We start from the raw sequence: 140884 nt of genomic DNA, 5'->3' as shown, positions 1-140884 counted from the left end.
TTCAGTTGGGCCATCGTTTTCTTTGTTTTGGTCGTTTCCTCGAACGTTAGCCGCTGAACTCTGGTTTGTCCATCTCAGACCAAGACCAAACTGAGGCTGGAAGAACATCAAGAAACAACACGTCTATCAGCCCTCTGGGGGAGCCGGGGGTAGGACGGGGCTGCGGGGGCAGATTTTACAAGACAGACAAAACTTTCTGCCCACCTTTTCTTTTCTTTTCTTTTCTTCCTCCTCTCCATCATTCCTTCACCATATGGGGATCCTAAGCCCTCATCTCATAAAAGGCTGAAGAGCAGAAAGCTGGAGCAGCCAGAGGTGGGGGACGTGACCTCTGAGAGAAAACACCAAAAAAAAAGGAGTTTTATTCATGTCGTCTTGTGAAAATAGTAGCAGAGTGGAAATTTGCAATAATGTTATACGCTTGAACTCCAGTGAGTCTGTGGAGGCATCGGGGGAACCGCTGAGCGCTAAGAGGTTTTAAGTTGCTCATTTTTTTTAGCTTTGTATTACTATTAGTGCAAATAAAGTTAAACGATGTGGAACAATTCTGAGACAGAACCAACACGTCCAAAAGTAAGAAAAGACAATCGGACAAATCTCTTGTATCTAATGCACTTTATGCTTTGAAGTTTTTAATATCTGGAAACAATTAAGTTCATAAGCTGCTAAGAAAAGTCTGCTTCTTTTAAGGTTATGCTAACACAACATTTTGTAATATGAGGTTTATTCTGTTGTTTTCTGCAATTTAATTGAACATTTTTCCAGTTAACATCAAAGCATTTTCATAAAGTCAGCCGTATGGACCATATTTCACTCCTGAGCTCAAACAAGTCTCTCTGTTAGCAAGCTAGCATGCTTGTTGCTATCTAGCTTTGCCACCTGCAGTGGATGTGAATATTTACTAAAAATAATACAAGCATAGAGAAAAGCTTGTGAGGCGAAACCTGTTTTAATTGAGTGATTCGTTAACGCTCATGCTATAACGAGGAAGTTTGGACTTGGGAAAAGTTGTGTTGTTGGGTTGACAGTCATACAGTCATATTGCTGTGAAGCTGCAAAAAAACAGTGCAACGTTATTCTGAAAATAAATATTTTGACCAACTGGAGACGATGAGCCCCTTTTCTCTTTGTAACAGCGTATATAGACTACACATGAGACCAGCTGGACTCTGGTACTGGAGTGGCGTTACTCGACAGGCTTACAGAAGACGTATTGTACCACAAAGGATTCCTCTAAAACACAAAGCTATGATTGTAAAGTTTTACCACAATCCGAGAGGAGGAGGTGAAATCCCAGCTCAGTCAGCTGCGGTGAAAATGTGACGCCGAGTTCAGCCGCCTGCAGGGGGAGTCTTTTATTTCCTGCTGCCTCTGCTTCTCAGAAACATGGAGGATGAAATCCAACATTTTCAGTCTGAATGCTAATGCTAATGCTAATCGGGGCATGTATCGTTAGCAGTTAACGATTTATTCAGGAGTGATGGCTCTCCTTAGAATCTGATTTCAGTTGCATAATCAGTTCAGCAGCTGTTTGTTAAGGGTCTGTTCGTTAGCTGTGAGGCTAACTGGGTTAACTTCATGTGTTTTTGTAATCATTGTTGTGTTTTTTGTTGGTTGTGACGTTGGATGCTAAGCTAGCAGTCTGTTTGTGAGGTGCTGTGCGGCTAACATAAGATCGTGGAAAGTATTGAATTGTCTTTTTGGGCGAATGTTTTGTGGTTTTTGGGCTGTTGGGGGCATTCAGTGAAGTAATTTGGGGACACGGGGTTGGTGGAGACGCATTTAAAGGTTTAATGAGCTTCTGTCTCTGTCAGGAAGTTCATCTGAAACACTGTCTATGTGACCCCACTGACCGTCCGTCCGTCTGTCTGCCAGGGAAATATTTAATTTGCGCTGTTGAAGGTTAAATGTTTCTCAGTGATGTGGAGCTGGACAGACGCCAGTGAGGGGGGGCGGCCTTCGGTTTGGCTGAGTAACGGTCCGGGAAAAGACTTCCTGTGGGCCGACGCGGGGATGCTTGTGAAGTTACTCATATGTCACCCAGACACAGACTGTTGTTGGGAGTCGGCAGCGTGAAGACGTTTTAGCCCCCGTGTGATTTTTAGCATTTCTGCATTATTTGCAGGAAGCCTGCAGCCGAGCGGATAACGCCTGGATCACACTCTGAATAAATTATTCTGATTACAGATCAGTCTGCAGTGTGCAGTCAGAGCAGTCAGCTGATTATCTTTACATTTCTAATGTTGTCGCTTTGACAGAATTTACTTCCACAAAGTTTTTTAGTGATTAGCAGTAGAAGCAGTAATTCATTTCCTCTCTAGGAATGATTTTTAATTCCCTCAGCAGCTTCATGCAAACACGAATTGCCTTCTTTAGCCTGTGAAAACACACACACACAAAAATGACACAACAAAATCACAACTCGAAGTGGATCCGAGGCTCAGGAAAGGGGCTGCTCGCCGTTCCCACGGAGCTGAAACGAGCCATTGTGACAGCGGAGAGGAGGAGGAAGAGGATTTTCCTCTGTGAAATTCAAACCATTCGATTGAAATGGAGAATCTGAATTATGCAGAGAGTCACAAAGAGTGGCAATCAGAGGAGAGCCGTCACGTAAATATCAGAGATGCTGCAAAAAAAGGAAAAAAATATCAATTCAATATCAATGGGCCCAAAAAGCTGCAAGAAAAAAGTACTTTTCATCTCGTAGAAAGAGAAAAACAGACTGAACGAGGCCTCAGCTGAAACTGACCTTCTAAAGAACATAAACTAGAAGATCTTGTCTTGTTTTAACCCGTTGAGGTCATCCATTAAACCGAGTCAGTCGCTGTGAGAACTCGCTACGAGCCGCTTTTAATTCAACAGCATCACATTAAAAATGTGGAAAACAGAGAAGCTTCGTCTGCCTTCATAGCACGACGTTCTGCAGCGACTCTGAGTGACTGAGGAGAATCTGGACTGACTAAATGATTCCAGTCCGAGATCCCAACGTGAAACACAGCGCGTCATCCGAGACGGCGCTCGTTAGCGACACAACAGAGCTTCTGTTCGTACGAGCCAGCGGAGCGGCTCCTGAAGTCACATCTGCGATGTGAGTTTATTTTATCGGCAGGGACTCGGTCGCTAAATATTCCAAGGTAAGTGCTGCTGGAAGGACACTGCAGAGAGAAAGAGCCACGGTGATGTCATGCAGGTCTAACAGGCACCTTTCCAAAGGCATCCTCCTCATCCTCATCATCATCATCATCATCATCACGGCTGCTGTTGGGCTTCTGCTGGACGAACTCTGTTCCAGAGTTAAAATCGCCCACGCTCTGTCCTCACAGTGGGGGCTTGGATCCTTCTTCTCCGTGTGATATTCTGCTCACCCCGGCGGGGAAACTTCGTACGCTCGGAGGTCAAAGGTCGGGGGTGCATCCACTGGTCACATCTGCACGAACACAGCGAGAAGAAAACTCTCTTCAGGGTCCCACCAGCCTTGGCCAATGAGATGTTTTTAAAAACACGATCGCTAAGAAAGGAATATTTCAATTTACTGCAATTTCCCAGCTTGGGATAATAAAGTATATCTATCTATCTATCTATCTATCTATCTATCTATCTAACATGTTGGGAAGCAGCTTTTTCCTAACACCACTCTCATGTCTGTGCATTTAAATATGACGCTACCAGCAGCTGGTTAGCTTAGCTTAGCATAGAGACTGGAAACAGCTAGCCCTGTTCAGTCCAAAGGTAACAAAATTCAGCTACCAGCACCTCTTATATCTTTTTTTTTTTAAATCTGTACAAAAACCAGGTGGAAAAATGAGATTTCAACATTTTATTCAATTCAAACTTTATTTGTATTCTTAGACAAAAGCAGTTGTAGTGCTTCACACTCAACAAGCAGAATAAAACGTCTGAAAGTTCAGATAAACATCTCATCACGAAGACGCTCACAGTCGAACAAACTGTAAAAACAGCGTTTGTTTGAGAAAAGCTCGACTGCAAAGGTCTTCGGTTTGGTTTTCAGTGAACGGTCAAAGATCAGCTGGCAGACTCGTCCACCCTTTAAGTCATAAACGCTGAAAGCCAACTCACCAGACGTGAGGCACCTGGAGGAGATTTCCACCTCGAGACCGAAGCGATGTGCCGGGATTGTAAACTGACAGCATGTCTGAGAGGAACTGAGCAGCCAGACCAGGACCAGGTCTGTAAACTGAGAGGAGGACTTTGAACGGCGGTCTGAAAACCACAGGTAACCAGTGAAGGACCGGGAGGACTGGAGGTATGTGGTCTGATGGTTTTTGCCCTGGTTAGTACACATGCAGTTCTGGATTCGCTGTGATCTATGGATTGATTAGACCCGGGTCAGAGATCTGGGATGGTCCAGCCTGCTCATAACAGGCTAAATCGGACTGAACCGAAAACTTCTGATTTCAGAAATGTTTGAGTTGAAAACCTTGATGACGTCATTGATATGATCGTTCCCTCGTTTATAATCTTATGTGATGTTACTGGGTGTGGTGACTATTTCTTGGCTGGGATCTGTGCCATTTCCTGTCGTTGTGCTAAGCTAAGCTAACCACCTGTAGCTTTATGTTGACCATACAAACGATACCAAAGAGTGGCATCAATCTTAAAATCTCCCAACCAGGAAGTGAATAAATGTGTTTCCGAAAAACAGCTGAATGATTCATTACATCACAAAAAGGTTAGCTTAGCTTAGTCCTAGCTGCTCTGCTGAAAGACTTTTACGATCACATGCCTCAGTAATTCTCGTAAAGTCATTTTCTAACACCTTCTCTCCTCACATTAACCAATCACAGAGCGCCAAAACAAGCTGAGGTGAGAAAACAGAGTGAACCTGAACACGGTGAGCTCACAGACTCCCGCTGGCCCCCGTCGGCCCTCCGAGCAGAGCTAGATCCACGAGGTTTGACTTCACCCTGCTGAAGTATTACCTGAGCGTTTCTCCTCAGCACCTCCGGTGTGCTTTTACTTCTGGCTAATGATGCCTGATATTATGATTTGGCATTTAATATCAAAAACACGAGTGTAAACAGAAAACTCCAGCTTATGTTCCTGCAGAAAAACGACCATTGAAGGTGTGTTTGCGTGAGGTGAGAGTCTCTCTCTCAGCTCACAGAACTTCTTTTATATCAGGTCAGAAATCTGATTGACATTGTAAATATTTTTCATTCATTTATGCACATTTCTCCAGCAGGATTTCCTGCTTCAATGACTACATTAAAGCACAGTGCAGGCGCTTGTTTGAATCAGGACATTACAGCTGTGTGTGTGTGTGTGTGTGTGTGTGTGTGTGTGTGTGTGTCGTGCAGCTCGTCTCATAGTCGTACGCCTCGGGGACAGAAGACGACGCTGCAGTAAATCACCTGCAGTCTGGCTGATGCGTCCATCACAGGAGAAAATGTGTCCACAGCTGCAGACCTCGGTCATGTTGTGTCCCTCGCTGGACGTCAGCAGCGACATTTGAAACGGAAGTCCACATTGTGGCTCCGTGTTCCAGATCCAGATCCAGAGATCAGCTCAGACCTGCTCACACAACAGTAACAGGACTTACTCACTTTAAGACGCCTTTAAGTGGGAGGGAATTTTAAGTTGTTTTTAAGCTGGAAAAAGGAAAAGGAGCAGCCTCAGGACTAATATTGACACACACACACACACACACACACACTTGACAACTTTAAACAACCTGTGTGAAGGAAGCAGTCCAACAGAGCTCAAACTAAACATTTATTTGGTTCAGAAACTTCTCAGTCGTGTGTGGAAGTGAAGCCCCGCGATGGCCGGAAACATTTTGCTCCCACTAACCTAAATATGAAGCTGATTTAGTGTCCATGCAGAACTTTATGGACAATATGAATGACTTCCACTTAAAGGACCAGAGCGTGGGACTGGCAGAAATTAAAGTTAATATTCATAATTGTTTTAATCAGCGTAGAATTGCCTGAAAGTAAGAGTTGTGTGTCCGTTCCCTAAAGTCCAGCCGGGCCGAACGTCCACGTTCTATCCGGCGTCTGACGGAGCTGATCGCTGCCATTCCAGACAATTAGTCAGACACAGGAAGTCCGACACAGGAGCAGTGTGGAGAATCCAGTAAATTTTCAAAATAAAACATCCTGGTCGGCCTTTCATGGTTTTAGCGTTTTTTTAGCGGCCGCTGTAGGTTCTCAGACACGCTTGGAGGGGAGAGTGAGTGGAGGGTCTGCAGCTGATTGCAATCTGCTACCTCACCACCAGATGCCTCCAAATCCTACACACTGGACTTTGATATGAGAATACTGAAAAACATGGATTTGATCAGGATGTTTTCCTGCTGTGATCAGCTACAAATAGAAATGACATCACAGAAAACACTAATTTAAACTGTCTTTACGTGTTGGCGAGTGTTTAAAGATCATTATCATCTGTGATCCTTTAAAATTAAGTCGTGTCACAAGTTGTTTAGATCTGTGAGTTCTGAAAAGTTCCACCAAAGAGAGATTTTTCCTTTTAAAAATTCAGATGATTTTATTTTAATAACTCAGAGATTAAGGGGGATAAAGGGTTTTAATGTATTCAGAAATTGAACATGAAAAAGCAGAGCTGAAGAGCAAAGTGACAAAACTTCTCAGTCTCATTAAGCAGCTTCTCCGCAGCCTTCGATCGTATCACATGATCTTCATCAGCTGATGGAGTCGTTCTGTACCTGCACGTGAACTGGCTTGTCTTCTGCGCTTTTCTTTGTTTTTTTCAGACATGAATCTGATGTTTGAAGCGAGCTGCTCAGTGTTTGTGTATCGAGGGAAACGACCTGGCGGGATCGAATCAAAGCGTCGGACTCTCCGTCTAAATCTGCTTCCTGTTTTCAAACACGTCGGCCGTCAGCCAACCGGCCCTCCGTCCCATCTGGAGAATTTCAAAACATGCATTTATGATGTGATAAATTCTTCTAGTTCTTCCAGTCAAATGGCCTGTGATGGTGTGAAAACACAGCTGGGGGGAAACTCTCCCCCCGTTTGCTTCACAAACTCCATCGTAGGACTTGACTGAGGACAGCGCTGGTGTTTCCCACAGACACACACAGCGGCTGCAGTCGGGTTTATATTCATACAGTTATGTCATAATTAGTTTAAAATAATTAGTTCTGAAAATCCTGATTACAAAATATTAAAGTCATAATTACAAGAAATTAAAAATTAATTAAATTAAATGAATGTCTCATTTCTTTTATTCTTTATTCTCCGGCCACCAACACCTTGGCAGTGCCTGACTCCACCAAACTCCCATCTTACACCGACCGGGTGGAGCTGAGCCGGGCCTGGTTTCTGAAACCCAGCGGCTAGCCGTGTCTATAATCATAATTATGCAGAAATTTAAGTCTTAATATGATGTAATGTTTTTGTACCAGGCTGTAAACATGTGGATATTTTAATCTGGGGGTCTATGGGGATTGACTCACTTTTGGAACCAGGCTCAAGTGGCCATTTAAGGAACTACATAAAGACAGAAAGGTACACACAAAGCTGTGTTTGTGCATGTGTGTGTGTGTGTGTGTGTGTGACTGACATTTACTGACAGAAAATAACTTTATTGACAGTCTGAGGACTAAACACACACACACACACACAGCGGTCTGCAGGTTCCTGTGTTACATTAGTGATGCATATTTCACTCACAGCTGTTAAAACCATCAGTGCAAACCTGAACATCTGGCTGAGACGGGAAACACATTTATTGGGGACACATGACTGCATCGCACCGCACCCCCCACCCCCTGGAAACACAGCTGTCAGGTTAATGGTTCCCAGGTCCCCCCTTCACGTTTACTTTTGTTTCTCCATAGAACTTTTTAGATTTCGTTGTTATTTCAATTAAAACCTCGTCACCATTGAAAAAATAATCTAGTGCAGAGATAAACTGAGACTGTCCTCCAGGGTGACCAGCAGAGGGCGTACAGGTGCAGATAGACTGTGATGAAGAGGTGAAGATGATAAAAGTACTAGAACAGTGGCAACGACATGCTAACACCACATGGCTACATTGTTTCCATAAAAAATATCTAAAAAAAAGATCCAGTCAGAAGAAATAAGATCAGAGAAAATAGCGATATAAAGAAATATGGTTTCCATCATAATTTCCTTCTGGATTCACAGATTTGTTGCTTTTGTTTTACTTTTGTGAACAAATTTTGTCACCAGCCACCAAAAAAGTGTCAACACACGTCAATATTTCTGATGTTGAAGTATTCATCACATGTGGAACAGGATGTTCTCTTATTACTGAAGAGGAAACTCTGTTTTCATGTTTTTTAATGTTTGACTGCACAGATGTGAATCAGCTGTTTGCAGGCAGGTGTTCAGTAAATGAACCTGCATACACACCACCACCCTCTGCCTCGGCTGGTGTTTCCACACAGCTCGTTGGCTAACACTACCCTCTGGACTGGAACGATCAGGACTTTATTTCTCTGAACCAGCTCTATATTTTTCTTTACTTCACTCTTCCTATGGATTTTCTAACATGAAGCAAACTACCTGCGGTACATTTATAGGTATATGAAACACGTCCGAGTATTCAGCGTCATCCCGTTTAATCGATGTTGAGGTAACTTGAGGTCATTTTAAGGCAGATGTGGTTTGGTTTCCAGATATTCATGAAGCATGATGGAGCGGCAGAGAAAAGGCTTTTGGGCGGAGCAGGGAAGTGGTCAGCGCGGTCGGAGCAGCAGTGGAAAATAAAAGGACGTGGATACGGGCGAGGTGGCTGAGGTTTGATGGACAGTAATGGGCAGCGCCGCACGCTCATCGTTTGGAAACGGTTCTGGTAATGATGCATGAGATGAAGAGAGCTCTGCTGGTGATTAGAGTGAATAATAAAAGCAGTTGAAAGGGAGGAACGAGTTTTGAATGGGTCAGAAATGGAATGGATCCCATTTCGTGAGGAACCGGCGCCATGAAATGAAGCGGACTGTTCCATCATGAGGTGCAGCGTCTGACTGACACAGCGGCTGCAGCACAGAGCCACAACAAATGAGAGCTTTAAAGGCAGTAAAAGGCCATTTAAAAAAGTAATTTGACTTTCAGAGTTTTGATTTAAAAGCGTTTTTAGCTCTTTTGACTGACGGATGTAAAATGAGACATTTGAGACATGAACTCCAACTTGGAGGATTATTGGTTTTAGATTTCTTCATCGTCACAGCGGCCTCACAGTTTTCTCTCCGAGCTACGGATTCGACAAACAGGCAAACATCGAGCAGTAAAACACATCAAATGTGTAGAAACAATCGTCATTGACTGAAACTGAGCCTGAACCGTCTCACAGCAGGCTGGGATGTTCGAGCACGTCACTGCGATCGTAACGCTGCCTTGTTGCCAGCTAGCTGTTAAACTAGCAACACCAGCTAGCAGATATGTCTTTTGTCCTGTTGAGTGATTCCTTATGTGAGGTGCAAAGGTGTGGCGCACCTCCAGCACTTGCAGGAACACGGCCCAGATCCGGTCTTCGTCATCCTAAAAGCATCGCTCAGTAACGGATTATGATCTGGAATGATGGACGGTGACGTGCAGGGCTGCCACACCTTGTAGGGAGCGATGAGGGGAGGTGAGGAGGTGGAGGCCTTCTGTGAGGATGAAGGGCCCTGAAGGAGCGTAGAGTGATCTCCTGTACGGCGGGGAAGCACTCGAGCATCATGGACTGACCCAGGCCAGCCCACGCAGCGTCAATGAAACGGCCCGGATGGAAACAGCCTGCAGGACGACCGAGGGGAACAGTTTCCTGTCTGATCATCAGCTTAATGTGAGTCATCGATTACCGCCACTGCTCCTCCAGGACCTCCAGGTCTTCGGGTGGTGGACGACCTCCTCAGCGACTCTGTGGACGATGTGGTGCAAAGTGGATTCAGGCATTCTGGCTCCATCTCTACTAGAACTACCAGGCCTGTGTCCTGCGTCAGCCAGTCAAAGTTGCTAGGCGACAGGAGCGGCGCTTTGTGATGCAAGGGAAAAGGCGGGAACAGCTGGCGACACAAATAGGAAATCCTGCGTAGACGTGGCCGTCTTACTGAACAACGCTCAGCTCAGCCCGGGCGGCGTAGACCGCATCCTCCGCCCGAACTGAGCCGGTCTAACTCAGTTCAGTTGCCCGGTGATCTGGAAATGCGCCAGTGGAATGCTGGATTGTGGGAGTTGGAGGCTCTCTCTGACCCAGGAAATGGGATTGGATGAGGTCATTGCGGAGGAGTCAAGCGGTAGCCGGGGGCAACGAGCCACAACAGCCTAAATAAACACAGACGCAAAACATCCACCTGCCTGAGGCCTCCGTCTCCCACACCGCGAGTTCAAATTCTACCTCGAACATTTAAACAAACCTTAGAGCTGCAGTTCATCACAAGTCAACAGCAAAACTGTGATAAACAGGTTTAAATGTGAAAAGACATCAATGTCAAAGGACTTCCTGGTTTAATAAAAGGTAGTGAAGACAGAGAAATTGGCAATTTATTTTCAAATGGCTTTATAAGAATCAAAATACGTCCAATTAAAATCAAATTACATTTGTTTTGTCTCCTCCGTAGTCAAATATCTGCTCTGTAAATCACTTGTCCTGTGTTCTCCTTTGAGAAAAAAAAAAAAAAATTATATTTTTTGTTTTCATGATCATGATGGCGCCCCCTAGTTTTGCAGCACTTCAACAGAATACTGTTATCTGGTATCTAAGTGGAGAAATTAATACAGCCAATCAAATCCTGCATAGAGCTGTGACATTAGCGTTCTCTCATAGGTGGAGCAGTCGTCACGTGGAGCCAATCAGCAGCAGCTACAGAAGAGCCTCCGAACAACAGCCCATGTTAGCTTCATGCTAACTGTCCGGAGCCGCCAAACAAACATTCAGGGAAACGTCTGCAGGCTAATTAGCTGCAGCACATGAAGCAGCAGGTGAACATACCTGCAGACGCAGAATGACCTGCAGCTGCAGCGCAGATTCACTCCCGACCCACCCCGAGCGGTCTCACCACTATCTGCACTTAAACTTATTTAACTCGATGTTCTTGACTCCTCAAGCTCCAACAAGGTGCAACTACTTGTCTCCTGATTGGTTAACGAGAGCTCACTGCTGTTCGCTCTGACGGATTTCACACGGAGATTTCAACAGATTTGTTTATGACTTCTAAATAAAATTCACCAGAACGATCAAGCTGTGAGGGGATCGAGTTTTGAAGTGATCACCATGGTGGGGTTTTCTTTCTGGATCCGTTTTGTGTGTTGCAACATGAAACTCCGGTCACAAATCAAGCGTTTTTAACGTGCATGCTTTTCCAGTGTGAACGCACCACAGACCTGCCCGCAGTGAACGTGCAGAGTGGAGCTGGGACACAGGTTCGGCCTCCTGCAGATGAACTGTGAGGATTTTGTTCTACAGGGCAGGAAAAATGTGACTAATTTCCCTTTTAAAAGCCCCAAGAACAAATTAGCACCGATTTACACGCTCCTGCTGCCAGACACTCGCTGCCGTCTTTTCCACTCACTTTCTATTTTCTCCCCCTCTCTCTTTCTCAGTTTTTTATTGCTGTGACAATAATATTCCACCTCAGCCAAAGCGCTGAACGGCGTCCTTGTCTTTGTGAGACGGCAGCAGATAAGACTCCCGCCTGCCGTCCAGAAAGACGATGAATCGGTCTGATCTTCTCACTGCGGCCTGGATCAGATTTCACGTGTTTATTTCCAGGTTGGAGGAAACGTCGGGTTGTCGGCAGGGTTGAGGGTCCAGGATCGAACTGACTGTGTCACACTCTGAAGGTCTAGCAGAGCGCGACGGGACACGACACGTTCTGCAGTAGAATGTAAGGCACTAAATGACAAAACAGTGATGGAGGAAGTATTCAAGATTCAAGATTCAAGATTCTTTATTGTCATTGAGCATGACATGTCAATTAAATTTTCATTGCAACCCCCATGTTAGAAACAAGATAATAAGAAAGATAAGAAAGATTAGAAAGAATAAAATTAAGATAACTACAATAAAATAAACTAACGTGCAATAAAAATATTCGTAAATGCAAATAAAAATATACCAGAATGAAAATATACTAAGGCAATAAACAATAAAATATACACAGTGAAATGAAATGTGCCAATACACTAAAATGTATATAATTTAGTTAAGTATGTGTGTCTTAAAAGTTAAGTACACAGAAGGGTCTCAGCAAACGTATTATTACCACACTGTAAAAAACTGTTACAAGTAAAAGCCCTGCATTGAAATCTTCAGTAAAAGTATGTGAGTATAATGAGGAAAAGGTACTTCAAGTGCTGAAAGCATCCCTGTTCTGTTCTCCTGTTCTCTCTGATCTCATCAGATTACTGTGACTCAGTCGTTCATGTCAAAGCAGGATTTTACTGTTGGAGCTGGTCGAGCTTCATTTGAACTAATGATTCTTTTCATTCTGGATCAATCTGCTGATTATTTCCTCCATTAATCGATCGATCGTTCGGTTTGGAAACATCGTGAAAATAGTGAGAAATGTGGTGACGATGAGGCCAAAGTAGAGGGCTGCATTGGGATTGGGTCCCGCTGGGTCCCACGGGACCCAACAAAAATCTCGCGGAAGCGTGCGGTTTTAATTTTGCTGCGGGCGGGAACAGGCGGCTAAAAAAAAAATCGAAAAAAAGCTAAAACAAGGTCTCTACAACAACAAAAAAATATCACTGCGTGATTAGGGTAGAAAAATAAATAAAACAAGGAGGAGGAGAATAGACTATGAAACAGCCTTTACTTCATTAAAAACTACATGAAAACAACGGAATAGAAGCAGTATTCCTGACCAGAGCGTCAAAGACACGCAGCCCAGGGACACGAATCAAACATCCCCACGAGTATCTATTAACAGACCATAAAATGACGTGTTTTCACACAAAATCAGTTCATTTCTATTATTGGGCATAAATTCTCAGAGTTTTGCGGGAGCGGATACACACGTTGCGGGAGTGGGCGGGAGTGTAACACACACGTTGCGGGTGCGGGCGGTAATGGTCAGAAATTCAGCGGGAGCAGGCAGGAGCAGGATTAAGAAAACAGTCCCGCGCAGGGCTCAAGGCCAAAGTGACGCCTTCACAGTGTTCATTAGTAGAATTCCACCATGAATTCACTGGCCTGCAGGACGGCAGCCTCTGAAACTTAGCTGCCGGACTTTTGAAATAAAGTTTTAGAGGAGTGATGACCTCTGTGGTGTGACAGGAGGCCGACTCACTGATACCAAATGTCCCTGCAGACTCCATTTAAAGGCTGGCAGGGCTGGTCCTGATATATGATGAGCAACATGTAGCAAGTGACTCACTACTTTCAGACACATAAACCCAGATATTTCTTTATTCTTATTATTTTTGCACTGGTTTCAGGCGTTGAGTCCTGTTTTTTGTGAGGGGGGGGGGGGTCACTGAACAGGTCAGATTTTTTAACACACCTCTGTTGTTTCCCTCAGTCGGCGAGGACTCGTCTCTGCTCGACATTCTTCCTCCTCTGCATGTGAGCTGTGAAAAGTCGTAAAGAGAGAGAGAACGGATTGTACGAGCGACACGTGGAGCTTCTCGTTTGTTCTGACTGATCTCGGCGCTGCTGCTGGCGGGAGGGAAGACCCCTGGCTGTCGTCACGACAGGGTTGGAATTTACTTTGGCCGCAACGTCCATACATGGTTTAACTTATAGCGCATGAGGTGGAGGCTGCGGGGGGGTGATGGACGGCAGACTGAGGTACCTGCCTGCTCTCCAGGTGGCTGTGAAGTTTGTTGTTAACACTCATCCTCCCCATCGGTGAACCCACCCTGATGTGCCTGTCTGTTAAGCTGGTCGCTGTCAGATAATGTGATAGAACAGCGATATGATTGGCCCGCGACCAATGTGATGTCATCAGGAAGCTCCAAGAATGTAAACAAACACGGCGTCTGAAGCGTTGTGTTGGGAAATCGACTGTCGCGGCGTCACCTTGCACCGCCGACATCGTTCCTCTTTCACTTCACCAGATTTACAGCCGAGTCTAAATTTAGACTGAAGCTCAGCCGGAGAAACGAGTTCTTCATCTGACGCGACAAACGGCGATCACTGAGTGTCCCTCAGTCACTGACGTGAATCTCAGCTGCATTAAAACAGATTATAGAAAGAATAATTTCTGCTTTTACTGCACATTCCTTCACATTGTGACGTGTTTGATGAAGGGAAATTTAATTATTTATTATGAGTTTAATCTGGACTGGAACTGAAGGAACCGTCTGCTGGACGCTGATACAGCCCCGCGCTGACTGACTGTGGAGGATATGAAGAGCAGTCTGACGTATTCAGCTGTTTACTTGTGCATCCTTCTGTTTATTCCTTCATGGTTCCTCTGCTCTCTGGCCTTCCTTTCATTAACGACTCGTTGGAAACGTTGAGGAAGCGACTCGGATTTGTCGTTGAGTTCAAGCGGGCTGATGAGTTTTTCATCCGAGACCTGGACAAAGACTTCAAACGCAAACACGGCCGTCCCGGGCGCGCGGGCCAGCACACATGCCTCCGAGTGTCTATAAAAGAGCTTCAGGAAGAGACAAAGTGTTCTCACCGCGACTGTAAACCTGCTCCGTCACTTTCCATTTCAACCCAGGAGCCACAGCCTGAGCTCCTCTGCAGCAGAGCTGTACCAGGATCAGTCTTTAAAGATAGAAATCAGCCGTCTGAGTCAGCTGACAGCTCAGCTAAGCTAAGCTAAAGCGCCCTTGAGCAAAACGTCTGCAGCGCTGCAGCTTCAGGGCAGAAGACAAAGCAGAAGAGTGTTAAAATCAGAGAGGATCGCACTTTTTCTGACTCATTTCTGAAGACGAAACATGAGAGGAGCGAAGTCAGCTCATCCATTGTTGTTTGTTCTACTCAACCCGTGAGAAACACTCGTCTGTGGTGTGCAGGAGGTCACCCTGATGACGTCACAGTGATGTCATCAAGTGATAACACACACAAAATAAAGCAGAAATACAAGTCAGTTATTTCAGGTTGAAATTTAATGCTCAGTTAAGGTAAATACGTAGTATATGAAGTACAACATGACATGTGTCATAATGATAAAATGATTAAATGAATGTGATGAATGTGATGGTTTTCACGTGATTTGGCTTTAAGGGTGATAAAAATACAACACAAATGAGAAAAATAGAATGAAATTAAAAGAAGATTAAATACATCGCACATTTAAAAGAAAGTGAAAAGAGAAGAGGGTCCACTCTTTTCTTCTTCTGATCGATCAGCATCTGTGACTCGCTGCGTTTCCTCGCTGAGCGCCTTGGCGTTGTGATGACGTAACTTCAGACAGGTTTCACAGTAAATAAGATAAAAAGTTGTTTTGTTCAGAAGCAGCAGCATCATCTCAGCCACTGGCTCGCTGTCAAAGCCGGATGTTTGTCAGCTCGTTCAGATAAACTCTCCTCACTGCGGCATGTTTATGATGGAAAATACTTCCACATACACATGATGTTAAAGAGTTCATCCACATACACAGACCCTGTCAGACCGTCTGGCATGAGGCAATGAAGAGAAAGCAGCCAAACAGCCAGAGTTACTTTTTAAGACGTTTCCTTTATGGCCGTTCATAAACAGATAATTCTCTTAATTGCAGGTGTGTTAAAATAATAAACGGCGATTAAGGGCGAGTTTGTTGCCTCTGGGTAACGGCGGGACTTGGCTGCCTCTTCGGTCTCTGACATGCAGGCTGTCGGTGATGGTGCAGCTGATTCCATCCACAAAGACATATTTCTTTAAGGTCTCCGAGCCGCCTCTGGGCCGAGTTAACGAATGTCTCCTCACTGGACGTCCTCCATGAACTCACATTTGACGATTCAGGAGCTGTTTGGCTCTAAATCTAGACTTGTGTTGCTCCTCAGGGATGTGGACTTCTGTCTTACAAGCTCTGAGGAGGCTGAGAGAAACGTTAAAGCTGCCGTGACTACCGACAAAAGTAAAAAACATCACCAAACTCTCTCTATTTATTGCTTGATGGCTGCATTTCTGCAGCTACTCCGCAGGAAATGAAGAGACAGAGAGAGAAATGTGGAAGGTAGAAACAGGTGTGACAGAGAGAGCAGTCCAGTTTTCATCCACATCAAACAGAAACTACAGACAAATGTTCAGAAAAGCAGTTAGAAAAGTTAAAATCTGTTTCATTAGAGACGTGACTGTGGCACAATCTGATCCGTTACTGCTTAAAGTGAAGGTGAAATCTAATCTGTACCTGTAATCTGGACAAGCTCAGTGAAAGGCTGAGAGTCTACAGCGCGGTCAGAGACGCCCTGAAGATAATCATCATCATCATCACTTTTTACAGCTAAAAATCTTAAAGCAGGAAGCTCATGTGCTCCTCTAAAGACTGCGAGTTCTGTAAATCCTGCCAGTTTCATGGTAATCTGTCCGAGTGTGTCATCTTCTAGCCGGGCCACGTCATGTTAATCTGCAGTCAGAAGCCTCAGTTTGCTTCATGTATGAGCTCATTTCTTCACAGACTCTGTTTCTATACACCAACTTCTACACCTGAGCCTCGCGTAAAAACCGCTCTGTGACATAAGGTAAGGTAACTTTATTGATACCTGTAGGTAGATTTGTTTTGCGGTCTGGAGAGGGCATCTCAAACATTACACACAACATTTGAAAACACAGGACACGTACGGAAGACAGATGAACAGCAGACACTGACAGGCACTCCCAGCAGCTCGCTGATCATGGTTAAAAGACTAAAATAAATAAATAAAAGTCATTAGATATCACTAAAATGCCAGTATAAAGACCTGTTAAGAGCATGATCCGAGGGACAGTAAAACAGTATAACAATAATAAATAACTATGACGTTTCCACTCAGTGTTTTAATGCACAAATGGAAAATGTGCACGAGGATTACGTATCACACGTTTGTGCTCACTTCTCCACAAATCGTCCGCCATGATTTTCTCTTCTTTTTTTCTGAAAAGTGGTTTGTTGTGAACAGAAAGGTCAGGATCGCTGTGTTTTCACATAAATGTCCTGCAGGTCATTTTACAGACTCATACTGGACATAGTGTGGTGTGTGTGTGCGTGTGTGCGTGTGTGTGTGTGTGTGTGTGCGTGTGTGTGTGTGCGGGCGGTATCAAAGCGTGCCAGTCTGATAATGACTGGAAAGACTTGTAAAAGGACAGACAGACGGGTGTTAAACTCACAATTCTCAGCCGTCTGACTTTTATGAAACGTTTGTCTCCATCTTTGACTCTTTGTCTTTTTACTGGCCAGATCTCACCTGTCAATCAAACCGTGTAGGCGGGACTGTGGTGGTGACAGTCCACCACTTTGGTTCAGACTGAAATGCCTCAGCTGTTGGTGACTGTCATGACAGTTTGTACAGATGTTCTTGGTCCTCAGAGGATGAATCCTGTTGACTTTCATGATCCTCTGACTTGACCTGGAGCGCCACCATCAGGCCAACATCTTAATTTCTCCACTACTTTAGTTCATGACCAAATATCTTCAGAGCAAATGACATCCCCATCAGCTGTGCTTTGTGTTAACTGCTAATTAGGAAATGTTAGCATGCTAACACGAAACATGCTAAACATCACAACGTTAGCATTGTCGTTGCGAGCATGTTAGCGTGCTGGTGCAACACTGAGCTCAAAGCACTATTTGATTGTTAAATTGAACAATTAAAACCAAATTATACGTCACTCAGCATGTCAAAAAAGACAAGTTGAACTATTTTTACAGCAGCTAGCGGCTAACTAGACAAAAACATTGTGTTGGTTAACTTTGACGTTGTGTTCAGACAGTTATGAGACAGTCGATGATATAAATATGTCAGTCAAATAAATAGTGTAAACTCACTGTCCTGTTAGCAAGCTAATTAGCTAAAGGTTAACTGATAATTAGCAAGTTTATAATTTCATCAGAAATGTCGATGAGACAAAAGAAAGACAACGACACATTACAAAACTGAAGCTGGTTAATGACGGGGTTGGGTTTAGCTAATATGCTAACTGAAGGCTAACAAAACACTGGCTAATAATGCATAATTAAGCTGCTGCTATCTAAATGAAACATTAGCATTTGGCGGTGTACAGGTGACAGCTGATGCTGATGATGTCACTATAGTCACTGATTGCCACTAGCATGTTCTCAGCTGGCTGTCATGTTAGCTGTTAGCGCGGTAGCTACAGTGTGCCATCTGGTTCTGGTGTGACCAGGACTTCAGCTGAAGACCGGCAGGTCAGAAACACAAGCAGCAGGTGGTCAGACGGGTTGGAAACAGACTTCCAGGTAAGACTGACTTACCTGTCTTAAGCTTTACTTTTTGCTTGCATTGATTCTGAAAGTACAAACACGTTTTCTTCAGTCAGCTGTCAAAATTAAAAAATAAAAAAAGCACGTTGGCCCGATAGTTTTGCCTTTAATGACCTTCCATAAAAAAGGAGGCATGTTAGAGAAGGAGAGAGAGGGCGAGAGACTAAGAGAGCGAGTTCTCTCTCACCAGCGTCTGTCAGCAGCTGCAGATTTAAAGGCTGCTGAGGAGGAAAACAATCATTAATACAGAGCTGTAAACCCAGACAGTGAAGTACACACCATGACCTCATCCACCGCACGCACGCACGCAGACACACACACACACACAGAGTTAGGATATGATATCATGCTGAGGATTAGAAATCAGCTCATTGATGAGTTTCCCTGGCAGACAGTTACTGTGTGTGTGTGTGTGTGTGTAAATGATTTTGACCTCATCTCGACCACACAGCAGTGACCTCTGACCTCTGACCTTGTTCGCTGTCTTTGCTTCATTCGCTCACGTCTCTTCCTTGCGACACACATCAGTGGTGGAGAGTAACTAAGTACTTTTACTCAATTGCTGCACTTAAGTAGCAACAATTTGAGGTACTTTCACGTCTGTCTGAGACCAGGAGCAGCAGAATGACAGACGGACTCTCTGCAGCGTTTGTCGCCCTCCAGCTGCTGAACGAACCACCAGCAACCAGAAGCCTCAGGTGGATGAATGTACTGCATGAGGTCGACATTTTCCAGTTATTAAATATGTCAAAACACGCACTCACTTTATTTGCTCGATGTATTTGTGTTTATCCTATTATTGACTAAAATTAGTACTTCTAAGAAAAAAATAAAGCTGTACCATAAGCACTGGTAGAAGTTTTCGACTACTTTATACTTGTACTTGCACTAAATTCATGTACTTTTTATTCCACGACATTTATCTGATAACTTTAGTTGCTTTGCAGATTAATTATTAACTAAATATGATGCTCTTATGTCAGTTAGACTTTGATTCAAAAGTAACCCAGTACGATATGAAGTGATATATATCATATATATCCATATACACACGTATTCTGCCTTCTGAGTACTTTTACTCTCAGTACTGTGTTTTTTGATGTGAATACTTGTTCTTTTACTTGAGTAAAAATGTAAACACAGTATTTCTACTCCGTAGTTTCAGTACACAAAAAGGCAGCATCTCATCCAGCAGTGTTTTTCTTCAGGTAAAGGTGAGGACACCTGTACGCAGGTGAGGTGTGACGGCCCCCCCTGGCAGTATCTGTGCTGCCCTCCGGCCTCACATCTCTTCACTCGTTAACCTGCACGTGACGACGGCTGTTATGACTCTGAACTTTATCCCTCAGCGGCTCGCTGAGCTCCAGGCTGTGAACCTTCAGACATTTACAGCCCCCCATCAGGTGGTTAAAGTGAGAGCTGGGGGCCTCAGGTGGTCTGCAGCTGCGTCATGTGGTCTCTGTCGTAGGTCAAATGTCCACCGGAGGACTTTGTTGTTCTGTCGGTCTTTGGTCCAGACTGAAACATCTCAACATTCAGACTTCATGTTCCCTTCAGGATGATCTGTGAAAACTTCAGCGATCCTCTGACACCTCATCCGGCGCCACCATCAGCTGACTTTCCCATCAGCCTCAGCGGTACTGTGTGTACCAGGATGGTGAACTGTACCAGATGCCGTTCAGAACGGAGACATTGCATTTAAGAGTCACTTCCTGTATCGGTGTCACATGACCAGCAGCAGATCCTGAGTCTGTTCAGTTCACATTATAAACGGTTCGAGCGCCTCATAGTCAAACATTAAATTTTGCCACAAGCAACATCACATTCTGACGATAAAAAGGCATTTTTAAGACACACAAATCAACAGTCCATCAGTGATGTGTTGGTGTTAAACGTGGCCAACGTGGGCGGAGGAGACAGGAAGTGTTACCTTTTCATATCGGTGCAGCTTGTAAGCTACAGAGCATCTCTAAGTGCACCTGCTGAACATTAGCATGTTAGCATGCTAACATTAGCTTTTAGCTCAAGCTGTACAGCCTCACAGAGCTGCTAGCATGGCTGAGTCAGCAAACAGCAGATTAAAAACACGTCCTCAGCTGATCTGCTGTGATCAGCGCGCTAACAAAACGACCGTACACAGATTTACTTTGTCTGTTTCCTGAACTTTGAAGCTAAAGCCCGCTAACAGCCCGCCGCAGCGCAGGACCGCTTACTGTTGGTTATTGTTCTTCCCGTCTGTTGACTCAAACGTTTATTCTCATATTGAACACTTTTGGGAAGCTAATATTCTCATGAATAGATTGATGCAAACCATTTCAAGATACAGTCACAACAGGAGGCAAAGTAACAGTTTTTTCATTGAGGCAACTCACCGATTACGCCTCTCAGTGATCCACAGATCAATAAAATGTTCTGGAAACGTCCACAAAGGTCCAGAAGATCCACTGCAGTGAAGATATTTAGTCCAAAACATGATAATAATCCACAGAAAGATGTTTTCTGCTCTCATTCTAACAGGTGGTGTGTTCTTCTTTTGCTTTTCTTCCTCGTTTTCCCCTTTTCAGCTGCTGGAAACACACAAATTGGCACCATCTTGTCTGAATTGAACTGACACCTCACCTGACCAATCACCATCTGCCATATGGAGCCTTGCAACCTGAGTAGCCAATAACAGTGTGAGTTGAACAGAAGGGCCTCCTCTTCTCCAGCAACAATCACTTCAAATCAATTGATTTGAAGTGAATTTAGAATTGAGTACGGATGTTACAGTTTTACAGTTTGATTTGATAAATATAAAAAATGGCCTCAATATAGAACTAAATAGCTAAAATATATTTAAACGTACCTTAAATATGAACATAGATGGCCAAAATTTTGATTTCATGAATATAAATATAGATATTTATGTAGATACCTATACAGTAAATTGCATTCTTTTGGAGAACGCACAACTATACCATTAGAGAAAACATGACAATATCCATTTTTTGTGGTATTATTATCAGTTCTTATTGAACTTGGGCTCGTGGAAGGCTTCATGCTGTGACCCCATTGTGATTTCCAGCTAATAAGGCCCAGATAGAGACATTTGCAAGCATCTACTTGCAAAAAAATATTCAGGCAGTGTTCAAACTTCTATTACTCAGTGCCAGTCGTGCTTACGGTGATTCTGGCTGCTGAGGATAAATGTTCAGAGTGCTGCCTTTCATTAAAAAAACATAATTTTCTCCAAATGTTCAGCTTTCAGTTGACTTTGGGTCTGTCCTGGCAGGCTGCTGATGCTACTCGACTGATCGGGGAATAAATCATGACTGTTCTAAGCAGCCGCCACCAGGGGGAGCTGAGCTGCGACGTTACAACAAACAACAGGAGCTCTGAGCTTTTCTTTAATGCATCTTTATCAAATTCAAGGCTTCAATTCAAACAGAAAAGGCAGCAGTTCACATGTGTCCGTTCATCAGAGGAGATGGAATTATAAAGATTTATTTACACGTTTAGCATTTTTAAATAGAAAACAAAGGCATACCGTAAAAACTTGACTTACATCGTTACCTTCAGTTACCACAGATTACATGCGTTCACACACTGAGCTGTGTCAGCATTCAGCCGACAGCAGAGTTCAGTTTTCCTTTTTAAAGGTCAAAGATCTTGACTCGGATCAGGTCGGTGGTTCTTTACTGGATCTGAAACTCAACTCATCGCCACGCATCACATTTTCATTTTGTTGATTTAGTGTTTAATATGTTTGTTTTTTTGTCTTTAACACGAAGAATTAAAGTTAAATGTTGCCTCAGAAACCTTATTTTATCTGATTATTCTGACAGGACATCAATCACCTTCACTGTAAATGTTTAAATGCCTTTAAAGCTCATTTTCAGCAGCTGTCTCCTCGCCAGATGTTACAAACTTGACTTTGGAGCTGAAACAATTGTTTGATTCATTGATTAGTCAAATCAAGAGAACATTTTCACACCTTTTTTGAAACTAGTTTTCTTTTTCTGCACAAAAATGGCAAAACTTCACTTGGTTCTGCTTTAAACTGAGTATCAGCTGGTTTTCTGTTTCGTCTTCGCTTCAACAAGCTGAAAGTTTGTGTTTTTAACTCTTTATAACCTGAACAATTCATCGACTGAGCATGAAAATAGCAGTTTTTGCAGCTTCTTTAGTACCTGTTACAGTCTTGATGCATTGTTCTGTCTCTGCTGCAGAAAACAAAACATGTTCTCCAGTGTTTCAGACAGGAAGTGAAATGTTGTTCCAGTCAGTTCAGAGCCACCAACCACGTGACAAATATCGCAAATTATTGCCAAAAACATGAAAATACGATGCTTTGTTTTGAAACTGAACAGTGATGTTTCAGAAGAAATCCACACTTTGTTTTTTCCATCTTTACACAAGTTAAATCAGAGTTCGTGTTTATTCTGCAGACGAGGGTGAGGAGCGTTCAGTGCAGCCGGCTGGAGACGACAGACGTCAAAGAGCTCCACAGACAGAAAACCTTCAGCCTTCAGACCTCCAGCTCCTCCGAATCGTTCTGTCTGGTTTAGTTCTTTCAGGACTGGGACTGGGTTTCGTCTGCAGGTTCAGTTTCTGGATCCGTTTCCAGGTTGGTTAAATATTTCAGTGAAATGCGCTTCTTTGCTTTCTTGCCAGGAGTCAGACGCTCGGATTGATACCGCTCTGTGCAGTAGACATGATGCTACAGCTAGCAGTCTGTTAGCTTAGCATACAGACTGGCTCTGCCTAAAGCTAACGAAATCCACCAAGCAGCAGCTCTACAGATCAGTGATTCATGTTTTAACCTGTTTAATCTGTACAAAAATGAAAGAGTAAAAACAGACGAGTCACTGTTTTAGGGGGGTTTATGTGAATTTTGTCTTTTATACGTATTTCTAAACTCTTGACAACAAAGTGAAGCGTATTTCCAACAGAATCCAGCTATCCTTCCTTCTCTTATAACAGATATAAAACAGCGTGGTTGTTCTCATCGAACACGTGAGCGTAACCCTCACGCTGTCGTCCTCTGACTGTCACTGTTTGCTTCTTTACATTAATGTTTGGCTGCGTTCAGCCGTGAACTCTCACCGGGCAGTTTATTATTTCACTTCTGTGAAGCTGAGGGACAGAAAAACAGCTAAAGTAAAGGTGAAGCCCCAAAACCACTGGAGCCTACATTTCCCACAATGCAACCCAACATCGTGTCTGATAAACAACACAGAACGTCTGAAAACAGTTAGAAGAAAAAGGAGAAAGAGATTTTTAAAAAGTCATCGTGTCAAAGGCTGAATTACTGTCTGTGTGGGCAGTCGTGATCTTTTCTGGGATGTTTCAGCATCTTTAAAACAAATCTCATCATGTAGAGTCGCCACAGGAGGACCTGAAATCCTCTTCCTCACTTTATTCTGTACAATAATAAATCTGTGTAAATACTTCAATACATATATTCTACCAGGACAGAGTATCCTGAGTTCATATTGAGTGAAGCTGGTTGGTCCGCTGAACTCAACACAAGAATAAAAAAACCTAAAAATTCAACATCGGTCCGTTTTTTTTTTTTTTTCATCATTCCAGGAACCACTTTATTCTTTTTTTTTAAATTCCTTTTACTTTTTGTTGTCAAAAGACAAAGAATAAAAAAATTATAAAAAGTGACAAAAACAAACAGAATATCTACAGAGTGAACATCGATATTTACATCTATTAAATAACCCCCCCCCCTCAAAACAAGAAACATGAATAAACGTGACGGATGCTGCAGGAGGTAGGATCCTCCGGATCTCCTGAAGTGGTTTTGTGAGCTGATAAAAGGAGGAAGAGGCACTACGACCCGTCTTTTCCTTTCATCCTCCATATTCAGTTGGGTTGAAAGTCACAAACGTTTGCCGGTTAAAGCTTCCTTTTGAGTTTTTCAACTGTTATATATGTTTTTTTAACATTTTGACAAACTCGACAGTAAAATTATGCTCAATAACTCAGCTGTGAGCACTTCCTGTTTGCAATGAGGCCATAAATGCACAGAGAACTATTGGTGCTACTGACACCAAAAAAAGTTTAAAAAGTGAAAGTTCTGCAGTTGTGAGGATCTTTTTTCTCTGATTTCTAAGCAGATTTAAGGACGTTTACTCACGATGGACATCAGAGACACTGATGTCCTCTGAGAGTGTGAGTCGCTCTGAATCTAAAAACGTGTCTCACGTCTGTGTGATGATATTTCACTGAGTTATGACTCAGCTGTGTGATGTTTGATGTAAAATAAGGAGGTCAACAGAAAGACGTCAGAGTGTCTCTGCAGGATCTCAAACATCTGAACGTGTTGTCTTTTACTTGATGACACGTCAGAGTAAGGCTGGGTGTCCTTGATCGATTCCAGTTTTTATTCTAATACGATGAAGAAAAGGAGCTCAGCTGTTCAGATGTTTTAGTTTGTGCAGCCCCTTCCGTCCCTCCACCCTGCAGGTTCCAGCCTGTTCATTGATAATGTATTTTAATATCAATGATCAATAACTTCTCTCTCTTTTATTTTTGTGGAAGCTACACGAATGAACGTCTTTGTCAAGAACATTAAAAAATAAAATGTTTCAGCCGTGAACAGAAAGATGTTCAAACGAAGAGATGCTGCGTCCCGCTGCAAGCTTCAACTGTATGTTGATTAAGATTAACGAGAAGTGATTAACGAGAAGTGTCAAAGGTGTGTTGGACGCAGTATCTCCACTACACTTTGTGACATGAGTTTATTTCACTGTAAAATGTCACAGTAACAAACTGAGAGTGTTGAAGTGATAAATAAAACGACAGACGGACATTCATTCATTCATTCATTCATCGTGTATTGTTTCTTGCATTACGTCCCTGTCGTGCTCCTGAAGCATTAAATATAAAGTATTTTCTTGCAGCTGGTTTTGAGATCCTACTTCATGCAGCAGCCCTCAGCTCTGATCGACATGTCTCTCTGCATGTCGTCTAATAACCACAACACAAACAGGGTCCACAGAGACCTGGACCGAGAGCAGGAGGACCAGCTCTGATGGCGGCAGGCGAGCTGCACAGTTACACCTCACGAGTTCAGCTTCTGCCACGCATGAACTGCTTTACTGCTCATCCAGACACACGCAGAGGCTTTCCTGCTAACTGTAGCTGTGCAGCCCTGGGGCGCCACCCGTGGGCCGGCCCAGCTCCGACACGCCGAGCGCTGAGACCAGCCGTCCTTTAAGGCGACGTCAAATCTACTTTCACCTGGACGTCCAGGCCGCGTTGACCGCCCCGACAGCTTCCTGCCTCCGCGCTTCAACTGTACATTTTCACAATTAAATATTAAAAAGCAGCACCGTTTCTAAGTGCAGTGTGCTGCAGAGTCTGCATCCCGCTTTCATTTTTCATATGAAATCTTATATATTAGGACATTTTCTTCTACAGGAGCTTTGCTGCTCTGTCGACAGCTTTTAAACAGTAAAAGCTCAAATTTCTGGTTCGAATCCTTTCAAACTTCCAGGAGACTCGACTTTTCCAGGAAGAGGAGGGTCTGTTACCTGTTGCAGGGATGAAGAAGGTATTTTCAAAGATATCCGTGTCTCTCCTTCGCTTCTTATCACATCACCATGGCGACGCATCATCAGACTCCTTCTGACTGGCTGATTAAATATTCCGCCGTACGTCTGCGGGCAGATGACGGCGAGGAGGAGGACGGCGAGGGGTGATGATGGTGGCGCCCTCGCAGCGAGGTGTGGTTGCCGTGGTGATGGTGGGGGTTGTGGTGGGAGGAGGGCGGGGGCGGAGGCGGGTCGCGGAGGGATGGCGGGACGGCCGAGGACTTGATGGGGACGATGCGGGTGTCCATGACCTCACAGTCGACCTGCATCATCATCTCGTAACCCTGAGAGGAGTTATACAGACTCTCTGTGGGGGGAGGAAAGGTGGGGTGAGGAGGATGAGGGGGAGGAAGGAGGAAGAAAGAAAGAAAAGGAAGAACAACGGAAGAAAGACTTTTACAGGACATATTTTATTTTTGTGCCTCTCTTCAGGCTTTAACTGTTCAATTAATTGACTGCATATAAAAATGAATGATATGATGGCTCCTATAAAGCGAGGCAAGAACACCTTGCTCGCCCCTGGTGGCTGGATGCAGTACAGCTCATAAATCTCGACCACCCCCATGTTAGCAGACGGGACGTCGGCCAAACTAAAAGATTAAAGTTCAGCAAGATACATCTGTCATTTTAGGTGACGTCTGTCTTATTTTTCTCATGAGTCTGGTTCTAATTTGTTGTCTAATGCCATAAAATGATGGTGTAACATCATGATGACTGAGCCATGCGGGGCCTCGATACTGAAGCTCCACCCCTCGATGGCTCCATATGACGCGAGATGCATCGTCCGTCTTTATTTACAGTCAGTGATTACGAAAATAATTAACACTTTGCTTTGAAAGACGTTTAAAGGTAATTTTGTTCTGTTTGGTCTCCAATCATCCGACTTAGAGATTAAAAACACATCACTCTCCAACTTACCGTCTCGCGATCGAGCATTACGACAGCTTAACGTTCAGACTCACCGTTCACAGACATGGCCGGCATCACCAGAGACATTTTAGGTCTGCTGGTTTTATTGTGGCTGATGGCCGGCAGCAGCAGGTGATCCTGCAGAGAGACACAGAGTCCAGTTTATTGTCTGGGGTTTCAGAGTCAGCTCAGTCACGAGTCGTATGCATTGTCGCTGTCTCAGAGCGCTGGAAGCTGCAGGGCGGCGTAACAACTCTCTAACCAACCAGCTGTACTGAGATGAACGTGAAGGAAACAAAGTGAATGTTCACGTTGTGGCTGCGATTTTTAACACAAATGAAAATGATGCACAGAACAACACAATCTGGATGTCTGCAATCCTTCAGACCAATGTGGGAAACTCTGTGTGCGTTGATCAGCTGACGTCATGTGACGACGCAGATCAACAGACGGCGACAAATTCCTTTAAATCGTAAGATACAAACGGCTCAGGGAGGTTCAGTTAAGCCGTGTTTCCACAGCACGGCTCGGCTCGGCTCGGTTTCAGTGCCAGCTGCTTTTCTTGATTTCGTTTTCTGCTGCGGATCAAACCCGCTCGATGTAGGCGGGATTCTTAGCTGATCGCCATAGCGTCATCAGCTGATCACAACGAGCTGACGAGCCGAGTAACGACTCCGTCGACCAATCAGCGGTCTGCGGTGTTTTCACTCCACCGTTTAGTGTCGAACAATGAAAACCAAAAAAGAGCGAGCCGAGCCGAGCCCGGTCGAGCCGAGCCCGGTCGAGTCGAGCTGTGGAGAGACTCCTCGTGTTGTCCTACCCGTCTGAAAGAGACGACGTAGAAAGTGTCCTCTCGGCGGTCGATGGCGTCCAGGAAGTCGCTGTAGGTGACCTCGGGACCAGGAAGCACCTGCAGCTGACTGCAGACAGAAACAAGAACAGGTTCAAGCTCACAGAAGGTTTTCACTCACGCTGTTATCTGGGTTTCCAGTTCTGTTCAGTTCATTTAGGTTAACGCTGAAATGTTTTTCAATAAATGAAGCGCTTAAACAAAAGTACCAACACGACAAAATACTCCACTACATGTAATATTACTACATGTAATATTACTACATATTATCAGCTAAACTGATTCAAAGCAGTAAAAGTACTCATGTTGCAGAAATCTGACCCTGTGACTGATACTTCAGTCGACATTAATGCTGAAGCATCGATGCTCGAGCAGCATTTTGAATGAGAGCGGTCATCAGACGGTTAACGAGACCGAAAGCGAAGCTGATTCACACATTCGGATTATTTTTTCTGACTTTTCTCTCATCTTTTTGTGAAATATTGGATCGCTTCACCTCTTTGGCCTCGAACAGTTAATTGAATGAAACCATGTGAGAACACCGACTCATTGTGAGGAGTCAAAAAGGCATCAAACCCTCCAGCAATGATCCCTTCTTCACTTCATGTCCTTTTTTATCTCCTGTTTTGTTTTTGACACAAATAAATCCAGTTTTCTTTTTCACTTCGTCAGCTGACAGAAACACATCATTGTACTTTCAGTATATGTTCAAGTTTCTCAACAGTTTGCGTTTCTTGACTGAAACTTGGCTGAATGAGCTCGGTCGGAGGAATAAAAGAGCATCTTTTACGACATGTATTTCCAGATTTGGGCGTTTCATCGACACAGAGTGTAATGAAGCGTTTGCTGGACCTTTCTATGGAGCGGTGAGTCTGGATCGGCAGGTATCTGGAGAAGTTTGTCTTCCTCAGCTGAGCTTTCTGCAAGAAAAAAAAAAGAGATGGACCCACGATTAATATGAACTTAATGATCCCTGTTTGAGAATCAGATTTGAAAAATCTGGAAGTGCAGTTTCATAAGCTTCCACAGATAAACAACTTTGTTCTGTATGTTAAAAAAAAGGCAGAGAAGAAGAAGCAGCATCAGCATTAACAGGAAGAAGAAAACATGAAGACAACCTGAGCGATCTTTGCCTTCTTGGCGATTTTTGGCTTCCCTCCAGACTTCTTCCTGTCGATCTGGTGTCGGCGGACCCAACCTCTCAGCTCGTCGGCCAGCCTGCAAAACACACGACGGTTCAGCTCAGAGGACAGACAGCGACAGAAACGCGTCGTTTCTCGCCGTAAATTCAAATCCTGCCGTCTCATTTTTACTTCTTAACATCAAAAAGTCTTTAGCTACTCGAAGACGACTCCTGCCATCATTTTACTCTGCATTTATATCCTTAAAGGATAACTTTCGTTTTTTACAACCTGGACCTTATTTGTAGCATTAAATACGACCATTTACTCCCCCAGACAACTTTGGTGGCATTTGGAGTCGTTTTGAAGAAATTAGCCCCAGAGGAGCGGCGCGTATATCCGTATAATGCGAGTACTCGGGGCATCCATGCGCAGCCTCTATATAACGCATAATCTGCAGAAACTCGTTCATATTCCAATATTTTGTTCTGATATGCTGGTGCTGTTCCCCTCTGAGCCGGCGGTCGGCTAGTTTAGCTGTAGTTTGGCACAGCTATGGTTCGTTATTGCGTATTCGTAGCCGACCGCCGCAGAGTCAGCCGTGTTGTGGCTGGCTGCTCGCAGCGCCCGGCGTTCGGTAATGACATCATCCACGTCAGAGGTAGTTGTCTAGAGATGCCGGATGTTGATAACATGCCACCACGGGCTCAGAGGGGAATAGCGCCAGCATATCATAACAAAATATTGGAATATGAACGAGTTTCTGCAGATTATGTGTTATATAGAGGCTGCGCATGGATGCCCCGAGTACTCGCATTATACGGATATACGCGCCGCTCCTCTGGGGCTAACTTCTTCAAAACGACTCCAAATGCCACCAAAGTTGTCTGGGTGAGTAAATGGTCGCATTTAATGCTACAAATAAGGTCCAGGTTGTAAAAAACCAAAGTTATCCTTTAACATAAGCCTTCATACACAAAAGACAACAAGTATCACAGTTTGATGCTGGAGCAGGTAATTATGAGGCAGCTTGAAGACATTTTCTGTCGAAGATTTGACGTAAACACAAACTTGATTTTCAACCATCTGTTCATCTGGTCATCATTAATCAGAGAGAGAGAGAGAGCAAGGAAGGAAGAAAAAAGAAAATATAGAAAGAAGAGAAAAAGAAAAATGAAAGTTGCAAAGAAAGGAGGAAGGAGAGATGGAAGGAAAGAAAAAAGCAGGATGAATGAACTCATTGAAGGTTTTCTTGTCAGAGGACGATAAACCTGTTTTCTGTCGGTTCATGCTGAGCTGAACTGTCTCCTGTTTACATGAAGTGAATGAAAGGAGGCGCTGGAGGAGGACGAGGAGGAGATGAAGAAGGATCAGAGAAAGGAGGAACAGACACAACGAGTGTTTTAGTGTGTTTGTGACCTGAGAGACTCGGAGCGGTTGAACTGTCTGCAGTCTGAGGAGGTGAAGTAACGATCGATGTCCTGCAGCACCAAGTCCTTGATGTCACTGAACACATCGCTCAGGTTCCTGCAAACAAACACACACACACACACATTAGGATGCGTTCACTGTCATCAAAGCTGTCTTTTATCTGCACAGAAACATTTCTACACTCATTCTTTATGTTCAGCAGCTGCAGCTCACTCCCCACAGAGACGGTTAAAGGTGTGCTGGTGAACCAGGTGTGTGAGCTGCTGAAAACACGTCTGTCTGCATTTCTTTCGGATGGGTGTAAAGCAGAGGATGTGATTATCTGTGAAGGTATCAAAGACTGATGTGAAACCGTCAGTTTTCATCGTCGGGGCAGTAAAACGTGTTTGACGGCGGTTTCGACAGGCTTCCAGCTCATGTTAGGGATCGTCCAATGAGCTCGAAGCGGAGCTGACAGCATCATTTAACTGCTGGCTCCTTCAGCTCATATGAAAGCTCGGCGGCGGAGAACAAACACTTAGGCCTTCATAAGATAAAACTTTATCTTCCCACATTACAACAAAGAATAAAAGGGAGACACAGAACGATCAAAAAGTCAATAAAACAGAATAAAAGTATAAACATCACCTACATACATGTACATTATGTCGCGTTCAGACTCAGATCTTGTCCAGTCTGTCTCACATGAGGCACCTGATGCAGCGACCGGTCTCACCTGAACTGATAGGACTCCGGCGCCTCGTCTCCTCCTTCCTCCTCCGTCTCCGTCTTGTCCTCCGCTCTGCTCGCGGGCGGAGCTGCCGCCTCCTGCCGCTGATACTGTTGTTGCTGTTCGATCTCCAGCAGCCGTCGACCCGTATACGACACCACGCCGTCCTGCAGGCCCGACAGCTTCCTGTCTGTGATGCTGAGGGAGAAGAAGAAAAAGAAGAAGAGCAGCGGGTTTCAGTCAGAGAGCTCAAATATTTTCCACCCATAAAGTTTTTTATTTCTTTGTAGTTTTTCAGAAAGTCAGGACTGATTCGGCTTTGAACAGAACTCATATCTGCACTTCATCGAGGTAAAAATCTTGAAAAGTTAATATTTTTGGGCCCTAAATTTTGCTCATTGGAGAATCTAACAGGGTTAAAAATAATGATGGACGTTTCCTCTGAATCTTTAAACGCAATTACAAACGTTTTATTGAGTCTTTTTAATGTACATAAGGAGAATTTAATGAAAGTGTGTTCATTTATGTTGTATTTATGTGGTATATTATTCATACCTTTTGCTCTCTTTTTGTCTGTTTCCTTATTTTATTGGTGTGTCATTTCACATTAAATGTTCTTCAATGATTTACTGTAATATATATATATATATGTATTTCCTAACATGTAATTTATATTTATCAGAAAACACTTTACGGTCTATGACTGTTGAATGAACTACAGAAGGAAGGAAGTAAACTTCATTAACATTTGGAAAAGAAGCAGAAAACTGTAGAAACGGATACGTTCATGTACAAAAGCAGAGAAGAAGAAAGTTAAAAAAAAAGGATGGCGGCCACGCAATGAGTGAGGATACCTGACGGGGCCGAAGCTGAAGGTCATGAAGAGCAGGACGGCCATGACACACACGGCTCTCTTGTTGCTCGCTGAGTCGCTGCCCTGAAAAACACAAATGCATGAACACAGACGAACTGTGGCAGGCGAACACATCTGCAGACAGACGCTAACACAGCTGCAGACAGACGCTAACACAGCTGCAGACAGACGGTCACACATCTGCAGACGGTCACACATCTGCAGACAGATGGTCACACATCTGCAGACAGACGCTAGCACAGCTGCAGACAGACGCTAACACATCTGCAGACAGACGGTCACACATCTGCAGACAGACGCTAGCACAGCTGCAGACAGACGCTAACACATCTGCAGACAGACGGTCACACATCTGCAGACAGACGCTAGCACAGCTGCAGACAGATCCTAACACATCTGCAGACAGATGCTAGCACAGCTGCAGACAGACGCTAACACAGTTGCAGACAGACGCTCACACATCTGCAGACGACACTCTTCCTCACTGAGTTTTCCAGCTGATTTTCAGGAAACAAACAGACACATTTCTGCATTGAAGTGTCAGTTCAACAGTTTCCATCATCAAGTTTTACAGGTTCAACGGATTTCTCTCTTCAGACGATTTTTTGATCTGCTGTTTGGTGTGGATCTCCCTCTCCCTTCCCCCTCGGGTCATTCTTCCTGTTCAACCTGTTGTTGTTAATTGAATTAATAAGCAGCTGTAGTATAAAGCCGTGTGTGCGCCTCTCTGCAGGGAAATCAGCAGGATTCCTCCTTTAATCACAGCTCGTTACAGATTTCAAAAGACTGAGAGCAGGTGTCTTCTTCATTTATAACCATCAGCACGTCTGATGAAGGAGCATTTAACACCTGATTGGACCGACTGTCTGACGATCAAAACAAACGCACCACAACAAATATGACTCTTAAATTCAATATCTTGACTCAACAAACTGGCAGAAAATACTGAATTCTTTCTTTAAGCGTCACTTGAATGACCTGAGAGAGTCTCTTTACAGCAGAAGGCCAAAAGGCTGATGGGAATTTTAACTCCACTGACAGACAGCCAAGGTTTCACCTCCCTGCCGGCTTCATTTCTCTTTTTCCTGAAGTCGTTTGTCCCCTGAAGCCCCTGAACGCCACACTTCTGGAGGTCAAAGTGAGGCAAATGGTTACAGAAGGAGACTAAGCTGATGAGGAGGATGAAGAGTCACATCCCTCACCTCTTTCCCAGCCAGTCTCTCCCTCAGCGCCTGGTTCTCCCTCCGGAGACGCTCATTCTCCTGCTGGGCCTCCCTGAGCTGAGCCTCCAGGTTCTGCAGGTACTCCTTCTTCTTCTTCCTCGACTGGCAGGCCGACTCCCGGTTCTTTATCATTCTCTGCTGCCGCTTCAGCACCTTCATCTGCACGAGGAGGAGGAGGAGGAGGAATGGGAAGACATGGAGGAAGATGGAAGGAAGGAAGGAGAAAGAGGAATTAGAAGAAGGAAGAAGGGGTGGAAACAGCACAAAGGAGGGAAGAGTATTAAAAAAAAGAGGACAGAGGGATAATGGGTTGGAGGAGGAGGAAGAGGAGGAGGGTTGGGTGGAGGAAAAATGCAAAGATGAAGAGAAAGAAAAACAGAGAAGGTGTCTGATGCAATCCAACACCCTGAGGGGGGCAGACGTGTTCTTATATCACTGCCATTATATAAGAGCTTCAGCCTGACGTTACCAAACCTGCCAAACTGCACTCGCCACCCCCCTCTGATGTAACTGGATGCACAGCGGCGCCACTGACGAGTCACGACTCAACCAAACTGAGTGATTAACTCAGGCTTCATACTCGACTACAACATCCAGCCTACTCACATCGATGTCGTTGGAATTGTTGCCGGGTAACGTCGTCGTCGCCGGGACGATGGGTTTGCTGCTGGGCGGCGCCGTGGGGCTGGAGCAGTGCTGCGGGATGCTGGGAGAGACGGGCTCCATTTTGACGATGGCCGGAGCCGAACCGAGACAGACAGACTGAGACAAGACGACTGGCGGAGGAGGGACAGAAGAGACGGATCGTCACTGCTCTGACGCTGCTGGAGTTACACGTTCAATTCATGTTTTTAATACCTGAACCTAATTTCACGGCAATTCATCCAACCGCTGTCCAGATATTTAACTCTGAACCAAGCTGGTGGTCAGGACTACGCTGCAGGGGCCCATTTTTATCAAATGTTCAAAATTCAACCTGTAATTCACATAATATAATCAGATTTTTGACACGTTTCACTAGAAACACAATCTTCATAATGTTGACTGTATGAGCCCTGCAGGATTTTCACCTGTAAACCCATCCATGCACAACAAAGCCTTGCAACAGTGACGCAGGTTTACCTGCAGCCTCTGGTATGATACAGTATGACACATGGTGTTTCTGTAAGTGCACCCCATACCAGGTCTGGTCTGGTCCATGGAGGGCAGGCCCTGCAGGATGAGGGTCTTGGCCGGGGCAGGGGTCTGGGGGACGGGGAGGGTGGTGACACACACTGGTCTGGGCTGGATGGCGGGTTTGGTGCTCAGGATGGTGCTGGCCTTTAATGTGGCTGAACTCGGCAGAACTTCAGGTGAGAAAAAAAACAAATATCACATTTCAGACTTCAGGATCTTATCCTGACTTCATTAACAGCAGAGTTAGACGCATCTCCAACCTCACAGAAAAGAAACTTTAATTAGGACATTTAGTCATTTAAGCTGCTTTGCCCTGGAAAAAGACTCCAGCTGTCATCGATCCACACGACTCAGACTTCAGGACTGCCCTCAGTATGATGTGGAAAGATCTTATGCAAACAGAAAGTCGAGTTATTTGAATTTAAACAAATGAGTTTTTCACTTGAATCATTTTCATGCAGGAAGACAAATGCACTGCTGCTGTGAAACACACCAAACTAAGCATCTGTTCATTTCTGCAGTCCTTCCCTGTCTGAGCTGCACCACAGTGGTGGAAAGTAACTAAGTACTTTTACTCAAGTATCATACCTACATACAATTTTGAGGTACTTGTACTTTACATTTCCATTGTATGCTACTTTATACATCTACCCCACCCCATTCTGAGTATGTTTGACTTCATTTGTCTGAAAATTTACAGAAAGCATTACATATTATCAGTTTACAAGATATATAAACAAATAAATATATCAAGATTAAACCAGCGTTTCCCAACCTATGACAAGCCGGTGTGTCTACGTTAGTTTGTGGGGACGAGCTCACAGTGATGAAGAAGACGAATCTCCAGAGTCATCACAGCTACAAACATGCTAACCCGGACGAGCTGCAGGACAAACACAAGTTAACGCTCTTCAGTGGAGTTTGATGCTCAACAGGCAGCTTTCACAGACCACAGTCTGACAGAGACAGTGTTCTTCAGGTAGGTCTGTGCTGAACGAGCTAACAGCTAAGAAGCTAAAACCTCCTTCAGAAGGAGAATCAGTGAAGGAGCAGCAGACAAAGTCAAACTGTTCCAGAGTCAGTTTGTCTGGAATAATTCATAGAGGTGAAGGAAAACCTGACGTAGAAACTCAGTGACAGCATGTGTGTGTGGTTTGACCTTCATGGTGGACCTGAACCTCTCAGAGCTGAACCTGGAGCTCATGAATCTCAGCTCTCTGCTGTCACATGTGAAATCAAATGAAGTGAAATTAAAAGCTGTGGCTACTGGAGAGAGGAAACACTGAGCATGTTCCTCCTCTGCAGGAACAGAAGCTGCTCTGACATCTGAATCTGCTGCTGAGTGAAAACTCCTCCAGGTGTTTGCTGAAAGGTTTCAGGACATGAAGAACCGACAGCAGGAAGTGAACATATTTGCTGTTTAATGTGGAAGCAGCGGATGTTTCTGACAACCTACAACATGAAACCACTGAGCTGCAAAGCAACGAGCTGCTGCTGAGACCAGCTCTGTTCAAAACTGACTCTGACTGCTCAAGACTGACTGATGCAAGGCTCCGAGTAGCATCATCATCATCATCACGGCTGTATGACAGATGAGAGCGGTGCTGGGCATCAGGAGTTAGTAATGTATGAATCTGCAGATGTGCAGCTAGCACAGAAAAGATGTTACAGCCTCGGCTGAACACAATCACATCAAAACACCAGCAGCTGCTTCAGAAAGCAAACAGCATCTCCCTGAAGTCTTTTACAACAGAGACAGCGACCACTGATAAACACAACCTGCAGCATTCAGACAGAGAGCGACCGAACTGACCAGCCTGCGTCTGTATTCCACTGATGACTGCTGGGATCTGCGCCGTCAACGCCGTCTGTAGCTGCGTCTGTGGTGAAGGTATGGCCGTTGTTGCCACGGTGATCTCCATGGACCCCAGCGGAGGAGACAGCACGTCTCCGTACATGTAGGGAGGAGTCGGAGGGTTTTCACCTTTAACCGTGATCTGGAGGGAGAGAAGATGGAGCCGTCGTGTTCCAGTGATGTCAGCTACCACGATTCAAACTCTACTGTGGGAGGGGTTTGCAAACACACACCTGTGGCTCTGGTGATGATGCCGAGCAGTCGGACCCGAGTGAGGATGCAGGAGATGGAGGCTCTGCTTTCACCTGGAACACTGGACACACAGACCAGCAGGTAAACCAGTTAAGTATGTGGGTATATTTAGTTTTGTTCAACATACTGTGAGTTACATCTGAAAAGAAACTGGAGAACTTACACATTTCCACTGGTAATGGCTGAGTGATGGTCATTTCATTTTTTATCACTGGAGTTTCCCCTTCAGAGGAAAAAAAGACATCAAGACAAAGACATCAGGACAAGGACTTGATGTCAAAGTTGCAGCAGCTGACGTTTAAATGTCATTTTTTTTACTACGACTTTAATTTATATGACAATTTTTTAAAGCCCTCTATAACAATGAACAAAGTGCTTCAAAAGGCATAAAACCACGAGGTGGATAAAAACTAAATATTCAAGGTTAAGGTTTACATTTGATCATTTTCAGCCTCAAGACTTAAATTTCTCTGTTTTTCTTTAACATTAGCAATTTACCATACATAGAACTGAAAAAAATCATAATCAGGAAGTGGAAAAAAATATAATAAATCAGCTAACATGAGATAAATCCTGCCTGTGCTTGAAGAAAATTACTCTCATTGTGTATTTAATTGACTCGAGCAAAATAAAAGTTCCAAAAGGCTTCACTTTATTTCTGCCGGCAAGACGTTCAGTAGGAGAAGGCAGCACAGCAGCAGCACACTGGGGGCTCATTAACTGCTGCCACAAACACTCACTAGAGCAACAAACGTGGATTCATCCACCGCTGAAAATAGTCCCCAACAGATGCTCTGTTTCCTCCTGTTTGTCTGATAAAAACTACAGCGAGCAGCTGTTTGAGGAAATTACTGAACCATTTTAAACATGAAACATGATATTTCATCCAACTCAAATCCTTCACTTCCCAGCCCTCCCCTGTCTCTACTGGTGTGCCCCAGGGCTCTGTCCTGGGGCCCCTCCTCTTCATCATTTACCTTCTCCCTCTCTGCAATATCTTCCGCAAATTTAATATCCTTTTCCACTGCTTTGTGGATGACACCCAGCTCTATTTCCCTTTAAACCAACCACTGCTCTCCCACCCTCGTCCCTCACCCTCTGCCTCTCTGAGACAAAATCTTGGTTCACCTCTAACTTCCTCAAACTTAACAGTAACAAAACAGAACTTCTTCTGGTTGGTACAAAAGCATCACTATCCAAAACGGACAGTTTCTTCCTTGATTTTGACAGCTCCACAGTGTCCCCCTCCCCTCAGGTTAAGAGTCTGGGTGTCATCCTCGATAGCTCACTATCTTTCCACTCTCACATCAATAACATTACCCGGTCTGCCTATTTCCATTTACGCAATATCAACCGTCTCCGTCCCTCTCTCCCCCCTCACACCACTGCTATCCTGGTCCACAGCCTTGTCACTTCCCGTCTTGATTATTGTAATTCACTCCTTTTCGGTGTCCCTCAATAGTCCATCCATAAACTTCAACTAGTTCAAAACTCTGCAGCCCGCATCATCATCAAGACCCCCGGTCCTCTCACCATATTACCCCTGTCCTTCAGCAGCTCTATTGGCTCCCGGTTAAATATCCTGGTTAAATTTCCCCACTTTCAAATCCAAACTGAAAACTCATCTGTTCCAGACTGCCTTCTCTCTATAACTCCACTTCTCCTTGTTGCTTGTTTTTACTTGTTGGATTTTAATTATTGTGCTTGTATTTATCTTGTGTTAGTTGTGTTTTTATTGTGCTTGTATTTGTCTTGTTATTTGTGTTTTACCCGCTCTGTAAAGTGTCCTTGAGTGTTCTGAAAGGCGCTTCCAAATAAAATGTATTATTATCATTATTATATATGTGAGGTGTTTTTACAGATTTATGTCCTCGGCAGCAACCAATGGGCTCATAGCTGAGAGCCACAGACAGGAAGTCGCAGTCACTGTGCTGAGAGACGCACTAGCGCACATAACACAAAATAACACCTGGCTTATCCTTTTCTTTCTATCCTTTTCTTTTTATCAGGAACAAAAAGTATATTCATAAAGGCCTTTATTGGAGTGCTTGTTGGCTTATTCTGCTTTTAATTTGATTCTCGGCCCGGCGTGTAAAAACGCTCAAAAACGACACGACTCAAGTTCTGCACAGGCTTCATCAGCTGCTGTGGTGACGGAAGCGAGGAAGACGAGTCTCATGTTTCAGAGACGCTTGACGAGTGGAAGCACAACGCTGACCAAAGGTGGTTTAAGACTGCCCGTGACTGCCCACGGTTGGCTGGACTGTACCTGTGAGAAGGTTGTCGTCAAGGTGTTGCCATGGCGATGTGGGGTTGTCAGGATCGAGAGTGAGCACCAGGTCATTGTCAAACTGCAAGAGGTTGGCAGAGGAAAAACAGGGAGGGAATGGGAGAGAGGGAGAAAAAAAGAGGAGGGAAATTAGGTCAAATAACTGCGAGGTTAGTCAGTGTGTCAACCTGAGTGAGCGTGTGTGTGTCTGTAACACTCAGCCAACTGATAATTAGCCTAATTTTCCTTTGACCTGTTATCTGTACTCACTGAAGGTTGTAAAGACCTGATTCATGCTGCTGCCAAGACAAACGAGAATGAGAGATGTCAATATGTTTATTGTCATAGTTCAACGCTGCAGACGATCAGGCCTTTTATGTTGAACAGGCTTACATTAGAGACATTATTTCTAATTTATCCCGCTAATGCAAAATCTGCTGAAAAGTTAAAAAACCTTCATCAGAGAGAGTCAGAGTCACCAGTCACCACGGGCTCAGAGGGGAATAGCACCAGCATATCATAACAAAATATTGGAATATGAACGAGTTTCTGCAGATTATGCGTTATATAGAGGCTGCGCATGGATGCCCCGAGTACTCGCATTATACGGATATACGCGCCGCTCCTCTGGGGCTAATTTCTTCAAAACGACTCCAAATGCCACCAAAGTTGTCTGGGGGAGTAAATGGTCGTATTTAATGCTACAAATAAGGTCCAGGTTGTAAAAAACTAAATTTATCCTTTAAGTGTGGCTGAAGCTCACAGGAATTTAACAAGTTTTAGAAATATTTTGACCTCAAGTTGGCGCTACAGGAAACGTCAGGTGATCAGCGAGTCATTAAGATTCAACCTCCGGGATCCATGAATGTCTGCACCAAATTTCATAGCAGCCCGTCCAACACTCACTGTTCACGATAGACCAACATGGTGCACTGAGAGAGGAGGAGGAGATCCACCAAACGACATTTCTGTCCCTAAAACTACACCCCTACAAAGAGACATTAACTGACTCTGAAGTGTTTTTCTCCTTCTGAATCAAACTGTGTGAAAGTGGAGTGTTTGCAGATTAGGCTGGGCATCAGTTACACTCTCAGTCCTGAACAGAAACCAGAGCTGTGATTCTTTTGTCTCCATACCGATGGCTCGCATTTCAACCTCCGGCTGAAGTCTCCGTCCTCTCCCTCCTCCATGCTCTCACACTGGTACAGGCAGGCATCTGAGGAGAGAGACGGGATTTAAACACATCAGCTGTGAACACAAGTGAGCACTGACAACACAAAACATACCAACCTCCACTGTACTACTACATAGTACGTGGCATACATACTACTACACACTGTAAGTGAAATGTACTTGGAATCATATGCTACAGCATCATAACGTCACATCAAAAAAACATTTTAAGCAGTAAATACATTTGGGTAATTGATGATGTGAACTTTATATTCTTCATTTTCAGAAAGCCAACAGACTTGGTTTTATCCACAACCTTGTCTGCCATCATTTATCCCATAATGCCTTGCATGACTTGATGGCACAGAGGTGAAAAACACAAGTCTGGACTTTGAAACTGAAACAAACACTGAGGCAACATCCTCTTCGAGAGAGCACGCGTCCCACAGCAGCACGTAGATTGCATCTGGTAATATTTGCTCTGTATTAAAGTACATTTTCATATGTCCTGCAGACTGACATGAAGATATGCCACAAGCACTGCTGGGTTTATATGTGCTCCACCACAAAAGATGAGGAAAATTAAAATGACTTTTCTTATTTACAATTCACTTTCTAATAATAATATTTTTATAAATCAAATATTCATATATCAGTTCATGAGATTTCATTATTTAGTTTTATGCCACGAGGGCACAAACTCTTTCAAGCTCACAGAATACTTGTTAGGATAAATTTGTTGCTGTCATAGAATCTGTTGATAATCATGAAAAGCTAAAACAACCAGCCTTTTCCTTAAATCAGCCGTTTGAAAAGAAGTTGGAAACTTGCTTTGCTGTTTTTTTTTTTTTTTGTATCATCCTCAGTACTTTCTTTGGTTGTAAATGCAGATTGTATTTTTTTACACCTCCAGTCTTTAGTAGCTCGTGCTGCTGAGTTGACCCAGTTCTCTCATACGGGTCATTAAAGTTTTGTCTAATCTAATCGGGTTTATTGCCTGACTGCAGAGGACCAACAGCTAACAGGGCAGTAAAATACTTTTACCACAGAAGCTGGTGGTCAACATCTCACTGCTAGCCAGTGAAATGTTTTAACGTGATGAATGGTTACCTGCTCAGGTGGCTCATAGTAACAAAGCAATAACACCCAACATGCATTTAACTAGCAGGCTGCTGGTTACTTTTTTACTTTTATGTTTCAGTCTGAATACACCTCTGGACTAACATGCTGGTTGTGGAAAAAGTAATAATTCACACTTTGACTGAATACACCAAACAAACAAAAAAAACATTGTAGATGGCAACTACTTAATCTTAATAAATAAAACAAGCTGCTTCCTGCCCCACATAAACTCACATGTTTGTATTTCTGAGTGTTTGAGTTCATGCATGGTGTGCAAACTGTATATATATATATAAATACACACACACACACACACACACACTATCAGACATGTACACACCTGGTAGGTTAATATTACCATAAACTGTAAACTGAGGGCATTCACTTAAAGATGCACCCCAGAATAACGCCAGTATTCAATTAACTTATCATAACTGAGCTGATGACAGAGACATTAAATGCGGTTATTTCACAGTGTAGGAAAGAGAAGTAGGACCGTGTGTTCACGGTGTGTGATCACGCTTCCACCCACTGTGGTGAAGATAAACTGACATATCCGGGTCTGCCGACTGACGAAGCGCACACACATGCACCGCACAAAACCGCGTGCAACCGCCATCTAGCACACAATTTAGCACCTTCTTTTTCACATAAAACACTTCATGTCCACAACAGAGACTTTGCAGGGCAGAATTTAACCGTTTAGCAGATTTTAACGCCCCAGCTTCGTGTCATCTGGACGGAGGGAGGATGCTAGTCCGAGGGGCATCCGCACGCCCGTTCACATTCCCGGCTAGCTGTGTGTCGGTCAAATATGTTTGTTTTCTTCCGTTATCGAGGCTTTAAATGTTAACTCACCCCAATCTTCGCTTGTCAGGAGGTTATCAGCGAAGAAACGACTGTCCAAATCAGATAGTAAATCCGTACTCATAGCCACAAAGGCGGTGTGTTTGGGGAGCAGGGGGCTGCAGTCAGGTAGCGACGTGATAACAGCTAACGTTAGCTAGCGTTAAATAAACAGAGGCAGAATACGGCCGCCAAATTTAGCATTAAGGTACCTGGGTGGTAATTGGTATTGATAAGATTTATAATTAAAAGTAATGGAATATTTTCTCCGTCGGATAAGTGATATATTTTTTTAGCCTGAATCTCCGAACGATCTGTCGGCTCTTCCCTTTGCTTCGCATATGACAGACAAGGAAACGCATTTTTGGTAAGATTACCGCCCACTTGTGACCAATCAGCCAATGACAGCAAAGAATAGTATGATTGACCATGTGAAGAACCAATAATGTGACAAAGAGAGCGCGATTGGGGGTAGCAGTTAACCTATTGTTGGGGGCGGTGAAAATAGAGGGTTTAAAGGTGATTTGGCCCAATCGAAAAAGCGTATTTTGATGGACAGGGACAAGAAACCAATAAACACGAGGGAATTCCGGGACCGCGTTAAATTGACAGATACGTGAGCCAATCATGGTTTATCAGCGCAAAAAAACAAATTATAGTGAAAATAACGTTGATTTAGGCATGATGAAAAATATCATCGTGTAACGTCAGTTTAGACGAGAACTCAAAGAAGCTGGTTTTCAATAACAAACCTGCCGACTTTGTACATGTTTAAATGACACTCTTCTGCTGCTGGGACTGTTACTTCTGATCTTAATGTTCCGGGTGGAGTTATTACATAACTGCAGTGAGGGGCGTCATGAGGACAGGCTGGTACATGGCCAGCAGCTTGAGCTGCTAATTTTGGTGTGTAGTCTGTTGCTGAATGAGTAACACTGCCGGAGGATGGAGCAGGTGCTGTGACTTGCAGAGTGAAATGTGATTAGTTGAGCAGAGGCCTGCAGGTTTTTGGTCCTTTCGTGTAGAGTAACAGCAGATGTGAGCCAGAAGGAGAACTCACAGGCCATCCACTGTGATGCACCATGAACACAGATGTCAGTTATACAGAAAGTCCTGAGCCAAGTTAACTGTTTCCAACTGCTTCCTTCCTTTAGGTGAATCTAATCTAAAAGTTTATTTTCTTAAAATGTGAGTGAAAGTTCCCTAATTTGGCTTATGTGAGACAAACAATGAGTCTGTAGGATTTAATATCTGCTTTAAATGGTTGACTCAAGTCTATTAAAGGAAATGAAACAACCTCTGAAGCAATCAACAAGAATTAGATGGTCTGTAAAGCGTTATCATGATCTCGATGGTCTTGATGAGCAACAGATTAGCACAGGGTGGGCACCAGAGAATAAAACAAGCATCACTTACAAAAATGCATGCTTTAATAACAATGATATCAGTGTTACGTGGTGGATGTGGAGGTTGTGGTTCACATCCAGTCTCACACTAATTCTTGACATTTCTGTCATGACCATCAGCTTTTCCAGACCTTAACAAGCTTATCGTTAGTTAGTTATCGCTAACTAATCATGGATACTGAGGGGATATCTACTCTACTGCTGCTCTTCTTTCCAGACTACACACACTAAAGAAAACATGCATGCTGCTCGACCACGAAAAAAGATGCCAAGATGTTTCAGAAAAAGACACAGGTAACCACACACTTCCTGTTCTGAGACCGGATGAAGCCGATGTCGGACATTATTTTTTCTGTGCTGAATTATTTCTGGATGAAGATGAGGGCAAATATCTGCCTGTTAGCCTTTGTGCTGGGCTGTAAAGGTAAGAACTTGAATCAGTTACTCTATAAAACAGGACTCACCTGATGAAATACGTTTCTTATCGGTAACGTTGTCTGAACTGGTAAACCGGTAGTTTCAGTACCTGTATTTAGCCGAACTCTAGTGTAAAAACACAAATTAATAAGGTCAGATTCTTTGTACATTTGACAATTAACAACTCTTTCTTTCATATGTCTTTGCTTTTTTCAGTTCTTTGTGTAAATCACTTTGTGAAATGTGCTGTTTGTTTTGCAGCAATAATCCATGAAATAACTGAGGAGAAGCAGCCCGTCACTCTGCTGTGTCCCCCGTCTGTCCCTGTGGACGGTGCAGTGACGTGGATCAGAGACACAAACGGACACAGAGTTGATCTTCTGACGGTTGATGCTGACGGACACACGAGGCACGACGATGACCGGCTCAGACGATACAGGAGATTGGCAGATAAGTCACTTTACATTTACAAAGCTACCGTCTCAGACACTGGAAGATACTTCTGTAATAATAAACCAGCTGTGGACGTGACGGTGATCCCAAAAGGTAACATCAAAGTTCTTCCAAGTGATCAAGTAAAATCAAATATTTATCTATAAAACTGCAAAAACTGCCAAACTGTCTCTGCTGTCTCTCCACGTCTCATCACAGTCAGAATAATGTCACAACATTTAAACTTTACATCATTAGTTCAAATGGAGCTCCTCACCAAAGCAAACTCAAATGAAAAGCATTAGACTGATTATTTATTTTTTTACACATCATCTTCCTCTGCTCTGAACCTCATTCAGGAACTTATTTGTGGCAAATAATTGAAATTAAAATCAGTCAGTTAGTTTCTCGTACGGCCTGACTGACTTCATCCTGAATTCATGCGTTTAGTTTATGACGGTACATTATAACACATGACGATGTCTGTTTGTGGTGTGCAGGAACAACCAGACTCGCTGCAGAGAGGACCACCATCACTCTGACCTGCCCTTGTGATGCTGGAGGATCAACATGGAGCAGAGAGACCGGTCAAATAAAACACCAAGGACGGTTTGATGTTTCAGCTGTGGACAAGACGTTGACTGTAAGAGACGTGCAGCCTGGTGACTCTGGACTTTACTACTGTGATGGAAAACCTGCTGCATATCTGATTGTGACCAAAGATGAGACGTCTGAGGGAGGTGAGACACAACAGACAGTTAAACTGTCTGCAGAACAGTAAATGTTCGTATGAGCTGCAGTACAGACGAGACGAGGGCTTACTGCCAACCTCAAATTAATATCAAGAGACTGAATCTGCAAAATAGGAAGTAACGTACACGACCTGCGCTGCGTTCAAGTGTTTCAGTTGTGAGAACTTTGTTGCTCCATGACTCACCACAAAAAGTGTTTGTGGCCTTGTTCTGTTTCGGGTGATTCCTTTAGAGACATTTTGTATTGTGAGATGCATCTTTTTGACCTTGTTATATAGATTTTCTCTGTTCTGCATTGAAGGGAACAAGACACCACCAACAACTGCACCCGTAACACCACCGCAGGCAAACATCGAGCCAACTACAGCACGGAAACGAAGACGAAAGAAAAAGGACAAGACGAGTAAGATGAAGCAGATCCAAAGTGTTCAGTTCACGAAAAGATGATTTTATCAAAAGATGCAACAAAGAGACATAAATGAACTCAAAGGATGAAGGAAGCCTGAAAGCCTAAAATGCAACTTGGAGTGATGGAAGTATTCCAGCCGACCGCAGGCTCCTGGCCTCAGACATGTGGGAGGTCCAGACTGAAGGAGACACTGAATGTTTGGTGTGTCTTGGTGTGGTCATTTTGTGTTTTTGTCGTCGTTCAGTGTCTCTGTTGTCGTCTTTGTGGTACTTTTGTTTATCTGTAGTCACTCTGTGTCTCTTTACAATAGCTGTGCATCTTTTTTGTCTCTCTGTAGTTGATCAGTGTCTCTTTGTGGTCATTTGTGTCTCTTTTTCATAATGTTGTGTGTTTTGGTGTCTCAGTTCTTTCGTGCCTTGTTGTTATTTTGTGTCTTTTATATCTCTTTGTAGTGGTTTTGTGTATCTTTGTAGTGGTTTTGTGTATCTTTGTAGTCATTTAGTATATCTTATGTCATTTTGTGCCTCTTTCTAGTAATTTGATGGACTTTCCAACAAGTTTAATGCTGTCAAATTATATATGAGGTTGTATTTTCATCATGGGAAGTTGCCCATGAATGCAGCACAAAGCATGTGCTGCATTCAAGGGCTTAAAGTCATGAGAACTCTGCCACTGATACTTTTCCAAAATGATACATAAATGATTTTTTTTTTAATTCTGTGGTAAATGATCGATTGTAAACTTGAAGAAAATAAATTCTAATACATATTTCAACTCTTGTACACAGAAGGTAAGAAGGCAGCTGCAGTGCCACCAGCAACAACTGTACCCTCTACAACACCGACAAGACCAGGTAACCACAGTAAAGACAGAGACACACCAAGAAATCCAGAAACAAAAAGGCCAATCAAAGCCATGAGATGAAACTGATCTCAGAGCTGCATGTTTGCCCAATTTTCACTTGTAGTACATCAGAATATACAACAAACTACTTCACTGTCTGTAATAACGTTGAGGTTTTAAAAGCACTTCAGTTCCTTCAGTTAAGAGAAAGAGGAGCAGATTTTGATGAGTTCTTCTAAAGGACATTTTAACAGGACAGATGAGTGTTTTTGGTTGTTGTGGGGATCCAACATTTGAACTTCTGACCAAAAGTGATGTTTTCAGCTACAAATATGATCGTAGGTGCATAGAAACTGTTTCTGTGTTGGTTGTTTACAGTTTACAGTACAGTGATATTTTCTTCCAGGACAAATAAATAAAGGTGTGAGCGCTGATTGTAACTGGTGATGGATGAAGGTCTCATCATGAATGCTTCCTGTCTTCCAACTGCTCCGTACCTGTGGCTAAGTGTCCGTATGGTGATCGTAATACTGGGTTTAATCGTCATGGTCAGCGTCACTGTCGCTATCTGGAGAAAAGGTGAGTACGGTTTGACCTGCGAGTGATTTTGTGCATCTGAAGCTGTTCAGCAGTTCTGTATCATAATACATTCTAATGTCACCTGTAGGGCCACCTACAGGTGAAGTGGCAGAAAGTCTGTCTGGACGCTCGTGTGTGTGGTTAATACCGACAGATTTGTCTGAAACCACAAAAACTTTTCTGCTTCTGAACTTCACAGCGATGTAAAGTGCTCGATTGACCACATGGTGGCACTATTACTCCTATTGGATCCAAACCAAAAACTAATCACTTGTTTCTTGCCCAACTTTCTGAAAACTGAAAAGTGGTTTCTCAGATTTTCTGTTAACAAACCGACAGACGAACAAAGTCGGAAGTTACATTTAAATGTCTGAAAAGTGAAAAATGTCGAGCGTCATCTCCACGTTTGTCTTCTCTCGTCGGCAGCTCGACAGAAGAAGCAGCAGCAGAACGGAAACAGACAATGATCTCTGATCAGAAACAGAACGACAGTCAACGGTCAACCTGCTGTCAGCGTTTGTACAGCGACCACAACAGAAAGCAGCGATGTCCCGCTGAAACCACAACTACTGTGAAGACTGCTGCTCGCTTTGTATTCAGAACACCAAACACGAGAACACAATAAGCTCTTCTCACCTGTTTGCTTTAAATCTACAGTCTGTAAGAACAATGGACTGAAGCAGTTTGCCTTGTGCTCCTGCTTCCCCGTAAATGAGCCGATATTTGCAACACATTCCTATCACTCCTGTCCACTCTCAGAAATCTGGTAAAGTATTCACATTGTAGTGCGATCAAAGACATCGTCACACCAATCGAATGCATACGGTGAACGCTGCAACCTATAAAACTGCTTCAGTGCTGCTTTACGTTGTCCTGTTGGAGCCGTTTAGCCGCTTACTTAGCTGAGCTAACATGAGCTATCAGAGCTGCAGCAGACTTGCTGCTTCTGCAAACAAAAGAACCAGCGAATAAGAAAGTAAAACACAGAAAACTGAACTTCACTGTTAATGATGTCACAGATGTTTCACATTATATTCAATGCATAACAATAACAGCACAGAGCCACTGATGAACTGTACAAGTTTTCTCTGCACGAAGGGAAACGCCTGCACGTCTTCTGCACTTTGATGGTGTTTTGACTGTGAACTCGTCCTCCAGCTCCTCCTCACCTGTGGCAGGTGTTTCCTCGTCTGCCGGTTGCATTGCTTCAAGATGAAAATGGCTCATTTGCTGTCTTTCTGAGAGTGAGAAGAGAGCATCAGTGCATTCTTCTGACAATCTGTCATAGAAATGAAGATGTATGAATAAAAATGTCAGACTTTATTAAAATAAACATTTATGCAGAAATACCTGAGAGTTTTGTTGAGTCAGGCTCATAATCGATAAGTTTCTGCAGCATCACTTACAGCTGAAACTTCAAACACGTGTGTACAAATTATCTAAATTTGGTTGAAACTGATGAATGAATTCAGGAGTCAAGACCTGGGAAATTAAGTAAATGAATTATGTTTCCATTAAAACAAGAAATTAACTCTTTTCAGGCTCATTCAAGTAGTTCATGTCTCAGATTTGGTCAAAAAAAATACGTAAAAAGTGAAATAAGTGCGAGCACTGACAGAAAAAAGGATTTGGACTCCTCATCTCAAAATGAAGGAACCATGAGCCAAAACATGCACTGTTCCATAAATGGTCACATGGTGGCGCTGTGACCTGTTAAGTTGATATGATCATGCTGTTCGCAAACATCCTGCAGCTTCAGAGCAACATGATGATTCTGGTAAAGTAAAGTTTTCAAAGTAAAAGTTAAAGTCTACTTTATTGTATGTGTATTATAAGCTGTACTTAAGTGTACTTTTAAAACGTACTAAATTAAAATACTTTAAATAGAAATAAAGTATAATATTTTTTCACCTGGGCCATCAGATGCAGCACAGCGTCAGCCTGCTAATATCCTTGTTATCTGTGTTAATATTCTTTGAACGCACTCGGTCAGTGATGAGAAGCTCCACTGCTGAACTCAGTATTTTCTGTGACTGAGAGAAGAAATGTGGAGGAACGTGCAGGTTTGGAGCAGCGTCTTTGCTGAAGTCGTCGCTATTCTTGCATCGCATGATGTCACTCTTGACACCTACTCTCTACACAACCACACGATTCCCTGAATGACGTCCACATCCTTCCCTTTTTCTGTTTGCTGCAGCATTTATTGATGAAGTCATTTCATCTCTGCTCTGCGCTCGAGTTTTTAAAGACGACAGTTTCCTGCATGATTAGAATTCGACAATTCTAACCAGGTCAGTATCTAGTCTGTCTGCCCCCCCAGGAAACTCGGACCTGAAGCTTCTTGGACTCTGTCTCATTGACCTGTTTTACTCACTCCTGTCTCCAGTCTGTGTCTGACCTTACATCAGAGACTATTTAACCTGCGAAACGAAACAGATCATGCATCATGTGAAATAAACTGGGGCGAAAGAACACACACACTGAAAAAGCATCACTTAAATCAAATCAAATCAAATCAAACTTTATTTATATAGCACTTTTCATCCATTTAAAATGCAACACAAAGTGCTTCACAAGATAAAAGAATACAACAACAGAGAGAATAAAAGCATAATATGACAGACAATATCCCGCTTCCAGATATACACACATGCACTCACACAAACACTCACAAAACACACAGACACATACACACACACACAGTGCTGAGACATGGCAGGGCACTGAGGAACCATGTGAGGAAACACCTATGGGAGCCATCCACACCGGGAAGCGCCACAGCCTGCGGCCACTGGGAGCGCCGCCACAGAGACCATCCAGACGCCGATGGACAGGGGAAGACTCCGCACTTAATGCAGAGCCACCCAAGTCCCTCGGGCCCAGGCGGCCTCCAAGCAACGGCCCCCGTGGGCAGACCGGGCATACACCCCAGTGTGGAGGCCCCCCATGAGGAAACACTGAAGCTAAAAACTAAAAGACTAAAGAAAAAATAAATAAATAGATAAATAACCAAATAAATTAAAGATAAAAGCAGGTATAATGCACAAAAATTAAAAGCTTTAAGAAAGTTAAAAATGTAGAGGAAAAATAGACAAATAAATAACTAATAAATAGTAAGTAATAAATAAAAGTAATAAGATTTTAAGATGTAATACTGATAAAGTGCATAACTAAGAACAAGTCATAAGAAATATAAGAAGTAAAAATAACAGAATAGAAGAATTCAAAGTTTAAAAGAAATCAGTTAACTTCGTGTGTGTGTGTGTGTGTGTGTGCGTGTGTGTGTGTGGTTATGACCTCAGGGCTTCACTCTCCAGCAGTCATATAATCTATCGACCTATCAGTCGGTTCGGTCTAAAGATGCATAGAACACACACACACACACACACACACACACGTATTGTTATATAAAGCAGCCACATATGAAGTCTCAGTTGGAGTCTTAACTTATAACACATATAAGATGATCGCAGCTCCGTCTGGATGTCAGCGGCAGGTGATGGTTGTCGTTGTGAAGACTGAGGAGGAAATACCAGCGCTCGTTGACCACAGACAGAAAAAGGACCAACACGTTGACGGTGTGGGTGTTCTGCAGGGGAGCGCACACGCAGACAGAGTTCCTGTTCTCAGCTCAGATAGAAACTGTGGTCTGTTCAGTCACTTCAGTCCGGATGAAGATGAGGCTGAGCGTCTGCAGCTGCCTGGTAGCCGTTCTGCTGGGCTGTAATGTCACCGCAGGTGAGACCTTTTCACTTCTGCGCAGCGCGACCTCTCTGCAGGCCGTGGTTTGGAAACCTTCTCCACAGATTTACTGCTGATGTGAACAACGAGCTCCAACGCAGCGGGAACACACAACGAGCGTGGCTGAAAACTCACCTCCTCTGCACCTTCAGCCTGAAAGTCTGGCTCCAAACGAGACTGACGAGGCCAGAATGAGCTCTGTGCACGTTCAACAGCTGATTCTGAGTCTGCTATTAAAGCACTTTTGTGTTCCTTCAAACATTTCAGGTGCAGACGTCCTGAAATCAGACGCCTGTTTGTTGTAATCTGTGTTTGTTTTGCAGAGATAGTTGAAGAGAAGAAGTCCATCTCTCTGCGCTGTCCCCCGTCTGTCCCTGTGGACGGTCCAGTGACGTGGAGCAGAGAGACAAATGGACACAGGGTTGATCTTTTGACAGTTGATGGTGACGGGGAAAGGAGACACATTGACGACCGGCTCAGACGATACAGCTCGTTGGCAGATAAATCATTTCACATCCACTCTGTCCTCCCCTCGGACACCGGAAGATACTTCTGTAATAATTCATCAACTGAACTGACGGTGATCCCAGAAGGTAACGGACTTTTAAAAAAGTTCTGTTCTCTACTCTTATTCATACTCATGAAATTGAACATTTCAAGTTAAAAAGTGTTTTCTACTTTTAAAAATCATGAAGCGCCGCACATTGTTTACCTTTAAAATCTGCTCTCTGGTCTCATCTCAGTGCATTCATTGTTCATGCTGTTGTCTTGTTGTGGATGAAAATGCTCTTAAAATACATAAAATCCCTAATTATTCATTATTTTTCATACAACACAAACACAGTACGACTTCCTGTTTCTTCACACGGCCTGACTGAATTATAAAACATGTGCAGGAACAACCAGACTCGCTGCAGAGAGGACCACCATCACTCTGACCTGCCCTCATGATGCTGGAGGACCAACATGGAGCAGAGAGACCGGTCGAATAAAACACCAAGGACGGTTTGATGTTTCATATGTGGACAAGACGTTGACTGTAAGAGACGTGCAGCCTGGTGACTCTGGACTTTACTACTGTGATGGAAAACTGGCTGCATATCTGATTGTGACCAAAGATGAGACGTCTGAAAGAGGTGAGACCAGAAGCCAGAGAGGGACACGGGGATGTGGGAGGAAAACGCAGATATTTAAAGAAGCAATTCAACATTTTGGGAAATTAGCTTTTTCACTTTGTCGTAGAGAGTTAGATGCTCAAATTGATTCCACTTTCTTATCTGTGCATTACTTCTAACTTCATACAAGACTAGACTGCAGTTCAGGCAAAAGATCGAGTTTCATGCTGCCTGAAATGAACACTTAGCTCAGTGATGCGCCACAAAAAGCCCACAGCTTTTCACCTGCTTCAGAAACAGAGCACGATCTCATGACTGTCTCTGCTGAAGTGCAGCTGTTGTGTATTTCCTCTGTCCCACACTGAAGATAACAAGACTCCACTCGCAGCAACCTCAACAACTCCAGCTGCAAGAGGACGAACGGCAGCAGCAACACGGGCGTCAGCGGCACCACCCCCAGCAAGAACAGCTGCGCCTTCACCACCGTCAGCAAACACTGACACGACAAGACCGAGAAAGAACAGGGACAAGAACAGGGACAGGAACAGTAAGACAAAAACAGCTCTTCATGTTCAAGTGATGAAGAAGTTGATCAGCCAGCCAGCAACGAGCAGTCATTCAAACAAAAGATTCAGAAACATGCAGTAAGAGGCCGCGACCGCTTTCACACTGTGTTCAAGCAGCTCGCGAGGCTGTGGTCTAATGTGGGAAGTCGAGCCCTCAAAGCTCGCAGGTGTGCACGTCTGAAGCTGAACTGACTGAAACTGAAGCTCCAGGTGGATTTCATGTGTTTGAGCCACTGTCAGATATCTCCAAAGGAGTTTTAACATAGTTCATAGCTGCAGCTTTAAAAATCAACCTCTTGAACTGAATTTGTGTTTTGTTTAGTCAGAACTTGGAGACAACCGGACTTCAAACGGTGATTGGCAGTTTAATTGTACCGCAGTTATCTCCAGTTAGACTGATGCAGCTCAGTGTTTCACTGTGAAGAATCAGAAAACAGTTAAAGGATAACTTTAGTTTTTTACAACCTGGACCTTATTTGTAGCATTAAATACGACCTTTTACTCACCCAGACAACTTTGGTGGCATTTGGAGTCGTTTTGAAAAAATTAGCCCCAGAGGAGCGGCGCGTATATCCGTATAATGCGAGTACTCGGGGCATCCATGCGCAGCCTCTATATAACGCATAATCTGCAGAAACTCGTTCATATTCCAATATTTAGTTATGATATGCTGGTGCTATTCCCCTCTGAGCCCGTGGTGGCATGTTATCAACATCCACCGTCTCTAGACAACTACCTCTGACGTGGATGATGTCATTACCGAACACCGGGCGCTGCCAGCCACAACACGGCTGACTCTGCGGCGGTCGGCTACGAATACGCAATAATGAACCATAGCTGTGCCAAACTACAGCTAAACTAGCCGACCAGCTCAGAGGGGAATAGCACCAGCATATCAGAACAAAATATTGGAATATGAACGGGTTTCTGCAGATTATGCGTTATATAGAGGCTGCGCATGGATGCCCCGAGTACTCGCATTATACGGATATACGCGCCGCTCCTCTGGGGCTAATTTCTTCAAAACGACTCCAAATGCCACCAAAGTTGTCTGGGTGAGTAAATGGTCGTATTTAATGCTACAAATAAGGTCCAGGTTGTAAAAAAGCGAAAGTTATCCTTTAAGATATGGACGATGTATTCTCTCTGCCCCACACAGAAGGTAAGAAGACACCAACACCGACCGCAGTGGCAGACCCAGGTTGGACTACAACCATCAAACCAGGTCGTACCAAGAAACAGAAAGAGAAATTTGACACCTCAATGTTAAATGTTTGTTAAATTTTCATTTGTACAAACAGAGTTTGCATCAGCCGTCATGTCCAACCTGTAGATACAGAATCAAGTGTGTGACAAACTCGAATTATTCTCACTTTGTCTTCCAGTGGCTACCAAAGTCCAGCAACCCCTTCTCGCTTTAGTGTTGGGAATAGTTGTCCCCTTCGTCGTCCTCCTCCTCCTCATCGTCATCTACATTACTCGGAGACGCAGGATGAAAAGACGAGGTGAATACTTAAAGAGAAAGGTTCAACCAGAGTGAAAACTGAATACGACCTGGATATAACAGGTGTGCAGCTTCAGACTGGAGGGTTGGTCTGGGATGAACGCAGCATGGACTGACAAACCACTACGCAGGCCTCCGAGCCGCCGTTACGGTTCAATGTTGATCTCGGGTTGCTTCCACTTTTCTGAACATGAAAACAAATGAACCAAAAAGTGATGCTGACTGAGCCTCTTCAGTTAGCATCATGTTGCTTCACTCTTCCACCGTCTGCTGTCATATCGCTACTGCTGCTAATACAGGCCTGAAATAACCAAAAAGATAATTACATGAATACAGGAAGTCATGAAGCAAGGTCACCAGAAAGTCACACAGACAAAAAGTCTGGTGGCTAACACCTAACTGCTAACATGCTAGCCAGCTATGTCGCAATAGCATTCCATGCTTCTGTCTGTTCCTTCTGTACTACGCGGTCGACTCCCCCGTCATGTTACTGCTGCAGGTTTCAAACAGATTAACTGAAGGAGGAAGCTACAGCTCTGAGCTCGTTAGCTTAGCTCAGGTGCTAATGGGACATTAAATTCACGCAGTTTAATCCAACTATCGACTCTCCAGACTGCATGTAAACCATCAGCTGAGGAGCAGTTCAAACTGACAGCCAGTGGTGACATAATGCTAATGAGCTAGCGCCCTTAAAGAGCACTTTACAAACGCCATGGAGATTGTCTGCTAACATGCTAGCCAACTATGTCGCATTAGCACTCCGTGCTTCTGTCTGTTCCTTCTGTACTACGCGGTCGACTCCCCTGACATGTTACTGCTGCAGGTTTTAAACAGAAGATTAACTGAAGGAGGTTAAACGCCACGGAGATTGTTTCTGATCTCCCTAATTGGCTTCACTACTGCCCCTAAAGGCAGAGAGCAGTAACTACACAAGCAGTGAAGATTTCAGGCTGTAAAACAGTTAAATAAAAAGGTTATAATGACTTATTTTCTTACTTATTTCCTGTCTTTTGAGGCAGATCCCACATGTGTAAATATGCAGATACTTTACATTTAATACATTTAAGTATGTGACTGAAAGCCATCTTAATGACTAAATCACGCGATCACTTTATTTTTAGCGACTGCTATCTGTGGCTATCTCGCAAGCTAGCCCTCGCTCGACATAGCCGTCTCACTCCAGTAGCTGACGAATTAGCGCATGCGACCAGTTCAGCAACCACACGGCCGTGTTTTGGTTTGGTTTATAGGTCAGTTTTTAAAAGCGGAAATTAAAGTTTCACAGAAATGATGCACTTCGATGACATTCTTTCTATAATAAAACATATTGTAAAAACAGAGAGAGAGAGGCAGATTAGAGCTAAAGTTTTGATCAAATATGTGTTGAATGTGTTTTGCCTTTGCAGGGCAGCACAGATGGACGAAACCTACTGATTGCACTTTAATTAAAAACACTTTGTGCTGCTCTTCACTGCAGGACCACTACAGCCAAATGTGACATCAGCTTATCGACGTGCTCTCACAGCCCGTCATTTAACATTCAGTCTTTTTTGCAGAAACCGAAGAAAGATACGCCATCTATGGTGAGGTGTGTCACTCATTAGAGGTCCTGCCTACAAACGGTGAGAAATAAGAAGTGAAATTTCCTCTTTTCTGACAGACTGACGTGAAATAAAATTCTTCACAGTGTCATTTGCGCAGTGAGGGTTAAGACATTCTGGAAAGTCATGCAAATTGTTTGAAAATATTCCATCCTCCCTCCCTCATTCTGACAACTGGATCCAAAATTTAAATCTAAAGACAAAGCAGGAAGGCCGGAGACAATGCACCTGAAGCACAGGTGAAACGGGATCGTGCAGGTTCAGAGAGGGAAAGGACAGAACAAGAACTGCAGGCCACAGGTGTGGTTGATGAGTGGCCGGTCAGCAGGTGTGCAGGTGGAGCAGTAGGAGGAAATGATGTACGTATGCAGGAATGTTTTAACCGAGAAGATACGACAGGACCGGAAATATCAAGTTTTTCTTTTTTGTTTCATCTCGTCCATTAAATCCACGATCGGCGTCTCATAGTTAGTAGATCTTTATGTCGTAGTCAGATCTCTGATTGGCTCTCGTATTTAGTAGAATCGTATCAGCACAGGCGTAGAATTGGTGGCGTTGCTGCGTTACTGCACGTTGGTTCAGGTTAACGAAGCTTTTTGGTAAATGTTTTCATTAGATGCATCAAACCAGAATGATTCGGTATATTCCACCATCCCTGATCTTCCATGCGGTGGAGCGGTAAAGACATCAACACTTTCATTATTCAACCAAATGTTCTGCTGATGTTCTCCTGGTTCCACACATTTTATGTTCATTATGTCTGATTTGTGCCTCAGGAGTCACCGTATTCTGTGATCAGCGACACGTTTCCTGCAGGAAATAATGAAGGTAACTGTAATCATCAGCTGGTCTGCACTGCACTAAACGTGAATTATGGAAACACATATTCTACTTTGCTGGCACATTATAACAAAAGGTACTCTAAAAGGCAGGTTTGCATTTTCAAACTAGAAAATTCCCTCTGGGAAATTTTGGAAGGGACCCGGTGTGCGTTCGAGCCGACAAAATTATCTACGTTTTAAAGTTTGAATGAAGTCTCTAGGAGAAACTATGGCGAAGCAGCGGACAATTGAAAAAGGCTGCAATTTGAGAAAACGGCAGATATCAGAGGTAGTCAGTCCCTGATTAATGAATTGCTCTCAGCTGTGTTTCTGTGGCTTTCTCCTTGTCTCTGTTGATCACCTCAGCTGTCTGTGTCTGCTTCTCTCCTCTGCTTCATGTCTCTGTTAACATGAATTAATGAACTGAATCAATAAACATGAATGGAGCTAATGCTGACGGAGCTAACAGAGCTAACACCAACGGAGCTAACAGCTAACCGCGCTAATAGAGCTAACGGCGCTAACGCTAACAGAGCTAACTGTGCTAACAGAGCTAACGGTGCTAACAGAGCTAACAGAGCTAACGGCGTTAACAAGGGGGCGGGGGGATGGGGTTTTCATTATGCATTTGTCTGTGTGTGTGTGTTTATGTATCTGTCATTGTGTGTGACTGCGTATGTGTGTGTCTTCGTCTGTTTGTGTGTGTGTGTCTGCTTGAACTACACAAGCAGCCCAACCTGCTCCTACATGGAGATGTGTATGGTATATGTGTGTCTGAATGTGTGTGTGTGTGTGTGTGTGTGTGTGTTTGTGTGCGTGTGTAACTTCTGCCCCACCTGCTGATAATTACCTCTGCACCTCTCCCACTGTTTACCTGTTCCTGTTCAGTTTTGACGTGCTTGTTTTTAATCACTTTTTAGCTGTTGGTTAGCCCTGCTTGTGTGTGCGTTTGTGTGACTACTGTCTCAACCTTTTTGGCAAAGCGCTTGGTGAAGCTGAGTTTAACTGTTTGTTGGATGGAGATTGTTTTCAAACAATGCCCTTGTTTTGACTGAGCTCGTTAAGATAATCATTCTCAGGCTTGTTGTCCTGCAGATGTGTGTGCGTGGGTTATTGACCGGTGTGTGTGTAAATGACAGTTGCACCTGTTAAACTCCTCCCTTGAAAAGCGGCTTTTTCGCTGTCGGTTTCTTCCGAACAACTTGCGATTGTGTCAAAACCGTAGCTGCTATCAAAAAACCGATTACACTGTGAGATGCGGACAAGTCTGGGCCAGATGTACGTGTGTTTTATGTCCAGATATTCTTTAGAAAAATGACAAAATGGTCGACTTAAAAAGACTCTGCGACTCAGAGAACAGGAGTTTGTATTGTATGCAGTGAGATTTGGGTTCGGCGAACCTCCTGACCTAAATCCTCTGGTGAGAGAACCGTACCTCGTATCAGAGTGTACTATAGATCATCGGACTCCCGAGAACTTCCTGAGTCCGACCATCTCCTCGTTTTATTCCTGACACAACAACTTTTCGTTTTATGGCGATCTAAAGACAGGAGGCATTTCTGCTTTGCTCACAAAACAGCTCTGAATTTTAACATGGGACTTAATGGGAGAGCAGGAGGGAGCTGGCTGCACAAAAAGTCTCACTATTTAAATTCAGTAAGTCTCTCGGCTTTTTCGAGGACATCACACGAAAGAGGACAAGTTTGTCTACAAACTGATCCCAAAATTATGCGTGTAGAGTGTAATTTGTGGCCGTAGCGACGAGAAAAAGAGAAGATTTTCAGATCGTTTTTAGACTCTGTGCCACTCTAGCACGAACATCCCGCGCAATACACACCCATTATAATCTCAAAATTTCCCTCCAAACGATCACTGTCATTGAACAGTGACTGATCAAAAACTATAGGACCAATCAAAATGTGGATGAACACACCAATAGACCAGACTTGGGTCTACATTTTAAAGTTGAAATGAAGTCTCTCGGTGAATGTATGCCTGAGCTACAGATGTTTGAAAAACTCCAATTTCAATCTTGTTTTTTTTCGCCCGTCCCATTCATTTCTTATGGGAAATTTATCGCAGTTTTTCGCGTCGCACACCGATCCCGAACAATACGCACGTTTTGATATATAATTTGCGAGGGTTTTCTCAAAGCTGCGGGGCGAGTTAAGGGACGAAAACTTGGAGGAAGATGAAAAATAATAATAATAATAATAAGAAGAAACGCGCGGGATAGTAATAAGTGACTCGGGGCTGCCTCGGAGCGTGCCCCGAGTCCCTAATAAAAAGAGAGCCAACAGCAAATCTGCAAAACTGTTTCCTCACCGAGTATTTTGTAAGTGTTGGAAATCATTCAACCACTTAAAGTAAAGCAACAAAAACCCACACGGTGGAAATATTCACTGAGAAGATTATAATTGTTTCTTGATCCGCAGGTTTGACCCACATGACTGACAGAAGGTAGTTTTTATTGGAGAAACCCGTAGCACCTGGAAACATCAGTGACCAGCAGCGAGAGTCTGACCTGAACGCTGTGCTGCCGTCTACAGGACGAGGAACCACAGACGTCAACGTTCAAGCAAATTCACAGGGTGTCTTAAGAAAAAAGAGATCATGTGACTCATTTGATGTGAATTTTAAGATTCTGATTTCTGACTGTGAAGTTTAAAATGATCTGTTTCACAATTTTCAGAATCAATGAAGGTATTCCTGACTCTGCATGGTTTTCTTGCAGTTATAAGATCTTGTCACTCTATCGAAGTCTAAGCAGATATGGAGGTTCTGGCTACGAGAGCATAAAGAAAAGCTTCTGTTATTTATATCCCAGCCATGTGATTAACAGGTCTGATGAAAGCTGCCTTCTCTCACCTCGTTTCCTGTTTGAGTTTAAATAACTTTGTGAATGTATTTTTTTTTATTAAAAAATAAAAACATTTAATCTGAAAATTTCATCTTTCTTTTCTACATATGAATAAGAGCCGAGTGTGCTCAGATTTGTGTTTCCCTCTGTTGTGTGTGTGTGTGTGTGTGTTATGTAGGTTTACATGTTCTGGTATTATTAGCGTCACTTTGTGTTTGTGACCTTTAGCCCGCTAGCTGAAAAAATGCTAACTCCATGTTCGTGTGTTCTGATGTTTCATCAAGTGGCAGCATCTCTTTGTTCTGTCTGGTTTGTTGAATTACAGTAAAAATTTATTCATTCACGAAAACAAACAGCATCAGTTCAACAGTAAAATCAAACTCTTTGAAAATACTGCAGACAGATGAGCAGAATTAATGTTTGAGACGCTGGACAGACCGACGACGATGCATCAGACTGTCAGAAAGTTGCTGTTTTCTGTCTTAATGTTGTGTGCAGAGTGAATTATTGGGTGAAAGCAGTTAGTTGGGTGGACATGTTAGCGGTCTCTCGCTCAGCCCACACTCTGTTCACTTCCTGTTTTCTTCGTGCTTTTTATTTTAAGCCTCAATGATTCACCGTACACCTACGCTACATGCTAACATTCCTACATGTTCACACTGTGAGAACCTTTAAATGAAGCTGCTCAAACACATACAGGTGCCAGTAAAAGCCTCAGGAAGAACTCGGTGACTCTGCGTTGTCCTCGCCGGGTGGACGGTCGAAGGTGACGTTAATTTTCTGGGGGACGAAGTCAGAATGACCAAAGCAAACAATACTTTTCATAAGATGCTTCACATTCACAGTTACGCTGTGACGCTGGAGGTCACTCCTGCAGCCATGAACCAGCTGTGAAGCTGGACGGTGACCCCCCCCCCCCCCAGGTAACTTTAAACTCCACCTGGTTCTCGATCATGTCGCCACACTAAATGTTGCCTTATAAGAAGTTTCTCGTTCACTGATTTCAGTAATAGTGTATGCTATCATCTGCATATTAATGAAGTTGTTGCGGTTTTAACACTCTAATGTCAAACTCAGAGAAGACAAGTTAAAAAAACAAACAAACTCTGAAGCAATGCAGAGCAGCACTGTCTGGTTTCATTTCCTTCAAAATGAATACACATTAATTTTACATTACACTGTGCGTTTAACTCATTTTACCAATTACCTATCGAGAGCTATTCATTTTTCACAGGAAAACATTTTACAGTAAATTTTAAGAAATCTCAAAAAATAATAGACAAATACATACAAAAGGAAAAACAGTGCCACCTGGTGGCTGCAGTAACAGTTGCATGGAGATGGAGTGACTAAACAGAAACCAAAGTTATAACTTAATAAAACACACACCTGCAGAAGAGATTGACACATTAATCACCTTCTGGTTCATTTTCTTTCTGCACTTCTGCTCCTCAACATGCAAACATGCAAAGTGTTTTCACCAGCAGTGCAAGCGACGCTGCATCAGTTCCATGACACCAAAGAGTGAAACTAAAACCTTCTTTAAAACTTAGAAAATGGTCAAGACACAAAGCAGCTTGGTAACATAATGGTATGCAACAGTCAATGATATGCAGGTAAGTGAGTACTGACTGATACAGGAGAGACTGACAGACCAGGCACATGACGGTCTTTGTTGTTAACACAGTGGTGGGCAGAGAAGTCGATGAATACTGGCTGATTCTCCGGGGTTTATATACTGTGTGCTCACGTGGTCTTGATTGTTTGATTGAGCACACCTGTGCTCTATCAGAGAGGAGGCTGGCCTGACCTGTTGGCCACGCCCTGGAGTGATGTCACTCCACTAGACCAACAGGTGAGAGGAGGGAAAACACAGGAGCAGAAAAGGAAGTAACATGTTTTAGAAATGTGTTCTTACCTTCAATGACATAAATAACGTGAAACAACAGAAATAGCAATGAGAAATTATGTTTTACTTTCATCCTCCATGTGATTAATTAGGTTGTTTTCATAACTAATCACATGGACTCCTGTTACCTGATTGAGTTCACTGATTGATTGATTAAAGTACACTTTGTTTTTAAAGATTTATTCATTTTGCTTGGCAGTGTTTAAACTCACATCGTCCATGTTGGACAGTCGTAACCTTCGCTGTACGATCATTCAGCTGATTCCCAACTATAAACTATAATTTTACCCAGAATGAATTTTAACTCCATCTTTAATTTTAATGTCAGGATTTGATAGCAAAGGTATCAAACTGCATCCAGCTACATTAATTTCACTGATGTTCATTCCTGGAGGTGTCAGCTGAATGCTGTGAATAAAACGTTTTTCCAGGACTGTGACGCTCAGTTCGCCTTCGTCCCTGAGAAGGAAGAGGAAGGAGAACAGCTGTGTCTCACACAGCCAGGCTTCGGTCACATCAGCAGCAGCTCTGCAGCTCGAAGGTTTTCATGTGAAGATGCTCAGTTTCATGATCTTCTGTCACGTCTGGCTCCTGCACACAGTTCAGATCCGCTGCAGAGAAAACTCCACAGGTACATTTTCATACTTCAGCATCTTCAGATGTTGCTTTGCGTTTGCTTTGGTTTCCGGTTACATGTGCAAAAACAAAGCACAATATCCTAAATCTTTAGCTATGGTCATTTTATATTATTATTATTGATACCTGATGACCCCCAGAGACGTGTTAGGAATCACTGCTCTTTGGCAGGTATAGAGGCAGATTAGAGCTCCAAGGTTCTTCACTGAGAATGAATCCTCTTTTTGAGCACAAGTATCTTGTGTTTAAATTAACTTATTGAATCAGACTGATTGAACATGTTGTCTCACAGCTCTCATGGTTCAATGAAAGTAAAGTTTTATTAAATTCTTTCACAGTTTGGCATCAAATACTTCAGAATAAATTTCAGAATAAATTTCAAGTTAAAGATGTTTGTTGTAATAACACACACAAAAAAACATTTGAATGACGAGATTGAAGATGAGTTTTTGCATTTTACTGCAACAGTTGCACAAGAAGCTGATTTCATACTGTGTGACTGTGATATAAATGTAAAAATTAAAATAAAAATGAAAGAGCATTTTACTCCAACAGCGCTTTACAAACAATAAACCGCAAACAGTGAGAAAAAAACCCTCAAATAACAAAAGAGATCAGTCTTTGTGCCTTTTCTGCATCTTCTAAAGTCTAAAGTCTTTTCTGTGAATACACGTAAACAGTATTTAAAAGAAAAGGATGTGCCTTTCAGCCTTTGCATCTTTTCTCACATTAAAACCATTTCTCATTTCTCCTAAAAGCATTTTTGCACATTTGAAATGATTTTATCACTTTTCATAATAACAGTCGTGTAATTCTGCCTGACGCAACGTTTCCTGCATTGTTATCTGAGGCTGAGAGGACGACAGCGAACATGTTTCCATGAGATAAAAGAGGAATGGAAGATAAAACAGGAAACGGGGCTAAAAACTGACCATCAGCAGGATGTGAGTGACACAGCTCTGCAGCTGAAACAGCAGCGGGTGGGTGAAGAAGAAGAAGAAGAAGAAGAAGAAGAAGAAGAAATGTGTCCAAAATGATGCACAAAAAACATTTAGATTTTTTCCATTTGAAGAAACAATGTTGTCATAAAAGCATGAAATCATGTGTTTTAATACTGAAGTCAGTATTCTCAAGTTCTGTACTTAATCACAAATTTGAGGTACTTGTACTTTACTCAAGTATTTCCGTGTTATAGTTTTGTAAAGATAAAACTTTATTGATCCCTTGCTGAAATTCAGGAGCGACCCAGCAGCACATCAGTTAGATTGATCATTTTCCAGCTGTGGCATTAAAGTGACGAACACATGAATGCATCAATAATTAGAAATATGAATATAACATTAATCAATAAGAATTTTGCATAATTAATGAACGTTTGATACTTTTGTTCTTTTACCTAAGTACAGCTTTGAATGCAGGGGGTGAGATTAAATGAAGTGAACAGATGAGATGAGTGGAAACATTGAAGCTCTTCAGATCTGTCCCTGTCCTCCAGCAGTGATCCGGTTTTCAGTCCCGGAGGACCACCACGTCAGCCTGCGGTGTGGCGGCTCTGACGTCTCCGATGTGGTCTGGACTCATCAGAGCAGGAGTGTCGCGGTGACCCGACAGGGCGGATACGAGACCAACGTGGACCCCCGCCGGTACCTTCTGCTGCCTGACGGCAGCCTCCGCCTCCTGCGGCTGGATGACTCCGACGGCGGAGAGTATCACTGCAACCAGCAGCTGGTGGCCGAGCTGCAGGTGCTGACAGGTAGGCTGCAGGTGGAGTTAAAGTTAAGCAATAAAGTACAAAATATCCAAATCATCCTGTTTTAGAGTGATTTCAACAGGCAGACGCTGTTTCAGTAAGAGGAATGTAACTAAGTACATTTACTCAAGTACTCAAATTAATTTCAAAGTTGAGGTACTTTTACTTTGCCTGAGAATTTCCATTTTATGTGACTTTCTACTTATTACACAAGAGCCGGTTCATGTTTGATACACCGAGGTCAGATCACAGCAGGTGTGCCGACAGTCCGCCGCAATCGGCCCGACTCAGCTGCTTACCTGAGCAAGGAAAAGTCAAATGTGGTGCTTAAAGACTGCAGTCCCACTAAAGGCTTTCACCTCAGAGTCCCAGTTTTCATTTTTTCTCTTAGATTAGTCTAACAGAAGTTTGACAGTTTCACAAAAATGCAGAAATTCTCATATCGAAGCTGTTATTCATATAAAAGCAGAGTCTGAAATAATGGCCGGGTCCAGACAGGCCGATGATGAAGAGCAGATTTAGAGGTCGATGTGTTTTTTCATATAAATATAAATACTGGAGGGGAAAACCCTTCAGCTCTGTGACACAGGCCATCGCGAGCTGACGGACACAATGACTAACATCCAGATTCCTCTTTGTTTCTGGCGCTCAGGTCATCACTTCACGGTGTCTGCAGGCCGGACGCTGCTGCTCCCCTGCAGCAGCTCCTCCAAACACAGACTGAGGTGGTTTCATCGGCGGGAAGGAGGGAGGCGGGAGCTCATCTTCACCTGGTTCAGAAACGGTACGATGAAACCAGAGAGAGAGGGGAGCCGGCTCGGCTATGAGAACGACGCCCTGCAGATCCAGGACCTGCAGCTGGAGGACGCTGGACAGTATCAGTGCAACGGAAAGGTGTGGACCAGAGTCACCGTCCTGACAGGTGAGCTCATTTTAATCCACTCAGGAGAAAACACGAGCATCTGATCAACAATGGATTTTTATGCTTTGATTTTTCATCCTTGTTGTTCAGCTCTGCTCACTTTATTCTGTATTTACTGTTTCCACGAATTAAACATTATTATAATGAATTAGTCCTGTCACGTCTTTACCTGTTACAGCTGCAGTAGATCAGATTAGTGGTTCCTCTATAAATGAATTTATTATTATTCACATTACACAGTGTTGCAATGACTCGTTTTGACAGAGACATGGTTCATTAGTTTGTCCTGCAGTCAACAGGTGAGACTGAATCTAACACAGGTGTGGTTGTTTATATTTACTTTGTATTGGTTCTGCTGATTTTCATGAACTTTGACCTTTACAATATACAAGATGCTCTTCTGCTTTGCATCAGCCTTGAGAGAATAACCGCCTGCTGTGGCACAAATCTAAAATGATCTTTCTGTGGTTAACCAGTGCAGCCGGAGCCAGAGCCAACCAGCATCCAGCAAACCACCAGTGCAACTGCAACACCTGCTGTGATGCAAACAGGTAGACTGACATCAGTCTGACATCAGTGAAGCCACCATGACAGAGCAGTGAGCATACCTGCCATTGTGTTTATAAATCTGGTTTTAGCAGCCAAACTTTAACCCTGAACCGGAATTATTTAAAAGTCAACAGCTCTATGTGTGAATATGTCAAATATTATGTCAAATTTGTGTGTTTTCGTCTATTATTTGTGCATTTTTATATCACAGTGGACAAATGTGATGTCTTCAAATAGAGTTTTCACGTATTGGAACAAGCCATTATCACATGTTCTAAATATTCAGTGGTCAAAGAAGTACTCAGATCATTTACTAGAATAAAAGTAACAATACCGCAGTGTAAAAATGCTCTGTAGCAGGTAGAAGTATGCATTCAAAATAAAAGTACATCAGTCTTTCCAGTAAAATGCATTTAAGGTGTCAAAAAAAGTACTGAGTGTGCAAACGTCTCCATTCAGAATGTCAAATAATGGAGACGTCAAGAGCCTGAAAGACAAAAAAAGAAAGAAAAAAGTCACAAGGTAATAAAGGAAGTTATTACTGTGAGCAACAAGATCAATCAATCAATCAACCAATCAAATCTCCATCAATACATCAGAATAAGTTGATCATATGTTTTGTATGTTAAATAAAAGTGACATATAGCAGATAAATCAATGCAGTGCAGTAAAAATATAGACTAGAGATACAACGCATGTAGTAATTGGATATACTCAAGTAAATGTACTTAGCTACTTTGCATGACTAAAGTGTGAAGGGAAAAAATAAAATTTGTATTTTCTCGTCCAAATAATTCTAACGCAGCGAGGAGCAGAAAAACTGGACTAGTTTTCTTCTGTGCCTGATGCCTCTCCTCATTATGACCTCTGTGAGTCAGTGGAAACGGTTCAGAAAAGACGTGTGTTCACAGTTTGTCCCTGATGTGTTTGTCAGACGTGGGTGAAGGGAAGACGGAGGAGAAGACGAGGCCTGAGAACGGTTGGTCGGCTCCAACACTTCACCTTCTGTCTCGCAGTGACGCGTGCTGATGTTTGACGGTTTGTTGACCAGATGTTCTGCCTCTGGTCCCCCTCAGCTCTGCTCATACTGGCTGTTGTCGGTTTGGGGTTAATGATCCTCCTCATGGCCGCTGTCTGTGTGTTACTGACCAGCATGAAGTGCAGGAGGAAGAAGAAAAGCCCGTGTGCAGGTTGGTGGTTTGAAAAGTCATCATGTCCCATGATGCCGGGCTCAGACTATTATCGTTTTACCTGAATGTAACATTTGAAGTCAGTTGAAGCTTCATGTCAGACGATCTGAGGAGAAACTTTATCAGTGACACGAGCACAAACTGCTGCATCTCCACCTTCTGCAGCAGCTCCACAGACGCACGAGGACAGCGAGCTGCAGCCGTGGAAGCCGTCCTGCAGACAGCCAGGTAACAGCACCCTCAGATCTGCGCCCGGGCCTGTTTCCACCTTAAATACACCTGTCGCCTGTCTCTCCGCAGAGTGCGAGGTCCATGAGGGTCCGTCCCTGCAGGAGGAGACGATCCATTATGCCTCTCTGGGGCGGCAGAACTGGAGGGAGAGACCCAGCAGGACTCCACCGGATCAGAACCACCACCAGGTCATCTACTCCTCTGTCATCACCAGACCCGCCGCCAAATAGGACTGCGTCCTGTTGCCGCCGCCCAGCAGCCGTGCAACGAAACGTTAGATATGAAACCACGAGAGGTCGTTCGTGATGCTAACTGCACGTGTAAATGCTCTTTGCTAAAGTAAACACACACATGTGACTGACACAGATTTACATGTGTGTTCCTGATTTCACTGAACTTTATTGTCCCCTCAAGAGAGACGATTCACGCCAGGCCTGGAGTCGCTGTGCGGTTGCCAGGTAACCAGCAGAGATTCCAGGAGGTTGCTAGTCCCTCGTTTTTAAACTTTGGGTTGTGTTAATCGGTTAGAGGTGCTGCCAGGTGGATTTTCTTTGACAAAATAAAACATACAGCTGCACATTTCCAGACTTTATGCTAAGCTAGGCTAGCTGGGAGTCAATCAAGGACCTGAGAACAGAGAAGATAAACTTTATTTTATTACATTTAGTAGAATTTTTCTATTTATGACGTGTTTGTACATAACGAGCATTTTACAAACGATTGGTTGTAGAAATTCCACATGACAAGAGTTTTGTTGTTAAATCAGAAAATATTCATTAAACATTTGTTGCTGACGGAAACACGTGAGGCGAGAGAGAAGCTAAAGAGCGGATGCTACATATTCAAACATCATTGTGTGCAGCAGAAACAGCTTAACATTCGTCTGGATTCGTGAGTTCATGATCGTAAAGAAGCAAAAGATTAAAACTTGAAGTCATTTTAACATGAAAGAAGAAAGAAATACATTCATAGAGATCGTTTCCTTCAGCACGTTCAGAATTTCAGCTTTTAAAGATTCATTTCTGTCAGAAAAGGTGTCTGAAAGAGTCAGCGAGCTTCATCATGAACAGAAACCGGCAAGAAAAAAACTCGTCACTGAAGAGTCGAAACTGAAAACACTCGTGTTTTTCATCTGTTAAAGACATGAAACAAAGAATCCTTCTATCTGAGGTCACGTGATCCGCTGGGGTTGTTGCCGCTGGACACCGTCGAGTACGTGACATCCTCCTCGGCCAATCCCGTCCCTCCTCGGCCTGAGGGGCGGGGCTTGGCTGCGAGCCTCAAACTGGAGTATTGCAAAGACTCGTCCTGCAGAGACAGAAAACGAGTTGCAATCAGGTTTATTACAGAGTTTTCACATACGAGGAAACGGTTCTTGTAAGTAAACAACAATAACCAGCAGGTCTGTGACAGTGACAGTGCTAAAGTCCACCTGGTTTCCTCCTCCCGCCTACTCACCTGCACACCTGCAGCCTGCGGTCTATAAACCCCGGTCCTTCACTCTACTCTTTGTACTACATTGAGCACACTTTCCGAGTTCTTTCATTTCCAGGTTTCGTTTATTGAACCTGACTGATCCCTGTCTCACCTGTGGACAGGGATCAGTGCACAACAGACCTGTGCAGGTCTGTTGTCTCCTGCCTTCCTGGTTTACCTGCTACGCTCTGATCCTCATTAGTCCTTTAGCGATTAGCAGTAAAAATGGTTTAGGTTTGCTGTTGGGTGAAATATTTCAGCTTTCAAGTAGAACAAGGACTGTTTCTGTGTTCGATATAAAATGAATCAGAGTTGATGCACGACGTCACATCTACTGACCTCTGACCCCTTCAGACTCCTGCTGCTTCTCATTGAACCACAGCAGCAAACAGCTGGTTTACCTGAAGAGAGAAGAACAGGTGACTGAAGATGAGGACGGTGTGACAACAAGACAACAAAAACAGCTGATTTCCTCCTCTAATCTGGTTGAAGGAGGATCAGGGTTCAACAGCATCTCACTGACTGAGTCCAGCACTGAATCTATTTATCAAATATAAATTATTTTTAAATATATGCAAATTCAGATTTCAGCATTTAAAGAAACACGAGATTACAAGACTGTCCTAATACTCTATATATGTTTCAGGTTGAGCTCATTTGAACTACTTTATATCATGTTGGCTTGTTTAATCTACAGCGATGCATCATATTCTATAAGATCACCATATGTTTGTAGCCCGTCTGTCCTGTGAGAACCTCGTATCTCAGAAAAACAGCCTGTTATCAGCTTTGTGACGATGCATTTTCAGCTGATCCAAGAGGCTTTTTAAACAGTTTTCTCAAGACATGAAGGAAAACTTCATCCTTCAGTTTATCAGAAACATTCAACATCAACACCAACTGGAGATACACGCTTTTCTATGGAATGAGACAGGAAGGAATCTTAAAAGTAACTGGTAACTAAAGCTGTCGAACAAATGTAATGGAGTAAAAAGTACAATATTTCCCTCTGTGAGTGGTGGAGGAGAAGGATGAAGTACAGCATTTAAGTAAATGTACTTCGTTACATTTCCCCAGCAGTCAGTAAACAGGGCAGTGAGCTGATCTGATCTGAGATCTGAAGAAACAGCTCAGCCCTCATTCCAGAGCCGCTGACTCACACTGGGGGAAAGTGAAAGTGAAAGTGGGGCGAGTCGTTCGAGCCGAAGCAGTCAGAGGAAACTGACCTCCTCAAAAAAACAACAGCTGCAAGCGCAGACAGGAGGAAGAGGAGCAGACTGCCTTCGTCTTCCTCGCAGCACCATGTCGGACCCTCGGCTGTGTCTGGAGGCTCTGTCGGCTCTGTCCGGCTGCAGCGTCGAGGCTACCACCGGAGCCTCGCTGCTCACCCCGCAGGACTTTGTCAACATCGTGGCCCTGAAGGAGTTTTACAAGCAGGAAGGGCTCAAAGAGCTGGAGTACCCCAGCTTAGGGACGTTATCCCTGCACGACATAGACGGCCAGGACCTGTACAGCTCCCCCCCGGCGCTGACCGAAGGCCCCAGCACCGCCGGGCCGGACAGCAGCCTCAGAACCACGCTGAAGATCAACCCCAAGGACTTCTTCCACCCGCGCTACGACTACGACTTCACCAACATAGAGGTGAGGTGTAGGTGTAGAATAATAGTAAAAACAAAGAATAAAGATCAATAACACGATCAAGTTTATACATTTGTACAGTAAGCAGAGTCCGGAAGCCCACAGGGGACAACACAGGTAACACTGCAGGTCACGTCTACAGGTGTGTTTCACCTCATGTTCCCAAAACAAACTGTGAATACAGGACAGTTCAGTCCTGGAAAGCACAGAGAGACTTTCTGTCCACTGTTCAGTCCAACAGGTTTTTTGGTGACGATGCCTCAGTTTTTGTACAGATGCCAAAAAAAAATATATATATATATATATATATATATATGAGAAATGTTTTTCTACAAAACATATTTTACACCTGACAAAAGAAGCCAAACATAAAAACATCAGTGGTTCATTTATTATGATTTAAAAAAAGAAATATCTCATCAAAGGATGAGTTAGAACCCAGAGAATATGGCGGACCAATCGATGCCTTCCTCTGGTGCGTGGTGGTCTTCACTACTTCATGTTGGCTTTGGGTCACTGATCAGGACTGATGCAGCAGATATTGTGATTAGCATGTAGCATGTTAGCATTTTGCTTTACTTGGCGCCAGCTCTGACCCTGTTTACCCCCTCTGTGCACCTCCAGGATGGTGACACCACGTTCTTGCGTGGGAATGAGCCCTACGTTCGTCCCTGTGGGTGGAACCGGGTCGCCCTGCAGGTCAAGGGGAGATATGACGGCGGGGACGGCTGGCTCGGGACGGGGAAGGACGCCTGGCCCGTGTCCTACAACGGACACAACATGGACGGCTCCCTCGGCATCATCCTGACCCGCAGAGACACCTCCGCCGACCAGCCGGAGTTTCTGGATGCCGCCGCCGCCTGTCTGGTCACCAAGGAGACGAGGGGCCGAGGCGTGTACTCCACGCCAGACATCAATATAGCAGAGGAGTACTGCAAGACGTTCACGTCCGAAGTGGACGGGAGGAAGTACAAAGTGGTTCTTCAGAATCGCATCAACCCAGAGAAGAGGGTGAAGTGTCAGAGAGAAGACATCTGGCTGGTCTACGTCCCCGAAGGCTGCAACGACGTCCAGACGAGGACCATCGTACAGGAGTCCATCCGACCGTACGGGCTGCTGCTGATGAAGGAGAGACGATACGACCAGAAGCATTTCTTCAAGGTTACCAGGAAAATACCTTCAACCTGAAGCTTTCTTCACTATTAACAAAGAACAAAGAAAAGAAATCTACAAAGGTGGTTTCACAGTCGCTCAGGTTGAGGTCCTGTGTGTTTGCTTTGCTTTTCCCCCTCAAACGCAGACTTTATCTAATCAATCTGTAAAGCCTGACAGCATTAATCAAAGCCGGTTCAGCTCTCTGCATCATGAGTTCAAATGTAAGAAAAGACTGTGGGAAAGAGAAAGCAAGACGGAAAGCTCAAGCTGGGCCTCCTGGAGGAGTCCCTGTGCAGGCCCTGTGCATCAGAGAGGTGGATCCATGCTGCCACCTAGTGGATCAAATGTGATGGTTTCCGTCTTTCTTTCCTGGAGGGAACGAATGAGTGATCTGTAGTGAATTGTGTGTATTTTCATTTAAAGACGAGAAGTATTTGATTTAAATTGCTACCTAGCGTTTTTTTTCCTTCACTGTTGCACGATATGATCAAACTGAACTGGACTGATGATCAATATCTGGTGAAATTAAGTGTTTCTTATTCCACTGGTGCAGATTTGAAGTCATCAAACCTGCTGAGCTGATTGATCTGATTTGATCTGATCTGATCTGATTGGATCTGATCTGATCTGATTGGATCATTACACCGTGGGAAGCATTATGAGATATGATGGCGCTCGGATGTTTATTGCAGTTGGCTGTAATTTTAAAGAATGTGTTTCTTTGTCTCACACACTGTCTGTGCTCCATGTATGACTGCATATTAATTAAATTTGTGAGGGATTAATTACTGACATCCACTCTTCCTGTTGTCCTCGTATCTCTGAAGGTTTATCACTTAATTTTAGTTAAATATTGAGCACAGATGCTGGTGTGTTCAAGCTCTTTAATGTGTGTGTGTGTGTGTGCCCAGTTCATGCATTATAAGCAGCTTTATACACACAGAAGACATGAAGACGAGAGTTTTCCTTCCTGTGACACACTGCAAACATCACAACCGACTTTAATCTGTTCTCATAGATTTTGATTTGGTCATTTCTTGCAGTGTTCTCAGGATGTGGTCAAACAACATGGTAAGAGTGACGGCAGACGTACTCAGGCTTTTTACTTCAGTGAAAGTAGAAATACGACAGCGTAGAAATATGTGTAACAGTACAAGCAAGCACAAACATCAAAATACACAAAGTACCAAACCTAAGAGTGTTCCTCATCCAGAAGGGCTGTTCCAGAGTCAGATATGTGATATTATCAGATATTATTAATGTTGCAGCGGGTAAAAGTGGAGCTACTGTGTATTCTGCTGGCTAAATTAATCTGCAATATTACATTAGTTTTATAATAATTTTAGCTGATTATAGTTTACGGAAATAATTAGAGTTGTTCAAATAACTTGGAATTGAATCTCAGATAAATGTCGTAGGGTGAAAACTATGATATTTGTAGTGTAGTACAAGTATGAAGCAACATAACAGGGATTTACTCAAGTAAAGTATCTCCCAAGTGTACTGAAGTACAGTACTTGAGTAGATGTACATGTTCTTTCCACCACTGGGTGCTGACACTGACATACACACACATATTCGTCCTGACCTTTATCTGCAGTGATACATGACCAACTTCTACCTGATCTTGACCTAAATTTAATTCTAATGAGTCTTAAACCCCAAACAACGTCACTGCTGAACCTTCAGTCCTCACAGAGATGGAAGTACAGGACACAAACACACAACCCACCACACACCTGAGCAGAGGCAGAACCCGACCACGGTGACGACACAGAGGACGAGCAACGCCAGAAGAACACAGATCCCCGGAACCCAGCATGGCTGCCTGGCCGGCTGCCCGTCGACACCTGGAAACAGACCGGAGGAACCGTCAGTCGACGGGTCATTAGGCTCGGCTGAACACTGAAAAAACATCTGACGGGTCTGAAACCAAGCGAAATGTTTTACATGAAGCTGAAGGCTGCTTTCATGCACCTGCAACCTGCTGCACATGACTGCTGTTCCTAAACTACAGTGGCCCTGAGGGTCAAAACACGGTACATTTTACAGGAAGTGAAATATCTCAACAGCTATTGGATGGATGGCCACGACATTCGTGGTTCCCAGAGGATGAATCCTCCTGACCTTTCCTGCAGAGGATGAATCCTCCTGACATTTCCTCTGGAACCATCATGAGACCAAATGTTCCCTGTTGTACTTTTGTTAATGACCAAAACTACCAGATATACTGCAGCTATACTGCATATATATTCAGTCCAAGTATAGAAAGAAGTGGCCTTCTTACCATTCACAGCCAGACGAACTCCTCTGTTGACACAAACATCTCCTGCACACCGTCCAGTGCAGAAATACAGTCCGGCGTCCCTCTCCTCCACCTCCAGGACCTCCAGAGCCAGCGAGCTGTTCTCCAGAGCCCCCCGACTGCTGATCCGGCGGGTGTCTGCGGCGTGAAAGTTCACCGTCTCCCCTCCAACTCTGGCTGACCTCACCGTCAGCAGAGGCAGCGGCTGGTCTGAGCGCAGGTGGTACCAGGTGACGTCCCCGCTGGATGTCAGGTTACAGGTGAGCGAGACGCTCTGCCCGGCCTGGACCACCAGGGCAGAGCGGAGAACAGGTGAGGCTGAAGACAGGTGACCTCCTGAAACACCTGAGGAGGGCAGGGCGCAGACAGGCGAGGAGGATGGTCAGATATGATGTGTGCAAAAGTGTGCGGACACCCCTCTCCATGTACCTCAGCTCCACCGAACTTACAAAGCAAAGAGAGGATCCATGTGAGACCTGCCATAAAAGCAGCAGCAGAGGACAGAGGAGCTCATTCAGTGGACAGAGACAGAGACATTAGTGGGAGGAAGTGAGCGGGGACTTTATTTTGACAGAGACCACCAGCGCGTCTCCACCGGAGCGCAGCCCTCAACATTTCCACAGATCCCGTTCATCAGAGCCGGATCTGAGCAGCCTGTTAGGTTTCATTTCACTCAGTTTCTCTGAGCGCGCCTAAACAGGAAATACTTCAAAATAAAAGCACCACAAAACGTCCCTGCCGGCCTCACGGGGAAAGAAACCCGGTTCTTTTTTCGTTTATTTGTTGGAACAAGTTGGTCAAATTATTATTTGTCATAAAACAGCATACACATGCATCACTAAAGGAGCTTTAAGAAACACAGTTAATTGCCGATGGGAGACTGCTGTGTTTAAAGTAAAAAGAAAGCTCTTTCCTTCACCCTTAATAATTCATATATATATATATATATACATATTTATTTGCAGAGGACGTTTCAAAATCTAGGCTTCACAAAAATCAACTTGTTAACAACAATACTGAGAAATGAATTAAAACATTAACTGGACCTGAATAAAACTGGTCAAACAAATTTCTGTAAATTAACGTAAAAATAATAGGAAGTTCTGCACAGTTTGTAGCCGGTCAATAACGTTTTGATTATCTTTTATTTCAAATATATATGTTACTAATGTGCCTTGACAATGTTTCATCCGTCAGTGTGGAATGGGGCGACATTTATTTTGGAATGTCACACAGGAAATCGAAACCTAAGGCTGCGCCTGGTAACGTGAACTCCCCTGAGCAACAACAGCACAGACACAACACTGAGCGGAGGAGTGAGGAGAGAGGAGAGAGGAGAGAACTGAGATTTCAATCAGCAGCATCATGAACACAGTCAGACAGACACGCTGGTAAGAAATATTACACTTTATTTTGAAACTAAAAAGTTCCGTCACTCAGAGCATGTACACCTGCTTTTATTTTTTTTAAATCATTTCTGTGTGCAGAATAATCACAAGCAGCGTGTTCACGCAGTCAGACAGTAGAGACGGTTACAGGCTGCAGGACTGAAAGTGTGCAGGATTAGAGGCAGAAGTCTCTCATGGTTCAGATTCACCTCTGCAGACAGGTGTGAACGTGTGGCTGCATGTTGGCGGCGGACCGTCAGAGTGTCAACATCCTGCAGCAGTTTCACTTCTGAGGAAACTCCAGAGAAACGAAACTCACCGACCAATGGAGGAGCAAAGCCAATTAAACTTTAAATCACAGCAGAACTATACAATCAACGGAAACATAGGCTAATATATATTTATTTAAAACATGAGTATATATATATTAGTCTATATTTCTAATCACGATGTATATCAACATATGCCCATTAAATGAATTAACAGTTTATCAGCCAGAAATCTGCTGTGAACTCGCCTCCTGCCTGCTTTAAGCTGCTGAATAATGATGGAAATTAAATGTTTTTAATGAAAAAAAAAGTCTTTTCATCTAGTTTTCCACATGTGTCGAAGAGAAAATGTTATTTTATCTTCTGTCCGTTAAACAGCGAGCTCGTCTGTTCGTGTTGCTGCTTCTTGTCCTCATGGATCTCTTGATTCTTTCAGGTTTCTCGCGCTCCTGCGCTGCCTCCTGGTTGGCACTGTGATTGGTGAGTAGCAGCACACACTCGCTCATTTCCAGTCCGGAGGTTTCGGGGCTGCTGCTCTGTCGTAGCTCTGCTGTGGTTTGAAACAGGTGTGAACTGCAGCGTTGTGTCCTCAGAAGCTGGATCTGTTGTTTAGTCTGAGCGCAGCTGCTCCGTCCTCCAGAAATCACCTAAATTCCTCCAGAGGTTTAACGAAGGCCACTGCCTTTGGCTCTTGGGTGGACATCGACGTCACTGGAAGTGAGGGCGTGGCGTCAATGAATTTTCAATATTTAAATAAAGGTTGAATGAAAAAAAGTGGGAATGAGAAGTTGTAGAATGCAGTAATGAATGTGGAGGAGTTAAAGGTACAATATTTCCTCTGAAAGGTGGTGGAGAAACATGACGCCTCTCTTCTTCCAGACTCCTCTTCCCCGTCCTCCATCGCCCGCTCCCGGTCCGTCATCTCCACGGTGGGGAACCAGGCGGTCCTGCCCTGCAACTGGAAGTCGCGCCTGGGGGAGGAGGCCCCGCCCACCTGCCACATCCAGTGGACGACCCCGGCCGACACCGTGTTCGAGCTGCGGGGGGAGCACAAGTGGCAGGCGGAGGAGTTCGAGGGCCGGGTGGAGGTTCCTGAGGAGAGCCTGGGGTCCGGGGACTGTTCCCTGATCATCAGTGACGTTCAGATCGGAGACGCGGGGCGATACGAAAGCTTCATGGTGGTGGACGGAGTGAAGTCCACAAAAACCAGGGTCTTCATCCAGAGCGTCAAGCTCTCTGTGTTTGGTCCGTTTTATCCTTTATCCTATTTCCTATGTTCTTCGTCTTCATCATTTCCTCGTTTAGATCCTTCGCTCCTTTTCCTTTCGTTTCTGTTTGTTGTTCTGGTTTTATGCCGACAGCTGAGACATCATGTTCCCATGCTGTCTGTCCGTCTGTCTGGATTCCAGTTTCCATCCTTCCTTCATTCTACCTTCAACCTGTTCTCGTATAATTTAATCTCCTTGTTTCCTCATTATTATTAATCTTTAACAATGTCGACATCATAACTCTGGACTGTTCTGATCTTGAATTCTGATGAATTTGTTTTTGTTTTCCCTCTCAGACCATAAATCCCTTCAGTCTCGAGGTCCAGGTGAGGACCTGGTTCTGGATCTCTACACCCAGCACTCTTTGAGAGTGGTCTTCCAGAGCAGGTGAGCTGCGTACCTACAAACAAACACCTTGTTCACCTCAAGTAGACGAACAAATAACAGTTTAAGCTCGCTTCCTTCTCTAATGTTCGGCTCGTCTCGTATTTTGTCTCCTCGCTGCTTTTTCCCCACAGATCCCAACCCCACCATCGTCTGGAAAAAAAGACTTTCCACTTTGTTCTGTTTTGTGTTGCTGTCATGAACACTGGCGTCTCTAGGGGGCGCTGGCGGACTTTAAGTCTTGTTTTTGTGCCTTTGCTCCACAGGAACAGCTCGCAGTGGTCAGACCTGTGGATGAGGGGCGATGAAGACAGCCACCGCCTTGAGAAACACCCCGAGAAAGAGCAGCTGACCGTGAAGAGGTTACACAGCTCAGACGAGGGAACGTATAAAGTTCTGGACGAGTACGGCCTCGCCGTCAGCACCGTGCAGCTCGCCGTGGAAGGTGAGAGGCCCGCGCTCGCCCACGCGGCGGTGGCGCCTGGCGAGACGGCCGCTGCGTCAGATCAGACGATCTTAGCTGCAAATTCAATGTGTTGTCTCGCCGCTCAACACGGAGACCCGTTCGGCGTCGAGTTAATCTGAAACCTGAAACGCAGGCTCTGCGTCACTCAGTGTCCCCGCCCACTGTGGCAGGTAATATGGCTTTAAATCAATGCCTCAAACCAGGAAGTGTTTCGTTGACGAGTTTCCTCTTCAGTTGTTCAACATTCGGCTGAAAACCGATGAAGAGCTTCATTAGTTTTCATCTCTGCAGCTGATTCCGCTCAGTCTCTGCCATACACCACCCCCACCTGCCCCACCCTCCTGCACACCTGTTCCTGCTTCCTCACTAAGCCACCACGGTGTTGTTCCTCACCTGAGCGTTTTACCTCACCTGTCTTCCCTCTGAAGAACTTGTACCTGTGCTTGTTTCACAGAAAGCTCCACAGCTCGCAGAGTCCACGTGGTTCTGGATCATCAGACACCAGCAGGTGAGAAAAGTGAAAGGAACCACACCTGAGGAAGATTTTACTGACCTGGAATAACCTTCTATCTCCATCCTCTGATGTCGTTCCAGGTGACGCTGCCAGAAGCAGCTGTTCAGCTCTTCTTCTCTTCTGGTCTCTTCTTGTCACGAGTTTACAAACTCTTCATCTCCTCTGAGGGTTTTTCCTTCACAGAAGAGCTGCAGCAGACTTCATGTTGACAGCTGCCCCGCACACTAAGACCAAACGTGATGAAACTTCCTCTTTGTCAGTCAGCGTCTCCGTGTTTCTGTCGCCTGAGTCGTGTTTCGGATGAACCAGTTCAGCCGCGTGTGGGATCGGATGTAAGTTAAGTACAGAATGAAGGTTTGAGTGAAGGACAGTTTGCAGTTTGTGTAAACATTTCTTTCCAAAGTGCATTGACCACATTCACATGGCGGCCATTTTCCTGTGATGTCACGCTCAGGGTGGGACATTCGGATGCTGTCATTAAAGGAAAATGTGCTGCTGCGTTCAAGTAGCCTCCCTACTTAAAATTCAGATGTGTTTTTCGAGGACCTGGTCTGTCAATAAAGTTGTTCTTCATACAAAGTGAGAGAGAACATGAACACCGGAGCCATGACATTATTAGCCTAGCTTAGCATAATGACTGGAAGCAGAGGGAAACAGCTAGCCTGGCTCTGTCCGAGGTTCAGAAATCCGACTACGTGGTACCAACTACTTAATTTAATGATACAATAGTGAAAACGTTTGTTTTTGTGTATGTTCAGGGAGATTTGTTGACTGAGAAAAATGTTACATAAATAACACATAACGAGCGGTTAGCGTAGCTCGTTCCTGTTCTATGAACAGATGCAGCGACCCGAGAAGCACCTCTGTCTCTGTCTTCACCCCAAATCTAAGATCAGTGGGACATATTGATGTGTGTTCAGTGGGAGCTGGTTTGAACAGTAAAAGTGAAAATACAAAGCTTGCTTTATGTCACTGAGATCCCTTCTGACTAATAAAATAGTATTTTTGCATATTCCATTAAATATTAAGGTGATTAGATTGTAATTAATCAGATTTCCTCTCTTCTAGACAGCTTCAGATTTATACAGATAAACTCTGATTACGACTGTCAGTGTGTTTTATTCTTAATGGGCCGGTTCATGTGATGTGATTGACTTTAAATACTCTGAATACGATCATTTTTCAGTTTAAACCACTATTCTTCTGTGTTTATTTGTACAAAGTGATTACATTTTAGTTATTTATTTGTATTCTCTCCACCTAAAAATCAAATAAAGAGATGAAGATATAACAAGCAACTACAATCATGTCGTGTTTCCATGATTCGTTGTTGAACTGTGAAGTCAGACTGGAATGACACTTTCACACAATAAACGCAGCACGATCGACTCAGTAGTTAAATAAAGAGCAAAGGCCACAATAACAGTAAGACTGAAGGAGTGACTCTTTAAAGGATCAGTCTGGTGATATTCTACTTTTTTCATCTCGTCAACAAACCTCACACCAGCAGCGAATGCTAACCACTAACTGCTAACAGTTCTGGGTCCTGATAAAGCTCCATTAAAACACATCAGTGAGCCTCACACACGTTCCTTCATCACCATGAACATTCGGATTCATCCGCCGCTGAAAATAGTCCCAAACAAAGGCTCTACTTCCTCCTGTTGGTCTGATAAAAAGCAGCTGTTGGAAAGGGTTCAGTGATGAAGATGAAACTTTACATTTGTGAGGAGTTTTTTTTAAGATTTACGTCCTCGGCAGGAACCAGTGAGCCGAGAGCCACAGACAGGAAGTCAGACAGGAATGAGAGGCGCACTGATGGTTTGATGAGAAGACAAACAGAATATCACCAGCTTCAACCTTTAATGATCAATCTCACCTGCTGAGGTTAACTGAAGCTGCTCACCAATAAAAAAAAAAAAAAAAACAAAACAGGAAACTTGTTTCAGGTAACGTGAAGTGAGCGAGTGCAGTGTTTCAAACCTCATACATGATTTCTTCTTCTGGATTAAATTAAACTAACAGTGTTTCATGATGAAGGTCACCTCAGAGCTCTTCGCTCCAGATCTTTTGTTGCTAAACTGGATTTCTGTTTTCATGTTTTCAAACAAAATGAACATTTTTACATTTTGTTGTAAAATTTGAAAGTAATAATCAGTGTTACGATCGGCCATTTAAAGTATTTACAGTCTGTGATTAATTCTCTCTGTGCTAGTTCTCAGTGTTAGTGGGGGGGTCTGCCATGATCTCTAACTGAGCTGGATGAAGCTTCTGCTGCTGGACATCAGCTGACCTCAGCTGGAGGGACGGGGGAGAAAACCGGAGGGACTCGACGCCTCCAGACCTCCGGGTGAAGCGGATGTTTTGACCGGCGGGGTTCCCCGCTGGTTAGAAGTTGGGTTTGTGCTTCTTCACCTCCACCATGAGGTGGTGCAGGTTTATGAGCTCCGAGCGGACGGCCAGGCTGCGGAACGTCGGCTGGTTCAGGATCTTGTGGAAGCCGTGGTAGTACTGGATCAGCTGGGTCAGAGCGCCCTGCAGCAGGGGGAGGAAGTGCTGCGTCATGACTCGCTACACCTCTCACTTCCTCTTCCTCACACTCACACATCAGTACGAACACATAACCACTGAAAGTGGGCTGAAAGCAGCGACACGACCGTCACATCCAGGTTTTTACCAACAATTCATTGATTAACCAAGCAGGAAGAAGGCGTCAACTTCCTGCCGCCTCACCTGAATGATGCTGGTTCCGTTTTTGAAGTTCGTGAAGGACCTCATGACGTCCTGACTCATCGCCTCAACCGACTGTTTCCACGTACTCGAAAAGCCCCGAACCAGCTGAGTGATACGAGCTGCGCACACACACACACGCACGCACGCACACACACACACACGGAGGAGAAGGAGAGGAGAAACAAAACTGCTCATTACTCCGTAAAACAAAACTGAGGCCAGAACTGAAAGAGTCCTGTTGGTCTGTTAACCACGCCGCGGTTTATCACATGTTCACGCCTGTGAGCGCACACACACATCACACACACATCACACACACATCACACACACATCACTGGCAGAAACCCTCTGGCCTCATCACAAACATTTAGCACATATTCAGATCTGGTTTTTCATCATTTTCGGTGTGTGTCATGCACATGGCATGAAGGGTGTGCAGCTGCTGTAATAAGTCTGTAATACACTGTAAACACAAAACAGTGTAACTGAGCACATTAAGGAAGAAATGTCCCCACAAAAGCTGCACTTTCTGATCGACGTCTATTCTATCAGGCTTTAATCTAGAGTCCTGGGTTGGGGTTAGAGCTTCAAGTGTCATTTTTTCCTCCAGTTTGGCACATAGAGTAAAGAAAATGAGGCATCCTGCTGCTGTGGAGAAGACCCAAACAGCCTCTGGCTTTGTTTTTAATGAACAGATTTAATAATATGAGCAGGACTGATGATGGTTCAAGCACTTAAAGTGGAAATAATATTATTTATACTATTTTATCACAGTCTCAAGGAGGGGACAGCACAGTTTGGTGATTTAGGTATTCATATATGTGACACTTGGTCAATAAAACAAACATTTAGAAAGAAAGAAGCAGGACAAACGATCTCCTCTCACCTTCCTCGTTCTTCAGTCGCTCCAGCTGCCCTTTCTCCATCAAAGCCTCGGCCTCCTTCACGAAGGCGATCATCCCTCCGAAGGGAGGAGACAGAATCTCTTCGATGAACTCCTGGACATCACATGAATACACAATGTAAGGTCCAGTGTGTCAGATTTATGAGGATCTATAGTTAGAAATATAAAACATATTATTCATAAAAATTTTTTCATTAGTGTCTCATCACCTGAAAGGAAGAATCCTTCTGTTGAATGAGCTCTTTATACGTACAGAGGAAGCAGCTCCTCTTCCACAGAGTCTGCCATGTTCCTACAGAACAGGTTCTGACTCCAATTCTGACAAAACTCTATATATTTCTTTACATTAAAATAAAAAGGGGAAGCTCCTCGGTGCCAAGGCACCGGGGGTGGATGAGATCCGCCCTGAGTACCTCAAGTCTCTGGATGTTGTGGGGCTGTCTTGGCTGACACGCCTCTGCAACATCGCGTGGCAGTTGGGGACAGTACCCTTGGACTGGCAGACCGGGGTGGTGGTCCCTCTATTTAAGAAGGGGGACCGGAGGGTGTGCTCCAACTATAGGGGGATCACACTTCTCAGCCTCCCTGGTAAAGTCTATTCCAGGGTGCTGGAGAGGAGAATTCGGCCGATAGTCGAACCTCGGACTCAGGAGGAACAATGCGGTTTTCGTCCTGGTCGTGGAACACTGGACCAGCTCTACACCCTCCGCAGGGTGCTTGAGGGTTCATGGGAGTTTGCCCAACCAGTGCACATGTGTTTTGTGGATTTGGAGAAGGCATACGACCGTGTCCCTCGTGGCATTCTGTGGGAGGTGCTTCGGGAGTATGGAGTCCGGGGCCCTTTTCTACGGGCCGTCCGGTCTCTGTATGACCGGAGCAGGAGCTTGGTTCGCATTGCCAGCAGTAAGTCAGACTTGTTCCCAGTGCATGTTGGACTCTCCGGCAGGGCTGCCCTCTGTCACCGGTTCTGTTCATTATTTTTATGGACAGAATTTCTAGGCACAGCCAAGGGCCGGAGGGAGTCTGGTTTGGGGACCACAGGATCTCATCTCTGCTTTTTGCGGATGATGTTGTCCTGTTGGCTTCTTCAAACCAGGACCTCCAGCATGTGTTGGGGCGGTTTGCAGCCGAGTGCGAAGCGGCTGGGATGAGAATCAGCACCTCCAAGTTCGAGGCCATGGTTCTCGACCGGAAAAGGGTGGCTTGTGCCCTCTGGGTTGGAGGAGAGATCCTGCCTCAAGTGGAGGAGTTCAAGTATCTTGGGGTCTTGTTCACGAGTGAGGGAAGGATGGAACGTGAGATTGACAGGCGGATCGGTGCGGCGGCTGCAGTAATGCGGTCGTTGTACCGGTCCGTCGTGGTGAAGAAGGAGCTGAGCCGAAAGGCAAAGCTCTCGATTTACCGGTCAATCTATGTTCCCACCCTCACCTACGGTCATGAACTTTGGGTCATGACCGAAAGAACAAGATCTCGGATACAAGCGGCTGAAATGAGTTTCCTCCGCAGGGTGGCGGGGCGCTCCCTTACAGATAGGGTGAGGAGCTCTGTCACTCGGGAGGAGCTCAGAGTAGAGCCGCTGCTCCTCCACGTCGAGAGGAGCCAGCTGAGGTGGCTCGGGCATCTTTACCGGATGCCTCCTGGACGCCTTCCTGGGAGGGTGTTCCGGGCATGTCCCACCGGGAAGAGGCCCCGGGGAAGACCCAGGACACGCTGGAGGGACTATGTCACTCGGCTGGCCTGGGAACGCCTCGGGGTCCTCCCAGAAGAGCTGGAGGACGTGTCTGGGGAGAGGGAAGTCTGGGCATCCCTGCTTAGACTGCTGCCCCCGCGACCCGGCCTCGGATAAGCGGAAGATAATGGATGGATGGATGGATAAAAAGGAGCGACGTGTGATGAAAGTTTTAAAGAAAATGATGCTGAGAGTTCTAAATGCTCCCAAAAAGATTTGAATGGCATCATTTTGTCTTTAATTCTGTTGCTCAAAGTTCTGCATGACTGATTGCAGCTACAATCTGACTGCAAAGCCAATTTCCAGAGTCAGTTCACGCTTTTAATACACCTGCACGTGTCAAAATAAAAGCTCTGAGCACAGAGGAGAAGGGAGTGTGACAGGGCGTCAGATCTCCCAGAATCCCTCAGTGGTGTTTACCTGCGTCCTGGCCAGGAGCAGCTGTTGGAAACCTTCCACCTCTTTACTGTCGTCTGCTGCCCTCTCCTGGACAAACAAGGCAAACACAGCCATCACGCACACATTTTAACAAATTAAGAATATTTGAATTTCCACAGGTTGGAGGAGGAAGATGAGAGGAAAAGAGCGTCTCAGGCAGGTATGATGACACCTGTGATCTAAGCATGATTTCCATATAATAACACATAACGAACAAAACCGCAGCTGAAGCTCACCATGAGGACACTGAGCATCATGTCGTAGTTGTTGATGAGGAAGATGAGCTGGTCTCTTCTGGAGGGAAACTCTGCCGCCATCTTTAGCACAAAGTTTTCCACCTCAACCTTAAAAAACAAATACTCAGATTCTAACAAGCTCAGTTTGTGAATGGGACACGTGACACGCTGCGATCATGTGGTTTTTCATTCTGGATCAGAAAATCACACGTTTTAGGACAAAATGCAGCCAATTTGGTTCCATAATTACTTTATCTTTGCGTACTGTGTGTGTGTGTGTGTTACCTGCAGCTGTCCCAGCAGTGCGTTGGTTCTCTCGTTGGGAAATGTCTGGTTGATGCTGACGATGGCTGACGAGAACTCTGCATAACGACGAGTGATCTGAAATCAGCAAACACACACACTCGTTTCAGTGAAGCACACAGCTGTCAGTCACATGAAGCGTGTGTGTGTGTGTGTGTGTGTGTGGTCGTACATAGTGCGGTCTGGTGTCCAGCACTCCCAGTTTCTGAGGGTCTGTGTTTCTGATGCTGTGGATGTTCATCTCCAGAATGAGCTCGAACCTCGGCCACAGCAGCTCCAGCACCGCCTCCCAGTACCTGACACACAGGTGAGCACACACAGGCCTCATTAACATCTTCATCGCCGTCTTCATCCAGTCCTTTAAAAACTCTGAGAGCTCAGGATACAGTTCAGGTGCGAGTGATTTCCATTAGAGAAGCTTTGTTGTGACTGGCTGAGTTCTGAGACATCAGCTGTAGGAACTACTTCCTTTTACCGAACCACGCCCACCAACCGTATCACTGCGCAGGAGGAATTTTGGGGTGAACTGTCCCTTTAAGAATGTGTCCGCTCAGACAAAACTAAACACAAACACTTTTTAACAGGAACAAAATGTTTTCATTGCAGCGGTGGGACACTGACTTGTCCAGAGCTGGGATGTTCCTCTTGGCAGTGATGGCTCTGAACCTGAGGATGATGTGGATGCACAGGAAGACGGCAATGCTGTCGTAGCAGTCGGACACATACGTGGACATGCTCTTCTGTGGAGACGGAGGAGACAACGGGACACCAAAACGTTTAGGAAGTCCTGCACAGACAATCTCTGCAGTTATGCTGCAGATACTCAAGATTAAATAAGGAATCCTCTGTGCTGTATCAATGCACTGCATGTGGATCACGTGGCTTATTATCCTAACCCTTAATCATGCTAACCCATGTGAATGAATGCAACCTTTAAAACACAGAACAGAAGTTGTGTCGGTACCAGGAACATGCTGAGAGTTTTTCCCATGATGCTGTTGAAGAGGTCGAGGGCCGAGTTTCCCGCCACCATGAAGAAGTCGGACAGGAAGAGGAACTCTCTGCAGCCGTTGTCCAGCAGAGCGTAGTGCTGACTGCGAAACAGCGTCTCGTAGGGATACTGAGACAGAGAGGAACACAAGCGTCACAGTCTGAAGAGTCTCCTTTCATTCCAGGTTTGAAATATATGTCTCATGAGGTGTCAGCGCTGCTCATCACGCTGGAGGAAGAGCGATCACATGATCGATGAAGCTGCACATGTAGCTTTTAAATTATGTTCACATCTTCATCATGGCTGCCAGAGGTTTCTGTTTTTAGATTTAATGATTTTTATAGCACAGTCGATCACAGCAGGATCGTGTCCATCTGACAGCTGCCTCAGGTAGCCCCTGCAGGTAGCCTCTGCAGGTAACCTCTGCAGGTAGCCTCTGCAGGTAGGTAGATAGGTAGATAGATAGATAGATACTTTATTTATATAGCCTCTGCAGGTAGCCTCTGCTGGTAGCCTCTGCAGGTAATCCCTGCAGGTAATCCCTGCAGGTAGCCCCTGCAGGTAGCCCCTGCAGGTAATCCCTGCAGGTAGCCCCTGCAGGTAGCCCCTGCAGGTAATCCCTGCAGGTAGCCCCTGCAGGTAGCCCCTGCAGGTAATCCCTGCAGGTAGCCCCTGCAGGTAGCCCCTGCAGAGGCTACCTGCAGGTAGCCCCTGCAGGGATTACCTGCAGGTAGCCCCTGCAGGTAGCCTCTGCAGGTAGCCCCTGCAGGATCATCCTGTTCCAGCACCTGACAGCGTAACATCACCTGCTGTGGTATCATCCTGTCTAATATCTGACTGTCACATGAATGTCTCTCATATTAGTGATGGACCGCTTTGCTCAGAAAATGTTTTTTAGCATCTCTTTCACATCAGAACTTGAACCGGTTCCTCAGGATACAGTTAAAAATCAAGAAGTGATTTTTCTACAATGAGAACTTGAGAAGGTCGACTTCTCGGCCTCGCTGTGTTGCGTTTATGAATGTTTGTGGCGTCTCACCCTGCTGTCTCCTCTCTGGGCCGTATGTGGGACCAGGATCGGCCCCTCCAGCTCAGCAGGACTCAGGATGGCCCCCCTCTGGCCCAGAGTGAAGATGGTGTTCCTGCTCTTCAGAGACGGTTTGGAGAAGAAACCTGCAGCGGGGAGTCAAGGAGCCTCACGTCCAGTTTGTGTTGGCTGGCAGGTCAGTTGAGCTGCACGGTGGCGTAAACGACCTGAAGGTTCAAAAGTTTCTCCCAAAGCAAATTATGGCTCACTCCAAGCTCACCCCCCCTGCACGCACACACACACACACGCATGCACACACAGTTTAAAGGATATCTTTCTTGGCTGTGTCTTCCACTCCCATCAGGTCGTCCTTGTCTGCCACCTCCTCGTACTGCAGACGGGACACACAGAGATCAGCTCACATGGAAACACACATTTTGGACGTTTGTGAACAAGAAAGAGAGGTCTCCGGTGTGAATCCACTGACCTGCACTTTGAGCAGCCTGCCGCTGTACGACTTGAAGTAACTGTAGTAAATCTTGCTCATTGTGTCCACGTACTCGTCTCTGATCTCCTTCGCGACCGTTCTCTCGTTGGCCAAAAGGAACTGATAGAAAAATCTGAGCAGGAGGAAACAAAGGGCAGAAGAACGACGTTTCTGAGCTTCAAGAAATAAATATGAGTACAATGAATACTGCAGCTGAATAACAGAAACTTTAAAAATATGTTTCTGTAGAGACTCGAAGGAAAGCTAAACACAAACAAAGCCTGACGCAGCCTCACCTGTACTTCAGCAGCGTGTTCTGTGGGATCTGGTAGTTGGTCATCGGCTTCCTGAAGGAGTAGATCTTCTGAAGGATGAACTCTCGGATCTTTGACACCGCCTGGAGTGAGTCACAAATATTAAAACAGATTCGTGACAGTGAAATACGGGATAAGGTTCACGTTCCACAACTGCTACGGAGAATCTGTGTTTGCATTACTTTTATTTAGAGATGCAACAATTAGTTGATTAATTGATCAACAGAAGACTAATCGGCAAGTTTTCATCCAAACACACAGAAACATCAGAGAAGCCAAAGAAAATCCATCCACCACAGAGAAGACTGAGATAAACAGCTGGTGGAGATAAATGTGAGGATTTGCTTTTTTCTTAGTTTTACAAAGCAGTAAATGAAATATTTCTGAGTTTTGGACAGTTGGACAACAGAAGACATCTGATGAAGTCACTTTGGATATCGTGATAGACATTTGATTGAGAGGATAATCAGGGAACTAATAGCAATGATAAAACTGGTTATTTTGAGGCTGAATTAATCTAAATAATGTGTAAAGCTCTTCCCTCTCTGTCCCTTCCTGTCTGTCTGTCTGTGTCTCACCTTGAGTTTGAGGCGGTCGACGATGTCCTGGATGTCGGAGCAGGCCAGCGTCTCTCTGAAGCTCAGCTCTTTGGCAAAGTTGATCTTGTTGTTGAGTTCGTGGAGCTGCTCCAGAAACTCCTGCTCCGTCACCGGGCTGTCCAGGATGGTGCTGCAACGACACGGACGGCGTCAGACAAACGATCTTCAGTAAGTTTACCCGTCGCCGCCCCCCTCCCCGTCACACTCACGAGATCATGGCTCCGGGCACCACCAGCTCGTCCACCAGCTGGCTGAGGTGGCTGCGCACCGCCTGCCTGTTCTTCAGCCGGACGTTCATGCTGACCGACTGCTGCTGCAGGGTCTGGATCTCGCTGCTGATGGAGGACAGGTCGCTCTGGAAGCCGCTCAGCATGCCCTCCATCCGCTGAAGGAACGAGAGGACAGACAGAAAACGACTGTCGGGTTAAAGAGGAGCACGTGGCTGCAGAACATCATGCAGTGGGATCAGGATGGCGGCGCCTCGTCTTACCTCCAGTATGGAGTCACAGGCGGTGATCTGGTTGTGCAGGAGAGCGATGTTCTGACTCTCTTTGATGTCTGACAGATGAACAGTCAGGAAAAACAACAGAGGATCATCTGGGTTTCATTTCAAACTCCTCCCAAAACACTTAAGAAAATAAAACCTGATTCAAATAAAAATCTAAATGAGCCACAACTTCACATAATGAGAAGTTGAACGTGTGCTGCCATCGTTGCATTTAAAGACTTCAACGGGAACTTTTTTAAAAAGATCCCTGGTATTTTTTCCTTTCGGTATCAGCTAATTGAAATAAAATTATTTTTTGTATGTGTTGGATTCTGCAGGTATAAAATATGTTGGATTGCTTTTTCGAGCTTGAGGCGACACATTCTTAATAAAACAGGACGGACGCATAAATCTGAAAAACCTGGATGGTCAGGCAGATGCTGGGTCTGGATCCACTGGACTGATAGCAATTTCCTTTTTAGCGTCACAGTTTGTCTCAATCAAACCTACATAGAAACAGATCCTCCCACTCAGAGGACACAGTTCTTCTATGAGACAAGTCTCATTCTGCAGAAAAGCTAAAAACTGAAAATAAACAATAAAAACATCTGATGCAAAAAACATTTTGAGCCAAATAAAAGAAAGTAGGGAAACCTGTTTGTGCTTCACAGGAACTTCACAAGTTCACTGTGGTGACATCATGACACTCAAACGGTGACCTGGAAGGATACAGTCTTTGATGGAGGCCTGTTCAATCCGCTGCAGCTCTGACTCCACCTGTTTGGAGTACTGACGGAGGTCAACGCCCTAAAAACAGAAACACCTCTGTCACTACATCTATAACAGACTGACTCTCTGTTGGCTCGACACAGTTTTGACTTCTAAGAATTTTTTTGGTTTCATGAACTCAAGAAGGTGGAGTTACAGTATTTTCTCACGCAGTCTCATGAAAACTGGATTTAATCTGTTTTTAGTTAACAAGATAATAAAGAGAGTGGCGGCAGGTAGATTATATGATTCAGCAACAGGTGCTGAGCGTGTGAACTCGTGTTATACAGGCAGCAGCAGGCAGCCATGACGGGTAATATTCAGCTTTCATCACCCTGTCAGACGTCCAACCTGCCGGGTCGAACATTACTGTCGCCATATTCTCACCGTTTTCAGCGCCTCCTTCACGAGGTCATCCTCCAGATTGGCCTGGATGTGAACTGCAGGAGACAGAGAGGAACAGCATTCATGACATATTTAACATCCGACAGATGGTCCGTACCCGACTTAATGACAAATGCTGCCTTACTGTCCACTTCATCCAAGATGAACTCATCAGTGGTGAGGTCCAGTTCTCCGAGGTTGAGGTTAGCGACGTCGCCGTCAGTCTTCTAGAAAAAACAGGCACAGGAACATAATTATTTCAATTTATCTTAAGGGGTAGGTCTATCTTTAATAAACGTGAGTAAAGGATGTTTAGAGCTGAAACCAATGATCCAGTAATGACTGATTAATCGATCGTTTAGTCAATAAGATGTCAGTATATAGGGACAAAATATCCAGGTAATGTCTTCAAATGTCTTGTTATGTCTGATTATAAGATAAAACGAGACAATGTCTGATATTTTTGCTTGATGAATAACTTGCTGATTAATTGATAAAATTGCTGTCGACTAATTGTCTGACTTGCTAGCTAATTGATGAGACACCTAATGTTTCAACACAAACTCAGTGACGTTAAAACTTTGTTGCCACAGGATGCATGCAGGAAATCATCGAGCTTCAGTGTTTTGACAGGATGCTAACAGCTACATTAGCTTCAAGCAACATTAATATACCTTGTTAAAATACACAATTTGGCAGGATCCTGTCTACTATCATAACTTTTTGATTCATATAATAGCTGCTCATCTAGAAACATACACTTGAATCAGCTGAATCTAACGTTCAGTGATAATGCCTCTTCTTATGAATGCAAACTGGATATGGGAATATTAAGGCGCACACGCCGTTGAATATATCAGTTTTTGCACAACAACCGATTCAAATCAAAGGAATCAAATGTCACCTCGTCTTGTAAATACGCCATGGCGATTTCTGTCGGGTTTCCAGCTGTGTTTACATCGGGACCAGCTCCAACAGCAGCTGCTGCTCCCTCCGCCATTGCGGCGAATTTATGCTAACGTCAAAAAACTACAAATGTGAAGTACCGCCTCGTCGTTCAGAAAACGAAAAAGCGCTCTTGTGTTTATGAACGGCTCAAAATATTAATTCATACGATTAACTATGATGAAACGAATAAACATAAGCAAAAAACATCCAGTCAGTTAGCGTTTATTTCGTGTGACTACGCTGACATCGCTACCTATTTGTGTCATTTAAACCGGTGTTTAATTTTCCCATCGGACAGATTAGAAGTGATGGACTGACTTCCGTTTGCCGGCAGGGTCAAACTCTCGCGAGATAATTGCGACTTCCTCTTCGCACGGAACCTACTTCCAAGATGGTGAGTACATTTTCTAACAACCAAGAGTAGATTTGAAATCTACAATCATCTAGCGTTATTCTCACTTGTCTATCACATTGATACCTGTGGTGAATCTAATACATCGTGTGCGAGCGGAGTGGTGTTGAATTTTTGGCACAGTAGTTGCAGAAATTGACATTAACGCAGTTTACTTTCAACGCTGAACTGAGGCGTTTGGAGTGATCGTAGCTAGCGCGAATGAGTGAGTCCGATTTGTGTTCTGTCTGCTTCCTAAAGATCTTTTGTTTATTCCCGGTTTAAATCAGAAGCGCTGTCCGGTTACGGTTCGTTTTTCACGTTGCCCGCGTTGTTTAAAGGTTGAAAACATTCATAATTGAAGGCGGTTAGCTGTAAAGACTAACTAGCCCTGAACTCTTCCAGTGACAAGGTGTTAGCATGTCGGTATTATCACGTTGGGAGGCGAAGTGTCTGCTACACCAGTGTAATTGCACGGTAGCAGCACCAGTTGAAGTGCTGAATTGCCTTGGTTCTGGGGTTAGTGAGGTCCATTGGTCCTCGTTGTTTTGGAGGTTTTGTAGATTTCTAAAAGCTGACCAGAGCTGCTCTTGTGGCTGTGGAGCCAAAACTGTTAGCTCTGTTAGCTGCAGGTGATCAGAGACCACACACTGAACCCAGAGGCCAGCACTATTTGTCCCACATTAACTTCTGATGAGACACAAACCCTTTAAGAGGGAGGGAGATTAATGCTAAAAATAGAGTCATATAGCTTTAAACGTTGGAAATGTGGATAATTAATTTGTGCTCAATTGTGGCTTTACAGATGTTGGCACTCTGCAGCAGCAGTATGTGTTCCTTGTTATGAAGTTCATCATTTCAGTTTAAATTCTAATGTGTGGTCAGTGTGCAGTTGTTAAGCATCAGTTTTCAGCAGTCTTTGAAGAGAAACAAACTACGAGTGACAAATAATAATCACCCATGATAGTAGCAACTCATCAACAAGACTATTATTCTCACAATGGAGAAATTCACTGTAACAGAAGCTCAAAACAGAGGGGGGGTCACTACTGATCCAGTAACAGCGAGCGATAGCAGTGCTGATTGTGATTAACGTGCATGTTCTGTGTTTTCAGTCTCTGGTCATCCCTGAGAAGTTCCAGCACATTCTTCGTGTTCTCAACACGAACATCGATGGTAGGAGGAAGATCGCCTTCGCCATCACTGCCATCAAGGTACGGTTCTCTGAATTAAACTCATGTGATGCCACTTACAGCTTCATCCTTTGAGTTTTCAGACGGACTCATTTGCGGAACTGAAGCATGAATGTATTTTTGCAGGTCATTGATTTGTGAGGTTGCCGGTTTCTGATGTGTTTTCTGAGGGCTTATTTTGCACATTAGACATTCATCCCATGTATTGGGTGTACGATGATACTGACACCCCTGTCTGTCTCTTGTCTCAGGGTGTTGGCAGGCGTTATGCCCATGTTGTCCTGAGGAAGGCCGACATCGACCTCAACAAGAGGGCTGGAGAGCTGACTGATGAGGAGGTGAGGAGTCCTGGTGTCTGCAGAGGGTCCGAATGATAAATCTCCAACCACGGATGCGTTTTAGCAGACAAATACCTGAAGGAAGCTGCTGTGTTGTATGAGGGGAAAATGGGGAATCTTCAGTGGAATTTATGCACAGTGATCTTCTCATGGGAGAGTTTCTTTTTCCCCTCTATGACTTTATCACCTTTGCTGTGAAGACATGTTGCTGCTTTTGTTGCTCTGGAGCCCAGCTGACATCACTTGATCAAAACTTTAACAACCACTTAAAGTATAAAAACTGTGCCAAGATAGTGTTCTTGTCAAAGTCTTATTCTCTATCTCCATATTAAAGCGTAAAGCAGACAGACTGAATGCTTATTTGAGAGTGCTGTTCGGTGAGATGTTAAAATTGGCCCAACAGCCGGCGATCGCTGATGTATTTATGCAGGTGTGTGCGCGACACATTGTACTGCTGAGTCATCTCTCTGAACGAGTCTGTCGCTGCTCCACAGCCCTCACTCATTCTGGATGCAGACCATCACATTAGAAAAATGAAATGACACGAATTGAGCCTCCTGGTTTTCATTTTGGTGCATTTTATTCATTTTCCAGTGATTTGACAGCCGTGTTTGTTTTTCAGGTTGAGCGTGTGGTGACCATCATGCAGAATCCTCGCCAGTACAAAATCCCAGACTGGTTCCTCAACAGGCAGAAGGACGTCAAGGACGGCAAATACAGCCAGGTAGGTGACCCCCGGCCCAGGCCTCGTTGTGGATCTAGTTTTGTCAGTTGGACGTCAGTCATTGTGTGTTGAGCCTGCGTCACTCATAGCTGCTGATGAGGAAGCGATGTTTACTGGAAAATAGCCAACTTTTAGTTGAGGGTAGTGTATCCCAAATTATCACAGGCCACCCCAAACTATGATACTCACCCAGTCAGATACAAAGAAGGCGCCCAGTCTGCAACACTGGAGACTCTTTAAAGAGACGACAGAAGCTTCACTTTGAATTCAGTCTGTCATGTTTATACAGCGTTACACTGCTGCTGAGTTTAATCTCAGTCAAACATCTTGATGATGCTCAGTCTGTACGGTGAGTGCTGATGACATGTTTACTGTGATATCATGAGTTGTTAGTGGTTGAGCACAGATTCATTGATGCAGAGCAGCAGGTTTGAAAAGGCCCTGCAGGAATGTGGTTCTGGGCACAATGTCTGTCAGAGGAGAATAAACTAACACAAAGCAAAATAAACAGACGAGAAATAAAGTAGAAATGTCACCTGCGTTCGTTCAGGCCAATTGAACTTTAACGTCATTAGACTTGTAGCTTTAAACAGGTTTCAGTCACGAGTCCAAACATTTAGAAGGCATTACATTGTTCCGCCACTTGTTGCGCAGCTGCACTTACACACTTGTGTTTTCGTTGGCGTGAAATGACAAACCTCTGGACTGTTGCTGTGTCTCGTTTCAGGTCCTCGCTAACGGTCTGGACAACAAGCTGAGAGAAGATCTGGAGAGGCTGAAGAAGATCAGGGCTCACCGTGGTCTCAGGCACTTCTGGGGGTAAGAGATCTGATCCGGTCTGCCTCATGTTGGACGTTTAAGTCTCTGCATCGATTCGTCCTCTTTGCTCTTACTGTTAAATCATCTTTCACACGTTTTAGTTTCCTTTTTCTAATCGTAGAAACACGTTTCTGGAACTTATAATGTCAGCTGCAATTTAAGATGCAGCCGATCGCAAAATCCATTCAGTCAAAGCGTTTGACGAGTACAGAGTCGTCCTGCAGCGCTGCAGCTTCCTGTGAGCTGAAGTGTCTGTTTCTTCTAAACGTGAAGCTGTTGTGCAGCTGCTCAGTCTGCATGTCAGTGAGAGCAGAGATAACCTCACTTTTCGGGGTGGATGGAGGAGATTCGGTGCAGAGAGAGCCTGTCCTGGAAAAACACTTGAATCTGAAGCCACACTGTGTGGTGGGTTTCCTCAACGCGGAAGCAGCTTTTAGTAACGGTTTCATTCTTTTGGGATATCAGTTCCTGCTGTGATACACGCACAAAATTGATCAAATCAGGCAGTCGTCGTCATGGTTAGTGACGTCTATCGATCAATTTAAGAAGAAATTACATCAAACAGCTGACAGAGCAGTGATTTCTGCAGCCAGGGAGGGACTGACCACAGACATTGATTGGTGTTTGCAGTAGCCAATAGCATGTGAGAAGTATGAGTAGTGGTCAGCGCTCACCTCAGGTGGCGTCACAACAGTTTCCAGAAAATGACAAACTCTTAGATGCCATTTAAAAATACCTTTTTGTCATTGCTGGGGCAGATTCTGGTGTGCAGGTGATTTTCACTTTTCAGCTTCACGGCAACGTTAAACATTTTCACAGTTTGCACTTATTTAACTCTTGATCTCTTTTCCTTTCCCTTCCAGTCTGCGTGTGCGTGGTCAGCACACAAAGACCACCGGCCGTCGTGGTCGCACCGTCGGTGTGTCCAAGAAGAAGTAAACTCCCCTGCTTCCCTTTGTTTCAATAAAACGCCACAGTTGACAAAAACCCTGTCCTGGTGTGCTCTTTCACTCTTTGTAGGTTTTGGTGTGAGTTCATAAGACGCTGGTGAAGGTAAACATCTTTATTTCATGGTTTTATTTCCAGACAGTCGTGTTTGAAAGCGCACTCTGCTGATTCAATGTTACAGAAGAGACAGAAAAATCAAAACCGCAGTTAGCCAGAACCACTGGATCCTACATTTCCCATAGTGCAACAGTAAGTGTCTCTCATACAGCCCTCCCGTCCTCTCAACCTCATATGAATCTCAGCACAGAAGTAAAAAATGGCGTCAGACCTCAGAGTCTTCAGTCTACAGTCTGGAGTCTCCAGAAAATCACAGCAGCTTCACTCCTGAATCCTGCAGCTTGAGGTTTCCACTCAGGTCCAGTTCTGTCAGATGGGAGGGGTTGGACTTCAGAGCTGGTCAAACTCAGCAGCTGCTTTTGTAGCAAGGTTCAGGTTTTTAAACCTGATCTGAGGTCAGCTGATGAGTGCGAATTGATAAAGCTACTTTAGACAGATGTTATGCTGCAGCGTAAGTAAGACCTTGATGTGGAAAATCAGTGGCATGCTCCATTAGGCCAAACAGCTTTATGAGGGAACCTGAATCTGTCCAGGATTAAAGATTCTTGATGGATTCTGGTTTTTCCAGATCAGACTTAATCGGCTCATCGTTCCACCTGTCTGGACATGAAATAATTGTATAAGAAGTCCGGCTGCTGAGAGGATTCATGGATGTTGATCAAAGTTAATGTTTGTCTTCTGGCTTTAGAAAAGGATCCAGTATGAACAGAAGCAAAGATGTGAACAAACAGGTGTGAGTCTCCGTCTGTTACCTGTGTCACATTCTCCAAAATCAGCTTCCATTTAAAACAAATCACACATTTCACAAGTGTGAGGTTTTTAGAGTTTATTGTTCTGCATCGCTGACAAAGTAATTATACAACAGAAGAAGGAAATATTGCATTATTCTTAACATACAAACACTCCTTAAAAACTGAGGTAAGGTAGGAAAGCTCGTATGGCTGCAGGAAGTTAAAGTGCATCAAGAGTGAAGCAAAGAGTGGAAACAGTGAAGAACTGAAGTTTATGGCTTTTAAGAGACCAGACGTCATGTGAACAGATCAAAGAACGACTTCATGCAAACTCATTAACCAAATGCTTTTACGGAGAAAAAGAGGAAGTGCAACCCAAAACCTGTTGGTGTGTTTGAAGAGGAAGCAGGTGATGCGGCTACAGCTGCTCAGGTGGAGGATGAGAGCATCGCGTTTATCTTAGTGAAATATAGCGACTCTTTGTGGCTCTTCAGTTTAACATTTAGAGACAAATCATGTTCAGAATGAGGCTCCAGGAAAAACAAACCACCATCCCGACGTCTCATTTTAACCACCCTGTCTCACCCCAGTGCATGCTGGGATAGGCTTCAGCCCCTCTCAGGACTGAACATGAATGTTGGTGTGATTAAAGCTAAATCAGCGACACGACACGTCCAACTGTGGCGCCGAGCCGTCCCACACTGATCCTGTCACCACGAAGGCAGCAAAGCTTCAGTCATATTCTTAGAAATTAAATTATACAAAGATTTCATTAAATACAGTCAGTTGAGATCAAACCAGAGAAAGACACTCGATCAGTTTCTTTCATTCGATCGTTCAGATGGATCGTTTCTGTCCAGAGGTCTTAAAGCAGTGAAATGTGTCAGAGAAACATTCTGAGCTGGTCAGACCAACAGATGCGCTGCCTGTTACTGCAGAGAGAAAGAAAAGAAATGCTAGAAATGACAAAAATACTGAATTCTTAGTTTGGATTATTGTGTCCTGGTTTCTGTAGATATTGCCTTAAGTTTGCCAATTTTCATCTTATTTTCTACTAGTTGCTGTTTTGTGTTCAGAGGAATAAATAAACTAAAAATGTCAAACATCCAGATCAGAGAAGGCGGTCGCTGCAGTGACAGACTGCACAGCTTCATCTTTTTAAATATTTAGAAGCAATAACTAATAAAAGTGATGGCTAACAGACGCTAACGAGCTGCAGACGCTCCTCATCAGGAGAAGACGAGAACAAAGTGATCTCCTGGTCCACAGTGACAGTTCACAATCCCACAGCCGCCTCCGCTGAAGCTTCACCAGCTCTGCTTCGCGGGTTTGTTTTCCGTCTCTTTTCCCTCCTGACAGCAGGTCTCAGGTCAGATTTCACGCATTCCAAATGAGTTCAGTTTGCAGACGAAATCGGTCAGTTTTTAACTGAAGACACTCGACTGAGCTTCCTCTTTCGGAAGAAGAAGACATGAGGAGGAGCAAACCACTGCTCTGCCTCAGGCCTCCCTCTGTGGAGGAGGTGGAGGAGGAGGAGGAGGAGGAGGAGACTTCGGCTGGGGCTGCTGGGGCGGCGGCGGCGGTGGTTGTTGGTCCTTGGTGGGAGCGTAGTAAAGCTCCAGAGGCTTCCGGACCTTCCAGTACTTCTCATTGACCAACTCCAGAGTCAGAGAGCCGTTCAGCGTCTGAAAGGGAAGAAAAATGATGAAGAGTGTGTCAAACAGCTGTCAGCAGAATCCCTGATAAGCTCAGATGTTCATTGAAGATCATTTCACCCATAAAACCTTCTTCCTACGGGTCCTGGTCTCGGTCTGTGCTGACAGTTTTGGGTTTATTTGCTCAGCTGTGTTTGAGATTTCTGCCTCCACATTAACGTCTTCAGCAGAAAGTAGAGAAAACATTCATGGTGTTGTTGTTTGAATCTCATTCCATCCACCTCTACTGTACTGAGGGGGAGGCTCCACACCTGGACAAACCAAAGCAAACCAGGCCTGGACAGAACAGGTGAGACTGAAGATGTAACCTGGAAGCCTCTGACAGAACAAACTGATGGCTCTGTAGCAGTTATTGAAGTTATTAAGTTATACTTAGAGTAATTATTCTTCTGCTTTTTTATTGTCCTTCATATTAAGAAAATTCTATGAATGTGAACTTTTCACATATTTTTTTTTTGTTGGTGTCAGATTATTTATAACACACTGATAATGAGTGCTGATTAGACAGACTCTAGAATCTCCACTGTTTGATTACAACACTGAGTGTACAGACGTTAGCTTTGTGGACGTTAGCTTCACGGACGTTAGCTGTACAGTCAGTGCTAACGTGCTGCGACACCTCAGACTGAACTCGTTCCTTTCTTCCTCTCGTTTCTGTAATTCATGAGTCAAAGTTTTTATCAAAGGTGGAAGTTTTTAAAACTCGTGCTGCTCAGGGTGAGTTTGTGGTGCGTTCACTTGAACAGAGTCAGTCTGAACTGAGTGAAGAGCTTTAGAGCTAATGAAATATATACCAGAGCTGAATCTTTAAACGCAATAACTGATTAACAGAGTTAAAGGATAACTTAATGAAGCCGGCGGTCAGCTAGTTTAGCTGTAGTTTGGCACAGCTATGGTTCGTTATTGCGTATTCGTAGCCGACCGCCGCAGAGTCAGCCGTGTTGTGGCCGGCTGCTCGCAGCGCGCGGCGTTCGGTAATGACATCATCCACGTCAGAGGTAGTTGTCTAGAGACGCTGGATGTTGATAACATGCCACCACGGGCTCAGAGGGGAATAGCACCAGCATATCATAACAAAATATTGGAATATGAACGAGTTTCTGCAGATTATGCGTTATATAGAGGCTGCGCATGGATGCCCCGAGTACTCGCATTATACGGATATACGCGCCGCTCCTCTGGGGCTAACTTCTTCAAAACGACTCCAAATGCCACCAAAGTTGTCTGGGTGAGTAAATGGGCGTGTTTAATGCTACAAATAAGGTCCAGGTTGTAAAAAAAACAGTTATCCTTTAAAACGCAACTATTTCCAGTTGTGATTTTTTTGTCTGATGTGATTTTCTGGACTGTCGGTGAGAAACTGAAATTTGTCATTATTTTCTTACATTAAGATGAGATCGTTGTTGTCTAACTGTTACAAACGAGCTTGTATCAAACAATCACTGAAGCTCAGGATTGTGAGTCTGCACACGTCTCATCGTCGCATGTTTGTCGGCGTCTGTTAAAGCAACAGTTGACATGTTGGGACAAACGCTTCCTGCTCGTTCCCGCTGAGAGTCAGAAGACGACGTCCTGCTGACAGAAAGGAAGCTGAAACGTGTTCTCTTTAACCTTCACGGCTGCTTCAGCCTGTGATTGGTCGACACATGACAGGCGGCCATTTTTAAAACGCGTTTGTTTGGTGACTCACGGAGAACTGTCCTCCTCTCGTCAGGATGTAGATGGTGTACTGCTTCTCGCTGATGTTGCTCAGACTCGATCCCTCTCCGCCTCCTGCTGCTCCTTCAGTTTCTCCTCCTCCTGCCTCCGTCTGTCGGCCGGTCTGCACGTCCTCCAGAGCGATGCGCAGGGCGAGGTATTTCGACAGATGGTCCACTGTGGCGTTGGCAGTGGTCTTCACATATCTGCAAAGGAAGAGCGTCTGATGAGCTGCAGGAGGGAACAGACCTGAACATCACAGACTGGAGCCGTTGGACTGGTGACTGCGGCGATAACTGGCCGACACCAACAGAGTTTTCCACAAACAGAAACATATATACGAGTGTTTTGGGCCCTCCGGTCCGACCTGGTCTGGTTGTAGTCCTGGGCGTGGACCAGCTGCGGGTGTGGTCTGAACACCAGCTCGATCTCGGAGCCCGGCCCCTCTTTGTGGCGTCTCAGCGGAGGGGTGGGGCTGCCGCTGTCCGCCTCGCCGCCCGAGCCGTCGTCCGACGCCCGCGCCCGCTTGCGGCTCGGCCCCGCCTCCGAGGGGGTCCGATCGGGGGGGTGAGGGGCGTGCGAGGGGGCGGAGTCGTGAGACAGGTGTGAGCGGGCGTCGCCGTTGTCTTCGCCGCCGCTGAAGGTGGTGTTGTCGCTCTCCTGAGTTGGCTTCTTCACCCGGTGGTTCCTGCAGGGTGGGGGGCAGCACACGTTATCAGCTGGACTTCTTTAAGGGAACATTCTGCTTCACCTTCAGATATTCAAAGATTAACGAGTGCAAATTTATTATTACTGATGGAAATAATAACTACAAATCTGAGGTCGTGACAAACTGGAGTGATCAGTTAAACCAGCGTTTACTGTCTAACGATGACACTGCAGTTTTAACATTATTAACATAATGCTGTCCTTCATATTCTCTCATGTTTGTTGTAAATTCTGTTTCTCAATCAAGAAGACAAAGGAAGGAAAAACATCGCTGTCAGTCTGCTGGGATCCTAACGAGCCATTAAACCACGGTGTGCTGTGTTCGGCTCTCTCTGGCCTGAAATGATGTTTAAAATGATCAATGAGTCGATTGATCACGATAAAGTCATCACCAGCTGGGCGCCCCTGTGGCTCAGGGTTTAAGACAGACCAAAGTCCCTGTTTGAATCAGGCTGGTTGTTGCACCTCTTCCTGTCACCCTTCTCACATCCCATCACTTCCATTATAAATGCATTAGGGAGTTTTTCAGGTCCAGTATGAACAGAGGGACCAATTACAGCAAGACAACCTGTTTCAGTGGTCACATGAGCACCTGAGTTTGTCGCAAATTATCCTTTAAAGCTTGAAGATGTCTTTAAAATATCTAAAAAAATTCAAGTTGTTGATTAAAGTGATTCAGCTTGATGCTGCAGAGGGAATCAGAAAAACACAGTTTGAGCATCACGTTACTTGTTGGTGATAATGAAACAATTCTCGATCCTGGTGGGTGTGAAACTCATCATGACATTAACTTTGTGTCCTGATTAATATTCTGGATGTTTAATCTGTTTTTACAGGAATCAGGATGCTTCTTCACACCGATCATCATAAAACAGACCTGTGACAGTGATCTGATAATGACTGACACATCCTGACATGTTTTTTCAGGTATTGATCCTGTGGAATAAACAATCCAATGTCACCCAAAGCGACCCCCTTTCCTCCCCCACCTCTCGGACCTGTAGCGGGCCTGCTGCCGGAGCCCCTCCTCGATGCTGGAGCTCAGCGCCTCCTTGTTGTGCAGCCTGTTGAGTCGCTCCAGGACGCGGCGCTGGTGGGCCTCGTACTCGTCCCGGCTCGGGTAGATCTTGGAGATCAGCGCGTCGAAGTTCGAGTCCCGGCGCAGCGAACGCCTGGAGACCAGCTTTTTCCTGCAGGTCGGACACTCTTTGTTCCTGAGGAGGGGGACGAGGTGGTCCGTTAACCCTGAGCTCAGTTTAACAGGAAGTATCTGCACAGCATGACAATCAAACCGACTGCGACTCGAGGCAGAACGAGCTTTTTGTTCTCTGCTGTCACTCAAATGAAATTAAAGGAAGAGTATAGTTAGAATACTGAAGCGGCAGAAAGACATTTTCACCACAAAACAAGCAAGCTGAGGACGTCACCTTGACCTCCACTAATTTGGTCACTTCACATTTTGCTGACTTAAACCAAAGATTAATTAAAAAAAACAAATCATGATTGGTTGGCGGCGTGTCGCGCTCACCCTGATCGCAGCGCCGTGACGATGCAGTCGGAGCAGAAGCGGTGCAGACACTCTTTGGTCGTCATGGTGTTCTTCAGCATGTCCAGACAGATGGGACACATTAGCTCGCTGTGCAGAGAGCGAGGAGACACCGCCACCTCCGTCCCGTCCATGATCGCCTCCTGGAGACACACACAGACACAGACACACACAGACACACACAGACACACACACATGAAGTCTCTGCATTCACTGTCGCCTCAAAATTGTTTCCAAATTTCACCTCCTGCCTCCGTTTGAGCCAAACATTAAAATTAACAGAAGCAGAAATTTTGTATTTTTGGATCAAATCGTGCTAAAAGGAGGATTGTAAAAAATATATATAGCCAATTTCCAGAAATGGTGAAATCTGAGATGCATCTATCTTCCTCATTTGTCACTTTTACCATCATTCCTGTGTATTAATGTAGACTGTTACAGACGTTTGGTCTGAAAAGTTAAAATCAGTGCTTTTGAATTTTTAAGTGATAAATTGGAGGCTCATCCAACATCTAACTGAAACCAATCAACACACAAATAATAAAACATCATCACTAAGAACAGACTGATGAAGGACTTTTAAACCCTGATATCTCTGCTGGTCTCATGTCTTTTAAAATGTTGTATTTTACTTTTTGGTATTCTATGTAACCTATTTTACCTATATTTGATTATTTTATGCTAATGCTTGATGCTTTAGCCTTCTTCTACTCTATTTTTACTGTGGTTTTATGCAGTCTTTATTTTTATGTTCATCATCATTTTCATCATTATCAAACTGGTTTGTTTCTCCATCTTATTTTATCATCATTTCTTCTCTGTTATATGTCCATTCTGTCTTTTTAGTTCCTGTATGAAAGGTGCTATACATCAAAGGTCTATTACTAAAGTTTATTATTACGTGTTCGTCATCTCTTAAGATTTGTAAATGAATGAGCAATAAACAGCAAACACACACACACACAGATTTTTTTTACCTGGGGGCTCCTTTGAAGCTCATACAGACTCAGCTCCCAGGTCTTACTGGGAGTCTGGATGTTTACTGGAGCTGCCATGACTGCTGGTTCTGGTTGGACTGACAGAGAGAAACACACACATATAAAAACTGTGCACCTGCACCTGTGAGGGCCCTGTTAGGTGCTCACTCACTCACACACACACACACACACACACACACACACACACACACACACACACACACACACACACAGTTCATGTCACATTAACATGAAAACTCGACCCTTGACTCAACACATCACATCACATTTTCTTGGGATTTGTTCACAATAACAAAAAAACATAAACACCAGCATTGTCCTTTACAATGTGTGTCCTTTAACAGTAACATTTCCAACCCAGACATCATGTTAAATCTTCTCTAATAGATTTATTCTGAGAATCCAACCTGCTGCAGTTTCTCAGTGGAGAAAGAATCAAGAGAAAGACTGAACACCTCTCGACTGATTGTGATTATTATAATCTTTGATGGTCTGAACCAAAGGTGCCCAAGCTCTCCAAACTGAAACTTAGTGAGGGGCCACCAGCCAACACCTGCTGTACTGTTAAGGTGTAAAATAGTGCTCTGATCCCAAATTCCTTTCAAACTGACTTCCTGTCAGAGAGTCCACAGCGCTCAGATGTATTTTATATATATTTACATTGGTGTGATTTTATTAGTCTATTAATCGATTAATGGCTAGAAACATTTGGCTGGCCAAATTAAATCTCCTGGTGGGCCAGCTTTGGCCCACGGGCCCCACTTTGGGCAGCTGTGGTGTGAACCATGGATCCTTCGCTGTGTGAGTGTTAAAGTGTTGGAACTGAAACATGGCGGACCCTCAAAGTGTCTGTAAAGATGTTGCTCTGTAACACTGGAGACGAGGAGAAACAGCACTTTAATCAGGTCTGGATGGTAAAGTGCGACCTTTCAAACTATAAACACGTCAAATAAAGCACACAGAGACTAAAGTAAATGGAAGAGAAACAACAACATGAAGCTAAAGAAAGTTTAGCAACGCAAACAAACAACGGCAGCGCGGTCAGATCATCAGGTTGATCCCGTGAGGACGAGACGTTAAAACTTCCCACAGAGACAAAACTGATTCTTCATCGCGGTTTCTACCAACAAACAAGTTTGTAAAGTTGTATTTGTGTGCGGGTTTGATAAATAAACAGCAAAACCTTCATAACCATCGACAGAGACTGAATTAGAGAGGAGGAAAAGCAGGAAATCAAACCAGAAACTCACCTGACGGTGAACTGATGGACAGCTGACCGGAGGAGACACGACCCCCCTCCGCCTGCACAAACACACACAGCCCGCTAAAAACTACTTAATAAATCCCTCTAACAGCACACTCCCGTGGTTACCGTCTCCCTGAGTCCTTACACTGTCGGCGGAGTGACTTTTAGTTACGGCTGTGCCTCGCTTGAACACAAAATAAGACAAGTTGAACGACAGCGCAACATTTTTGAGCCCCACCTGCTAGCTAGCATGAACTGTAGCCATCTTTCTTCTTCTTCTCCCCGGAACAACTCGCCTCGTCCCCGGACACATCGGCCCTGTGTCAGCGGCAGTGACCCCCAGCGGCCAGTCAGTGCATTACAGCAGAAAACCCATGCAGACATAGATAGATAGATAGATAGATAGATAGATAGATAGATAGATAGATAGATAGATAGATAGATAGATAGATAGATGTCCATATCAATGACAACAAAATCTTAACTATCTAGAAAACTTTTACTTTTAAAGTTAGGGGACACAGAAATCCATTTAGTTAGGTTTAAGTGGAAATTTAAAGGAATTCAAAATTTATGTATTTTTAAATATTTTTGAAGATACTTGTATTTTAAAAAAAGCAAAATTTCAATCTCTGTATGTGGTCACTTTGTTAGAACTAATCTGATTGTTTAAAGTTCTGATTCACTGACGGCCTCTTGGTGTTTTTTCTCACCCTGGAACATGGCTATCTATTCACCATCGGATGTGTTGCCAGGATGTGACCTATTAAACACGCCAGTGCCCGGGTGCTGCTATGATTGTTGATTTAATAAAAAAGAGAGATGCATATGGAGCTGGAGTGTGCGACACACTTCTTTACTCTTCCATCACGTTACCAGGCAGCATGAGTGAAATGATCCAGATAAATGGGAGCAGTCGTTAGTATCGAGTCTCGAGGGAGAAAATGACATAAAGAAATATGTTGATTTAAAAGTTTATTTTCTTAAGCCTGCTTACAACAACACGTACAGCTGCTTTGACAACACCCACTGTTTTTTTTGGACGTAGCAGCGAGCAATTACAACATAATGAGTCCCTCCTACATTGGCTTAAATGTTGCAGAGCCATTACGTGTTATGTGATAAAAACACAATCGGTTTGTTTAACCTGAGCATCAGCAGGAATGTAAAGAGACAGATTGTGGTTTTCGGGGGCAGCTGGGCACCGGGGACTATTTCTTGTTGAGGAACAGTCTGTGACTGTGTGAAGCCTCCTGGTCAAATCAGTGAGGCTGTCAGATTTGGTACCATTGTGCCAGAGCAAAACCAGTGCCTATATCTGTTTACCTGCACTAACCTTTAGCCTGCAGTAGGACAGATAAGCTAATGCTAAACAAGAAATAGCTTCTGCTTTTCTTCATAAATAGTTGTTTTCTGTTTGCGATGCGACTAAACAAAGATACAGCGTGTTAACTGGTCAGTTTTAGATATGTTGGCATATTCTGAACTCTGGACAGCGCCAGGTTAGCTGTTTCCTAGCTGCCAAGCTAACCACATTGTGACTCCAGCTCCACACAGACATGAGATTAATATTAGTCTTCTTATCTCACACTGTCAACAAATCATCTTTACACTCTGGTTCTACACAGATTAAACAAATAACACGTTATTTAGTGAACTTCAGAGCTGCTGGTGGTTTTTTGAACTCTGGACTGAGCCAGAGTGGCACTTTCCCACGTTCTTCAGGTATTACTGCTAAGCTAGGCTAACTGTCTCCTAGCTTGAGCTTCATATCCATGACAGTGGTATCAATCTTCTCATGTGACTCTGGGTAAGAAAGTGAATAAGCTTATTGCGACATGTTGAACTATTCCCTGATTTTAAATATTATTTTGTTATTATTTGTAATAATGTGGAGCTTTGGACTAAACAAACACTGTGAAGGCGTCACTTTGGCCTAATCGTCACCACATTTCTCACTATTTTCATGATGTTTCCAAACCGAACGATCGATCGATTAATGGAGGAAATAATCAGCAGATTGATCCAGAATGAAAAGAATCATTAGTTCAAATGAAGCTCAACCAGCTCCAACAGTAAAATCCTGCTTTGACATGAACGACTGAGTCACAGTAATCTGATGAGATCAGATAGAACAGGAGAACAGGAGAACAGGAGATCAGGAGATCAGGTAGAACAGGTGAACGGCCACAGGTGACATTTTACTGCACTCAGTACTTTTACTTTAATACTTGAAGTACATTTACTGATTATACTGACATACTTTTACTTCAGTGACATTTTCAATGGAGGACTTTTACTTGAGTATTTTTTCAGTGTTCTGACCACTGAACACTTCCTCCACCTCTGTATTTAAATGCTTCCAGTTCTAAAGAATAATAATGAAGATCTGTAATATGTGTATAAAGATGGGGAGGGCCCATAAAGTGTCATTATGTAGTAATTATGGGATGTCATAACTGTGCCTATAATTAGTTATTATCATGAAATAATGTTTGGAATGTGACACTCTGTCGGTATTTCCTTTTGAAGTTCAGCGTGTGGCTGCTGGCACCAGGCCCACATTACACCACCCTGACAGTGTTATTTAACCACCTCAGTGGAATTTGTTTACTTTATTCCACAATGAAACATACTAATACATCCAAATACATGATGTCTGTGCAGCTCACACATAAACAAGCAAACAAAAAGGTAAAAATGCATCGTATGTTATACATTAAATTACATAGCATATGGCATGTTTGCTGAAACTATTATAGAGTTATAATTTCAGTAGGTAATAATGATTCAATAAAGGCAAGTTTAAGCACAAATACAGTTGGACACTGACAAAATTGACAAAATACTCAGGTTTCTTTATTTTGAGTCAGCAATGATGTGAGAAAACCACAAGAAGCAGATCCATCGCCCAGTAAACGGGTCACACGAGTCTGATCTCGTTCTAAAAGGACTGAACTCGTTATTTCATGACTCTCAGGTTTTCTTATATGACAATAAGTTATTTTTTTATTGTATTTGTTCATCTTTAAGAATTCTAAATTTATTAAGAATTAGTGTGAAATGTTTTATTTCTGGGCAAAACTTGACTTTAATCCTTTTTATTTAGCATGGTAAGCAGCGAACTGAGGTAAGAGTCAGAGGTCAAAGTCAAAATGTTTATTGTCAAATGATGAAATTCTTCGTTTGCCTTAAACTCTGAATGCTGTTTAAACAATGAATCACTCAGTGTGAAAAGTGACAAATACACAACAGTTAAAGAAAATAATAGGATAAAGTCAGGAATCACAAGATAAAGAAAAACTGAACTGTGTACTCAGTGTGTTCATTCATTCAGTCTGAACTGCTCATTAAAGGGCTGAATGAAACAGAATAGTAAAAAAAAATGCAGTTATAATTAATTTATTGATCAAATAGTTCAACAATTAGATTTAAGTACAATCATGTTCACAATTTCAAATACTAATAATTACAACAAACTATAGAATAGGCCTTCTATACTAAGGACTTAATGTAAATGATAAACAGAAAATACACACACACACACACTGCTGTGTGATGTACACATGACACATGACTAACTGGCACATGCACACAATAAATAGGACAATAAATAGCATAATTTACATCTGTTTAAAAGAATAAATAGGAGCCATGTTTGTAGCTGTTACTGATTGGTGAAGGTAATCATTCGAATTTGTAAGCAGTTAGAGAACTGCTGGACCCTTCCACTCCCGTTCTTTGACCCACTTTCTCTGACTACTAAAAGAAAGCTATTGATTTTTCAGAATTTACACATAAACATGATAACTAAGATGAGTGGAATACTATAATTAAATAATAAACATGGCTTCATCTTCTACAGCGAGTGCATCAATCCTGACATGCGGCTGTAACTGTTTCTCTTCATAGGAGCACAGCGGCTATGACCGCCACTGTGACGGAAATGAGACTCATTTTGTTGTTGACTGCAGCTGCAGTTGCTATGTTGGATTCGCCTCCCGCTCCTTGTCCTGTTTCTGTTCCTACTCCATCTCCATCTCCAGCTCCTGCTCCGGCTCCTGCTCCATCTCCGGCTCCGGCTCCGGCTCCTGCTCCGGCTCCTGCTCCGGCTCCATCTCCGGCTCCTGCTCCAGCTCCTGCTGCTGTAGTTGTTGGTGCTGCCGTTGCTCCTGTTGCTGTGTTGTCGTACGGAGGTCTTGACACCGCCACCTCTGCTGCTGTTGCTGCTGCTGAAGCGGCTGTTGCCGCCGCCTCTGCTGCTGAGGCCATTGCTGCTGCCAGGTCTGCTGTGTTTTGTGCCGTGGTTGCCGTTGCTGCCTCCGCTGCTGTTTCTGCAGCTGCTGTTGCTGCCATCGCTGTTGCTTGTGCCATCTCTGCCACTACTTGTGCCGCAGCTATTGATGCACGCTTTGCTGCTGTTGACCCTGTGGCGTCTGATAAGATTTTCTGTAATTCTTCCACCGCTTCTGCTGATTGTGTGGTCACTGTTTTGGCGGCTTTTACAGCTTCTGACATTGTTTCTGGCGTCGCTTTGGCAGATGCTGCCATTTCAGCTGCTCCAGCTGCTGTATTTGCTGCATTTGCTGATTTTAATGCTGATACTGCGATTTGTGCTGTTTGTAGTGCTGCAGATGCTGGTGATGTTGAAGAAGCTGCTAGTATTGCTGCTTGTGATGCTGCATTTGCTGCTTCAGCTGCTTTTCCTGCTGCTTCTGCTGCCATTTCAACTGGTGCAACCCCTGCTGCAACTAATTTGGCAGCGATTGCTGCTGCTTTTGAAGCTTTTGCTGCATTTTCTGCTGCTTTGGATGCTTCTGGTCCAGCAGCTGCCGCAGCTGCTGAAGCTGCTGCTGCTGCTGCTGCCGCCGCCGCTGTTGACCCGACCACTGCTGCTTCCTTTGCCTTAGCTGTTCCTGGTGCTGCTGCTGCTGCTGTTGTTGCTATAGCTGTTCTGGAGGTGTTTGCCTGTGGTGTGGCTGCAGTAGCGTTTGGTTCTGGTGTTTTGGCCGGTGTTGATTTTACCGTAGTTGGCCTTGGTGTTACATTTCCAGCATTCTGTTCAGGTACATTTGACAGTGCAGATTCTGATGCTTGTGCTGCTGCTACTGCAGCTCTTGCTGCCGCTTTTGCTGTTGATTTCATCATTTCTGTGTGATTTGCTGCTGCAGCTTCAGCCAATGTTTCTGCTGTAATTGCTGTTGCTTCTGCCATGTGTGCCACTGTTTCTGCTACACCTATTGCTGATTTTGTTGCTTCTGTCATTTCTGAGGCTTTAACAGCTGTTAAAGTTTCTAATACTCTTACAGCCGCTTTCGTCACAGTTCTTGCAGCCTCTGCAGTTACTGTAATTACATCTGGTGTTGCTATTTCAGAAGCTGCCTTTGATGCTGCTGTTGCCGCTTTCCTTGCTGCCGCCGCTGCTGTTAATGATGCCTGTGCTATTTGTGCCGCTGCATTTGCTGTTGATGCTGGTGCTGTTACTGCTGCTTGAATTGCTGCTAGTGCTGCTGCTTCTGCTGCCTCTGCTGCGTTTCTGGCTGCTTTTGCTGCCAATGATACTGGTGCCTCTCCTGTTGCTATTAATGTGGCAGCTCTAGCTGCTACTTGCGCAGCTATTACTGCAGTTTCTACTTCTTTGGACGTTGCTGCTCCAGTGGCTGCTGCTGTTGAGGCTGCTGCTGCTGTCGCTGCTGCTGCTGCTGCTGTGGATGTTGTCACTGCTGCTGTTGCAGTTTTGCCTGCTGTGGCTGGTGGTGCTGCTGTTGTTGTAGTGGAAGGTGTTGTTGCTGCTGGTGCTGGTACTTCAGTTGGTGGCACTGCCAATGAATAAATGCCTGCATTTGGGAGTGCGGCCTTTGCACCTGCCGCTGCTGCTGCTGCAGCTCTTGCTGCTGCCTTCGCTGCAGCTACCATTATTGCTGCCATGTCATCTGTTGTTGCAATTCCAGTTGCTGTTGATGCTGTAAGTGCCGTTGCCTGTGCCATTCCTGCCACAGATAGAGCTGCTGACAGCGATATACGTCTTGCTGCTGCTGTTGGCTCACGGGCGTATGATATTTCTGTTTCTAATGTTTTTGCTGCATCTCTTGTTTTTTCAGCCACTGTTTCTGCAGCTTCCACAACTTCTGAGATTGCTGCTGGATTATTTGAGGCTGCCATTGTTGCTGCTATTGCTGCTTTTTCAGCAGCCTCTGCTGTTATTAATGCTGCATTTGGTAATTGTGCTAATGCTTCTGCTTTTGATGCTGGTGCTGTTACAGCTTCTAATGCTGCTGTTTTTGCTGCTACTTTGGCATCTTCTGCAGCTTTTATTGCTGCGTTTGCTGCCAATGTTGCTGGTGCTATTCCTGTTGCCACTAATGTGGCAGCTCTGGCTGCTTCTTCTGCAGACTTTATTGCTTTTTCAGCAGCTGGAGATGTTGTTGCTCCAGCAGCTGTTGAAGTGGCTGCAGCTACTGCTGCAGAAGCTGCCGCTGCTGCTGCAGAAGCTGATGATGCTGTCACTGTGGCCACTGCTGTTGGTGCCAGTGTTATGGGGGTTGCTGTGGTTGTGACTAGGGTAGCTGTGGTTGTTGTTAGAGCTACTGTCGTTGTTTGGAGTGCTGTGGTTGTTATTGTAGCTGTAGGTTTTTGATGCTTTGTTTCAGAAACAGCCACTGCTGCAGCAGCAGCAGCTGTTGCTGCTTTTGCTGCAGTTGCAGCTGCCACTGCTGCAATTGTTGCTTCCTTCGCTGTCGCAGCTGCCTGTGCTGCATTTTCAGCTGCTGTTTCTTCCGTTGGTGCTGTTACAGCAGCTTCTACTGCTTCTGCTGCTTCTTTAGCTTTAGTTGCTGTTGCTGCAGCCATTTCTGCTGCTGTTTCTGCTGCTGTAATTGATAGTTTCATTAATCCAGGTTCTGTGTTCTCTCCAGTTGCTAGCTCTTTGGCCACTGTTAATGCTGCTTGTATTGCTGCTAATGCTCTTTCTGCATCCATTGCTGCCTCTTTTGCAGCTGATGCAGATGCCTGTGCAGCTTCTGCTGTGGTTGCAGATGCAGCCTGTGCTGCGGCCTCTGCTGCTTTATCTGCTGCATGTGATGCATTTAATGTTGCCTCTGCAATTGTCTCTGCTACTTCTGCTGTTGATGCTGGTGCGGTTTCTGCTGCTAGTTTTGCTGCATTTGAGGCTGTTTTGGCTGCTTCCGTTGCTTTCTTGGCCATTTCTGCAGCCACTGCTGGTGATAGTGATCCATTTAACAGTGCTGCTGAAGCTATCGCTGCTTCATGTGCTGCAGCAGCAGCAGCTTCTGCAGCCGCTGCTGCTGCTTTGGCGGCGGGTCCAGTAGTGGATGCTGCTGCTGTTGCTGCCGTTGCTGCTGCTGTTGCTGCTATCGCTGCTGCTGCTGCTGTTGCTGCTGCTGTTGCTGCTGATCCTGTTGGTCCTGTTGCCACTGCAGTTGTGATTGTTGATGGTGCAGCTGTCATTGTTATTTTGGCAGTTGAGATTCTTGAGGTTGTTGGCACCACTGTGGTTGTGACTAGGGTAGCTGTGGTTGTTGTTAGAGCTACTGTCGTTGTTTGGAGTGCTGTGGTTGCTGTTGTAGCTGTAGGTTTTTGATGCTTTGTCTCAGAAACAGCCACTGCTGCAGCAGCAGCAGCTGTTGCTGCTTTTGCTGCAGTTGCAGCTGCCACTGCTGCAATTGTTGCTTCCTTTGCTGTTGCAGCTGCCTGTGCTGCATTTTCAGCTGCTGTTTCTTCCGTTGGTGCTGTTACAGCAGCTTCTACTGCTTCTGCTGCTTCTTTAGCTTTTGTTGCTGTTGCTGCAGCCATTTCTGCTGCTGTTTCTGCTGCTGTAATTGATAGTTTCATTAATCCAGGTTCTGTGTTCTCTCCAGTTGCTAGCTCATTGGCCACTGTTAATGCTGCTTGTATTGCTGCTAACGCTCTTGCTGCATCCACTGCTGCCTCTTTTGCAGCTGATGCAGATGCCTGTGCAGCTTCTGCTGTGGTTGCAGATGCAGCCTGTGCTGCGGCCTCTGCTGCTTTATCTGCTGCATGTGATGCATTTAATGTTGCCTCTGCAATTGTCTCTGCTACTCTTGCTGTTGATGCTGGTGCGGTTTCTGCTGCTAGTTTTGCTGCATTTGTTGCTGTTTTGGCTGCTTCCGTTGCTTTCTTGGCCATTTCTGCAGCCACTGCTGGTGATAGTGATCCATTTAACAGTGCTGCTGAAGCTATTGCTGCTTCATGTGCTGCAGCAGCAGCAGCTTCTGCAGCTGCTGCTGCTGCTTTGGCGGTGGGTCCAGTAGTGGATGCTGCTGCTGTTGCTGCCGTTGCTGCTGCTGTTGCTGCTATCGCTGCTGCTGCTGCTGCTGTTGCTGTTGCTGCTCCTGTTGGTCCTGTTGCCACTGCAGTTGTTGTCGGTGCACCTCTGGTTGTTATTTTGGCAGTTGAGATTCTTGAGGTTGTTGGCACCACTGCGGTTGTGACTGGGGCAGCTGTGATTGTTGTTGGGGCTGATGCGGTTGTTCTTCCAGGACACTTCAGTTTAAGGCTTCCTTCAGCAGGCCGACTGTTGCATCCTGTTTCCATTTCAGAGTTTGGTCAGGATTGAGTCATGTATTGTCATATTTGGTTGTTGTTTCTAGTTTTGATATACTTTTAGTACTTACCAATAAATATAAGAATGATGATAAAAGCCTTGATGATCATTGTGATTGGCTTCTGTTCTCGCCCGCTTTCTCTTCCAAAACATCTGATCATCTCCTGCAAGAAAATGAAACATAGTAGAAAAGAGTCTTCATTTTTGCAGCTGGCCAAGGGGCGAGCTGAGAATTAGCCTACATTTGTAGAGATCAAAGTATTAAAAAGTAACTGAGGGTTTATGTTTGCTGCTTCTCAGTATTCGTCACTCGTCACATACTACGCTGCAATACAATGAAAAGTACTGAGAAAAAAGTTCTGTATTTGGGAAGCTGTTGGTGTTTCTTTCTGTGGTCGCTGTGTAAAGTGATCATATGCAATTAATTTGATAAAATGAATTTTTAATTGTATCAAACTTGTATTAAATTGTTATATTCTCTTTGTAGGTGGACGTCCATGTCAAGAACAAGCTAACTCCATGAAAGTGGAGGTGTGAACATTCAAAAAACAAAGGAACAACTTTGTTTATTGCTGAAACGCGTAGCTGTGGTTAACATTAAAACCAGAAACGTGCTGAAGGGAGCTCTGCTAGTCGGAGGGTGTTGTAGTTCAGAGTGTAAATGTAGCTACACCCAACACAAAGGTACAGGCAACGACAAGTCAAGCCACCTTTCCAGATTTTACAAAGAACAGCTGGAAGTGTTAGCGCTGTGCAGCTCTTGTGAAGTCGCTTTAAGAATTTGAAAGGTGAAATTTTTTTTTTAAATGCATAAAATCTGTATAAAAACTGGTGAACGTCAAAAAGTACGAAAATGCTCAGAGGCCAAAGAAATGACCAAATAATCCAATCAATCCAAAGGTTCTGATTTTACAAGGATATGAAACAAAGAATCGAAGCAGGTCTTCACAAACTGGAATCAACAAATGTTTGGTGTCGTTAAACACAGCAAACAATTCACCTTCAATTGTCTGTCAGAGGATGAAAAACTGACAGCAATTTTGTTGGAATGTAGAAAGAAAATAATGTTGGATTTTTTTTCCACATAAATATCCATCCATCCATTCTCTTCCGCTTATCCGGGGCCGGGTCGCGGGGGCAGCAGTCTAAGCAGGGAGGCCCAGACTTCCCTCTCCCCAGACACTCCCTCCAGCTCTTCCGGGGGGACCCCGAGGCGTTCCCAGGCCAGCCGAGTGACATAGTCCCTCCAGCGTGTCCTGGGTCTTCCCCGGGGCCTCTTCCCGGTGGGGCATGCCCGGAACACCCTCCCAGGAAGGCGTCCAGGAGGCATCCGTTGAAGATGCCCGAGCCACCTCAGCTGGCTCCTCTCGACGTGGAGGAGCAGCGGCTCTACTCTGAGCTCCTCCCGAGTGACAGAGCTCCTCACCCTATCTGTAAGGGAGCGCCCCGCCACCCTGCGGAGGAAACTCATTTCAGCCGCTTGTATCCGAGATCTCGTTCTTTCGGTCATGACCCAAAGTTCATGACCATAGGTGAGGGTAGGAACGTAGATTGACCGGTAAATCGAGAGCTTTGCCTTTCGGCTCAGCTCCTTCTTCACCACGACGGACCGGTACAACGACCGCATTACTGCTGCCGCCGCACCGATCCGCCTGTCAATCTCACGCTCCATCCTTCCCTCACTCGTGAACAAGACCCCAAGATACTTGAACTCCTCCACTTGAGGCAGGAGCTCTCTTCCAACCCAGAGGGGACAAGCCACCCTTTGCCCTCCAGTAGGCCCATCACCCGCAGGAGGGATCAGAAGGGGCCGATGCGGTGGGAATTGGGTAGCAGTCGTGGGCGGGGGCCCCGGCGGCCCAATCCCTGGACTCAGAATCTGGCAATGGGGACATGGAATGTCACCTCGCTGGGGGGGAAGGAGCCCGAGCTAGTGCGGGAGGTTGAGCGGTACTGGCTAGAGATAGTCGGGCTCACCTCCACGCACAGCCTGGGTTCTGGAACCCAACTCCTTGAGAGAGGCTGGACTCTCTTCTACTCTGGAGTTGCCCGCGGTGAGAGGCGGCGGGCCGGTGTGGGCTTGCTTATAGCTCCCCACCTTAGCCGCCATGTGTTGGAGTTTTCCCCGGTGAACGAGAGGGTTGCTGCCCTACGACTTCGGGTTGGGGACAGGTGCCTCACTGTTGTTTCGGCCTACGGGCCGAACAACAGTGTAGAGTACCCACCCTTCTTGGAGTCTGTGGGAGGGGTGCTGGAAAGTGCTCCGACTGGGGACTCTACTGGGGGACTTCAACGCTCTCGTGGGCGGCGACAGTGTAACCTGGAGGGGAGTGATTGGGAGGAACGGCCTCCCCGATCTGAACCCGAGCGGTGTTCTGTTATTGGACTTCTGTGCTAGTCACAGTTTGTCCATAACGAACACCATGTTCAAGCATAAGAGTGTCCATCAGTGCACCTGGCACCAGGACACTCTAGGCCGAAGGTCAATGATCGACTTTGTGGTCGTGTCATCTGACCTTCGGCCGTATGTCTTGGACACTCGGGTGAAGAGAGGGGCTGAGCTGTCAACTGATCACCACCTGGTGTTGAGCTGGATCCGCTGGCAGAGGAGAAAGCTGGACAGACTTGGCAGGCCCAAACGGGTAGTGAGGGTCTGTTGGGAACGTCTGGGAACTCGCACCTCCGGGAGAGCTTTGACCAAATCCCGAGGGAGGTTGGAGACATTGAGTCCGAATGGACCATGTTCTCCACCTCCATTGTTGACGCAGCTGTTCGGAGCTGTGGCCGTAAGGTCTCTGGTGCCTGCCGTGGCGGCAATCCCCGAACCTGGTGGTGGACACCAGAAGTAAGGGATGCCGTCAAGCTGAAGAAGGAGTCCTATCGAGCCTGGTTGGTTTGTGGGACTCCTGAGGCAGCTGACAGGTACCGGCAGGCCAAGCGTGCTGCGGCACGGGCAGTTGTTGAAGCAAAAACTCGGGTATGGGAAAAGTTCGGGGAGGCCATGGAGGAGGATTATCGGTCGGCCACAAAGATATTCTGGCAAACCGTCCGGCACCTCAGAAGGGGGAAGCAGTACCCTGCCAACACTGTTTACAGTGGAGGTGGGGAGCTGTTGACCTCGACTGGGGATATTGTCGGGCGGTGGAAAGAGTACTTTGAGGATCTCCTCAATCCCATTGCCACGCCTTCCGTAGAGGAAGCAGGGGCTGGGGACCCAGAGGCTGGCTCATCCATCACTCAGGCTGAGGTCACCGAGGTAGTTCGGAAGCTCCTCGGTGGCAAGGCCCCGGGGGTGGATGAGATCCGCCCTGAGTACCTCAAGTCTCTGGATGTTGTCGGGCTGTCTTGGTTGACACGCCTTTGCAACATCGCGTGGCAGTTGGGGACAGTGCCCCTGGACTGGCAGACCGGGGTGGTGGTCCCTCTATTCAAAAAGGGGGACCGGAGGGTGTGCTCCAACTACAGGGGGATCACACTCCTCAGCCTCCCTGGTAAAGTCTATTCCAGGGTACTGGAGAGGAGAATTCGGCCGATAGTCGAACCTCGGATTCAGGAGGAACAATGCGGTTTTCGTCCTGGCCGTGGAACACTGGACCAGCTCTACACCCTCCGCAGGGTGCTCGAGGGTTCATGGGAGTTTGCCCAACCAGTCCACATGTGTTTTGTGGACTTGGAGAAGGCATTCGACCGTGTCCCTCGTGGCATTCTGTGGGAGGTGCTTCGGGAGTATGGAGTCCGGGGCCCTTTGCTACGGGCCGTCCGGTCTCTGTATGACCGGAGCAGGAGCTTGGTTCGCATTGCCGGCAGTAAGTCAGACTTGTTCCCAGTGCATGTTGGACTCCGGCAGGGCTGCCCTTTGTCACCGGTTCTGTTCATTATTTTTATGGACAGAATTTCTAGGCGCAGCCAAGGGCCGGAGGGAGTCTGGTTTGGGGACCACAGGATCTCACCTCTGCTTTTTGCGGATGATGTTGTCCTGTTGGCTTCTTCGAACCAGGACCTCCAGCATGTGTTGGGGCAGTTTGCAGCCGAGTGTGAAGCGGCTGGGATGAGAATCAGCACCTCCAAGTCCGAGGCCATGGTTCTCGACCGGAAAAGGGTGGCTTGTCCCCACATAAATATTGAAACATCCTTATTTCATAAACTAAAGCAACAAATGGGTTCAACAAATGAAACGGAAATTTGAAAAAGTTTGGCCACGGAAAATCCTGATTTGTGTATCTCAAAGCTTCATCCAGTAAAAAAAAATCTGCAAATATTACAAGTTTTTAAAAAAACAAAAATCTAATTTCAAGTTCTTCATAAATGGAAAATCGAACAACTGAAGCTGCAATTTACAAATTCTCAAATTCTCTTGGTTTCAGCTACTGAGACTAAAAATTAAATTACATATAAAAACTGAAGAAAATGACAACATGTAATATAGTTGCTAAATTATAAAACATTTATAGAGATAAGAATGTAAAGCTGCAGAAAGCAAAGTGGCTCTAAAGAGCGCTCACTGAGATGATGCTGAAGCAATGCTGTCGTCTGTTTCCTCGCAGTTTCTCGCCTCTTCTTCTTCTTCTTCTTCTTCTTCTTCTTCTCCTTGAGTTTGTGCCGCTCTCTGTCTCTTGTCTTCCTGAACCTGCTTCATATTCACATTCCCACTTTATAGTGGCAGGACTGTATTAGATGTTATGTCACAGGTCAGCAGATGTATGTATTAGTAACAATGAGCATGATGATGGAGCCGATCCCCTCCCAGATTAACGTGTTTCCTTTTCTGCTCATGGCCAGTAATTAGATGCTGTGCGCGCTCTGTGTGGTTAACAGAGGTTTGAAACTTGTTGAGTGACATTTCACGGCATGACAGCACAACCAGCAATTAAGAAATGTATTGTTGACTTTATGTTGGTCGTGCTTCGTGCTCAGTGTTTAAATAACCTGCCATCAGCCGTTAATTGTGTGTTTTATAGCTTGATGATTCCTTTAAATGGAAAAATTATTCTCTCTGACGGTATACCAGTGTCACCTACCACCACGACCTCTGGCGCAGCACATACACTCAGTTGCCAGTTTATTAGGTACACCTAGCTAAAACTGGTCCAGCCTTTCGGAAGGTTTCAAAGGTCATTTTTTGTTGAAGCAGTTCTAGAGAGGAGTTGATTTAACTGGATGATCATTTTGGTGGATACAGTTTGTGGTTTGAACTGAACATTCAAACTTTCATAAGGAGAGAAGAATTGTTGTATTTACTGCACCAGTTTTAGCTCGGACCTAATAAACTGGCAACTGAGTGTAAATCTGCTTTAAAACCTGTGAACGTATTCCAGTCAGTGATTTCGCTCCCACATTCTTGGTTACCACCGTTTGTACTAATTTCCTGGAGACAGTGTTTCTTGGCATCCCACGTATGATAATCAATTAAGAGCTCAATTAAGAATTATGAAGTACAAGTCGACATCAGGGCAGATCGAGAGGAATAATCATGAGGAGGACATGGAGACTTTAAGAGGTGGCACAAAAAACACTTACATCACTGTACAAGTGATCATTAGAAATCACTGAACTGATCTCTATTTTATCTTCATTAAACATTAGCGCACCACTTAGTCTAAGATGTTGCCAGATCACGTGTCTCGTACTGCGAAGCCTCAGATTTAATGTAAATTAAACTGAGCTTCAGTTTGAAAATGTGGTGAAAACTCTCTGTTGCTACCCAGCTGACAAAATTCGGTTCCCAAAGCGTTCGGGGAACATCCTTTTTTTGGTTGTGGGAACGTTTATTGAACGTTCCTCCACAACGTTCCTGAGCTGTTACAATGGAGAGTTTTTCTGATGTGAACCCAAAGTACTTGTTTCGTACCCTGAACGTTCCAGGAAGGTTGTTTGAACGTTTTAGGAATGTCCCATTGACTAAAAGAACTTATACAACGTTCTGAGCACGTCGTGGGAAAGTTGCCAGATAGAAACCTGCGAGGAACGTTCCGGGAATGTTACTGCTATTAGCTTACGTTCGGTATTAGCTGGGTACGCATTGAAGGAAATGTCACTGCATTGCTGACTAGTGTGGCTTTCTGGTTTCAGGGCTGCAGTGAGAGATTTTGGTGCTTTTTAAACTTTCGTATGTTGCACTTGCATGACTGATTTGTTGTTTTTGTGCAGAGTGAGCAGTTTCAGAGACGCTGGAAGCTGCAGGCGATCCACAGAAGCATTGCTGCCTCGCCAGCGCCGGGAGAAAACTGCAGGGACGAGCACTGACGGCTGGCTGAAGTCGCTGTAACCAGACCGAATTCTTATTTCATGAAAAATTAACTCTGTTTTAGACACAACAGCATCTCCAGCTGCATTTGCTTGCACTCAGACATCACCAGCCACACTTGTCCAAAACTGGACGGACTCATTTCGTGCAAATACAAACATATTTCAGACTCTTTGCACAATATGAAGGTGTTGTTGAAGCAGCAGAAGAAAATGCAGATGTCGTTGCAGAGATTTTCTAAGCTTGACGAAGAGGAGAGAGACCAGTTAGAAGACACAAATGAGTTCTTGGTATCTGTCGTAAATGCAAACCCACATCGCTGAGCCGGGTGCAAGAGTTTATCGCCTTCATGTCAAATACTGGAAGCTGATATCATCATGTGATTAACTGATTACAAAAACATATTATATAAGTCATTGTTGTCGTTACTGCACCACACCTAGAAGATGCAGCGAGGCATGAAGAGAATGAACTTCTGACAACAAGCTTCAACCTTCAGCCTGACGTCCAGAAGCTCGAGACTGAGCTGACTCACACTGTTCAAGCGGAATGCAAGCGTTCTGCACTGCAACACAACAAACACACTCGGCGAGCATCACAGGGAGGCATGGAAACATGAACAAAGACAATTTTAACATTTAATCTTTTGTCTTAAATCCTTTAATTTGCTTTAGCGATGTTTAAATCAATCTAGCAAACAAGAATCACAATCAAACTGGTTATCAAGCATTTCATCACAATAACAATGACAAAAAGAAAGAAAATCTAAACGTGAACCTTAGTTGATAGAGGCGATTGATGCTGTTTGCATCTTAACTACAATGAGCTCTACTTTTTGTTCTAATAAAGCATCTTTTTAGGGAAAACATTCATTCATTATTAAAATTGCAGATTTTTCTTTAAATGAAAACCAGGAAGAGGAGATGGAGATTTTCAGCCCTGAGAATTCTGCATATTCCTGGTTTCACCAGCCGCTTGAGCTTTTTTTGTTGAACACTGGATCAAAACGAGCAGGTTTTAATCTGAGCCGCGGGCAGATTTCATTTCATTTGATTCATGAATAAAAGCATCTGAAAAGAGATGAAGACGCAGCCATCGGTGGAGTCACCACTTTCCTTTTTCTTCCTGCTTCAAGATGAGTTCAGACTGTTTAACACATTTCCCAGAGTTCATAGCATTGTGAGATTTGACCCCCCCCCCCCCAGCAGCTTTCTCTCACGACGAATTTGTTTCATTACACATGATTTTAAAAAATGACAGTTTCAGTTACATTTAGGTATAAAATGATGATTGACTTTGCTTCAACCTGTTGGTTCATTTGTCGGTGCGTCTTCTGCCATCATTCTGTCAACATTTGGCCAATCAAACGTCAAATCACAGACGATATATATTATGTTCTACTTCTGCCCCCGAATCCTGCACACTGGACCTGTAAGTACAACATCTGAGTACTTCTTCCAACAGGCAGATGCTCTGTTATTTCACAGGAATGCTTCTGGATGTTTTCAGCTTCGTGTGATTATTGTGAGAAATGTTTTCTCTGGCTGTCCTGTAAACTGTCACAGGTATGACTCTCAGTCGTTCTGCTGCTCTGAACACCTTCAATAAAGATCTACTCGCTCGCACAAACCTCATTCTGAGTGAGAAATATTTAAAAACTCACACAAACTGAGACATTTGTCCTTGAACTTCCTGTATATGTTGATGTCTTGATTACTGTTAACAACGTCTTTAACTTTATTGGTTTAATTCAGAAATCATGTTGCCAGTTTGGGTATTTTTCAGGTGTTTTTGCAGAATGTGTGATTGTTCACCTCGCGTCTCATCTTTAACTATTCTAACACTGTTAGTCACATCCCCTTTTATTATGTTTTTATTGTTTTATGAGTGATAATTATTCTTTTCACGCTGCTGATTCAAATATACTGAGATCTGTTTTATTTTGAAAAGACTGAGCTGCTTCCTGAGATGTATTATGCAACACACAGTAGAAAAGTCTTTTTAAATCACAGGTTAAGAAGAGACCAAAGACAGATTTTCCGCTGCCCTTCGCTGAGTGTGTCAGCAGCAGTGACGCAGGATTTAACTCACCTTCCTTTCTACCTGCGGTGATTTCGGCCAATGGAATGCGGCGAGGTGAGGAGGACACCGGGGAGCTTCTGTTAGTCACCAAACACACAAACACTGAAAACAAACAACTCCATTTCACAAAGGTGAATGTTGTTCATTGACTGAAACAACACGAGACAACCAGCGGCCACTTTGTTAGGTACACCTGAACAATCTGATTTAATCTAACAGTACTGCTCTGCTGTGAAGTCGACTCCAACGTTCAGTGTTTGTTGACACAGTCATAGAGGAGACAGTGATGTGTGAACTGGACCTCATTATATGAGGAGGTGTTGTCTAACATTCTGACCCCTCCATGCAGATAGATAGATAGATAGATAGATACTTTATTCATCTCCAAAGAGAAATTTGCAGTTCCAGCAGCTCAAAAGGTGGACACACAAGGGCATGCAAAAATAAGAACAAGAACTACTTTCAAGTAATGAGCAACTTACAAGTAAGTGACAAAAATACAAAACAAAATACAAATTAACAATATAAGAAAAAATAGTGAGATAAAAATAAAGAACTAAGCTATACAGGATAAACATCTTAACATCTGGCTATACAGGATAAAACATCTGAGCAGTTAAATATGGGCACAGCAGAAAAACAGTGTGCAACAGTCGGTTTGTCCACACTTGGGTCCAGCATGTAGATGTGTGTGTGATAAAGTGCGTGTGTCCATGGTGTGTGGTGTAAGTGTGTAGTGGATTCGGAGTTGTTGTGTTGTTGTTATTGTTTTTGTCGCCCTCCCTGAGAGGTGTTGTATAGCCGTACGGCAACATCAGGAGATACAAGCTTTTCACTGGACAGGAAGGGGATGAAAAATTGTAATCTGAAAAGTAACTAGTAACTAAAGATTTCAGATTATTGTAGTGGAGTTAAGAGTCTCAGACTTGCCTCTTAGACATGGTGGAGCAGAAAGTTACACTCGAGTAAAGTGCAAGTACCTTGAATTTATCCTGGAGTGCAGAGCAGTAACTGAGTAAATGTACTCAGCTACTTTCCACCATGGCTCACAGGTTAGAAGGATTCCTGTTGTGTAATGAGTCTCGTTGCCGTAGAAATGAAAGTGAAAGAGAGCTTTAACTCATCTTTTTGTGCTTTACCGGTTGAATTCCTGTCTGTTCAACATTAATTCTTGCGGTATGATTGTCATGTGATGTGTTAATCTATCAATATATATAGTAATCTATCAAACTATCACCACATAACAGTACTCTACTGTGACATATACATACTTATTTCTGTGCAACATCACTCATGCTGCGGTCACTTTATCCATTTCATGTTCGATCTGTGTACAGTCTGTGAAATTCTACAGAATTCTTGGCAGGATGTTTTTATGGCAACTTTTCTTACAGTTCTTTGCAGCAATATATATTTTTTATATCTATATTTTTTACATACTTTTTTCTCTGACGTAGCCCTTTGTATGATTGTACATATTTATTGTCCGCTTTTATTTTGTACTTTGTATCTTGTATTCCTCTATTTCTGCTGATATTTGTTTTTTCCGAGCTGCCATTACCTGCTGCATTTCCCCAGCTGGAGATTAATAAAGTATCTTATCTTATCTTATCTTATCTTATCTTATCTTATCTTATCTTATTCAGCTAATACTCCTGTTTGCTCTTCTTAAATGCTCACAGATCATGAAAATGTGTCTCTTAAATTTGTTCCTGTGTGAAAGTTTGAACTTTTTTTTGAAGCCGCGTCTCCACCAAACACCTCCTGTGCCCCTGAAACCAAAGCTGAACCTACAGGCAGCTGAAGATAGATCTGCTTCTCCTGCAGACAGAACTCAGGGTTCAGGGACAGAAATCAGGGGTCTGCAGTGTTTTAACTCCAGTGGTTCAGATGTTTATCCTGTATAGCTTAGTTCTTTATTTTTATTTCACTATTTTTTCTTTTATTATTTGGTATTTTGTATTGGATTTTTGCCTCTCACTTGAAAGTTGTGCCTTACTTGAAGGTTGATCTGTACTTGGAAGTTGTTCATCACTTTTAAGTTGCACATTACTTGAAAGTAGTTCCTGTTCTTATTTTGCATGCCCTTGCGTGTCCACCTTTTTGAGCTGCTGGAACTGCAAATTTCTCCTCGGAGATAAATAAAGTATCTATCTATCTATCTATCTTGAGATTCGGCTCAGCTCACGAGGAACCAGGGTTAAAAAACTGGACAGAATGGAGGGTTTCTGTGAAGAACGGGCTCTTGACGTGCCTCGACTGGAACGCTCTCGGGTCAGCCTCTGTTCTTTGTGCTATCCAAATAAAGGAGACTTGGCCTGACTTGACTGTTGCATGCGATGGGACATCCTCGCGCCCACGCCGCGGTGCTCGGCGGCTGCTCCTTGTTGCCTGTGTTGTGTGCAGGGTGTGGGTCACACCGCTGTGCCCCCGAAAGAATGCGGGCAGTCAGGTGGAACTGTAGGCATGCGCTTCCACCCATTTTCAGTGCTGCTGCGCGTGCACTATGTGATGCTTGTCATAATAAAACCCACATTAATTTGTCACTCATTCACGCTTCATTGTGAAGCGCTGTGATGTTTGACTCAGCTGGCACCTGAAGGGATTCACGCAATGGAAACACGTTCAGCTATTTGTCTGAGTCACCGTCGAGGCTGCAGCGGCGGAAAGTAACTGAGTACACGAGCGCAGTGCACAAGTACACATTTGAGGTACTTGTACTTTATTTGAGCAGATTGATCCAGAATGAAAAGAATCATTCGTTAAAATGAAGCTCAACCAGCTCCAACAGTAAAATCCTGCTTGGACATGAACGACTGAGTCTCAATAATTAACATTCACTCATCTTAGTTTAGTTGTCCATATCCTGCAGGATGGCAGCACCTCTGAGACCCTGGACTCGTCTATTATATGAACATTTGTTGTACACAATTCAAATATAACTGAAGCAGTGTAAAAGAAGGCAGAACTGGACACGCAGATTTATGATTTAAATCTAAATGATGTGAAATGTGTGAATCCAGTGGTGGCGAGGATGATTTTCCTGAGAGAAAAACAACATGGAAACAATTTACAGGCTGAAAGTTTAAAATTTAATCCCACAAACTGAATTCGGGTACAAGAAATGTGCTTTTAGATGGAAAAAAAATCTTCAGTCAGCAGATAAACTGAAAAAAGTAATACATTTGAATGGAGTTTGGTGAAGTCCTGCATCTCTTCTTTTCTTCAGTCGTAGTGAACCATCAGATCATTTAAGCTTTCCGCGACATTTTATGGATTAGAGTATTTAAAGGAGGAAAAGTTGCTGGTATTTGTTCTTCATGTCCAAATGCTGTCACACTGAAATAAAGACTAGAGACACGTCTCTTCCACCCGCAGAAAAAACGCTGACCAAACCCAAGAAGAACGTCCCAAAGTTTTACAAACGACTTGAATTTTCATATTTTGTTCATGTGCAGTAACACCAAACTGGCTCCATTATCAGCACATCAACGTTACAGATTCAATGTAATATTTCATGCAGGCAGGTTGTCCAGGTGTTAAACAGCGCCACCTGGTGACCACATGTAGAATAAGCACTGTGATCACTCCAGCCAACCCCACAGTTTGCAGTCAGACGCTCTGAATCAACCTGCCTGAGGAAATAAAACCAGCTCTATCAGGTCTTTGATTTATTGATCAAGTCCTGCACAAATCAAGAACCAGAAATAAATCCAACATCCGTGGAAAATGCAACTGGAGCTGGACATGCTGCTCACCTGCTCAGGTAGAGCCATGTTCATGTTTGTCCTGTTTATGTATTTGCACCAAAAGAGAAAAAAAAAGAAAGAAAAAAGATGCTGATGATGCTGACCTACACCCCCCACATCTGTGTTAAATATCCTCATATTGAAATGCATGGCATGTCAAAGCTGCAGTGGCATGAGGTCACGTTCCTTCTTTTGTTCATGGAGCAGCTTTGGGCTCGGAGGCGTCGTCATGTTGAAACAGGAACAGCTGTTAACGGACGCCGTTCAGTAAATATCACTGCAGACCCACAGCAAACACGCAGGAGGGTGTCATACCTTTGGTCTTAGCATGTGAGTATCTATGCCATCCATCAAGCTGACACACCAGAGGTGAAGAGGTAGATGATGTAGTTTCCAGCAGCTGCCACTAGATGTCACTAGAAGCTATATTTTAATGAACACTACTCCACAGTCCAGGTAGACAGGTGTGTCAACAGGTGAGCAAGAAGATGGTGTCTGATATATTTAGACAGAATCAAACATTTACTGTGTATTTTTACATTCAGTCTCCATTTTTACTCTAGTTTGGTGCTGATGTTTTTTTGTCCTTTCTCGGCACAGTTTTCATATGTGATTTCTTTTTATCCCCCAAAATACAGCTGAATCTAATCCAAATTTAAAAAAACCCAAAAAAGCCACCAACATTTTTCACCTCCTCATTACAAAGAAAACTCTTCAACTCTCAGGTGTCAAACAAACATGTTTCCGCGTTGGAAGACGACAGGTGGTGTCGATGAAGGGACACCTGAGCTCGTGTCAGAGGGCTGGGAGGGAACGTCTGACAAAAAAGTGGAGTTTATATATCATAAAATCAACTGTTCATGACAGGAAAAGACTTGGAAAGAAGCTTCAAACCACCCCTAGAGACGCTACATGGCCAAAAATATGTGGACACCTAAACATTATAGACATATGTGACACTGTTTTCTTTGATCAGATCACAGCGTCTCTTCAGATATGGAGGCACTGCACATAATCTGAATGTTTCAAACCAAGAGAAAGTTAATGTGAAGAGTTGAATTAAAGATTTATGATGGATTTGAATCTTTATGTTGAATTTAGCTTCACATTTCATCAGAAGTCTGTGAGGTTTACAGAGAAACTGACAGAAACTGAGCTCACAGCAGCCTCGTAACTAATAAATAAAAGAAAATTACTCAGAAATGTTTTTTCACACAACACTTGATTTATCTGGTTTAATATAATTTAAACGATTTCGAGTAATTCCATTGATTTTTTTTGTTGGAGTTTCTCTCAGATCAAAGAGACAAAAAATAAATGAATGAAAATATGAAAATATCATTCCATGTGGCAGCTTTAGAATAATAATGAAATAGAACAGTGAAGAATTTCTATGATGAAATATTAGTACATACAAATATACGTATACATTACTACTAAATACATCAGTTTAAGTTATGTATATTTTTAGTTTTGATGAGTTTTGATGCGGCTGCACGGTGGCTCGGTGGTTAGCAGCGTCGCCTCACAGCTAGAAGGTCCCCGGTTCGATCCCGGTCTTTCTGTGTGGAGTTTGCATGTTCTCCCTGTGCAGCGTGGGTTTTCACCGGGTTCTTCGAAAACATCCAAAAAGTCCAAAAATTGATGGTTAATTGATAACTCTAAATTGTCCGTAGGTGTGAATGAGCAGTGTGCGTGGTTGTCTGTCTGTATGTGTATATGTAGCCCTGTGGTAGGCTGACGACCTGCCCAGGGTGTCCCCTGCCTTCGCCCGAGAGACGGCTGGGATAGGCTCCAGCCCCCCCGTGACCCTGCAAAGGATTCAGCGGTGTATAGATAATGGATGGAGTTTTGATGCTGTTTTATTCTGACTTTTAGGCAAAATGTTGATTGATTGATTGACTCCTTCGTGACAAGTGTGCAAACTTGAATGAACAAACACACTTTCTGTGCATTTATTCAAAGGAAAATGTTTGTTTAACGTGTGAAAACTTTCCGATCAAACGGACGAAAAATCATAATTTCAACAAAACAGAAAGAAAACAAACATTTCTTCTCAGTGATCACGAGTTTCGATGTTTTGTGCGAGGGAACAGGAAGTGAAACTCAGAATAACATGTTTATTTTTATAATAATCACAGAAGACATGATGGTGGACTGCAGGTCTGATCCGGTTCTCGTGAATCTCATGTGAACCGACAGCCGACGCACTCCGTCTCTTTCTTTCGTCTTTGATATGAAGTCAATAAAGTTTTGTGACGAAGGGAAACAGGAAGCTTCAGCTTCTCACGAGCTGTCAGGAGAAATTAATCTGCTATTAAACAAATAATGACCAGTAATATTTAAGTTACTAGGATTTGTTGAGGATATAATTTACAGATTTACAGATATATTTGTATTCACATTTATATTTTTAAATATGAGTGTAGCAGATATAAAGTGTGTGTACAGTGTATATATATATATACATCAATAGAAAGGTAAAAATGTTCTGAATACATGTTATATCTTATATATATATGAAAAACACTGCTGACATACAATGTTTAAGCTAATTCATCTTAATAAAGTACTGAATCAAATATGGTGAAAAATAAATGAAAACAGGAAAATACACGACAGATGAATATTATTATAATTCAGTTACAAATGATTATTAAATGGAGCACGAGTGGAAAATAAAAGCTCTCTGCTGCTTTCAGTTCAGTGACGATGAGACGATATCGGCTCATGTGATGTTTTCACAGCTCAGTCAGAGGATGAAGTGGTGTGACGGTGATGAAGGACGGATGAAGATCAGTGCAGACTGTGCTGTGAAAACAACCTGCTGACAGTTTAGACAAGCAAGTCAAGTTTATCTTCACACACATTTTAACGTAGATCAACCTGTTTATTACAGGTGTATCTATATTCAACATATAAATATGAAATAGATAAATAAAATGTGCAACATTATAATAAAGGCTAAAGGATAATATGGTACTATGATATAATATAATATATATATATAATTGTATATGTAACTTTTTTATCTCCATTTTTAAATACATTTCTACATTTTTTCAGCATCTCAGTAAAACTCCTGATTCTATTAAAGTTACAAAAATTCTAATTTTCTTTGATAGTCCAGCTTTTCCAGATGTGTTTAGTTACTGTGTGTCTTTTAGATTGAAACTGCGTTCACTGACATCACACACACACTTTACAGACACACTCGTAGTCCAGCGCTGCATCACGACGCTCTGACGCTGAGATGTCCCTGAATGCAACGTTTTGTTGGGTTCTTTAAGCTGCGGGCGTCGCTGCCTCCTGTGACGACACGTTTCTAACCATGAGGCGGAGAACGTGGGTGGAATGTTGATATAAGCTGTTACTGTCAGTGAAGTATGTGGACTGATGGCTTTCACCCCTCTGACAGGCCACTCGTTTCTCTGTCACAGCTGATGTTTGATTAATATTCCTGCTGCATTCATGCTGCATTTTACTGCTGCAGATGTTTCAGCTTGAGCTCATTTGAACTACTTTATATCCTGTTGGCTGGTTTAATCTACAGCGATGCATCATATTCTATAAGATCATCATGTGTTTGTCCTGTGAGAACCTCGTATCTCAGAAAAACAGCCTGTTTTCAGCTCTGTGATGATGCATTTTCAGCTGATCCAAGAGGCTTTTTAAACAGTTTGTTTAGCTGAAGAAGACATGAAGGAAAACTTCATCCTTCAGTTCATCACAAACACTCAGCAGCAGCACATCTGGAGATACGAGCTTTTCACCAGACTGAAAGGTTAATCTGAGCAGCCAAAGCTGTCAGGCTGATGTTGTGGAGTATGAAGCATCATACTTCCCTCTGAGCTGTAGGTGTAAATCTCTCAGCACTTGTCGGGCCGATCATGTTTATTTGTTTTAAACACTCCCACTGATTGTTGCTCCGACGCTTCAACAAAAGACAACAGACAAAAGCATCTGTCAGCCAGATGAATGTAATCTGATTTATCCAGATGAATTCCGTTTCATTATTGATCAGCCACAGAGTTTTCTTTTTACGGATCTCCTCGTCTGCTCTGAAAAACCGAATGTTTGGCTAAAATAACCCGTCAGAAGTTACTGTTAAGGCCCCGAGGGTTCGATCATGGTACAAACAGAAACGCCCGGAAACTGAAATCAAAACAACATGAAAATGACACCCTGATGGCTTAATAATAACAAAAGGTTTAGGTGGACATTAATCATCATTTTGTTTTCAGTTTGATCCCTGAGGAGACGGAGAGACTCACAGCAAGATGCAGCATGACGTAACTCATGAAGGCTGGACGGATGACAGGTTTTAACTCTTAAAACTTAGAAAGTCTTTATTGAAGCTACATGACGTTAGCACAGACTGAGCTTCACATTTAAACCAAAGATAAAAGCTTTTTGAACTAAAGTTCAACAATGAACTTCTGATGATGATGATTAAAAGCTCCAGATCAGCTGCTAAATGGATGTCGAGGTCAACCACGACGCCATGTCGCTAATGGCGACGCCTTTGCATGAAATGGAAATATTCTACGTGGATGGAGACAGAGACAGCGAGACGCCCCCCACTGGATCGTGGCTTGAGTTGTCTGTCGCCATCTTACACATTACTTCATCTCCATCCTGATTGACAGGTCGTCATGGTGGCAGATTGTCAATCAGGAGGTGGTCATTTTCTCATAAGCTTCCATCATCACACTTCTGTTTGCAGCCGGTGGAGTCGCCCCCTGCTGGCCTTTAGGCAGAGGTTGAAGAAGCTTCTATCTGTGCTTGTCCATCATTTTCAACACAATTCCTGATGTATTTGTTATTTTTTGGATCTCTGATGAACCTAAAAACAACCTGAATATAGACAGAATCTGCAGTGTTGACTGAAGGAAAACTTTCTAATATTTTAGACGCTTTTCAGTTTTTGAACTATGACCCTGACAGGAGCGAGCATGAAGAGCTGTGTGTGAAGATCTCTACTTGCCTGAGGCCGTTAACACACACGGAGCGGTCTGTTGAATGTCTGACAGTCCTGAAGAATATGTGTGTGTGCTGGGCGTGTAAAGGTGTGTTTCTGTCTCATACGTAAAACCACGACATGCTGGGTATTTCAGGAACCTCACAGCGGGTCTGTTTGTTATCCTGCAGCCAGCTGAAAAAACACCTGCATGTGTACATATGATGTTTCTATTCTCGGCGTCTGATCACAGATCAGCCGCTGTCGTCACAGCTGATCAGATGAGCAGATAAAGTGAACAGGACTGGTCTTGTTTTCCTGTAAGTACAAATGAAACTCTGAACCCTGAAAGAACTGATCTGAGGCCAGCGGGTGTCAGTTTGTAGTTATATGATGCAGGATGATGCAAAAATGTGTTTTTTTGAAGTTTATCATTGGAAGAGAAACATTTCAGTGCTTCAGTGGTGAATGTAGGAGGCTGTCATGTGATGTTAGAAACAGTATTTACATTTTTTTGTATTAATTTTGTTCATGAATCTGTTAATAGTCGTTTTATGGATGATACACAATAAAAGCTGGTATCATGATTTCTATACACTTATCTTTTATAGTTTTTCTGTCTTTAATGATGTTTCTTTGTTTGTTGCCTGAGTCAGTGAATATTTGTCTGACAGGACTCTCATTTAAAATGTAATTTTATCAGTTTGGGTAAATTTGATGAAATAAAAACGCTTCTTTGTTATTTATAACTTGTTCATATAACGGCAGGAAGAAGAAGATCAAGCTGTTTCAGTTTGGCACCTCCTGGAATATAATTACAATATTACTGGCAAACAATTACAGCGATGCTGCACCAACCAGAGCAGCAGGTTTTTAATGGGATGGTATTAATATATAGAATAGAATAGAATAGAATAGAATTCCTTTGTTCCTTTGTCAGAATAAGATGTGTTATGGAATTAAACAGCGATCCCGACGATATCACACAGCAATTAAATATTAATTCAGACTAGACTGACTCAGCATGCAAAGTATGTAATTAAATCTGTATATTTGCTTTAGTGCATAAAACAACAGGATCTAACATCTAAAAACAATTAAAACTGCAGCAGCTGACGTGTTGCACTTCTGGATATCACACATTTGCTGAAACTGCAGTGACCTTGTGTACACGTACTGCAGTCAGGAATACTGCACATACATACAAAGATGCTGTTTTAAAGAGGACATGTGTCAGATCTGTAGTGTAACTGCAGCATGCGACTGTAATTCATGTGTAACTGTGATATATATAAATGTGACTGCTCATGCATCACCTGTGACCAAACATTTGATGTGTGGAATCACTCATTTGAATCGTTGGAGTGATGAGTCCTGCACTGTTCAGCCAGTTTGAACCTGAAACTCTCATGGTTGATTTTAAGAGTCTTGTTCTACATGAGCTGTGCTGCCTGGAGTCTGTTTGTCCTGCAGATCCACAGAGTCAGCAGGCTCTGAGCACCTGCACACAGTCCAGTGAGGACAGCTGATCCATGTCAAACTATTCTCCCCATGAACATCCACAGCAAGCTCCTCTGAGGAGGCTCCGCAGACGCTGCGGAGGCGTCACACCAAACCCACCCCGGCTGATTCACTGCAGACTAACACATTCGTTCTCACAGCGGCGGAGGCCGACAGTTGTTAGAGATGACGATGGGCACAATAGAGCTAAAGACACACCCGCTGGTTTGGGAGGATCCCGTCAACAATACGCTATTCACCTGTCGGCTGGTCATCACGGAAACAACCATCAGCGTCACACAAACACACACCTGGAAAATAAACCAGCTGTTGAATGCAGATGCACAGGATTATTTACGTCACAATAATTTTGATCTTGAGAAGAAACTGATGCAGAAACAGCGAAGTGTCAGCGAACGCGACGAGGAGCAATCACCAATAACCTGCATCTCTGTGATGAAGAGCAGTTCAGCTTCACCTTCAACACTCTGAACTGCAGCAAACTAACATGAACTCTGTGTGTAGACGTGCTGGATGTGTTTTTGTTTATGAGTATCTTCCTGATGCAGCTCATTACTGGTTTATTGCAGATACTGAATGTGTCAAACATGGCCTCTCACTTCTTTATATGTCTGTGTGTTCGGCTAACGCTGCTGTTCATATCAAATGTTCAGCTCTGTGATGTTAGCCAAGATTAAACTTTGACTCAAATTTACTGGTTAGATGCAGATTGTTTGTAGAATTCTTGTAATTTTCATACTTTCACATCATCTTCTTTAGAAGGAAAGGAGTAGAAGGACAGACGGAGGGGAAGAAGGCTGGAGAGGAAGAGGAGGACAAAGCATAGCAAGAAATAAAGAAATATTGAAAGAATGAAAGAAAAAGAAGGAAAAGAAAACAATAAAAGACAGCACCTTGTGTTAAAATGATAAAAATACAAATAAAATGAAATGAAATAATGCTGGACTCTGTAACTTCAGCTGTTGAATAAAAGTTTGTAGTGGAATAAAAATGGAGGATATTTCCTGCTGACTTGTGCAACACAAAATACGAACTATTAAAGCAAAACTGCCTCAAAGCACAGCGAAATGAAAGGAAATGAAAAAAAAAAAAGTGCAAAAGCTCATTGGAAACTGTCAGCAGTCACATGAACTGAACAAAGCTGTCATGAATCTTCTGAAGGTCAGAGTTCAGTCGTGATGTCACAGCGAGCAGTTCACTAAATAAAGCTTTAAAGGAACGCGGATCAGATTTGAACGACCTAAAGTCTGCTGATTAAGATCATGTGACTCAGAATGTTTTCATATGAGTGCGCAGGTGATGTGACAGCGAGCTGAACTTACATCACAGGGAACCAGAAGCTGGTCGCAGCTCAGCGATACGTGACTCAGGTTGCCCAACGCAGATGCTCGCTGGTGCTTCCTTCACTCTACCTGCAGGATTTCACCTGGTGACTCAGCTGTGCTCTCTCTGTACTTCGTTCCTTCGTTCTCTTTTTGTTTTTTACTGTATTAAATTTATATTCTACATATTTGTGGCTTTGAATGCTGAATGGCACCAGAGTTATTTTTAGCAGCACAATGAGGAACTGCTGATGATGACGAACACGTCTGTTTGTTGTCAGTTTCACATCCAAACGCTGAACAATAAATGCAAATGAACCCGCACTCACACCCACCACTGTTGTGTGTGTATTAGAAGTTACTGTAAGGTCGAGGTAAACAGTCAGTGGAGGTGACATTAAACCACCGCAGAGGAAGAGGAGGTAACGGGATTAAAGAGCTCCAGTCAAACATTTCTGTTTGAGGCGTTCAGGGAACTAAAAGAACTTTGTTAAAGTTTGGGTAAAGCTCCAGAAAAGGCCTCGACCTCCAGTTGCCTTTCTTTGGTGGTGTTGAAAAAACAGCCCTGAAGGCAAAAAAAAATAAAGGTCAGCTGCTTCCTGTTTCAGTACGATGAACAACTCGACAAACGCTTAAAGCTGCAGTCAGCGTTCTATCTATGTGTGTGTGTGTGTGTGTGTGTGTGTGTGTGTGTGTGTGAATGTGAGTGTGTGAGTGTGTGTGTTTGCAGTGAGTCTGTAGGAAGCCTAAACAGACTTGATGCAAATGACAATTTATTTAATTCTGGTGTAATTCAGACCAGGTGATCACGCCTTCCAGGCTCTGGTTGCTCGTCTCTCCTGAAGGTGCAGCACTTCCAATCTATATTTAACAATGATGAAAAAGCTCAGTTCAATCTCGTCAGAACAATAAACAAATGGTCACATCACAAATATCCTCGCCCAAAAATCAAACGTCATGTCTAAAAAAAAGTCACTCAACCAGTTTCTTTCACCACTACAGAACATATCAACAAAAAAGAAACATGAATAAGCCACGAAAGGGGCGGCTGCACCAAACACAAAGGGGAAAAATATTACTCACACAAATTATTTACGTCTTTGTTCAGAACCTGATGTCATCTTACCTGCTTTGTGTCCATATATAAGCTGCAGACGATTCAGTGGAGGCCATCAATGAACAAACAGCAAAGGATACTGACCAGGTGGAAGCAGACAGCATCCCGAATTCAACAGACGACGCCAGACCGAACCTGTGTCTTCATTTACACTGTGATTATTAAAATACAAATTTGTTCTTTATCGTTGGTGTTGCTGTTACGTTATGTTTGTAAAGCTTTCTTCATTTTTTAGAAATTTCATCAAGCTTGTTTTAATTAAACACAATGCAATCCTAATTTATAGAACCTAAAATGTACTTTTCCTCTAAATAATTGGCAGTAAGTAGCATTAATATACATGTATTATAGTATAATTGTGCAGAAGCTCCAGTTGATATTGTCATGAAACTGCTCACTTTAATTAAAAATAAGTGCCACAAATTACTGGTGAACCATTTATTGAAAATAAACGAATAATAATACAATAATATCACGTTAAAGTTGTTACTAAACAAAAATGATGTTTTCAAAACAGGAAAAGAAAGTCCCAGAATGATGATGAAGATCTGGGTCCTCATTCTCCTGTTTGTTGGTAAGTTTGAGGAACGACTTTCCAAGAAAATACTACATGAGAATTCATCTGAAAAATGACATTAAATTTGAATGTTTTACTAATTCAACGATGGCTTTGTTGAACAGCCTCAAGCAAGGGACAATCCACGACCACCACTGCCCCAACAACAATCACAGCTGAACCAGCAACAACCACTACTGTCCCAACAACAACCACAGCTGAACCAAGAACAACCACAGCTGAACCAACAACAACCACAGCTGAACCAGCAACAACTACAGCTGAACCAACAACAACCACGGCTGAACCAACAACAACCACCACTGCCCCAACAACAACCAAAGCTGACCCAGCAACAACCACAGCTGACCCAACAACAACATCAGCTGAACCAATGACAACCATAACTGTCTCAACAACAACCACAGCTTTCCCAACAACGTCCACAGGTGAACAATCAACAACCACGGCTGACCCAATAACAACCACAGCTGAACCAGCAACAACCACGGCTGAACCAACAACAACCACAGTTGCCCCAACAACAACCACAGAAGCCCCAACAACAACCACAGCTGAACCAGCAACAACCACAGCTGAACCAGCAACGACCACAGCTGCACCAACAACGACCACAGGTGACCAAACAACAACCACCATTGCCCCAACAACAACCAAAGCTGACCCAACAACCACAGCTGACCCAACAACAACCACAGCTGACCAAACAACAACCACCACTGCCCCAACAACAACCAAAGCTGACCCAGCAACAACCACAGCTGACCAAACAACAACCACCATTGCCCCAACAATAACCACCACTGCCCCAACAACAACCGCAGCTGAACCAGCAACAACCACAGCTGAACCAACAACAACCAGGGCTGAACCAATGACAACCATAACTGTCTCAACAACAACCACAGGTTTCCCAACAACGACCACAGGTGAACAATCACCAACCACCACTGCCCCAACAACAACAACCACGGCTGAACCAACAACAACCACAGCTGAACCAGCAACAACCACAGCTGAACCAACAACCACAGCTGTCTCAACAACAACCACCACTGTCCCAACAACGACCACGGCTGACCCAATAACAACCACAGGAGCCCCAACAACAACCACAGCTGAACCAGAAACAACCACAGCTGAACCAACAACAACCACAGTTGCCCCAACAACAACCACAGGAGCCCCAACAACAACCACAGCAGAACCAGCAACAACCACAGCTGAACCAACAACAACCACAGCTGCACCAACAACAACCACAATTGCCCCAACAACAACCACAGGAGTCCCAACAACAACCACAGGTGCCCTAACAACAATGTCAGCCAGACCAACAACAACCACTGCTGCTCCAACAACAACCACAGTTGCACCCACAACGACCACAGCTGAACAAACAACCACGGCTGCCTCAACAGCAACCAAAGCTGCATCAACAACCAGAGCTGACCCAACAACAACCACAGCTGCCCCAAATAAAACAGCAGTTGCCTCAACAACAGCTGCTCCAGGGCCAACAACCACAGCAGCAACAGGAGCAATAACTACAGTAGTCTCTGGAGCAACAAGCGCAGTGGCTACAGGAGCATCAACCACATTAACACCAGGAGCAACAACTGCAGTAGTCTCTGGAGCAACAACCACAGTAGCCCCTGAAGCAACAACCACATTAGCACTAGGAGCAACATCTGCAGTAGTCTCTAGAGCAACAAACACAGTAGCCCCAGGAACAACAACTGCAGTAATCTCTGGAACAACAACTGCAGTAATCTCTGGAGCAGCACCTACAGTGGCTGCAGGAGCAACAATCACAGTCGCACCGGGAGCCACAATGTCAGTTGTCTCTGGAGCATCAACCACATTAACACCAGGAGCAACAACTGCAGTAGTCTCTGGAGCAACAACCACAGTAGCCCCTGAAGCAACAACCACATTAGCACTAGGAGCAACATCTGCAGTAGTCTCTAGAGCAACAAACACAGTAGCCCCAGGAACAACAACTGCAGTAATCTCTGGAACAACAACTGCAGTAATCTCTGGAGCAGCACCTACAGTGGCTGCAGGAGCAACAATCACAGTCGCACCGGGAGCCACAATGTCAGTTGTCTCTGGAGCATCAACCACATTAACACCAGGAGCAACAACTGCAGTAGTCTCTGGAGCAACAACCACAGTAGCCCCTGAAGCAACAACCACATTAGCACTAGGAGCAACATCTGCAGTAGTCTCTAGAGCAACAAACACAGTAGCCCCAGGAACAACAACTGCAGTAATCTCTGGAACAACAACTGCAGTAATCTCTGGAGCAGCACCTACAGTGGCTGCAGGAGCAACAATCACAGTCGCACCGGGAGCAACAATGTCAGTTGTCTCTGGAGCATCAACCACATTAACACCAGGAGCAACAACTGCAGTAGTCTCTGGAGCAACAACCACAGCAGCCCCAGGAGCAACAACCACAGTATTCCCTGAGGCAATAACCATAGCAGCTACAGGAGCAATAACTAAAGTAGTCTCTGGAGCAACAACCACTGTGGCCCCAGGAGCAACTAGCACAGCATCCCCAGGAGCAACTAACACAGCATCCCCAGGAGCAACAAGCACAGCATCCCCTGAAGCAACAGCCACAGTGGCCCCTGAAGCAACAACCACAGCAGCCCCAGGAACAACAATCACAGTATCCCCAGGAGCAACAACCACTGCAGCTACACAAGCAACAACCACAGCAGCCCCAGGAGCAACAACTACAGTTGCCCAGGGGGCAACAACCACAGTAGCCCCCGGAACAACAACTGCAGTAGGCTCTGGAGCAGCACCCACAATGGCTGTAGGAGCAACAACCACAGTAGCACCAGGAGCAACAACTTCAATAGTCTCTGGAGCAACAACAACAACAGCAACGCCAGGATCAACAACCATAGTAGCCCCTGAAGCAATAACCACAGGAGTCACTGAAGCAATAACCACATCAGCTACAGGAGCAATAACAAAAGTAGCCTCTGAAGCAACAACCACACTGGTACCCGGAGCAACAACCACAGCAGCCCCAGGAGCAACAACTACAGTGTCCTCTGAAGCAACAACCACAGTAGCACCTGAAGCAACAACCACACTGGTACGCGGAGCAACAACTTCACTAATCTCTGGAGCAACAACCACAGCAGCCCCAGGAGCAACGACAACAGTGTCCTCAGGAGCAACAACCACAGTAGCCTCTGGATCAACAACCACAGCAGCTACAGGAGCAACAACCACAGTAGCCCAGGGGGCAACAACCACATTAGCACCAGGAGCAACAACTGCAAGAGCCTCTGAAGCAACAGTAGACCCTGATGCAACATCCACAGTGGTAAATGGAGCCACAACCACAGTAGTCCCTGAAGCAACAACCACGCTGGTACCCGGAGCAACAACTTCACTAATCTCTGGAGTAACAACCACAGCAGCCCCAGAAGCAACAACTGCACTAGGCTCTGGAGCAACACCCACAGTAGTCCTTGATGCAACAACCACATTAGCACTAGGAGCAACATCTGCAGTAGTCTCTAGAGCAACAAACACAGTAGCCCCAGGAACAACAACTGCAGTAATCTCTGGAACAACAACTGCAGTAATCTCTGGAGCAGCACCTACAGTGGCTGCAGGAGCAACAATCACAGTCGCACCGGGAGCAACAATGTCAGTTGTCTCTGGAGCAACAACCACATTAGCACCAGGGTCAACAACCGCTTTAGCCTCTGGAGAAACAACCACAACAGCCTCTGGAGCAACAGTCACAGCAGTCCCAGGAACAACAACTGCAGCAGCTACAAGAGCAACAACCACAGTAGCACTAGGAGCAACAACTTCAGTAATCTCTGGAGCAACAACCACAGTAGCCTCTGGAGCAACACCCACAGCAGCCTTTGGAGCAACAACGACTGCAACCCCAGGATCAGCAAACACAGTAGCCTCTGGAGCAACAACCACAGCAGCCCCAGAAACATCAAATGCAGTCGCTGCTGGAACAACTACAGTAGCATCTGAAGCAACAATCACAGTGACCCCAGCAGCAACAACCACGTTAGCCCCAGGAACAACAACCACAGTACCCTCTGGAGCAACCTCAACAACAACAGCTGCGCCAGTGGTGGATGAAACAGTAGTAGCAGTCACGGCAGCAACACCAGCAGGAGCAAAACCAGAACCAACAACTGCTGCCTCCTCTGCAGTCATCAACAAAACAAGTCTCCTTTTGGCCATTGCAGCTGTTACAGCAGTTCTTTGTAATTAAGAACTGGACTGGAACAAGGGACTGAATGCCAACCTTTAGATACATTATGTATTAGAATCTATTTATGAACAAACTGAATAATTTTACTTAATTTATTCAAAATATTTATCATTATTTATGTTTTCCTGAAGCACAGAATTATGTATGATAACAAATCTTGTCTTGCAGTAATTATGTACAGTGATTCTCAGCCAAGAACGCAGCTTTAACTAACTGCTGTCAACACAGAACCATATGTGGCAATTTGAGCAAGCAGTTCTTGTGTACTATTATGAAACCAAAAAGGTAGTTTTGATGTATTTGATTGTGTTCTACTGGAAGGAATTACTGGACGGGAACACTGCAGCCTGCTGTGGTGATGTCTGTAGTCTCTTTGGATGTTTATCGGCCGTGTAAAGTACTCAAAGTATTAAAGCATGAAATGCAAAGAAGCAGAATGTACTTTGTTTTTTTGTCTTCTTTTGCAGCATTGTACTCTATGGTCAGCCAATACTGATTCAGCATCTCATCCAAAACTCATTCAAATCGTTTTAGCCCATTGTTACAACCCAAAGATAGGCTGGTCTTTAAACTTGAGCAATTTGGCTCATGTGACAAGATAAACTTCCTGTATTGTTTTTCTTAACGTTACAAAGGGCTGCAAAGAGAAAAGATAAACATAAAATCAAATGTAAATTTCTACAAGCAACAAGATCATTGTTTTCTATGATCATCTGTATTTTAATACATGTTTCTGACACATGGCAGAAACATCTCAGCTATTCGATACATTGCTGTGAAATATGCAAATGAACAAATGGCAAATCAGTTTAAATACCTTTGATCCATTGACCTTTCATGCAGCGCCATCATGTGTTCAGAATTTCTTGTTCAACACTTTTTGACCACAGTATCTACAAAATTTAACACATTCTCATCATCCTGTACTTTGACTTTAGTGCCAATTATCAGATGGTAGCATGCTAACATGCTAAACTAAGATGGTAAACATGCTGAACACAATACCTGCTTAACATCAACATGTTAGCATTGTCATTGTAAGTATGTTTGCAAACATTAGCAGTTAGCTCAAAGCACCACTGTGTTTAATGTTAGTGCGACTGCAGACTCTCAGTCTTGTTTGTGGGTCTTGCCAGTGCTTGTGTGTGATTACAGGGATTCATTTTTAGAGCACCTACCTTCACATAATAAAACGTGCTTATTCCAGATTAGACAGACCTATATCTAACCCACCCTTTCTCTCTAAAATTCTTGAGAAAGCAGTTGCTAGTCAGCTGTGCAACTTTTTGCATAACAATAGTTTATTTGAGGGACAGCATTGGTTAAAGTCACAAACGACGTTCTAGTTGCATCAGACAAAGGACTTGTCTCTGTACTAGTCTTACTAGATCTTAGTGCCGCATTTGACACCATTGACTGTGGTATCCTATTACAGAGACTGGAACACCTCATTGGCATCAAGGGAACTGCATTAAGCTGGTTTAAATCCTACTTTTCAGAACCATTTCAGTTTGTACAGGTTAATCATGACTCCTCTGTGTATACTAAAGCTAGTCACGGAGTTCCGCAGGGTTCTGTGCTTGGACCGATCCTATTCACTCTATATATGCTTCCTCTAGGCGACATAATCAGGAAACATTCCATAAATGTTCACTGTTATGCAGATGATACTCAGCTATATTTATCAATGAAGCCAGAGGAGACCAACAAATTAAGGAAATAAAGACCTGGATGACCTGCAATTTTTGTTATTGAATTCAGACAAAACTGAAGTTATTGTATTTGGGCCTAAACACCTTAGAAACTCACTATCCGATGAGATAGTAACTATGGATGGCATATTGGATTGAATTGAATTGAATTGAATTAGGGGTGGATTGTTTTCAGTTTTAGAGCAAGAGTTTTCCTGATTATCTGCACATTGATAGTGTGAACATACAGTTGTGCTCATACATTTACAAACCCAAGATGTGTACAATTCTTATAAAAGACATGAGTGATCAGTTAAATGCATTTCTTTTAACTTTTACAGGGTTCACATTAAACTCCAAGGCATCACAGAACAGCACACTGTTCGTGGTGTGTTGCTGCCTGTTGCATCAATGAGGCCTCGCAGTCTTTAGTGATAGCTGTGGATGAGGCTCTTTATTTTCTCAGGTGGTAAAGCTGCTTCATTCTTCTTGGCAAAAAGCCTCCAGGTCCAGAAATTCTTACATGAACTGTACATTTGAGGTCAGGTGATATTGAGGTCAGCAGACTGTGAGGCTCCTTCCTGAACCTCCACCTGTCTCTGCTGTAGCCTCTAAAGCAGGCATCTCAAACCGGTTCCATAAAGGGCCGCGTGGCTGCAGGTTTTCATTCCAACCCAGGAGGAGCACATCAGGCCAACCAATCAACATCAAGGGATCACTTAGTTAACAGCTGAAGACTGAGATCAGCTGATTAATTGATTCCAGCCAGGTGTGTTCCTCCTTGGTTGGAATGAAAACTTGCAGCCACACGGCCCTTTATGGAACCGGTTTGAGATGCCTGCTCTAAAGGGTCCGCTCGGTCTTGTGTTCTGGATCATTGTCCTGTTATAAAGTCAAAGTGTGTCCCATGTGCAGCTTCCAGCCTGATGAATGAATCATGCTGCATTCATCTGTCCATCAGTTCTGACTGACAGCTCACACACTCAAACACACCAGAGCTCCACCTCCAGGCTTCACCGTTGGGATGGTGCACTTTTCATCAGAGGCCTTGTTGACTCCTCTTCAAAAGTTTAAGCTTGATGGACATAAAGTTCCGTTTTGGTCTAAATGGCTGTTTGAGAAGCTTTGAGGCTGGTCTCAGAGCTGTTTGACATATTGTAAGCAGGATGTTTTGGACGGCTTTCTGGCAGAGCAGCCTGTATTTCAGCTGAAGTCGTTTGTGGGTTTTTCTTTGCATCCTGACTCTTTTTTTCTGGCAGTTGCGGCTGAAATATTTGTTGATCTACCCGACTAATCTTCCGCTTCTTTGTCAGAGTTTGAACCTGACCGGTTGACATTTTCAGATCTGGTTTATGAAGTACTGGCTTTTCTCGCAGGTCCTTTGACAGTTGCTTTGCTTCCTCATGGCTCAGTATTCAGCACAGTCAGTGCAGCCCTGCATGAAATGTGCAGGCGTCTCTCACTGAGTATTTATACTCAGACACTAATTACAATCAAACAAGTCGCAGGTGTGGAAACATACCTAAACAGCCATATAAACTTGTGTGTGTTGATGTGTGTGTATATTATCAGGCCAAACTTTCATTTGTTCTGGGTAAATAAAGGTAGAACGTTTTAATAGAAAATTCAGTGAAGACTGTAACAATAAAAAAACTTTAGATAGCACATACTGTCGATCAGCGCACACCTGCAGCACAGCTGAGCTGCTGCTTCTTAAAGCGAACACTGGTTCAACAGCCACGCCACATAATTCAGGGAGCTCAGACACCGGTAGAATTAGCTCCAACTGTCCAATAGTCGTTTTCCAGCAGAATCACAAATCTCATTCTGATGGTGGTGAAAAAAATCAGGCGACCACCAAAGTCATCTGGTCACATTGTCTGCGAAAGTGGGGGACAGACCTCCAAACCCTCCATCCCCAGAGCCACAGCGCTGGATTCTCATGATAACCTTTGTGTGAGTGTTTCTTTGTCTTCATGCATAAACCCTGTTCAGGGTTTGGCCTGCCTCCCTCATGATGCTCCTCCACCCACAGATCGTTGTGTCCTGACTGTCTTCAGTATGCAGAAAAGTACTAATACCACACTGTGAAAATATTCTGTTACAAATGAAAGTCCAGGATTAGAGTAAAAGTAAGCGTAATATACAGTAACTAGTAACTAAAGCTGTCAGACAAATCAAGGAAAGGTGCAGCATTTGCACATGACATGTAGTGGAGTGGAAATATAAAGTCAGACATACTAAATGCAAATACTATATAAAGTATTAGTACCTCAAATTCATATTGTACTCAGTTACAGTCCACTTGTGGTCTCCATACAGACATTCTCATGCTTTGAAACATCATGTGACATGTGTTCACAACATTCATGGCGTTTTCTTAACTGTGGGAATTAAAGCACAGAACACGACCCAGAATATCATGTGACTGACAAGATGAATAACAACCGAAAACGT

The 140884-nt window shown here is 44.1% G+C and overlaps 9 protein-coding genes and 2 long non-coding RNA genes across 23 annotated transcripts; 7 read left to right on the top strand and 4 right to left on the bottom strand.

Annotated features, from left to right (window-relative positions):
* Positions 1–21741: 21741 nt before the first annotated feature.
* On the bottom strand, positions 21742–42015 carry atf6b (activating transcription factor 6 beta). The gene is made up of 17 exons (XM_041955639.1): positions 41701–42015; positions 39684–39763; positions 38548–38629; positions 36442–36501; positions 36260–36339; positions 35985–36168; positions 34177–34341; positions 33602–33771; positions 32975–33154; positions 31753–31835; positions 30905–31096; positions 30178–30285; positions 28756–28855; positions 28490–28557; positions 27608–27707; positions 26841–26925; positions 21742–26185 (listed from the first exon to the last, which is right to left on the bottom strand). Exons 1-17 carry the CDS (start codon positions 41771–41773, stop codon positions 25902–25904), a joined length of 2094 nt encoding a protein of 697 aa, XP_041811573.1. The 5' UTR covers positions 41774–42015; the 3' UTR covers positions 21742–25901.
* Positions 42016–43786: 1771 nt separating this feature from the next.
* LOC121619932 lies at positions 43787–47855 on the top strand. Of its 2 annotated transcripts, none has more exons than XR_006007545.1 (5): positions 43787–44683; positions 44997–45098; positions 45892–45957; positions 46354–46526; positions 46953–47855. It is a non-coding gene; the product is annotated as an uncharacterized LOC121619932 (long non-coding RNA). The 2 variants fall into 2 exon arrangements; XR_006007544.1 differs by having other exon boundaries at positions 44997–45305.
* A 2296-nt stretch (positions 47856–50151) lies between these two features.
* Positions 50152–58774, top strand: LOC121619775. 5 transcript variants are annotated; one of them, XM_041955659.1, is made up of 10 exons: positions 50152–50264; positions 50591–50860; positions 51164–51403; positions 51750–51929; positions 53108–53173; positions 53334–53453; positions 55009–55074; positions 55670–55731; positions 55830–55881; positions 58310–58774. In XM_041955659.1, exons 1-10 carry the CDS (start codon positions 50198–50200, stop codon positions 58336–58338), a joined length of 1152 nt encoding a protein of 383 aa, XP_041811593.1. In that variant the 5' UTR covers positions 50152–50197; the 3' UTR covers positions 58339–58774. The 5 variants fall into 5 exon arrangements, with proteins under 5 accessions (XP_041811593.1, XP_041811596.1, XP_041811594.1 ...); XM_041955662.1 differs by lacking the exon at positions 51750–51929; XM_041955660.1 differs by lacking the exon at positions 55670–55731.
* A 2334-nt stretch (positions 58775–61108) lies between these two features.
* LOC121619636 lies at positions 61109–66288 on the top strand. Of its 4 annotated transcripts, XM_041955474.1 has the most exons (8): positions 61109–61274; positions 62775–63032; positions 63682–63951; positions 64428–64502; positions 65435–65479; positions 65577–65690; positions 65856–65918; positions 65991–66288. In XM_041955474.1, exons 1-8 carry the CDS (start codon positions 61199–61201, stop codon positions 66149–66151), a joined length of 1062 nt encoding a protein of 353 aa, XP_041811408.1. In that variant the 5' UTR covers positions 61109–61198; the 3' UTR covers positions 66152–66288. The 4 variants fall into 4 exon arrangements, with proteins under 4 accessions (XP_041811408.1, XP_041811406.1, XP_041811407.1 ...); XM_041955472.1 differs by having other exon boundaries at positions 62778–63032; positions 65856–66288; XM_041955473.1 differs by having other exon boundaries at positions 65859–66288.
* Positions 66289–66560: 272 nt separating this feature from the next.
* LOC121619638 lies at positions 66561–73121 on the bottom strand. Its single transcript, XM_041955476.1, has 5 exons — positions 72945–73121; positions 72478–72840; positions 71930–72040; positions 67737–67798; positions 66561–67229 (listed from the first exon to the last, which is right to left on the bottom strand). Exons 1-5 carry the CDS (start codon positions 72976–72978, stop codon positions 67083–67085), a joined length of 717 nt encoding a protein of 238 aa, XP_041811410.1. The 5' UTR covers positions 72979–73121; the 3' UTR covers positions 66561–67082.
* Positions 68279–70982, top strand: LOC121619637. Its single transcript, XM_041955475.1, has 2 exons — positions 68279–69038; positions 69660–70982. Exons 1-2 carry the CDS (start codon positions 68700–68702, stop codon positions 70221–70223), a joined length of 903 nt encoding a protein of 300 aa, XP_041811409.1. The 5' UTR covers positions 68279–68699; the 3' UTR covers positions 70224–70982.
* Positions 73122–73757: 636 nt separating the features above from the next.
* On the top strand, positions 73758–78082 carry lgals17 (galectin 17). Of its 2 annotated transcripts, none has more exons than XM_041955082.1 (7): positions 73758–73886; positions 74589–74632; positions 75032–75397; positions 75717–75807; positions 75939–76249; positions 76725–76778; positions 76865–78082. In XM_041955082.1, exons 1-7 carry the CDS (start codon positions 73861–73863, stop codon positions 76948–76950), a joined length of 978 nt encoding a protein of 325 aa, XP_041811016.1. In that variant the 5' UTR covers positions 73758–73860; the 3' UTR covers positions 76951–78082. The 2 variants fall into 2 exon arrangements, with proteins under 2 accessions (XP_041811016.1, XP_041811017.1); XM_041955083.1 differs by having other exon boundaries at positions 73765–73886; positions 76071–76249.
* On the bottom strand, positions 77736–89386 carry vps52 (VPS52 subunit of GARP complex). 2 transcript variants are annotated; one of them, XM_041955080.1, is made up of 20 exons: positions 89089–89386; positions 88330–88411; positions 88188–88240; positions 87764–87839; positions 87036–87103; positions 86755–86930; positions 86525–86675; positions 85929–86029; positions 85633–85765; positions 85479–85536; positions 85158–85291; positions 84092–84247; positions 83749–83867; positions 83300–83423; positions 83110–83205; positions 82825–82932; positions 82571–82636; positions 80404–80515; positions 79518–79636; positions 77736–79319 (listed from the first exon to the last, which is right to left on the bottom strand). In XM_041955080.1, the coding sequence occupies exons 1-20, from the start codon at positions 89182–89184 to the stop codon at positions 79173–79175; spliced, it is 2175 nt and encodes a 724-aa protein (XP_041811014.1). In that variant the 5' UTR covers positions 89185–89386; the 3' UTR covers positions 77736–79172. The 2 variants fall into 2 exon arrangements, with proteins under 2 accessions (XP_041811014.1, XP_041811015.1); XM_041955081.1 differs by having other exon boundaries at positions 88330–88408.
* Positions 85702–87248, top strand: LOC121619397. The gene is made up of 3 exons (XR_006007527.1): positions 85702–86034; positions 86208–86279; positions 86531–87248. It is a non-coding gene; the product is annotated as an uncharacterized LOC121619397 (long non-coding RNA).
* An 85-nt stretch (positions 89387–89471) lies between the features above and the next one.
* rps18 (ribosomal protein S18) lies at positions 89472–93584 on the top strand. Its single transcript, XM_041955469.1, has 6 exons — positions 89472–89526; positions 90639–90737; positions 90968–91054; positions 91677–91778; positions 92506–92597; positions 93461–93584. Exons 1-6 carry the CDS (start codon positions 89524–89526, stop codon positions 93534–93536), a joined length of 459 nt encoding a protein of 152 aa, XP_041811403.1. The 5' UTR covers positions 89472–89523; the 3' UTR covers positions 93537–93584.
* An 889-nt stretch (positions 93585–94473) lies between these two features.
* Positions 94474–102582, bottom strand: LOC121619560 (E3 ubiquitin-protein ligase RING2-A-like). Of its 3 annotated transcripts, none has more exons than XM_041955354.1 (7): positions 102543–102582; positions 101038–101135; positions 100043–100203; positions 99504–99728; positions 98174–98494; positions 97799–98012; positions 94474–96078 (listed from the first exon to the last, which is right to left on the bottom strand). In XM_041955354.1, the coding sequence occupies exons 2-7, from the start codon at positions 101113–101115 to the stop codon at positions 95893–95895; spliced, it is 1185 nt and encodes a 394-aa protein (XP_041811288.1). In that variant the 5' UTR covers positions 101116–101135; positions 102543–102582; the 3' UTR covers positions 94474–95892. The 3 variants fall into 3 exon arrangements, with proteins under 3 accessions (XP_041811288.1, XP_041811287.1, XP_041811289.1); XM_041955353.1 differs by having other exon boundaries at positions 102309–102568; XM_041955355.1 differs by having other exon boundaries at positions 99513–99728; positions 102309–102568.
* Between the last annotated feature and the right edge of the window lie 38302 nt (positions 102583–140884).

Source organism: Chelmon rostratus, chromosome 16 (genome assembly GCF_017976325.1).
Source record: "Chelmon rostratus isolate fCheRos1 chromosome 16, fCheRos1.pri, whole genome shotgun sequence".
In the NCBI taxonomy this organism is placed as follows: Eukaryota; Metazoa; Chordata; class Actinopteri; order Chaetodontiformes; family Chaetodontidae; genus Chelmon; species Chelmon rostratus.
Note: the sequence above shows the minus strand (reverse complement) of the source record. Positions and strands in the feature narration are given on the sequence as shown.

Coding starts and splice junctions, on each gene's coding strand:
- lgals17 (XM_041955082.1), top strand. CDS start 73,861: ATGAACACAGTCAGACAGACACGCTG. Junction 73,887..74,588: donor ACAGTCAGACAGACACGCTG/GTAAGAAATATT, acceptor TGATTCTTTCAG/GTTTCTCGCGCTCCTGCGCT. Junction 76,250..76,724: donor CGTGCAGCTCGCCGTGGAAG/GTGAGAGGCCCG, acceptor CTTGTTTCACAG/AAAGCTCCACAGCTCGCAGA.
- LOC121619637 (XM_041955475.1), top strand. CDS start 68,700: ATGTCGGACCCTCGGCTGTGTCTGGAGGCTCTGTCGGCTCTGTCCGGC. Junction 69,039..69,659: donor ACGACTTCACCAACATAGAG/GTGAGGTGTAGG, acceptor GTGCACCTCCAG/GATGGTGACACCACGTTCTT.
- LOC121619560 (XM_041955354.1), bottom strand. CDS start 101,115: ATGGCAGCTCCAGTAAACATCCAGACTCCCAGTAAGACCTGGGAGCTG. Junction 100,204..101,037: donor AGCTTCAAAGGAGCCCCCAG/GTAAAAAAAATC, acceptor GTGTGTCTCCAG/GAGGCGATCATGGACGGGAC. Junction 96,079..97,798: donor CGAGAGGAGGACAGTTCTCC/GTGAGTCACCAA, acceptor CTTCCCTTTCAG/ACGCTGAACGGCTCTCTGAC.
- LOC121619638 (XM_041955476.1), bottom strand. CDS start 72,978: ATGGCAGGTCTCACATGGATCCTCTCTTTGCTTT. Junction 72,041..72,477: donor AGTTCGTCTGGCTGTGAATG/GTAAGAAGGCCA, acceptor GTCTGTTTCCAG/GTGTCGACGGGCAGCCGGCC. Junction 67,799..71,929: donor CGGGTTCTGCCTCTGCTCAG/GTGTGTGGTGGG, acceptor TTCTCTCTTCAG/GTAAACCAGCTGTTTGCTGC.
- LOC121619636 (XM_041955470.1), top strand. CDS start 61,199: ATGCTCAGTTTCATGATCTTCTGTCACGTCTGGCTCCTGCACACAGTT. Junction 61,275..62,774: donor CTGCAGAGAAAACTCCACAG/GTACATTTTCAT, acceptor CCTGTCCTCCAG/CAGTGATCCGGTTTTCAGTC. Junction 65,480..65,576: donor GAAGACGAGGCCTGAGAACG/GTTGGTCGGCTC, acceptor GGTCCCCCTCAG/CTCTGCTCATACTGGCTGTT.
- atf6b (XM_041955639.1), bottom strand. CDS start 41,773: ATGAGTACGGATTTACTATCTGATTTGGACAGTCGTTTCTTCGCTGAT. Junction 36,169..36,259: donor CATCATCACCAGAGCCACAG/GTGTGTGTTTGC, acceptor CTCTCCCTCCAG/ATCACGGTTAAAGGTGAAAA. Junction 28,856..30,177: donor AACCGCTCCGAGTCTCTCAG/GTCACAAACACA, acceptor TGTGTTTTGCAG/GCTGGCCGACGAGCTGAGAG.
- LOC121619775 (XM_041955659.1), top strand. CDS start 50,198: ATGAAGATGAGGCTGAGCGTCTGCAGCTGCCTGGTAGCCGTTCTGCTG. Junction 50,861..51,163: donor ACTGACGGTGATCCCAGAAG/GTAACGGACTTT, acceptor AAACATGTGCAG/GAACAACCAGACTCGCTGCA. Junction 53,174..53,333: donor GACTACAACCATCAAACCAG/GTCGTACCAAGA, acceptor TTTGTCTTCCAG/TGGCTACCAAAGTCCAGCAA.
- rps18 (XM_041955469.1), top strand. Junction 91,779..92,505: donor AGGACGGCAAATACAGCCAG/GTAGGTGACCCC, acceptor GTCTCGTTTCAG/GTCCTCGCTAACGGTCTGGA. Junction 92,598..93,460: donor GGTCTCAGGCACTTCTGGGG/GTAAGAGATCTG, acceptor TTTCCCTTCCAG/TCTGCGTGTGCGTGGTCAGC.
- vps52 (XM_041955080.1), bottom strand. CDS start 89,184: ATGGCGGAGGGAGCAGCAGCTGCTGTTGGAGCTGGTCCCGATGTAAAC. Junction 86,931..87,035: donor CCTGTGACTCCATACTGGAG/GTAAGACGAGGC, acceptor TCGTTCCTTCAG/CGGATGGAGGGCATGCTGAG. Junction 79,320..79,517: donor ACGGAACCAGCATCATTCAG/GTGAGGCGGCAG, acceptor CCCCTGCTGCAG/GGCGCTCTGACCCAGCTGAT.